This window comes from Adiantum capillus-veneris, chromosome 4 (assembly GCF_014529385.1).
Source record: "Adiantum capillus-veneris isolate H3 chromosome 4, ASM1452938v2, whole genome shotgun sequence".
Taxonomy (NCBI): Eukaryota; Viridiplantae; Streptophyta; class Polypodiopsida; order Polypodiales; family Pteridaceae; genus Adiantum; species Adiantum capillus-veneris.
Genome location: NC_140934.1, coordinates 127,932,363 through 128,076,541, shown reverse-complemented (window position 1 = coordinate 128,076,541; position 144,179 = coordinate 127,932,363). Strand labels below are relative to the sequence as shown.

Below are 144,179 nucleotides of genomic sequence, written 5' to 3'. Positions count from 1 at the left end.
CTGGAGCTCTTTTTATGTATGATAAGAAAACAACCAGGGTCTCTACCTACAATGAGAATGTGTGAATTTACAAGCATGAGAGCGAGGGAATAGTCTCTTATTTTCAATGCAAGGAACCCTACCCAAACAAATTAAGCAAAGACAAGGTTCTTTACTTATTCTCTTATGAAATTGCTATGGGGAAGGATATCATTTTTGTTGATAGATACAGGCGAGAATACAAACATATTCTCCCAGAGGAGGTAGAAAAGTCAACAGTTTCAAAGACATCAACATATGCCCCCAAATAAGTGCCAAGGTTCACCTATACCCCTAGCAAGTCGACAAATCCATTTTCAGAAGAGTACGACGTGACCTCACATTCTAACCGACAACAAACGTTCAACTACCAGAACCAACAAGAAACCCAACCATCATTGCAAGCATGGCTTCGACAAAGTGCAACATTAGAACGAGACCAAAACCAAGATGGTTATCCAACCGCACGAGGGCTAAGGGATTTACAAGAACCACCACTCTATTCACGGTATCAAGGCAAGAGTAAGCCAAAAACTCAAGAGTTGATAGAGCCTGGAAGACAACCCATAGAACGAGTTCGAAGAGATGAACCATCTCTTGCAAAAACCATCAGAAATTATGGCTTAGGGGCTCCTCTGGGTGAGGAACCCTCCCACTACCGAAGGCCAGAGGAGGTATATCGAGTAGGACGAGGAGAACCAATGATGAGATTTGTAGACCATTGTAGAATTAGACCTTCTCAGGTGCAAAAATGGGTAAACAAGAAATCCACGGGAAACAGAGATCCTGGGGATCATGTAGCAACCTTTGTGCATGTAATTAGAGCTGAAGAGGTGTTAGACTTCCCTACCCAATTTGCAGGGTTTGGACTGACCCTAGAGGAGGATGCTGCTACTTGGTTTGACTCTATGGAGCGTAGAGACATTGAGTCTATGGAGGAGGTGTTTGACAAGTTTATTGAGGACTTTTCACAAAGGGGGATAGCTCATAATACAGTCTCACCAATCCATAAATTCAAACAGAAAGAAGGGGAATCTGTGCGAAAGGAAGCCCTACGACTAAAAATATATGTTAAGATATGTCCTGTGGAAGAACTGCCAACTCAATCCAGACTTATGCTTATATTTATTCAAGGACTAAGGAACGCAGATCTCCAAAAGGACTTACATATGAAGACGAGCATGACATTAAATGAGTTAACTAAGGAGGCTCTTTACCTTATAGAAAATTGTGCGGTCTACAAGGAGGGTGAATTCAAGGACCTTGATGACGATTCATCCTCACAACAAAATTGAAGCAAGTCCATTGAGACAGCACCAAAAGGAGAAGTAGATGTAAGCCAGGAGTAGCTTGTAGAGGAAGTGCTAAAAAAGATTAATATGTATGCCAAGTCTCAGGCTAAACAGCCAAAGTGGTGTGCTATTGAAAAAAAATGGACAAACCATGTGACGGAGGAATGTTATTATAACAAGGGATATGTGAGAGAAAAACCTTATTCTCCCCAGGCTCAAGTAGCCTCTCCTCAACTTCCATCGATGCCTAGGTATCAAGTAGGAAACCTATCAGGACCTGTAGGTGTAGAAAGACCACAACCAATGTTGGGACAGCAACCACGCCTACCAGGATTACGACCAGTCGGCATAAGATACACACCAATAGTAAACGAACCAGAAGAGAAGGCTTTGGTACCTATACATGAATATTATGAAGATTCCAATGGATATGCTTCAAATCCTGTCTATTATCCACCAGAAGAACCCCCAACACCAGAACCTTGGAGCATGATGGAAAGTGCAGGACAACCAACAGCTGCACAGGCCGCAGGAGAAGAAAGATATAGCTTGGATGAACAAACACTATTGTTCATAGCCAACGGAGGCATGGGCGGGCAGAGACATGCATACCAACAAAGAGGAGCTCAAGGAGCACCTCAACAGCCTAAGGGACCCTGCTACAAGTGTGGTGGAGACCATTGGCTAAGAGACTGTCCTCATGATGAAATCATTAGAGTCAACACATATTGCACCGAGTGTGGAATTACTCATTTGATTCTTGATTGTCGTAAGAACTCGAGCAAAGGAGCAAAAACTACCTTGAACATGCTGGAAGCAGTGCCTTCCAGTGGAGGGTCTGAAAACAAGACAGTCATACCTATTCATGCAGTGACACAAGCCCAAGCTCAAAGAATGACAAATGAACCCATAATTGAAGAGCCAAAAACCGATGCCCCAAGTTCAGAAATGAAAAATCAGAGAAGCACTTGGAAAGCTAGAAAGGCGTGTATGAAAGCCAGGAGAGAACGAGAGCAAACAGATCTATCCGAGGAGTTAAAACACACAAAGGATAGATTAGAGCTGTTAGAGGATCTAACTAGTCTAAGCTCACACACTGCGGCAACCATAGGGCCCAAGGAAATAGTAGAACCCAAAAGTTCAGGATCAGGAGGATCACTGTTGGGGCAAAAAAGATGAATGAGCAGTTAGACGCACTTTTAAAATTATACGAAGCCAGACTCAAAAACAACCAAACCCAAGAGCAAAGATGGATTACTTACCCATATGCCGAAATAGAAAAATAGAGGTTGAAAATGTGTCGAAAGATGATTGAAATAGCCCAATCCTTGATAGAAAACCTGCTTGGTAAACTTGTAAGTTGGCATGAGGTACCAGCTCGAACCCCTATCAAACCAACTCCAGAGAAACAAGTAGACACGAAGGAGAGACTCATGACTGCCTCTGAGTCTAGGAGAGAACCTATCATACTGCCCAATACAACAGATGAAACAATTGATGGTTTCCAGCCTAAAACTTTGGTAGAAATGGGTAAGGATTGTAACGGTCTAGATGACCTGTGGAAGCAAATCCGTGATGCCAACAAAGCTAATAGGGTGTGCTACCAAATGAATAGCATGAGAAAAGAGAAAAATGAGATCTTATCTCCCATTGAAGAATTTGAGGCAAGATCACAAATGAACTTTGATATGCATTCACAAGGGGGGAAACCAGGGATCAATTAGTTCAGGGCACAGCCAACCAAACTCGCTAAAAACTCTATGCTCTTACCTAGGTGAGTATGAAGCCAAGTCTGAGGTGAGAGCAATCCCATCTCAAAGACTTTCTTCCAACAGAATGATGGATTCACAAGGGTTGATTGAGTTGTTGTCCACCCCTGTGGCATGCACAATCACATTAGCCGAACTCCTGAGGCTACAGCCAAACATGTGGACCATCGTAGGCAAATGCTTAGAAAAATTTGGAGTGAAAGACCCCACCTCAAAGCTTCAAGAAGGGATCAGAGAATTAGACAAGCCTTAACTAAACACTAGGCCAGTACCTTTAAACAAGGTAGGAGAATATTGCGAGGGAGAAGATGGAAATACCACACTACAAGTAGAATTCCAAGGAGTAGTTTCCAAAGCTATTCTTGATAGTGGAGCAGGAGTCGCTATCGCCACCAAGGAAATCTGGAAAAAATGGGGAAAACCGGCTTTGAGAGCTACCAGAATGAAATTGCAACTGGCAGATGGGTTCATGGAAAAGCCTCTAGGACTTTTAGAAAAAGTAATTGTCACCTCGTGCGGAATCGAGTATGAGCATACATTTGCAAGAGTTGAATTCGACAAAAAGAACAATTACGAGATCATCTTGGGAAGACCATTCATGGGACAATTAAAGACGGTCCAGGATTGGGGTTATGACCACATATATCTCTGTTGAAAGGACGCCCTTTCAACAACGTTTCCATAAAGATTCCTCAAAGATTCTGTAAAGATTCCACATGAAGATGGTGATGAAGTAATGAAGATGAAGATGGATGCTGCAACATGAAGATACGAGTTCATGGACGTCATTGAATATCCCGTTATTATTATTTTGAGCCATTACGGCCACTTTTGTAATGTTTACGGGAACCTCATATTTTAAATCGGCACTTGTATTTTGGCCGCAGATACTTGTGTAATGAGTAAAGCCAACTTAGTTTCTTGTAATTAAGCTCTGTAGAAGCCTAGGGACAATTCAGGTCATTTGGCCGGACATTAGGTTTGAAGGCTTGGTATATAAGCTAAAACCTAAGGCTTTGTAAAACACATTACGTTATCTCAATTAATATACAGTCGTGGGTTCTGCAGCACATAGTAGTGAGCTTCACGCACACACACACCATCGCGCACACTAATCACATTGCAGATATGAGAGTAGGAGCGTGTTAGCATCGAGGAGCTCTCCGCGTCGACGCAAGCAATGCAAGCCAAGGACCACATCACGAGCCCGCCTGCTACGAGCTATATTTGGTCGTAAGTACCTCAAATGACATCCGTTCTGAATGATCGAGTAGTCGTTAGAATCAGGGCGAGAAGCTCTTCGTGTTGATGTCTTTGTAGATTAGTTTCGGACACTTTGAAAATTGCTGTTTTGAGTCTATCGCGACAGCGATTAGAGATCTTACAGTTATGGTTTTTAGGGTTTAGGTGTTTGGCCATATAGGATATGTCCTTGTGTGTCTTGCCCTCCGATTTCGAGTCATTCTAATATGATTTGAGACTGTTTCGAGCTTGTAGTGTTTCGTAGGATGCGTTGTCTATTTCTTTGCTTTATGATAGTGTTGTGGTAGGATTAGTGACTGTAGAGTGTTGTTCGTGTCTAGCTCAGGGTTAACAACCCAGAGATTGCCTCCATGCCCTAGTCGGGTCAGCTACGTCCTCGGATTGACAGTTTGTTGGTCTGTGTTCTCGATGTGCTCCATCGTCCGTCGCGGCGTACCCGCTAACATTGGCGCCGTTGCCGGGGACGAAGCGCCTAAACTAGCGTAGACCGCATCACTCGTGTTTGATAGTATAGCGTTTCTCTAGAGTTTTCTAGAGTGTTGTCACCATTTTCCTTCTTAGTGGGAAGTCAGAGAGCGGATCTCTTGACTGAGGGATAGCCAGGGAGCCTGCGTCTCGCCGAGGTGGTCCACCATGAGGTTGATGTATGGTTAGATTATTTTGTTGTGTGTTTAGATTAGATTTTACGGTTAGTGTGTTTGGTTGTGACTTATGGTTGTGAGGAACTCGAAAGAGAAAAAAATGCAAAGAAAAACGCAAAAGGTAAGCAGGAGGCTGTTTGCTTGCCAGAAAGCAAAAACAACCATTCAACCATCCAAAGTAGGACTTTAGGTAGTGTAGGACATGTGATGTTGATCTAAAGCAATTTTGACATGAAAATGTGTTTGAAAACACAAAAGGCGGAATTGTGCTGATTATGGTAAAAGTGCTCTAAAATGGTCGTTTGAAAGCTGATTTGAGTGCTTGTTTTTGCATTGGAGACCTTAAGGTAGGGGGAAAACACAGATTTGGTCCAATCCAAAAAAAAAAAAAAAACTCTAAAAAACCAAAAAAAAAACCAAATCTGCAATTTTTAAAAAAACAAAAAGTTTGACCTTAAGACCTTGTTTTGCATATGATCTAGAGCTTGTATGTGAAATTTCAAAGCATTTGCATCAGTGCTTGTGCATCTAAGTGGGAATTTGCTTTTTCTGAGTGTAAGGAGTATTTGGGTGAAATGCTTGAATCCAAAGGAAAAGAAGTCCAAATTGAATGAAACTTTGGGGATAAGCTTCTAAGGGCATTGGGAACCAAACTGTCCAAAAACAAAAAAAAAAATCACTTCCCAGTGGCTCTCTGCTTAGTCTATCACGATAGACTGATGAATTGGAGATAGACTCACAATCAGGCAAAACCCTTCATGCCACAGGTAAAACACATCAATACAAGGCTGCTCCCAAAAAATGAGTGTACTTGGACACCTGCTTGACCACTAAACCTCAAGTCTGGTGTTTAGAGTCTAAGTTCAGAGACACAGTGGTAAAAAAACCTTGACCAAATTTCCAAACCTTATGAAACTTGGTATACATGATCTACAGAGGGTAGGGAACACGTCTGTGAAGAGAAAATTTGAAAAAAATGTCATTTTAGCATACTTGGTGAGTCTATCGCGATAGACTAAGAACCCAGTGATAGAAACTGAATTTTTCAAAAACCTCTGTGGCATAGCTTGGAAAGGTGCTATCAAGGACACATAAAATTTTTGAAGTCATTTGGACATCAGAAAGTGGGTCTAAGACCATTTGAGAGGATTCAACTTGTAGAAAACACCAGATCTGGTCTAACTGACAAAGTAAAAATCCAAACCACTTGAAAATTGGTAGGAGGACTAAGGAGAGGTGTTGGAACACAGTGGTATAGTCAAAGTTCAAGTTTGACCTATAAAAGGGGTACTTGCTGAGTCTATCGCGATAGACTCAAAGCAGGGCCAAAGAAATTGAAATTTTCAAAACCGTCTGGAGCATAGCTTGTTTAGCCTCTCAGGAGGTTACACACAAAATTTGGTGGATTTTGGACAATTGGGAAGTCATCCTAAGTCTTTTTTCTAGTGATCAGATAGACTCAGAATTCTAGAGTTGGAGTAAGAGACCTAAGAAAAAGTCCAAAACAAGTGAAAATTGGTGAGCAAGGTGTAAAGAGTATAGGGAACACAATGGTGAAGAGAAATCTGGAAAATTTTCAAACCTGAAGAATCTGTTGAGTCTATCGCGATAGACTGGGGTTTTTTCACAAAAATTGGAATTTTTGAAAATTGACCTTAGAGCCTTGTTCTACATGTTGTTGTGAGCCTATGGTTAAATTTTGAGTAAATTTGGAGTATTGTAAGTGCATCTAAGAGGATTACTTCATAAGATCAGAAATGAAATTGTTGTTTGATGCAAGTTACAAAGGAAAAGTATTCCAAATTGGTTGAAACTTGGTGAGTAGTATCTCAAGAGAAGGGGGAACTCAAATCTGTAAAAAGAGTTGAAAAACTGTATCCCAGTAACACTTTGGTGAGTCTATCGCGATAGACTCAAAAATTCACTGTAGAAAAATCAAAATTCAAATCTGACTTCATATTTGGGTTCAGAAGGCCCATTATACCCTGTACACAAAGTTTGAGTGCATTTGGACATCTTCAAGGGGTACTTGGTGAGTCTATCGCGATAGACAAGTGAGGAAAAATTTTTGAGAAAAGTTTTTGAAACCAAGTATACCATTGGGTTTATCATTGCCTAAGGAGTGCACACACCGATTTTGGGCTCAAACTCACCACTTGCAAAAACATCAAATAGAGCAACTTTCCAAATTACATCTCACTGTTTTGGTCGTAACTTTCACATACAGACTCCGATTCCAAAACTTTTTTTATCAAAACGTAGCTTGAGAGCAGCACTACAGATCTTAAGGCCTCAAAATGCATCCGGAAGTCAGGGGTGTCTAAAACCGACAATTTGAGAGAATTATGAAAAACGCTCACGGTTTTGGACATAGTTTTGGATTTTCCCTGACCAAAACACTTGAACACACTGAGAGAGGTATTACTACAGCAAGCTAGAGCTATTAAGCATAGAAGTCATGTCTACATCAGACTCAGACTCAGACTCAGCTTATACAAGCACATGGATTGCAGGGATAGATGAGCACACGCTCAGAATAGATCTTCCAAACCTATAGTACATAAAGACCAATTTTGTGGAGAGAGTTTGGACGTTGTCGTGCTGTGACACGTACATAGTGGGAACGCATGCTACAAGATCTATCTTGTATTTTTTTAGATACATAATTATATTTCCTATAGTGTACATATGCATATTTAAGTATAATAATAAGCCTTCTATCTCATCCTATTATTTTTCTCAAGGGTAACATATCCTTACTTTACCATGAGAAAATACTATGGGAAAAGTATCAATAGCTCCGCCTCTTTAACTTGGGGCAAAAAGCATTGATTCTTTATTTCTACTATTTCATTATCATCTCACACCCTACTTAGATCCTATATCTAGGGTAAACTCCAATATATATATATTCTATGTATTTTTTATACTTTTCTTATATTTCTTTTTAAAAAGCTACTAGGAGAGAATCAAATCCTAGTGGGACACTAGGTGGCATGATTTCAAAGATACACTTATTTTAATGCATTATTGCAAGCATGATTACAAAACTTTGTCAAGGAGCAATGTCATGCTTTCATATGGCATGAGGTGTCCTTTGGAATTAAATGAAAGTCTAGGCTAAGGAGACCACATGAAGACTTTTGCTGCCATAAATGGACCCTATTTTGATGAATTTTTTACACAAGGTTCCAATCCGAATTGGAAAACAATTTTAAAATGAAAATCGTAGCTAATGAGCTGAAGTTTTTGCCCATATTATTACTTTTTTATTTGGAGCCACGTTTGAGGAGATATGATCAAAATACTGGACCCCAATCTGCCCACATCATGCAGGGGCAGCTCATTTCCAACTTTTCCAATTCCTGTTCACACTGGCTCCTCTCTTCTTGTGTAAACCCTTGGGGGTTCCCTTCACCTATAAAATGGGACCTCTTCTTCCTTGGAAGAACTCAAGCATTCAAGCCATTGATGAGAGGAATTCTCGAGGGAGTGAGTAGTAATGCCTAATTGTACTTGGCCATTAACATAAGCCCAAGCCTACACTTTCTCCTAGAGGGAGACTAGTCATTCTTGCAACAAGCTAACCTTGGAAGATCAACTCTAATGAAAGAAGGTCTTGCACTTGGTGTATCAATCAAAGTGGAATTATCCACTCTTCTTCTCTCTCCCATCAATAATGGTGCCGAAGGGTTTCAAGTAAGATGTGTTCTACATTGATGTTTTCTTGATTTCTTGTTGTTTTCATTTTCATCTCTAATCCAACATATATATATATATGTATCTAATCTCATCTCCTTAACCAAACCTATCTCTCTCATTCTTAGTAATTCATCCTCTCTAGGTTCTCTTGCTACAGGTACATCTCTCCCCGCAGTATCCTTATTGCCTACGAGCAAGAATAGGGCTTGGGAGGGAAACTTCTCATCTCTTCACTTCTCTCATATCTACATTTCTCACATACTATCCTAGATGAATAACCCACATAATGATCATTTCTATCGCTTTCACTCTGTACGATCTATTAGAATTAACGTATGGATTAGCCGTAAAATACACTTTCAACAACGTATAGTGTTTCTCTTCGGCCCTGAAAGGCTCAATGAAATACTTCTATCACCGGATCCCATCATACTACCTCTCATAGACTATAATTTTTCTTTTGATGTAAGCGTAGTTATCTTGCTATGAACCAAGAGGATTTGTACACACAATTTATCCCAATCACTAGACAATATATATATATATTATGGTAAGCACAAAACTACAATTCCAAAGAACAATTCGTAGCCTATTTGGTCAGCCAAGATTGAATACCATTAACTCATCCATTAACCCTTTCATATTACCCATGATACGATATGACCATAGCCTTGATGTTTTCATCTTCGTATTGTTTTGACATTCTCTTTTGCGTTCTTTCTTTGTGTGTGTGAGTGCAAGAGAGAAAGAGTGAGTCTTCTTTGATTGCACTTCTTTCCAAACCTTAGTCTTCATGGCATCTATGGTTTAACTCCTTCATATAGTTTTTGTTGAGTTCTCTCAATTTCGGACAATGCTTGATCAAGTAATCATTAGCTTTACAATAATGGCAATGCATCTTCTTTTTGCCCTCATCACCAACTTGCAATAAACAAAAGTCAGAGAAATTTTCTGTGTATCTGTGAGTTGCTGAGCACTAGAGAAATCTTTAGGAAGGATTCTGTGCCAAAAAAACTGGAAATCTGCAACTTTAGACATCATACACGTATGATGTCTAAATGACCAAACAGAGACCAAAACAGAAATTTTGACTTTACCAGAGTGTTCAAAAGGGGGGTTATACCCTAATTTCAACTTAAAACAAGAGCATTAACACTCAAAGAAACCCAAAAAGACAAGTCGGAGTCCAAGAAACGCAAAGAATAGGAAGTTTTGGATTCAGATCTTGTTTTTACATACAAACCTGACAAAAACACTTGAAACTCAATTATAAACATTGGAGAAGGCTTAAAACCAAGAATAGTCAAAATCTGGGACAAAAGACATCATACGCGTATAATGTCTTTTGGCACATCCACTGCTTATTTTTGATATCTGACCTGACAAGATTGTTACAAGCACTGTAGGAAGCATAAATATCAAGTTTTGACCTAAATTGATGAAAAAGACATCATACGCGTATGATGTCTTTGACCTAATTTTGGACATATTTTGATACTTTGCTAACACAGATCCATTGTAATAGCTGTCTAGAGGTTATATTTCAAGTTTCATCCCATTTGGATCACAATTGACCCAAAAAACAAGTCAAAAGCGGAAAATTGCCAAGAAAAGCCTAAATTAGCCATAACTTGCTCAAACAGAGTTCAAACTGAATTTTGTGAGTGGAAAGAGCATAAGGGGGCTACTGAGAGTGAGCATAACCAAAATAGTCTAAATCTGTGAAAAAAGACATCATACGCGTATAATGTCTTTTTCAGCATAACTGCAACAAAATTCTCACTTGATGAAACAGAAGTTGTCCAACTGACAAGATTAAACAATTGACCAAGTATCAATCAGTTTGGATCAATTCTGACCACAAAAACTTGGGGAAAACAAATTGCTGAGACGGAAAAGTTAAAGTCCTTTAGGGGAATTGATGAATTTGAGATCGGGCAGGAACCTCCAGAATAACCAACCAAAACAAGGGGAACCAGCAAGTGTCATATCAACCGAGGGAAGTGTAAACCAAAGTTGGGTGCAACCATTAGAGCCGATCTTTGAAGGAAGTGTTTCTGATACTTCTTCGGAGAGATCTTACGATATTTTCACCGAACACTTGGAACACTTCAACCTGAACAACAGAGAAAATATGGCAGCAGGATCATCAAACCCTTCCGCCACAATGAAGCTATTGTTCATAAAATACCAGTACGACAATGAGCAAGGTGCCAAGATCTACAAAGATGGAATGGACCGCTATTGTGTAAAGATAGAAGAGAGACCTAGTGAGTTCAAGGACTTAGTGCCTGTGAGCTATAGCGGAGATAGATATCTAGATGACGAGGGTACCATGTACTTGGTAGTCCTAAACCCTAACATTGTGGACAAGTGGGGATTGATGGGCACCAAGGCCAAAGTAGATGAAGAACTTGAGGAGAAAGCACCAATAATGAACTTCCCTGATGCGAGGTTAAGAAGAGAGAATGAAACTACAAGGATCAACACTGATAACATCTATGTGGGGCTATACAAATATAATAATGGGGAGCAGGATCTCTATTATAGATGTGAAGGACCCTACACGGGAGAGTTGACAGACCGAAAAAGACTTTATGTCTTTACCTACACAGAGGGATCGGAAGTGAAAATTGCCGCTTACGACAAGTATGGGAGGCAATACTCAACAATGGGCAAGAAAGAATTAGAAGGATATACATACTTTGGGGGACCACTACATCAGTATTATGTTACTTCTAGCTCACAAAGACCAGCACCAACAAATGGAGGGCAAAACCCAATGACGACAGGAGGACAAAGAACTCAGGCTGCTGACTCTTTCAATCAACCTCAGTACTCGAAGCCCGGACCAATGGGATCATTACATTCTAGAGAGTCAATGGATACGAATCAAGGTAGTGCAGTTCCAATCCCCACGTATACCACTCCAGGTCCAAGGTTCGAAGCGGAACCATCACATTTACCTCCTAGTAGTAGATTCAGGGCAGGGGAACCGACAAGGGTAACCCATGAAGTCCATGATGCTAGAGAAAGCTTTAGCCGGGACACAGGAGCAATGAGATTGGTAGCAGACCATAGACGTATGAGACCATCTCAAGTAGCGAAGTGTATGCCAAAGAAGTATGGTGGTTCAGGAGATCCGTATGCACATGTGTCACTCTTTAAGCAAGTCTTAAGAGCTGAGCAGATAACAGATTTCCATACACAATACGAGGGATTTGGTCTTACTCTAGAAGGTACGGTATTGACATGGTTTCAACCACTGAACATAGGGGGATTCCATGACATTGACCATTTGCTAAGAGAGTTTGCTGAGGAATTCTCAAAACGAGGGATTAAGCACAATACGGTCTCACAAATATATGCTTTTAAACAGAGAGAACACGAAAAAGTGAAGGAAGCTTCACTTCGCTTCAAACAATACATTGAGAGATGTCCAGTACGTGAACGACCACAAGATGACAGACTATCTGTTCTCTTTATTGAGGGACTGAGAAACGACACTCTCAAGAAGGACTTGCACTTGAAAGCTTGTACAAGTTTCGAGCAAGTAACGAGAGAGGCATTGTACTTAGTGGATAACTGTACGGTTTATGGAGAGGTGTCAGCGGATACAGATTTTGCATCCAGTAGCTCCTCCTCCGTAGCGAGCGAGACTACCACTAAAAAGAATGTTCAAACAACAACCATGCCAAATGTAGAGCAAATGATAGAAGATGCTCTAAAAAGGATGGCACCATACCAAAAACCATTGCCAAAAACACTGAAATGGTGTGCTATTGAACAAAAATGGACAAACCATCCAACAGAGGAGTGCTATTACAACAAAGGGTATGTAAGGGAGCGTCAGTATGCACCTCCTGCTCAATTAGCACCACCTCAAGTACATCCAGTACCTCGATACCCAACGGGAAATGTGCCAGGACCTATGGGGATAGAAAGACCGCAACCGGTATTGGGACAACAACCACCTTTACCAGGAGCAAGACCAGTAGGCATTAGATATGCACCAACCTTAGAGAATCAGGAAGAACAAGCCCTAGTGCCTGTTCAAGCCTATTATGAAGAATCTGGTGCACACATGTCTCCAACTGTGTATTACCCACCAGAAGAACCCAAACAACCAGAACCATGGGGCATGATTGGGAATGTTGGAATACCAACAATTACAAGTGCTTCTGATGAAGAGAGATACAATTTGGACGCAAGAACATTGATGTTCATAGCTCATGGAGGGTTAAGAGAACAAAGACCATCCTATCCACAAAGGACGAATCAAATGGGACCAAGACCAGCACTAAGACCCTGTTACAAGTGTGGAGGTGACCATCTGATGAATGTTTGCCCACATACGGAAATCATTAGAATTAACGCTTATTGCACTGAGTGTGGGGTTACTCACTTCATTGAGGATTGTTCAAAGAATCCAAACAAAGTGCAAAAGACGACATTGAATATGCTAGAAACTATTCCTACCAGCAGTGGGTCTGAAAATGAAACTCTGATACCAACGCAAGTTGTTACTAGAGCTCAAGCTAAGAAAACCACTAGAGAACCTGAGAATGGAAAGTTAGCGACTGAAATGGTTAGTCCAGGACCGCGGAGTCAGAAAAACACATGGAAAGCTAGAAAAGCACGCATAAAGTTGAGAAAAGAACGTGAAGACGCTATTCTAGCTGAGGAACTAAAGCGAACTAAAGATAGATTAGAAAAACTTGAGAGTCAAAACGGGAAACGAGAGATGAGCCCGGAAAGAACGAAACAAAAGAGTATCAAAGAAACAACGAGCTTAAGCTCAGGGGGATCAGTGCTAGTCGACAAAGTACACGAACCATTGGACGCACTGATGAGAGCTTACGAAGCTAGGTTAAAGAACAACCAAACACAAGAACAGAGGTGGATGACATACCCAAACGCGGAATTGGAAAAGCAGAGACTTGAAATGTGCCAGAGAATGATCGAGACTGCACAAGCCTTATTAGAACCACCAAAAGAAACAATGAATTGTGGAAAGGAAAACCCAATTCAGCATGAGACTATCGTTTCACGGGTAGCTGAAAAGACTCCCAGTGCACAAAAGCCTGAAAATACACACAAGGATGACCGCATAGTGTTGAACACAACCGATCAGGAGATAGAGAATTTTCATCCAGTCATACAGAGGTCTTACGGAAGAGATGAGGATTACAATGAATTTTGGAAACAAGTGAGAGAGGCAAACTTTGCAAACGAGCTAAGTTGCCAAGCTAATCAGACAAATTGGAAAAAGGACATCAGGAACCCTCCCATAGTGGAATTTGAGGCAGGATCTCAAGTGGACTTGGATCTGCAATCTTACTGGGGAGATGGGGGCTCTGTTAGAACAACGGAGAGCAAACCTCACTCACTGAATACCTTACCTTCATACTTAGGAGAGTATGAAGCAAAATCCGAGACCAGAGCACTTCCCTCACGAAGAATCTCATCAGAAAAAGTCATGGACTCGCAAGGATTGATAGAGATCTTATCAACACCAATGACATGCACTATCACTCTAGCTGAGCTTTTGAGGCTAAGACCACATATGTGGACCACTGTAGGAAAATGCTTGGAGAAATTCGGGATAAAAGACCCAACATCGAGACTGAAAGAGGGTATACAAGAGCTGAGTAAACCACAAAAGAACGCTAAGCATGTACCCTTAAACAAGGTCGGAGAGTATTGCGAAGGTGAAGAGGGGAATACAACCTTATCAGTTGAATTCCAAGGAGTAAACATGATGGCAATACTAGACAGCGGAGCTGGGGTAGCCATTGCTACAAAAGAAATCTGGAAAAAATGGGGGAAACCAGCAATAAGGAAGACTAGGTTGAAACTCCAATTAGCAGATGGACACATGGAGAAACCTATGGGGTTATTAGAGAAAGTTGTAGTGACTTCTTGCGGCATTGAATACGAACATACTTTTGCTATTGTCGATTTTGGCAAGGAGAATAACTATGATATCATACTGGGAAGACCATTCATGAGACAGTTGAAAATGGTCCAGGATTGGGGCTACGATCACATATACCTGAGAAATATGGAAACCACTACACGTGTGAACCTGAAAGACCATAGCTACAAAGATGTGAACCGAACACCGGTGGAGGAGTTTGATTCAGCTACTTTGGCGGGATCCGAATTTCCAGCTTGGTTAGGTAAACCCAAGGAGTTATGGATGTGTGGAGCTTCGAAATGTGGAAGCCTGAAACGAGAAGAATGTGTTTTAGAAAGGGCTATCGAAGATGAAACTTATATAGGAGAACCCTTTCCAGAGGACACGCTTGAACCATTAGAATGGACACACATTCTAGCAACCCTAGATGTTTGTGCAATTCCGGATGGTCCCACAACGAAATTTTGCGACAAGGACGGGTACGACGTGGTTCCGTACTTCATGTTGAGAAATGTACTCGAAAAAGAAACTGAAAAGAACGATACACTGGAAAAGGAAGATGAAGAGGAGGTATTTCACGACATTCCCGATCATCCTGAGTGGGAAAATGAAGCAGACAACGAGTCAACGGACAATTCAAGCGGAAACGAAGAAACTATAACGGATGTCCGATTTTATGATTTTCCGAACCAAACTAAACAACGCCAGAAACGCTCTAGAGCAAAGAGAAAAACAAAGGGGGTTAGAACCAATCCGATGCCTAGAATAAGAGGAAAAAATCAATTCCTAATGCTAGTAAAGGCGGAAGATTGTGTTAAAGACAAGGTTTCTGGAAGAATGAGAGGCAATGATCAAAAGAGCTTACGAAAAGACAAAAAAGGCTCAAGAAATCAAGTTCAAAGGAATGGAACGAAAATAGAAACAGAAAAATCAAAAAAGAACAAGCGCAACAGAGAACACACGAAGTCCAAGCTAGAACGTAGAAACAAGTACAGAGAGCTCAAGAAAACTCTGAAAGAAGTTTGGACGACAGAAAGTGAGAGTAGAGAGGACAAAAAAGCCAAAATCAAGGAAAACATGGATGTTCCCTCTCACTATAGGAAATTCACAATAGAGGATAGGAAGGTGATATTTACCCCACCTATTCGAGAGAGGAAGGAGAACGAATCTTATGACGAACCGGAGGATGCAAAAAAAGTTGATTTAGCAGCTCCAGGTGAGCCACCTAGACCGGTGTACATAGCCACAGATTTGTCTCCAGGCGAGGAAGAGAGACTTTTGAGTCTTCTCAGAGAGTATAGGGATGTGTTTGCATGGTCTTATAAGGACTTAAAGGGAGTTGACCCATCGATATGCCAACACACAATCCCACTGAAACAAGACGCAAAGCCTAGCAGACAGAGACCATACACATATAATGATACTTTTGCTAAGCGAATCAAAGAAGAGATAGATAAGCTAATGGAAGCTGAATTCATATACGAGATTGAACACACCGATTGGGTATCTCCAATTGTGGTAGTACCCAAGAAGAACGGAAAACTCCGAGTGTGTGTCAACTTAAAGAAAGTGAATGCTGCAACAATCAGGGACAATTATCCCTTGCCGATAACTGATCATGTTCTAGAGCGTGTATCAGGGAAAACAGCATACTCTTTTCTTGATGGTTTTTCAAGATATAACCAGCTAGCCATAGCACTGGAAGATCAACATAAAACAGCTTTTGCAACGGAGTGGGGAATTTATGCTTATCGGGTTATGCCTTTTGGTCTAACCAATGCTCCCGCAACCTTCCAGAGGCTGATGACGCATGCTTTCAAAGAATACTTAAGGTTGTTTCTAGAAATATACATGGATGACTTGTGTGTACATTCTCTTCTGAGAGATGAGCATCTAGAACACCTAAGAAAAGTATTTGAGAAATGTAGGACATATCGCATTTGTCTCAATCCTGAGAAATGTGTGTTTATGGTCCGACAGGGCAGAATTCTGGGACATATTGTCTCACAAAACGGAATATCCACGGATTTAGAGAAGATAAAGGTTATAGTGGATATGCCTAGACCAACCAATGCGAAACAAGTGCAGAGCTTTATGGGACATTGCGGATATTATAGACGATTCATTTACATGTACGCTATAATAGGCCAACCACTTTACAGGCTAATAGTGAACTTTGAATGGACAGATGAGTGTGAGGAATCGTTCAAGAAATTGAAAGAGGCACTCATTACTGCTCCAGTCTTGAACTCACCAGATTGGAAGAAGATATTCCATGTGCATATAGATGCTTCGGCATATGCAATAGGATGCATTCTAGCTCAGCCAGAAGAAGGAAACATGGATTTTCCTATCTGTTACGCCAGTCGACAGCTCAACAATGCAGAGAAAAATTACACCACAACAGAGCGAGAGGGATTAGGAATGATATATGCTGTGAAGAAATTTCGGCATTATCTTCTAGCCAACAAGTTTGTGTTTTTTACGGATCACCAAGCCTTGCTCTACCTAGTGAATAAACCATGCAATACCGGGAGAATAGTGAGATGGTTCATTATCTTACTGGAATTCGACTTCACGGTAGTAGTAAAGAAAGGAAAAACACATCTTAGAGTTGATCATTTTTCGCGATTGACGAATGGAGAAGACCCTATAGGAGTAGATGACGACATGCCAGACGCGTACTTGTTCAACATAGAAATGATACCGAAGTGGTCTCAAAATGTCGTTAACCTATTAACCTATGGAGGAGAGTTCGATAGAAGAGAATACAACCAGAAACATATTGCTATTCAGCAATCCAAGAATCTTCAATTGGTTGCAGGAAGGTTGTATCAATTGGGAAATGATCATGTTTTACGACTATGCATCAATCCTGAGGAATATAATATATATCTGCGCGAAGCACATGTTCAGGAATGTGCATTTCATTGTTCAAGAAGGAACACATATAGGAATTTGTTACAATTGGGAGTCTATTGGCCAGGAATGAAAGAAAGCGTACATGAATATGTCACTATATGTATTGTATGTTCATCAAAACCGCCAGCATAGTATTCAACATTATATCAGATAATGATCGCTCCAGAATGGAGTCAGTATATTGTTGAATATCTCACAAATAGAACTTTCCCAGAAGGAACGTCAAAAGCTCGTCAGAAATCTGTAGAGACAGAAGCTAGAGATTACGCTTTAATAGGAGATCAACTCTATAAGAGAGGTAAAGACAACCAGCTTAGGATTTGCGCATCAGAGTCTGAGTATGTGATAATCCCGGAGCAAGCTCATGGAGGAGTAGGTGGAGGCCATTTCTCAGGTGATAAGACAGCAAAACTTGTCTTAGCCGCAGGAATATGGTGGCCAACATTACATATGGACGCTGAGGAATACGCTAAACGGTGTGATGACTGTCAGCGGACCAAAGTACCACTTAAAAGAGATGATATGCCGCTTAGACCAATGATGGGGGCAAGATCTTTTGCAAAATGGGGGATTTATTATGTCGGACCCATTTCACCTCCTGCATATAAGACTCATGCACAATACATCATTGTGGCTACAGACTATCTAACAAAGTGGGTCGAAGCAAAGGCAACTCAAAAGGCAGATGCCAGGACCATGGCACAATTTCTGTATGAATACGTCTTTGTACGATATGGATTGCCAATAGAAATTGTGAGTGATCGAGGCACACATTTTATAAATGAAGTGATAAAGATCCTTCTAGATGAATTCATGGTAATCCATAGGAAATCAGCCCAGTATCATCCACAAGCAAACGGACAAGCTGAAGCAACAAACAAAACCATATGCACGGTCCTCGCGAACATTGTATCTGAGTCGAGAACTGACTGGGACCAAAAGTTGCATTCAACATTATGGGCATATAGGGTAGCATATAAAACATCAATAGGAACGACCCCATATAACATGGTTTTTGGGCTAAATGCTATCTTACCAATAGAATTCTTGATTTCAACCTTAAGGGTGGCTAAGGATCTAGAGTGGACAGGGCACGAGCTTTCTGATAGAATAGATGACCTGGAAAAGCTAGATGAGCTTCGCATAAAAGCAGTAGCTTCTATCTATGCCCATTTTGGCATAACGGCTAAAATTGACGACCAAATGACATGAAACTTCACAAGCAGCTTCAAATATACATGGATGACTTATGTTTGCAAGCAAAACCCAAAAGAAATCTGATTCACTTACCGATGGTGAAAAAGACGCTTTCGGGCAACCAAATGGAGAAAGATGGAGAACAGGGAGCCAAAGTCAAGTTCAACCAAATAGGTGGCTTCACAACATATCCAATGAGCTGGAAATGCAACTCTCGAGAAGAAAAGTTGAAGAAATTCAACTCCAACGCAAAAAGACGACTTCGGAGACTGAAATGCCTAAAGGGGGCTTTTTAGCTAAACTAATGACTTTTTAAGTTGAAAACTAGTTAGCAGGGCTTAGGGCACTAGCACAAAGCATTCTTTGCACAAAAAGACCAACATTTCAAGAAAAGACATCATACGCGTATGATGTCTCACAGCATGATTTTCACATCCATTTCAACATTTGAGTGCATAGGCTCATTCCACATGTTAATCACATCCTATGAACCAAGTATCATGAGAATTGGAGTTAGAAAACCCAAGGAAAACCAAAAAGACGCAAAGTAAGCCATAAAATTGATTTTTGGTCCTAATTTTGTCAAAATAACTCCAAACTCATTGAAACTTTGTAGGATTGTTGATTAACACATCTACAAGCTATCTGGAACAAAAAAGCACCATTTTGACACAAAAGACATCATACGAGTATGATGTCTATTTGCACTTACAGAGCCAAAACTGCTCATTTGGCATCATACATCCATTATATATATCTAATACATGCTACATATGAAGTTTGGAACCATTTGGTCAAGTGGATCACCCCATTAGCCCAATTGAGGAAAAATCCTTCATCCAAAGCCTATTTTTGGCCCCAAATCCAACATACTCAAGTCCAAACCAAGATTTGAGTAGAGACAGTCCTTCACTAGTACATGGGGAGTCCACAGAATCAATCCCATGAAAATTTGATGAAAAAGACATCATACGTGTATGATGTCTTTAGAGCCATTTTTAGCCCAAAATATATCCAAAATTCATAAATCCACTGAATAAGCCTATCTAAAGCCATATCCAAGCTTATAGAGAAATTTGGTCCAAAAATACACTAAAAGACATCATACGCGTATGATGTCTCACTATGTGATTTTGGCACCTCAGGGCTTCAACCACCAAACAGAAGTGATCTACATGCCATTTGAAGGTGAACCACCAAGTTTTATCCAATTTGGATCATAAAATCCATTTCCCTTTCAAAATTTTGCCAAGAGCCTGAACTGGACTAAACTGGCCAAAACTTGACCAAATGGGATCCAAACTCAAATCCAAGCATATGATACTCATGTATACACTATCAGCTACAAGCACAACCAATATGAAGTCATTTTGACACAAAAGACATCATACGCGTATGATATCTCCAGCATGATTCTGAGCCCAGTTTGCATATTTTTTCACCTACCCTGCATCCGTAGGCCCTGAATAGCTCATGTTTCAATTTTCAAGTCATTTGAATAGTTAAAAGCTTCATTTCGGCTTTCAGTACTAAAAAGACGCTAACTTCTGAAATTGGAGTTACAGGATCCATGGATTCCGCCAAGTTATCGGCAACGAAGAGAAAAAGACCGACAATCAAAGATGCTCTTGCAGAAGCGGAACCCTTTGACATTCCAGCAGAAACCCTCAAGCCAACCAAAACTTGGGTGGAGGAAGCAGTACTGGAACAAGAGGGAATAAAGATCTACCAGGGGACTTTTAGAGATCCTCAAGGGCAAGCGGTGGATATACCGATGATCCCACAAGAGTTGGTGGATTATAGCAGGTCAGAGAACATCAGCAGGTACCTGGAAAGGGCAGACTTGCACAGATTCTTCACCTCGAGACCATCAGGTGTAGATACAAGAAGAGTGTATGAGTTGGCAACCTCCATTCAGAAGGATGGGAAAGCCACATTGACAGCAATAGATGGAGAGAAAGTAGAGGTACAGATCACTCCACAGCTCATTGCAGATGCATTGAAGCTGAACAACAAAGGGAGCTCTGTCAGGGAAAGAAGGGAGGCTATAGAGGTTTATGGGTCCAAGAAACAGAATGCAACTTATGGAGATATGGCAGACCAAAGAGCGGCAACCCTTTGCCGACTGTACAACCAATTTCTCCATATTTGCAGTAAAAGACCGCAAAAGTATACGACACCGCCCCATGCCATTGCAACTACCATCACATGGGCATTGAAGAGCAATATGCCAAAAGAGGTGAATTACGCTCAACACATCCACGAGCAAGTAATTGCCATGCACAACGAGAAGCCAAAGTATATAGGAGGAGCTGAAGTTCTGACAAGAATAGCTTATGAAGCTATTGGAGCCAGAGATCAATGGCCAAAGGTTCCCTCCCAGAATGAGTGGCTTAGAGAAGCCGATGAGGAGGAAGAACAGCCTGAAGTATCCAAGAGGGCGTCCACAAGAGCACGCAGGAAACTAGAAATAGTTTCAGAACCTGAAGAGAATGTGGATGAGCCGATTATGAAGAAAGCAAAGAAGAAGGTTGCTCCCAAGCAAACCAAAAGTCAGAAAGCGGCACGAATGGAAAGACTAGTGGAACAGTTTAGAGCGGAAAGAGCTCTACAGGGGGACTTTGAAGAAAAGTGGGTGCCAGACCCCACTAAAGTCGGAACTAGCTCAGTCAGGCCACATGTTGATCAATATGATCAATATATTAGAGCTTATGAGGAGTCAGAGGCAATACTGGAGCAGCAACCTGTCGAGCCATACACTGAAGAGGAAGTACAGCTTTTAAAAGCTGAGCTGCAAAAGGACGACAAGGGGAAGAAGAAAGTAGATGAGTCTACTGAACCTCAAGAGAAAGACGGGCAAGCAAACAAAGGGAAAGCCAAGATGACTAAGGACAATCAGCCCTCCTTTACTGATGTACCCAGCCCGAAGAAGACGGAAATCATTGTGGAAGAGACCACAATAGAGATGGACACGGCTGGTATGGAAAAGCCGGAGGCCGGGACCAAGGAAAAGGAGATAGATCCAATTCAGCAAAAGAAAAACGATTATGAGGATCTGGTAGCGATAGGGTACACTGAAGAAGAGGCCCTTGAGGCGGTTTATGGGATCACCCTACAAAAACGAGATGATCGGAGAGGGACAGAGGAAAATACAAAGAGTACAAAAGAAAGTGATGAAAAACTGGACGAGCAGAACGTACTAGAAGAGCCGAAGCCAGTGGAGGTGGTGGCCAAAAAAGCTTTAGAGTTGACAGATGAAGACGAAAAAGACATGCACATGGTGCATGAACTGCTCAACAAGATCAAAGAAAGATCCAAGGCAAAGGAAGTGGAGATTGAGACAGCCAAACAAAGGGAAGCCGAGTTGCAGAGGAAATTAGAGGATGCTATGACTGAATCTGAAAGTCATAAAGCATCACTCTACGATGCGGAAAACGAGAGAGATGGCTTGATACTCCAGCTAGCTGAGGCCTCAAGAGAAGTAACAAGTGCACAGGAAGCAAGGGAGCGGATGGAAGACGACTTGGAGGCGGCTAAAGATGAGCTCATTGAGCTAAGGGAAAGAGTCGAGCTCCAAAAAAGAACAATCACTAGACTCAGGACTACCCCTAGAGCTAGCAGAGCAGGAACCGAACAAGAGGGAGCTCTTGTACCAGCTCTGGAAGACCAGGTCCGAAGCTTACAAAGAGAGCTAAGATTAGAGCAAGTGCAAAGGTTGCACATTGCGGAGGGATCATTGGCAGCAGAGGAGAGGCTCACTTTAGAAAATCAAACACTAAGAACAGAGAATGAGACCCTCCGCAAACAGCTCCAAGATCTACAAGAGCAACAAAGAAGAGAGACAGAGACACCACAAGAAGAATCAGGTGGAGCAGCCATAGAACTACCAGAAACTGGAGAGGCAACCACAATTGAAGATCCAGCCCCAGTTCACGAGGTGACCTCAACTTCAGGAATCTCTGAAGAAGAAGAACAAAGGCTCCATGACCAAATAGAAAAGTCAGCAGAGGAGAGTGCCAAGGCAGAAATGGAATGGGAGAGGAGACTCCTAATCTCCATTAGACTTCAAGGATTAGACACAAAAGTGCTCCATGAAGAGTGGATGCAACCCAGCCTGCCTTTCCCTTTGATGAAGTTTGAAGTGATAAAAACGAAAAAGAGAATAGAGGAGGAGCAGTATGTCGCTCTTTACGAAGGCGACATCACAAAAGAGGAACAATCAAAGAAGATTGTAGATTCGCAGCCTAGATGGAGGAAAGGTTGGTTGAACAAATACCCAGCCTACCTCATCTACTTGGTAGAGGCACCAAAGGAGATTCGGGAGGATGCAACCTTCTGCCCGGTGCCAAGAGTCAGAAGCTGGAAAGAGCATGGCAGGATTGCAGAAAAGAAGCCAAATTGGCTTAATTACCCAAGGATGCCAGGACCAAAGGCAGGAGAGAGAATAGGTAAAGCCTACATGGTGAAAACCCTAACGGGCACCATCAAGCTCTTTACTGGCTCTCCTGACCTTTCGTGTCAGATGCTCAAGAAAATTTGCAGGACTCTCTTAGCTTGCATTGAAGTGTTCACGCCAGATAAAGCCACGACCTCGAGTCTACTATCGACGGCCGACACAGTTACTGATATGATGTATGACCTTTCATTGCAGCCTTCTCCAAAAGTGTTGCACCTCCTATACCAGAGGATTATGTTTTTGCCTAGCTTCCACATGCAAACATTCGAAGAAGCTTTCTACACCGGCTTTTTCACCCACGAAAGCAAAATATTTGGCCCAACCTTGACCATCAGCAACCTGCGATACGAATCACATTTGCAGATGCTCAAGACGACAGGACTTTATTGACCAAGCATAAAGGTCATGTCAGGGACGACATGAACGCGGAGGGGGGGAGTTTTGAGCCAGCAGAGGATCACACCCACATTTTTGCTCACACTCATCATTTTTGTAACCATTGATTGTAATAAATGTCTTTCCGACATTGATTTTGAATTGAGCCATTCATTAAGTAACGGGACTCAATTGAGTTTCCAGCTTGTAATCCCGAAGTAGTTTCACTTGCTGATGTAATTAGTTAGAGATGTTCTCACCTCCAAGGCTGAGGTATATAAGCCAAAGTTTTGTAACCTAAGGGGATTCAGATTATTAATCAAAGTGAGTTTTTGAGCGTCGTGACTGTGTCTGAGAGAGAGTGAGAGAGAGAGAGAGAGAGAGAGAGAGAGAGAGTCTTATCTACTTGCTACGCGAGCTACGGAGCCGCCATTGGAGAAGCGACACCAACATTGTGTTAGCAACGGCGAGAGCTACGCACTGATACCAAGAGTGCGCGCTATCGGCTTCTATGTGTGGTAAGTTCCTACGAGCTTCGGTGTGAGTTTTCTTCCAACTCGTGTGTCGGAATAGAGCGTGCAGCATATCTATAGAACCACAACGAGTAGAGCTACACATTAGTACCATCGGGGTCAAGTTTCGGTCACCTCTATTTTTCGGCCTGTCTTCATACGCGTTTACCGCACGGAGTGGTTATAGGTTGATTTTGCAGTTCAAGTCTTTAGGGTGTTGTTCTTACCTAGTGTATAGACTTCCCCTTGAGTTTGAGATCGATTCATTGATTCTAGATCCTGTTTCGTATAGCATTCGTTCGTAGTACGGATTTCAGTCACTTGCGTATTTTAGAACTTAGATTTGATTTCCTTAGTAGTGATTGTCATTAGAAGGTCGAGTAGGTGATTTGACACCCACCTAGTTGTTTCCATGCGCCTGCGGGTCAAGCTTCGTCCTCGTCTGACAAATTCTATTGTTGGTTGAGTTCTCGCTATTTAGCTTCTGCTAGCGGCGTAACCGCCTTAACATATTCTCTTCTAGAGGATCCAAACATAGAAGAAGAGGAAGATCAATCATACATTATTGGTTTTGTAGAAGAAGGAAACGTGTCGGGCTATATAAATAGTTCTCACAGTACAAATGTCTGTCCCAACGTACGCTATACATTTGATCCAAATTTGCCACCTTGGCATAAATGCACCTCTTCACACATCAAGTCAGAAGAATATGGCCATGTATGCATTGAGACTATTTGTCAAGTTAAAGCAGGAGAAGAGTTGTTTGCTGACTATAACTTTACTTGACATTGTAAAGTATTGTACATGGATGGAAATCTCAAGTACATGCATCATTTTCATTTTTCATGGATGAAATCTCAAGTGAATATAACATTTGATTATTGTTTAGTTTATGCTCAACGAGAATCTAGAGTGCTCTTATGCTTTGTGTGTTGTCTAACTTATTTGATTACCTTGGCCATAGAATCTTGATTCTACTCTAGATTTGTGATAAATCTTACTAAAATTTAATCAATGTCTAGGTTGGACAAGTGGTGGGGCTTCAAAAATTACTGTCTTAAACAAGTGGAGTTATCTTACTTGAATAAGTGGTGGCCTTTGAGTCCAAATCTAAGCCAAATCTCTAATTGTTTGCTTGTAGTCTAGGTTGGACATTTGGTGGACCTTGTATCCATGTTTCCTCAACAAGGGTGGATTTTAGTTTTCACTTTAAGTACTCATCTTTAATAAAGTGTAGGATGGAAAATGTTGAGTTAGTAGATTGTATTTTAGACAAGTGGTGTTTGGTGTACGAATGCTGAAAATGGTTGCAAGGATTCTAACAACGACTTTACCTTAAATAAATTTCTTACTAGGAGTTCTACATATAAATATGGTGAATAAAATTCTAGTGGTTTTGAGATACCATTTGTGCGTGTGTTTTCTTAGATTCACAAACTGGGATGGATAATGCTCCTATGATTTAGTCAACAACTATAGAATCCATAGATTCTATGGTTTCTAAAGTGCCCAAGATGGATGATATTTCTATACTAGAGTCTAGTGTTGTGCAACTTGAGCAAGCTTCCAATAATGAGAACCAAGAAATCGATGCTTCAAAAATGCAACATACATCAAAAGAGACTGAAAAGTCCACTCACGAGCTATTGCCAATTGGTACTACGTCATGTAGCGTAGATGTTGAGAAATCCATGCTTACAATTATATTGGATTTAAATGGTCTATTGTTGAAACGTTCCCCTCAACCATCCTCACACCACAACTCAGTGCAAATGGATTCAAAAAGATATATTATACTCAGGCCAGGTTGCATCCAATTCTTGAAGACTATTTTACAAAGGTTTAATGTTGCAATTTGGTCGACAGCTACTAGGAATAATGTGTATCGAATCCTTGCAGCACTAAACAACTTAGCTGAGGATACATTCTCTTTCTTTGCAATTTGGTCGCAAGATGTTTGCTACACCGCTCAAACTCAAAAATTGTTTAGACCCGACAATCCAAATGTTGAGGCAATGTTCAAGCCTCTAGCCAAAATTGCCATGGGGTTTGAATGTGATCCACAAAGAACAGTGCTTATTGATGACTCTCCTTACAAGGGATGTATTTCACCAGCAAACAATTGCATTTTTCCACCACAATTTGATGCTGAGAAGATGGTTGACAATATGCTCTTGGAGGAGCTACTGCCATACTTGATTCAGCTTGATGAGAGAAGGGATGTGCGTGATTTAATTGCTTCTAATCGTTATGGGCAACGTATAGTGACAAATGATAGTTAATACAAACAAATCATGGAGTATTGGAAGCAGAAAAATGATGTTTGGTCAGCTAAGGTGTTCTTTACAAGAAGAATACCACTTGCAAAAGGTGACAGGGATAAAACTATCATTGAAAATGCAAGTGACACAAGCCACCGCAATGAAATGAGAAGAGCCCAAATACAAGAGATCTTAGCAAAGGAGCGTACACCCATTGAAAGCATGAAGGCGTCACAATTGACCACTTTAGCTAGGCAATCGGGTTGTAACACAAAAGGAGTTTTGAAGGCAACCACAGCAAAGGCTTATATAAATAAGGTGAAAGTTGAGAACGATCTTCTAAGGCTGGATACAAAGCAACCCTAAGGTGCTAGTGACATGTCATATATTCTTGATACACATACTTGAACACTCATGTGCATGGTATCTAACAAATCTTTCTTTTTATTCCTTCCTGCAGGATCTTACAAAAGATACTACTAGATGGACCTCAATCAATAGAGATTTTGATATGTTTGCTCAAAATAATGAAGCAGTCACCTACATTTTTTGTTTATCAATTTCTTGAGAGAATTTCTTTTAGTTTGTAATCATCAAATGAAATGAAAAGTATCCTTCTTATAAGATTGCTGATCTTTTTATCGTTCAAAACTTTCAATTGTGATTTATAGTTTTGTTAGCATGAGATTGTGCTTTTTTAGTTTGAAAAAAACTGTCAAAGATCCAAGTCTTTTTGGCTTTACTTAAGTTATTAATTGTGAAAGATCCAAGTCTTTTTGCTTTACTTAAGTTATTGATTGTCTATGTAATAGTCCTTAAAACAATATCGGATGGCTTTCTTGCTCCCATGTCTCACATTGGTCTTTAGGTAAGACAAGTGGTGACCTTGAAAGTATGGTCTCATATCTCGATCAAGTGAAGAGACATGAAGCTTAAATATCACTACTATGTATCTAGTGTTAAACTCCATCAAGACAAAGATACTAGAGTGCTAAATTGCAGTCTAGTTTAAGTGAAAATCCATTTGAGCTAAGGTAAAACTTATATTGCCTCATTTTTCTAGGATTCTACCCCATCAAGGAAGTTAGAATCTAGCACAAACCAATTAAGACTCTTTTGGAGCCTAGATAGGACAATTCGTGGAACTTAAGAGACTTATTATTGAGTTAGAGTATAGTTTAGATAAGCAAAAGATCTTCAAACCAGCACTTGACTTTCTTACTATTCAATATTCAAAGTCCCTTGAGGCTAACAAATTACATACCTACTTCTAACCTAACTAATGAGCAATTATATAGATCTAAGCAAGTATATATAATGAGTCTTCAAACTAATAAACCAAGGGAAGAGAGTAGCAAGGTCCACTACTTGTCCAAGCTCAGCTCTAGACAACATAGAAAGATGCTAGTTCTACTAATTGTCTAATTATAGGCATGGAGAAATGATAGAAGGTTGACCACTTGTCCAACCTATCATCTCTAGTAAGATGGGAGGTTTGGCCTTAAGATTCACCATGTAACCAGCCTATACATCATTGTATTATGAAGAGTAGAAAAGCAAAGCTCCACCACTTGTCCAAGCTAGTTCTAAAATCCACATGGAGATAAGCAAGCTCCACCATTTGTCAAATCTCTCTTCCATTAAAACATGAAAAAACTCAGCTATGTTGTACAGGGAGGACTTTTTTCCAAGGTCCACCACTTGTCCAAGCTAGGATCCATTAAAACATGGAAATAAACAAAGCTCCACCACTCGTCCAACCTTTAGAGTTGCAAAGTGTATGGGTTGTCTAAACTAGGTATGGGAAAATAATTGAAGGTCCACCACTTGAAACATGGAGCGAAGCAAGCTCCACCATGTCTCCAATATGCTATACTCCATTGAAACACCCTAAACCCATGATATTTTGTACATAGGGGATGTACATTCAAGATCCACCACTTGTCCAACCTAGTATCCCTAGTAGCTTGATAGCTTTGGTCTCAAGATTCACCACTTGTCCACTCTATGTCATTGTAATAAAAAGGATTGGGTGTTAAGGTCCACCACTTGTCCAACCTATAAGGTTATATTTTAAATGGTTTTTTTTCTCACAACTTGAACTACCCATGATATGTTTTACATGGGAGTTTTGTTTCAATGTCCGCCACTTGTCCAAGCTAACTCTATTGAAACATAGAGAGAACCAAAGATCCACCACTTGTCCAAGCTAAGCTATATTGAAACATGGAGAGAAGGATGCTCCACCATTTCTCCAAGATAGGCTTCATTGAAACATGGAGAGAAGAAAGCTCCACCATGTCTCCAAGCTAGGATCCATTTAAATGCCCTAAACCCATTTTATTTTGTACATGGGGGGTTTTATTTCAAGTCCCACCACTTGTTAACCTATTATCCCTAGTAGCACGAGTGGTTTGGTCTCAAGATACACCACTTGTACACTCTATGTCATTATATTAGGAAGAACTATGTATTAAGGTCCACCACTTGTCCAACCTATAAGGTTATATCTTAAATGGTATCCTTTCTCACCACTTGAAATGCCCATGATATGTTTTACATGGGGGTTTCATTCCAAGGTCCACCACTTGTCCAAGCTAACTCTATTCAAACATAAGAGAAGCAAAGGTCCACCACTTGTCCAAGCTAACTCTATTCAAACATAGAGAGAAGCAAAGGTTCACCACTTGTCAAAGCTAAGCTCCATTGAAGCATGGAGAGAAGTAACCTCCATCATTTTTCCAAGATAGGTGCCATTCAAACATGGAAAGAATCAAGATCTACCATGTCTCCAAGATTCTAGGCTCCATTGAAACACCCTAAAACCATGATATTTTGTACATGGGGTGTTTACATTCAAGGTCTACCACTTCTCTAACGTATTATACCTAGTAGCATGAGTGGTTTGGTCTTAAGATTCACCACTTATCCACTCTATGTCATTATATTAAGAATAACTGGGTGTTAAGGTCCACCACTTGTCCAACCTATAAGGGTATATCTTAAATGGTATCCTTCACCACTTGTCAAGGTCCATCACCACTTTTCCAACCTGTAAGGTTATATCTTGAATGATATTTTTCCTCATCACTTGTAATGTCCATGCTATGTTTTACAAAGGGGTTTTGTTCCAAGACCCACCACTTGTCCAAGGTAGGCTCCATTGAAACATGGAGAGAAGGATGATCCACCATTTCTCCAAGATAGGTTCCATTGAAACATTGAGAGAAGCAATCTCCATCATGTCTCCAAGCTAGGCTCCATTGAAATACCCTAAACCCATAATTTTGTACATGAGGGGTTTACATTCAAGGTCCACCACTTGTCCAACCTATTATCCCTAGTAGCACGAGTGGTTTGGTCTCAAGATTCACCACTTGTACACTCTATGTCATTATATTAAGAAGAACTATGTGTTAAGGTCCACGACTTGTCCAACCTATAAGGTTTATTTTAAATGGTATCCTTTCTCACCACTTGAAATGCCCATGATATGTTTTACATGGGGGTTTCATTCCAAGGTCCACCACTTGTCCAAGCTAACTCTATTAAAACATATAGAGAAAGAAAGGTCCACCACTTGTCCAAGCTAGGCTCATTGAAACATGGAGAGAAGGAACCTCCACTGTTTCTCCTAGATAGGCTCCATTGAAACATGGAGAGAAATAAGCTCCACCATGTCTCCAAGTTGCTAGGCTCCATTGAAATACCCAATACCCATAATATTTTGTACATGGGGGGTTTACATTCAAGGTTCACCACTTGTCCAACTTATTATCCCTAGTAGGTTTGGTCTCATGATTCACTACTTGTCCACTCTATGTCATTATATTAAGAGGAATTGGGTGTTAAGGTCCACCACTTGTCCAACCTATAATGTTATAGCTTGAATGGTATTTTTTCTCACCACTTGTAATGCCCATGACATGATTTACATGGGGGTTTTGTTCCAAGGTCCACCACTTGTCCAAGCTAAATCTATTGAAACATAGAGAGAAACAAAGGTCCACCACTTTTCCAAGCTAGGCTGCATTGAAACATGGACCTTAATACCAAATTATTTCTAGTAGCATGAGTGATATTTTGTACATGGGGGGTTTACATTCAAGGTCCACCACTTGTCGAACGTATTTCCCTAGTAGGTTTGGTCCCAAGTTCACCACTTATCCACTCTATGTCATTATATTAAGAATAATTGGGTGTTAAGGTCCACCACTTGTCCAACCTATAAGGTTATATATTAAATGGTATTTTTTCTCACCACTTGTAATGCCCATGATATGTTTTACATGGGGGTTTTGTTCCAAGGTCCACCACTTTTCCAAGATAACTCTATTCAAACATAGAGAGAAACAAAGGTCCACCACTTGTCCAAGCTAGGCTCCATTGAAACATGGAGAGAATGATGCTCCACCATTTATCCAAGATAGGCTACATTGAAACATGGAGAGAAGCAAGCTTTACCATGTTTCCAAGCTAGGCTCTATTGAAACACTCTAGGGGGTTTTATTTCAAGGCCCACCACTTGTTTAACCTATTATCCCTAGTAGCATGAGTGGTTTGGTTTCAAGATTCACCACTTGTACACTCTATGTCATAATATATTGTGTTAAGGTCCACCACTTGTCCAACCTATAAGGTTATATCTTAAATGGTATCCTTTCTAGCCACTTGAAATGCCCATGATATGTTTTACATGGGAGTTTCATTCCAAGATCCACCACTTGTCCAAGCTAACCATATTTAAACATAGAGAGAAACAAAGGTCCACGACTTGTACAAGCTAGGCTCCATTGAAACATGGAGAGAAGGAACCTCCACCATTTCTCCTAGATAGGCTCCATTAAAACATGGACATAAGTAAGTTCCACCATGTATCCTAGATGCTAGGCTCCATTGAAATACGCAAAACCCATGATATTTTGTACATGGGTGATTTACATTCAAGGTCAACCATTTGTCCACCCTATTATCCCTAGTAGGTTTGGTCTCACAATTCACCACTTTTCCACTCTATGTCATTATAATAAGAGGAATTGGGTGCTAAGGTCCACCACTTGTCCAGCCTATAAGGTTATACCTTGAATGGTATTTTTTCTCACCACTTGTAATGCCCATGACATGCTTTACATGGGGGTTTTGTTCCAAGGTTCACCACTTGTCCAAGCTAATTCTATTGAAACATAGAGAGAAACAAAGGTCCACCACTTTTCCAAGCTAGGCTCCATTGAAACATGGACCTTAATACCAAATTATTTCTAGTAGCATGAGTGATATTTTGTGCATGGGGGGTTTGCATTCAAGGTCCACCACTTGTCCAACCTACTTTTCCTAGTAGGTTTGTTCGCAAGATTCACCACTTGTCCAGTCTATGTCATTATATTAATAATAATTGGGTGTTAAGGTCCACCACTTGTCCAACCTATAAGGTTATATATTGAATTGTATTTTTTCTCACCACTTGTAATGTCCATGATATGTTTTACATGGGGATTTTTGTTACCATATACATGTGGTAGTGATGTGTGTGAACACACTAGGACCGCCGGGGCATTTTTTCCCTCTTTAGGAGGTTTTTTCCCCCGTGCATTATATATACGCCCATCACTCTAGGGCTATCTATCTTTCCATTGCACACTAAGTAACACACTCTCTATTGTGTGCCTTGAGCTTCCTTCGTCTTCTCCAAGCTGTGTGTGTTTCTCTGCAACCCTAATTCCAACAATTGGTATCAGAGCAGGTCACGTCCTCCCGGGCTTAGTCGCCAGCTGCTCCAGCACACGCCTGCTCACTTTCTCCGATTTCAGTGAGCTTTGGCAAGCGTTCGCAGGTCGACAAATATTTTGGGAGGGCTCGAAGAGCTTGGTCTGCTCAGAATTTTGATTTGGGCTCATTTCGGCCTCCGTTTCCACTACGGGCAGTACTGCACAGGTTATTTCGTCATTTTGTGCAGATTTTCTGTCAGTGCCGTTTTCTGCATAACAGGTGCCTTATAGTCTTCTACGGTTTGTGCTATATAGCACAAGTTGTTCCCGCTCCATTTCTCCTATTTTCGGGCAGTTTTCACATCAGGTGCAGCATTTACCATGGCTGACAACAACAACACAGATGTGTTCAAGATGTTTGCTGCTGAGGACAGGTTGGATGGGGACAACTACCCTATGTGGGCTTATATGATGCAACACGTTCTTGTGTCAAAAGGTGTCTGGAACATTGTGCAGGGCATTGATGTACGTCCTGGTTCTGAAGATGTAGGCGATATTGAGGATGTTGCAGGTCTTGCTGCAAGGATTGCAGCTGTTAGAGTTGTTTTGCCTACAGCAGAACAAGCTCGTTGGGATGTTAAGGATGCGCAGGCTCATGCATTGATTGCGTTGTCTGTGAAGCGCACCATTATTCCTCACATCCGTTCAGCAAAATCTGCAAAACAGGCTTGGGATATTCTAGCAGGTCTTTATGCAAGCCGCAATGAGGCTAAAATTGCTTTGCTGCGTAAAGAGCTAGAGTCGAAGATTATGCATGAGGAAGATGATATGGACACTTTCCTTGCTAGTGTCAAGGATATCAATGAGCAACTCATTTCTGCAGGTGAAGTCATTTCTGACAATTCCCTTGTGCAGACTGTTCTTGATGCCTTACCAGATTCCTACCAGACTTTTGCTAGTACTTGGAGACTGATGACCCAAGGAAATCCTGAAGTTGTCAAGTTTGATGCATTATGCACATTGCTGTTGCAAGAGTCACTTTCTAGAAAAAACAGGACTAGGCAGCGTGCAGTTGAACAGGCTTTTATTGCTTCTCAAAGAAAGGGTGGTAACAGTAATGCAGCCACTTCTTATGGTTCTGCTGCGAGTGGCAAAAATTCTGTTCCTAATGCTTCTGCTGGCAGCACTTCGTCTGGCAATTCTGGTGATAAGGGCAAAAAGAAGATGCGTTGCCATTATTGTAAAGCCAATGATCACTTGATCAAGTCGTGTCCTAAGTTGAAGGCCAAAGAGGCTAAGAAGAAAGAGGGTGGTTCCACTGCAAATGCTTGTTCCACTACAAATGCAGCCATTGTTGAGTCTTCTGTGAAAGGAGATTGTGATGCTGATGTTGATGCAGAATGGGCTTTTAGCGCAGAGTGCACTTACAATCCTGTTGTCCATGATGCATGCTTGTCAGTTGCTGCAGATTCACATGTGTGGTATTTCGACAGTGGTGCTACAAAGCACATTACCTCACATCGTGAATTGTTTACCTCTCTCGAGTCTGTCCCTCATGGGAATTCAGTCACTTGTGCCAACAACGCCTCTTATCCAGTTCAGGGAGTTGGAAAGATTGTGCTCACTGCTGCTAATGGCAGTTCCTTCACACTTGTTGATGCACTTTATGTACCTGGGATCAAGAAGAATCTATTGTCTGTATCCGCACTTGCTAGACTTGGACTTGTAGTCAAATTTGTGGATGACAGATGTACAGTTCATGATCTCAGTTTTGGTGATGAAATTGTTGCATCTGGGCTTTTGTGCCGTGGGCTGTATAAGCTCACTTTGTATGACAAGTGTGGACAAAATTTTGCAAATGCTGTTGCAGATTCAAGGGCTATTTCAGATGCAAAACTTTGGCATGCACGTTTTGGTCATTTGAATTTTGCCAGTTTGCTGCGTTTGCAGAAATCTGATATGGTTGCTTCTTTGCCGCCTCTTGAAGCACCTATCAAACATGTTTGTGAAGGCTGTATTCTGGGTAAAATGCAGCGTTCTAAGTTTCCAAAGGATGGTTCAGTTAGGGCCACATGCAGGTTGCAGCTTGTGCATAGTGATGTTTGTGGGCCCATGCAAACTCCGTCCTTGGGCAATTACCTGTACTTCGTGACTTTCATTGATGATTACTCCAGGCATGCATGGGTATTTCCGCTTAAAGCAAAGTCCGAAGTTTTTATGTGCTTCAAACAATTTTTGGCTATGGCTGAAAATGTCTCAAAATGTACTATGGGCACCCTCCGTTCCGATCGAGGGGGGGAGTATATGTCTCATGAATTTAATGCATTTCTGGCTAGTCGTGGGATAAAACACCAATGTACAGTGCCTTATACACCTCAGCAAAATGGTGTTGCTGAGAGGAAAAACAGGTCACTAACGGAAATGGCACGATGTATGGTCAAAAGTCAAGCTTTGCCGCATTCTTTTTGGCTTGAGGCCATCATGTGTGCCACTTATGTACTTAACAGGTGTCCTACGAAAGCTTTGCAGTCTATTACTCCATATGAAGCATGGCATGATAGAAAACCTTCTATTGAGCACATGCGTGTTTTTGGCTGTTTGGCATATGCTTTGGTGCCACAAGTGCAGCGCAGAAAATTGGATGATAAGGCTGTCAAATGTATTTTTCTTGGTTATAGTGCTGAAAGCAAAGGTTACAGGTTGTATCATCCGCAAACAAAACGTATTTTGGTTTCACGGGATGTAGTGTTTGTGGAAGATTCTGTTCAACCCTTGCTGTCATGTACTAGAGACAGTAATGTAAGCTCACAGGACATTTATGACACTTTGTTGCCTCTTTTCAGTGGTGGAAATACGAATGTAAGTTCCAATGAGGCAAATGTACAGCCTATGGGGGTTTCTGAAAATGTTTTAGAACAGCCTATTACTGATGCAGATGTACATGATGTACTTGATGAGGAAAGGGCTGAAAATGAGCAGGCTAGAGGTATGCCAAAATGGCTGGTGCACACTTTGCGTGACAGTAAATTGGATGCACCTTTATTTAGTCGTACTCGTTCAGGCTCTCGCCATGCATCTTATGCATCAGATTGTTATGCTTTGGCTGTGTCTAGTTTACATGATGTTGAGGAGCCTCTGTCTTTTGATGAAGCACAGAATTCAGAAAATTGGATTGCTGCCATGAAATCAGAATATGATGCACTTATAGAGAATGACACATGGACTTTATGTGATTTGCCTCCTGGCAAAAAGGCCATTGGTACGAAGTGGGTTTACAAGTTGAAACGCAAGCCGGATGGTGAGATCGATCGCCATAAGGCTCGACTTGTTGCAAAGGGTTATGCACAACAAAAAGGCATAGATTATGAAGAGACTTTTGCTCCCACTTGTCGTATGACTACTGTGCGTTTTCTATGTGCATTGGCAGCTCATTTTGGTTGGGATGTACATCAATCAGACATTGTTACTGCTTTCTTGAATGGTGACATATTTGAGGAAGTTTATGTAACGCAGCCTCGCGGTTTTGTCATAAAAGGACAAGAGGACAAAGTGTGCAAATGTAAGAAGGCTTTGTATGGGTTGAAGCAATCTCCTCGTGCTTGGTATGAGAAAGCTGACACTCATTTGGTTAAACGAGGCTTTCGTAACAGTCCAACAGAAAGCACATTGTATGTAAAGCGTGAGGATGATGTATTTCTCATTGTGGTTCTTTATGTTGATGATTTGCTGATCACTGGACCAAATGAGAGACATATTGCTGAATTTAAGGCTGATTTGAATGCTACTTTCAAGATGAAAGATTTGGGGCTGTTGCATCATTACTTGGGTATACAGTTTAAGCAGTGTGATGGTGGTATTGCCTTGTGTCAGAAAAGTTACATAGAGACATTGCTATGTAAGTTTGGACTTGAGGATTGCAAACCTATTGCCACTCCCATGGAAACAGGTTTGAAGTTGAGTCTACATGATGCTGGCGATCCTGCTGATGTCACTCTTTACCAAACTGCTGTTGGCTGCCTCATTTATGTATGCAACACGAGGCCAGATATTCAGTTTGCAGTCTCGCAGGTCAGCAGATTTATGCATAGCCCAGGGTCTAAGCATTGGCAGGCTGTCAAGAGGATTTTCCGCTACCTTAGTGGCACTTTACATCTTGGCTTGTTTTATCCCAAGGGGGGATCATTGCCGCCAGACTTACATGCTTTTTCGGACTCAGATTGGGCTGGTTGTTTTGACACGCGAGTGTCCACAAGTGGTTTTTGTTTCATGCTTGGCAGTTCATGTATATCATGGTTGAGCAAGAAGCAACCTATTGTGGCCACTTCGAGTTGTGAGGCTGAGTACAGGGCAGTCTTCACAGCTACGGTTGAGTGTGTATGGCTCAGACGCCTTATGGCTGACTTGGGTGTTGGACAGGACACTGCCAACACTATCTACACTGACAGTCAGAGCGCATTGGCAGTTGCGAGGAACCCAGTTTTTCATGCTCGCACAAAGCACATTGAGGTGCATTACCACTATGTCAGGGAGAGGCTCTCAGCAGGAGAGATCAGCTTGGCTTATGTGCCAACACAGGACAACCTTGCAGATCTTTTCACAAAGGCATTGTCTCGTGAGAAGCTTGAAGCTTTCCGCAAAGCTTTGGGCTTACTCCCCTTTGTGGACTGATCCTGTCCTCAGGGCATGGCACTTCCCTTTACTCATGTGCCAGCTCTCGTTCACCGCATCACTCCAAGGGGGATTTGTTACCATATACATGTGGTAGTGATGTGTGTGAACACACTAGGACGGCCGGGGCATTTTTTCCCTCTTTAGGAGGTTTTTTCCCCCGTGCATTATATATACGCCCATCACTCTAGGGCTATCTATCTTTCCATTGCACACTAAGTAACACACTCTCTATTGTGTGCCTTGAGCTTCCTTCGTCTTCTCCAAGCTGTGTGTGTTTCTCTGCAACCCTAATTCCAACAATTTTGTTCCAAGGTCCACCACTTGTCCAAGCTAAATCTGTTCAAACATAGAGAGAAACAAACGTCCACCACTTGTCCAAGCTAGGCTCCATTGAAACATGGAGAGAATGATGCTCCACCATTTATCCAAGATAGACTCCATTGAAACATGGAGAGAAGTAAGCTCCACCATGTCTCGAAGATGCTAGAGTCGATTGAAATACCCAAAACCCCTGATACTTTGTACATGGGGGGTTTACATTCAAGGTCCACCACTTGTCCAGCCTATTATCCCTAGTAGCATGAGTGGTTTGGACTCAGGATTCACCACTTGTCCACTCTATATCATTATATTAAGAAAAATTGGGTTTCCATATCTAAATGGATCTTTGCTTGGATAAGTGGTAGACCTTGAGACCTAAATACCCATTCTACACTAGAGCATTGGTTAAGCCTTATGCACTTCAAGCATACCTTTAACAACAAGTAGTAGTTATTAGTTGACTTAAGTCTAGTTGAACTCCATGGTATTGAGACTAAGAGAGAGTGTAGCATAAAAAAGAGTCAAGATTTTAATTTGACTTTCTTTCTATTAATGAGTAGATCATAGATGGATTTTGGTATCTAATAAAACCTTAGGGTAGACAATGTAAAACTCATGTCTATTTTTGTGTTTGCATTAAGTGTTCTTGTTCTTTAATTTCAGAACCATTACAGAAAAATGGATTGGCTATATGCTGGCATAAATTGAAGAAAACTATTGAATTACCCATCCAACCTCCTCCAAGACCTTGTCCAAGGAATGAATCACCTCCTTATCACCTACCACTTGCTTTCAAGGACATCAAAAGAGTACTTATCTTGGATCTAGAGGGGTTACTTCTCAAGACAATTGAAATGAAACATGGATATTCTATGCCATCTTGGGCTCAACACATGCGACTTGTGGAGGATAAAGATGAATTTTATCATGTGGTGCGACCAGACGCACAAAGTTTTTTGGATTTTTGTGCTGAATACTTTGAGCTATGGATATGGAGTTGCTATAACTTAACAAGGGTGCAACACATCACACAAAAATGTTTTCCTGAGCAGTATACCAAGTTCAAGGTGTTTATGAGTAACAAAAATTGCCAAAATCCAAATATCATGTTAGGATTTACAAGGGTTTATCACAAAAATTTGAGTGATATTTGGAAGATATTTGAGGATTTGGATGCAAACAATACCTTAATTTTTGATGACACTCCATATAGAGTGATGTGGAACATGCCAGGGACATATCTTATATTTTCAAAGATGTGGAGGCAAACTTCCGAGCAACTTCAGAACTTCTTGCACAGAACCATAATTCCATGGTTGGTAGGATGGTTGTATGCAAGAGATAAGAGAGTCTATACATACAACACAATTGTAAATCAGTATAGTGATTCTAAGACAAATTATGTCCTTGGTGTGTACTTGTCAACACGAAAGCATTGAATAAATATGGCCATAAGATGCTTTTTTTATTCTAGTGTGTATCTTTCAACATTTGTATAATTTGATATAGTCTTTTTTATAAAAAAACAAAGGTGTGTCAATTTTATGAACACTTGAATGGAGTGCACCCTACTCTAAGGGGACTTCAATGTACTATTGGAGTGCATCCTATTGTAAGGGGACTCTGATGTATTGCTAGAGTGCACCCAAATTTTTGGGGACTCATTTTTTATTTGATTGGGGCCTATGTTGGGTCATATAGTAAAAGAAATTCATTTTTTGTCAATTCATATCGAGGTTGCATTTATTTGTAACTATGAGAGAATTGATGTTTGATGTCAAAATAAAACTTATAAGTATGGATCAGAGAATTCATGGACTTTAAATATGTGAGAGGGATCTTTTTCTTGGGCACAAATGTTTGCTTCAAGAATTTTGTCATTACATACTTTATGTGAAAGAGTTTTAAAACCTAAAAGACTTTGAAAACAAAACTATGGAATCTAAGTGCATGTATTCTTGAATGGCTTGAAAGTTGATGTATACATGCATGTCACCTTGATGAAGATTTATATCTGACAAGATGCAAAGCTAGAATTCTTGGACGTTACCTTTGTCAATTTGGTAATAACATATTTAACTTTCTTTTATTATGGGTGGAAAATATATTATTATGTGCATTTGGAACCTAATTGCTTGACCTTCAAACCAAGATTCCTTTGTTATTTTTTCATATACTTTTTTGTAATGAATTAAGATTGTGGATACAAGGTCCACCACTTGTTCAAGCTAGATCTAAGAAAGTATATATACTGAGTCTTCAAACTAGTAAACCAAGGGAAGAGAGAAGCAGGGTCCATCACTTGTCCAAGCTTATCTCTAGACAACATAGAGAGATGTTAGGTCTACTAATTGTCCAATATAGTCATGGAGAAATGATAGAAGGTTGATCCACTTGTCCAACCTATCATCTCTAGTAAAATGGGAGGTTTGGCCTTAAGATTCACCATGTAACCAACCTATACTTCATTGTATTATGAAGAGTAGAAAAGCAAAGCTCCACCACTTGTCTAAGGTAGTTCCAAAATCAACATGGAGAGAAGCAAGCTTCACCATTTGTCCAAGATAGGTTCCATTAAAACATGGAAAACCTCATATATGTTGTACATGGAAGCTTTTTTCCAAGTTCCACCACTTGTCCAAACTAGGATCCATTAAAACATGGATAGAAACAAGGCTCCACAACTCGTCCAACCTTTATAGCTGCAAAGTGTACCGGTAGTCTAAACTAGGCATGGGAAAATAATAGAAGGTCCACCACTTATCCAATATATTATCTCTAATAGCATGGGAGGTTTGGTCTCAAGATTTAGGAATTGGCTAACCTGTATTTCATTGTATTATGATGAATTTGGTTTTAAAGTCAACTACTTATCCAAGCTATAAGTTTATATCTTGAATGGTATTCCTTCCCATCACTTAGAAAACCAATGATATGTTGTACATGGGGGGTTTGTTACAAGGTCCACCACTTGTCCAAGCTAGTTTCATTGAAACATGGATGAAGACAAGCTCCACCATTTGTTAAATCTAGACTCCATTGAAATCTAGAAAATCCATTCTATGTTGTACATGGGGTTTTTGTTTTAAGGTCCAACACTTGTCCAAGCTAAGATCCATTGAAACATGGAGTAGAGAAACACTCCACCACTTGTCCAAGCTAGGAAACATTGATAGTAGTTGGCTTAGTTTGAAGATCCACCACGTGTTTAAGCTAACTCTATTGAAACATAGAGAGAAGCAAAGGTTCACCAACTGTTCAAGCTAGGCTCCATTGAAACATGGACAGAAGCAAGCTCCACCATTTCTCCAAGATAGGCTCCATTGAAACATGGAGAGAATCAAAGGTCCACCATTTCTCCAAGCCAAGCTCCATTTGTCCAACCTATAAGGTTATATCTTAAATGGTAATCTTTCTAATCACTTGGAATACCCATGATATGTTTTACATGGGGGTTTTGTTCCAAGATCACCACTTGTCCAAGCTAACTCTATTGAAACATAGAGAGAAGCAAAGGTCCACCACTTGTCCAAGCTAGTCTCCATTGAAACAAGAAGAGAAGCAAGCTCCATCATTTCTCCAAGATAGGCTAGCATGGATAAGTGCACCTTGAAACCAACCTTCCTATGAGGCAATAGAGCATATGCTACATATTTTATGTATGCCCCATGCCTCAAATTAAGAAGTTATAGATTAGAAGTGGACCTTGCTTGAATGTCACATGCAATAAATTAAGGAAAAATAGCCAAGTGGATTGTATTCCTCAATGGATCCTTGCTTTCACAAGTTGTGAACCTTGAGTCACTTTTACATTAACTTGGACAAGTGGTGGACCTAGAAACCAAGCTCTCCATGTTGAGATAAGTTGTAGGTAGGACAGTAGAACATAGACAAGGATAATGGATGCAATATACTCGTCTCATAATAATCCAATTGATTGAAACCATGGTATTTTAGTTGTTTTCATTGTGTATTGTATGTGCATAAAGTGGAATGAGACCTTAAGAAAACTCAAATTTTTGAAAAAATCTCTATATTTTGTACATGATATATTGAAAGTTGTCCAACCTGGGAATTGGGATTTTCCCACTTTACCTAATATGGTCTTGATTCTCGAAAAATGGGAACACACTTGATTTTGTCCAAGCCATGGGCACAAGTCTGTGAAGATGAGCCTGAATCTTCAACAATGGTCATCACGACAAGCTATCAAGTGGCAACAGAGGTCAAGCCTACAACAGTTCAAAGATTCTTGGCTATTGAAAAAGGCAAAGCTAAAGTAAGCCCACAGTCTCTAGCCCAGCCAATGCAAGTGCAAAACAAAGCCTCTACATCAAAAGCCAAACCATCAACAAAACAATGGAAACTCAAGCAAAAAGTCTATCAACCGAAGTTTCCATCACCCGAAAGTCTCCAAAGGAAGTCAAAACAGGTCAACCAAGTGCTAGTATCCAAGGCACAGATTAAAGTTAATGATCCAATTTGGATACAATCACAGGAACAACCTCAACAAGCAAAGGTAACAGGATGGATCACATCAAGCGAGTCAATTATTGCACAAGGCTACAAGAAAGGAAATTCAGATGTTTGGGTCAACAAGCCCAAGATAACAGCCTGGCGATATCCATCCCATGCCAACCACTCAGTCAGGAATCAACAAAGCCGTCAACGTCAATCACATAACTCAACCAAGAGAAAGGACAGGTACAAAAAGCAAAAGAGAAGGTCTTCCATTGGACAAACCATACGACAAGTTTGGGTAATGAAATCAGAATTCTACCAGACTACCCAACAAAGTCAAGTGAAGATCACCTCCAAGCTAGTCCAAAGATTCATTCCAGTCGAGTTACTCGAAGCACAAGGATTCTATGAGGGTAACTTTCAAATCTGGTTACCTAAGGTAGTAGCTTATCAAGGAATCACCCAGGAAAAGGAAGAAATATCAAGAAATCAAGAGCAGCCACCCGCTACACCCAAGAGTACTACAACCTATAGATGGATCCCTCGTCAATTACTACAAGAGCAAGGATTTTACAAAAGTAACAGCCATATTTGGAAATTAAAGACAAGGTACCATCAAGTCAAAGAAGAAACAAGGCAAGTGGCAAAGGACATCACACCAGGCCCAAGAACAATGTGGGTTCCAAAAACCACGATTGAGGCTCAACAACAAGAAAGATACACAACTCCTTTACAGCCTCTTAACAACCAAAAGAAAGCAACGGTAAATGCGGAGGTCATAGTTTTGAACAACACTATTTGGAAGAAGAAGACTTCATCAACCATTGCTTCAACATCAATACCTGTCTCATCAAGAGACCACAATTTGGTACCAAGGAATGAAGAGCAGATATATGCCAATGTATTGGACAACATGGCATCTCAAACAGAAACTAACGAGAAAGGCCTAAACATCAAAAGCATATGGAATTGGATTTTACGCCGCGATCAGGTAAGTCCAAGTCGCCATTAAACTTACATGGCATAAGAGTCTAGAGTCGGGCAGCTAAGCCACTAAATGAGCAAAGTGTCAGACCCAAGCTTCAAGTTAATATTTTTCTGTGGTCTATGAGTCTAGCTAATAGGTATAAGCTCAAGTTGGAGAGTTGAGCATACATAAAGTCATGTCGCTCATGCTGGAAGAGGTGAGCATAAGAGTCAAAGTCCATATAATATATAAGGTGGAGAAGGCGGAGTAGTCCAAAACAAAAACACTCACGCACTTGACACAGTGAGGAAGAGTGGAGAAACCTCGACAGCAAAAACCCTTCTTGTGAGTAGTGAAAGCTTTTGAAGCACTCATACTTTATGTTTTGCTTGCTACACTAACTCCATGAAGAACCCATCAATACTCTTCTCTCGCACCGCATCTTGTTTAACATGCATAACTCTGTGCAAGCATATAGATGTCCCATCATTGGACATATGTATTAGGCACTCTTTTTTATTCCACCCATGCATTTACACAAACAACTGACGATGACCAAGTGGAAACATGTTTTATGAGCCTTTGCTCAACAACAATGACTCTGACTTCAAGCTACTAACACTTATCCATGTATATCAAGCCCATACTAGTAGCCATATGGCCATATGTACTTTAACTTAGCATAACTCTATAACATCAGAACCTAAGTACATATAGCCTCGCATTTAATTATGACTAAAGACATTTTTTCCCACTGGGTTTTTCCCTTTAGTATTATCTTGGTATCTAAGACCTTCATTTTGTATATATGCGACATTTTACTTTTACTCTTTTATTTTTTATAACAACAAAAACAAGAAGAACCACGATATCCCCACACTACTAATTGCAAATCTACTGACAAGTCAAAAGGGAGAGGCCAAAAAACAGTTTGACAAAGCTTCAAGTCAACTTACAGGTACAACTGTCAGATAACAACCACAGGAAAAGCAAATACTAGAGCTACAATGACAACGACCTACTGCACCAACAAGTCGATACAACCTCATGCAATTCAAGATACAACAACCAATCGGAGGGGGAGAGTTCCAGGCTTCAAATACACTACAAGTATAACTTCAAGGCAGCTTTAACATCACGCAAAGCAACCAACTGCAGAAGAGGCTGCCACAACAACTTAAATCAACACCAAGACATCAAGAACTTGTCAAGGCCAGCAAAGACATAGGGTCTTGTCGGGGACAACAAGAATTCGGAGTAGCTGGTACGCCGCAACGGACGATGGAGCACAGCGAGAACACAGACCAACAAACTGTCAATCCGAGGACGTAGCTGACCTGACTAGGGCATGGAGGCAATCTCTGGGTTGTTAACCCTAAGTTAGACACGAACAACACTCTACAGTCACTAATCCTACCACAACACTACCATAAAGCAAAGAAACGGACAACGCATCCTACGAAATACTACAAGCTCGAAACAGTCTCAAATCATATCAGAATGACTCAAAATCAGAGGGCAAGACTCACAAGGACATATCCTATATGGCCAAACACCTAAACCCTGAAAACCATAACTGTAAAATCTCTAATCGCTATCGCGATAGACTCAAAACAGCAATTTCCAAAGTGTCCGAAACTGATCTACAAAGACATCAACACAAAGAGCTTCTTGCCGTGATTCTAACGACTACTCAATCATTAAGAACGGATGTCGTTTGAGGTACTTACGACCAAATATAGCTCGTAGCAGGCGGGCTCGCGATGTGGTCCTTGGCTTGCATTGCTTGCGTCGACGCGGAGAGCTCCTCGATGCTAACACGCTCCTACTCTCATATCTGCAATGTGATTAGTGTGCGTGACGGTGTGTATGCGTGAAGCTCACTACTGTGTGTTGCAGAACCCACAACTGTATATTAATTGAGATAACGTAATGTGTTTTACAAAGCCTTAGGTTTTAGCTTATATACCAAGCCTTCAAACCTAATGTCCGGCCAAATGACCTGAATTGTCCCTAGGCTTCTACAGAGCTTAATTACAAGAAACTGAGTTGGCTTTACTCATTATACAAGTATCTGCGGCCAAAATACAAGTGCCGATTTAAAATATGAGGTTTTCGTAAACATTACAAAAGTGGCTGTAATGGCTCAAACTAATAATAGCGGGATATTCGATGACGTCCATGAACTCGTATCTTCATGTTACAGCATCCATCTTCATCTTCATTACTTCATCACCATCTTCATGTGGAATCTTTACAGAATCTTTGAGGAATATTTAATGGAATCTTTATGGAAACGTTGTTGAAAGGGCGTCCTTTCAACACACTCACCTCAGACATGGAGAGACTACAACCAAAATATACCTAAAAGACCATAGTTACAAAGATGTGAACCAGACACCAGTGGAAGAGTTTGATTCAACTACAATGGCAGGGTCCAAACTCCCAACATGGTTAGGGCAAAAAAAGAGCTATGGATGTGCGGAGCTTCACATTGTGGGAGCTTAAAAAGAGAGGAATGCATCTTAGAAAGAGCTATTGAGGACAAGGATTACATTTCAGAACCTTTTTCCGAAGATGCCTTAGAACCTCCGGAGCGGGAACACATACTAGCAACATTGGATGTCTGCACCATTACAAACGGCTATGATGTGCTACCTTATTACATGGTAAGCCTTATACAAGCAAAAGGTGAGAATGTAGACCCACCAAAATAAGAAGAGTTTTATGACTCCTCTAAGCATCTAGAGGTAAATAACGATGCAGATAACGAGTGTTCGGACAGCTCAAGCTAGTGTGGGGAGACAACAACGACTATCAAGTTTTATGATTTTGCCAATCAACACCCTAGACGCCAGGAACGCTATAAAAAAAAGAGAGCAGAAAACAAAATTAGAGAGAACCTGACGCCTAGGATAAAAGATAAAATTCACTATCTAATGCTTGTCAAGGCAGAGGATTGTGTAAAAGACCAAATATCAGGAAGATTCTCAAGAGTTCAAAGGGAAAGGACGCACGAAGAAATAAAACAAGTATGGAAGACTAAAACAAAAACAAAATCAAAAAAATCTCAACAATCAAAACAGGAAAAAACAAAAGACCCAGAGTGGACCAAAATGGAGCGTAAAAAGAAATACCAAGAACTAAAACGGTCGTTATGAGAGGTATGCACAACTAAGGGAGAAAGTGATGGTAAGGAGGAGTCAGAAAAAGAAAACATGAATGTACCATCCCACTACCGAAAATTCACCATCCAAGACAAAAAAATCATAATGACACCACCAGTCAGGGAAAGGATAAACCAGGAATCTTACGATGCGCCGGAAAATGCAAAACGCATAGACCTCGCTGCGTGAGGCGAAAATCCTCAATCGGTCTATATAGCAACTGATTTAGAGCCTGAAGAAGAAGAACTGCTAACACAACTTCTCAAGAAGTATAAAGATGTGTTTGCATGGTCCTACAAAGACCTCAAAGGAGTTGATCCATCGATATGCCAACATACAATTCCGTTGAAATCAAATGCCAAACCTAACAAACAGCATCCTTACACATATAATGACACATTTGCTAAACAAATCAAAGAGGAGATTGACAAGCTGATGGATGTTGAATTCATCTATGAAATCGAGCATACAGATTGGGTGTCACCAATCGTGGTTGTCCCCAAAAAGAACGGAAAGCTGCGTGTGTGTGTGAACCTCAAAAAAGTAAATGCAGCCACAATAAGAGATAATTATCCATTGCCGATCACAGAACATGTACTTGAGAGGGTGGCTGGGAAACGGGATTATTCCTTTCTAGATGGGTTTTCAAGGTATAACCAACTGGCAATTGCAATAGAGGATCAACACAAAACAGCATTTGCCACAGAATGGGGAATATATGCGTATAGAGTTATGCCTTTTGGCTTAACCAATGCCCCAGCTACCTTCCAGACGTTAATGACTCATGCGTTCAAAGAATACCTGAGAATATTCTTATAAATATATATGGATGATTTCTGTGTCCACTCTCTTCTATGAGAAGAACGTATTGACCATTTACAAAAGGTATTTGAGAAGTGTAGAACATATCGAATCTGTCTCAACCCAGAAAAGTGAATTTTTGTGGTTAGGCAAGGCCGCATCTTAGGACATATTGTCTCAAGAAATGGCATAACCACTGACCTAGACAAAATCAGAGTCATAGTAGACTTTCCTAGGCCTACTAATGCCAACAAGTACAATCCTTCATGGGACACTGCGGATATTATCGAAGATTCATATATATGTATACAGTCATTGCACAACCTCTGTATCATCTATTAGTCAGTTCTGACTGGACTGAGGAGTGTGAAACTTCATTCCAAAAGCTTAAGGAAAATCTTGTATCAGCACCTGTACTTAAAGCACCAGATTGGGAAAAGATATTCCATGTTCACATTGATGCATCTGCATATGCAATTGGGAGTATTCTGGCTCAACCTAGAGATGAAACAATGGATTTCCCAGTTTGTTATGCGAGTCGACAGTTAAATAGTGCAGAAAAGAACTACACTACCACTGAAAGAGAGGGATTAGGAATGATTTATGCTGTAAAGAAATTTCCGCATTATTTGCTCGCAAACAAATTTGTGTTCTTCACAGATCATCAAGCTCTTTTGTATCTAGTAAATAAACCATGCAATACCGGAAGAATTGTACGCTGGTTTATTATACTGCTAGAGTTTGATTTCACAGTGGTGGTCAAAAAGGGTAAAACTCATCTACGAGCGGATCATCTTTCATGGCTGCAAAATGGGAAAGCTCCTGAAGGAGTAGACGATGACATACCTGATGCTTATCTTTTCAATATTGAAATGATACCCAAATGGTCTTAGGAAATTGTTAGCACTCTTTCCTTTGGAGGTAGATTTGATAACAAGGAAGACAAATCCAAACAATAAACAATTCGACAAACAAAAAACTTCCAATTGATTGCAGGACGACTGTATCACTTAGACTCGGACCAAATTCTACGATTATGTATAAATCTAGAGGATTTCGAGTGTTATCTTGAAGAAGCACACGTCCACGATTGTGCATTTCATTATTCAACAATGAAAACACACCAAAGACTGAAACAATTAGGGGTTATTGGCCAACTAGGTATGCTGACACACATGCTTATGGTTGAGATGTCGAGCTCTACATCTTGAGTTGGCATCCACTACGGGTCTTGGCCGTTTACGACATTTACTCACTGGCGCGTTAGGTGACTGACATGGAGGATCTCTGCCAGTGATTCTACAGCTGGACTACACTTATAGTGCCAGCCTAGTACGCTTCTAGCGTGTTCACACTTAGTGACCGCATGTACATATGTGCTACTTTTCAGCTTTGGCACTTAGTCATTTTGTACTCTCTTTTTTTTGCGAAGTAGAAGAAGCTTTCCATCTCTGTGTGCTTTGTGCTTGTCTTGTGTAGCTCTCTTGCAACCTCTTTCTTTACATGGTATCAGAGCCTGGTGTAGGCAAGAGAGGCTAAGAGAGCAAGAGCATCACAATCCCTTCGTTCGCAATTTTTCGTACAAGTTTCTGAACAGGTCTCCAAAGTGCAGTACACAGAGATTTACTTTACAAGTACAGTGGTTGTATGTACGCTTGATTGTGGACACTCGTTGAGTGTAGAAAGCGTTACAGGTACCACGATAGCATGTTCAACAGATTTGCAGGTCTTTGCAAATTGCAGCTATTTTATCTTAGTGCTTCAAGATGTCTGACGGTTTCAGTCAGATTGTCACTGAGAAGCTTGAGAAAAATAACTACCCCGCATGGAAGTTCAGAATAACAAATTTCCTAAAAGGAAGGTTATTGGGACTATGTAGAAGGAGACAATGAAAAGGAACCAGAGATTCCAGAGGCAAATGCTACAGCAGAACAAAGGAAATCTTTGAGGGACTGGCAACAAGGCCAGAGCAAAGTGATGTATTGGCTTTCTATGAGCATCACAGATGGCATGATGGGCTATCTCTACAGGATGCTGAAACCCCCGCCATTGCATGGAAAAACTTAGGCAGAGTGTTCGAGGTGAACACCAAGGCCAGGAAGCTTCAACTAAAGTTGGAGCTAAATCAGGTTAAGAGGAACAACCTATCCATCAATGATTATTCCTTGAAGATCAAGAGTATCATTGAGGCTCTTGGATCTATTAAAGTCTCAGTGGAAGACGATGACATTGTCCGTGCATGCTTGGATGGTCTAGGAGATGAGTATGTACATTTCAGGTCTTCCATGAATACAAGAGACGACATCCCTGTGTTCCAAGATTTGATTTCTATGTTTATTCTTGAGGAGAAGAACCTTGGTCTGGACACACCTTCTTCTCGTGGCAGAAATAGGTCTGAACATGCCTTCTATTCTAACTCCAACTGAGGTAGAGGTAGAGGTCGTGGTCGAGGCCCAAGTGGTTGCAGGGGCCAATTTCAAGAAGGTCAATCAAATCAAAACAATACAGGTGGCAGGGGAAACCAGTCTCAAGGTAGGGGGAGTCAAAGAGGTCGTGGTGCAGGATCAAGCAGGCAGCAACATACTGCAGATAGCAGAGAATGTTGGACTTGTGGTGAAAGAGGTCACATATCGCGTGACTGTCCAAAGGGAAAAGCAAGTGGAAAGAGAGAATAGGGTAGCTATGCATCTACTAGCAGAGAATGTTGGACTTGTGGTGAAAGAGGTCACATGTCACGTGACTGTCCAAAGGGAAAAGCAAGTGGAAAGAGAGAACAGGGCAACTATGCATCTACTAGCAGAGATGCAGATGAAAGCAAAAACGAGCGCATGTTTGTTATGCAGAATGTAATGAATACAATGACTGCAGAGAATTCCACCCAAGATGATGTTTGGTATGTGGATTCAGGTGCCTCTAATCACATGACGTCTCGTAGAGAGTGGTTTAGAGATATGCGCAAACCAGATATGTCAGGCTATGTACAGACAGGAGATGACACAGCTCACCCCATTGCTCATGTAGGGGACATACCTCTAAATACGAAGAGTGGGAAATCAAAGTACTTAGCAGATGTACTTCATGTCCCAAACATTACAAAGAATCTTGTTTCTATTGGACAAATGGTTGAGCAGGGTTTGCAGGTTCGCTTCAATCCGAATGGGTGTTATATAGAAGATTTTCAAAATGGCTGTAAGCTGATCACAAAGGGAAAATGTGTGGGCAGAATGTTTACGCTGAATGTAGACATGCCTGAGGTAAAAGCTGCATTATTTGCACAGGGCACAGGTGTTGTGGCTGATGTTGACATTTGGCACAAACGCATTGGCCATGTCAATGAGCAGAGATTGCGCAGCATGCAATCAAAACAAATTGTGAAAGGTTTGCCCAAATTCAAGGTGGATGGTATGCATAAAGTGTGTGCAGCATGCCAGTTTGAAAAACAGTCAAAGGGCTCATTTCCACATGAGCGCAATGTATGTAAAAATCCACTTGAGGTGGTGCACACAGATGTTTGGGGTCCAACTGATACTGCAAGTATACATGGTTGCATGTATTATGTCTCTTTCATTGATGACCATACAAGGAAAGTATGGGTCTACTTCATGGGTAACAAAAGTGAAGTGTTTGGTCACTTTCAAGACTTCAAAGTCATGATTGAGAAGGAGATAGATATGCAAATCAAGACATTGAGGTCAGATGGAGGGGGAGAGTACTTCTCCAACAATTTTTTAGATTTTCTGCGAATGCATGGTATACGCAGGCAGTTTACATGCAGATATACTCCAGAGCAGAATGGGGTCGTAGAAAGGAAAAACAGGCACATTGCAGAGGTTGCACGTGCATTGATGAATGAGAAGAACATGCCTCATCATTTCTGGGCTGAAGCTATAAATACAGCTGTGTACATTATGAACAGGACACCTACAGCTGTGGTGCATGATGTAACGCCTGAGGAAAAGTTTACAGGTACAAAGCCTGATTTGGCACACTTGAAAGTGTTTGGCTGCATAGCTTACATGCATGTACCAGATGAGTTGTGTAGGAAATTGGATCCTAAAGCAGAGAAATGTATTCTTGTGGGATATTCCCTTGAACAAAAGGGGTACAGGTGCTACAATCCTACTACACGAGAATTACGAGTGAGCAGAGATGTAGTCTTTGATGAGATGAGCACTTGGTACAGTAATGCACATGGCACTATTGGGGCTGATGTAAAAGATGATGTGGTTGTACAAAATGTGAGGCCACAGTCACAGGTTTTGAGTGGACCACAAGAGTCGTCTTCTCGTGGCTCTGTTGAGAATCCATGGAATGGTAGACTACGTACGCAGGTTACTCCACCAGCAGGTACAGGGAATGTATCACGAAAAGGAAAGGAAAAGGTTGATGAACCTCCCTTTATGGCTGATGCATCATCAGGGTTTTCACATGTAGACATGGATTCAGATGGTTTTGAACAAAGTCTTGATGAGGAATTTGGAATTTCGGCTGTCAGGACACCTGGTGTAAGGAAAGTACAAGAAGATGCTAGAGGGCAAAGGAGTGACCCAAGACTGCGCAGATCTAACAGAGTCAGAAATCCAGTTCAGAAATTGACTTATGATGGGTATCTAGCGCATCACCAAGCCTACATGGCTAAGGTGATACAGGATGTGGAGCCCACATGTTTTGAGGATGCAATTGGAAATGTGCATTGGGATGATGCAATGAATGAAGATATGGCTGCATTGGAAGCAAACGACACATGGGAGTTGGTGCCATTGCCAAGTGGAAAGAAATCTATTGGCTGTAAATGGGTGTATAAAACCAAGCATAAGGCTGATGGTAACATTGAGCGTCACAAGGCAAGGCTTGTCGCAAAGGGTTATGCACAGACGTATGGCATAGACTATGAGGAAACCTTTGCTCCAGTGGCAAAGATGACGACTGTGAGAGCTGTCATAGCAGTGGCTGCATCTAGAGGATGGATTATGCATCAAATGGATGTAAAGAATGCCTTCTTGTCAGTATTGGGTTTAGGAGAGCTCATGCTGATCATTCACTCTATGTACGTGAGAGTGATGTGGGGATTGTGGTCATTACCATATATGTAGATGACCTTATTATTGTGGGTGGCAATGCTATGGAGATTGACCTTGTGAAGGGTCTTCTCAAACAGGAGTTTGAAATGAAAGATTTGGGCGAGTTGCACTACTTTCTTGGCATTGAGGTGATCAGGACTCCAGAGGGTGTATGGCTGTCACAGAGACAATATGCTTTGGACATGTTGTCAAAGTATGGTATGGCTGATTGTAAGCCAATTTCTATTCCCTTGGATGTGAATGCAAAGCTGAGTGCAGAGAAGGGTGATGTTGTTGAGGATGTCAAGATGTACAGGAAGATTGTGGGTAGTCTAATCTACTTGACTATCACGAGGCCAGACTTGAGCTACACAGTAGGCTTGGAGAGTCAGTTCATGCAGCTTACGAGGAAGCCACATTTGGATGGAGTACGACGCACACTTTGGTATGTGTAAGGGACTCTTTACTACGCATTGTTCTATGCAGCAGATGCGCCATTAGCATTGTATGGGTATACAGATGCAGATTGGGTAGGTAGCATTGTGATAGGAGATCTACGAGTGGCTTTGTGTTCTCTTTTGGGAGTGCTGCTATTACTTGGAGCAGCAAAAAGCAGCCTACGGTTGCTTTATCGAGCTCAGAGGCCGAGTACAGAGGTGCAGCAGTTACAACGTGCGAGATAGCTTGGCTACGCACATTACTTGAGGACTTGGGAGTGCAGGTGGACCAGCAGATTGTCATCCATTGTGACAACCTCAGCAGCATGCAGTTAGCTAGGAACCCATTGTTCCATGCCAGGACCAAGCACATAGAGGTCCATTACCACTACGTTCGAGAGCAAGTGTTGGTGGGCGACATCGACTTGGTCTACGTCAGCACAGAGGAGCAGATAGCGGATATCTTTACCAAGGCCCTTGGAGCTGAGAAGCTTCGACGTTTCCGGACTATGCTTGGACTTTGCGACATGCAGAGCTCAAGGGGGAGTGTTCAGATGTTGAGCTCTACATCTTGAGCTGGCATCCACTACGGGTCTTGGCCGCTTACGGCATTTACTCACTGGCGCGTTAGGTGACCAACATGGAGGATCTCTTCCAGTGATTCTACAGCTGGACTACACTTATAGTGCCATCCTAGTACGCTTCTAGCGTGTTCACACTTAGTGACCGCATGTACATATGTGCTACTTTTCAGCTTTGGCACTTAGTCATTTTGTACTCTCATTTCTGTGCGAAGAAGAAGAAGCTTTCCATCTCCGTGTGCTTTGTGCTTGTCTTGTGTAGCTCTCTTGCATCCTCTTTCTTTACACTTATGTTAACAACTGTACTATATGTAGTGCCAAACGACCATTGGATCACGCAACATTAGGAGAAATATGAACCTTGCATGGGCCTTGTAAGGAATCCTAATTTTTAGGGATTAAGGCTAATGTTGCGTGGGGTTTAGGGGGCAAGGGCATTGAAGAAGGTAGTTTTGAGTAGGCTTTTCTAGCCTTTTTTTTAGACAAATGTAGGATGTGGACCTAAAGGGTTACTTTCTCTCTTTAGCTTTTTTTTAAAGTGAAGGAAGCATAGGGGTGTGTCCACATCAACAAAAACGTGGGTCACAAGAGACAAAATTTGACTTTTAAAAAAAAAATCATTTTTACTTGTTTCTAACTTAAAACTCCCTCCCAACATATATACATATCCAAAAATAATTTTTTGACCTATTTTTTAACCCACAAGCTTAGAAAGTCCATTTTTTCAAAACTCTTTTCCCCCAAAAAGTAATAAACATTTTGTTCTCTCCTCCTCCTCCTCCTCCTCCCTTCTCCCTCCTCCCTCCTCCCTCCTCTCTCTCTCTCTCTCTGTCTCCTCTCTCTCCCTGCCCCTACCTTCCTCCTCCTCCCCAATCTCTCCCTCCCTCCCCATCCCTCCTTCTCTCCTCCCATCTTCCTCAACCTCTCTACCATTCCCCCTCTATCTTTTCATCATTTTCTTCCTCACGCAACAGCTTCCATGGTGCTCACGGACATCACAAATGGTTTTCTTCCACCACCACGTACTCCGCACACCAAAAGCATACATATTCGCTTACCCACGGCATTTGCACCGAAGACCACTAGTGAAGGTGATCAAAGGTCATCACAGGAACGTCGCACCGCTTGTGAGACCAATGTTGACATTTGGGTGGATGGCCATTTGTACCCTTACGATCCTATAAGCCGCTTCCATCCACCGTTTAATAGCCTTTCCACATTTCTTCAATTTCTTGGGAGGGGAGAAGCAGGTTTGTTCGGCTATTGCAAGCGGTTGTGTATGGGTGCAGGTGCTTCTTTGCATATGTGGATGCACGAATGTCAAGCTCTTCACCTCAAGACGACGGCATTACAAGAGAGTGTTGCCTCTTCGGAGAGGGTAGTTAAAACTCTTGAACAACAAATGCAAGAAAAGGAGTCCCACATCCAGAAGCTTACCAACACCATCACATACTTGAAAGAAACACCCCTTGGTGCAAGGGAACGCAAACGCACGTATTCATCCATTGAAACTCTTGCACATTCGGGAGGAGCACGCAAAGGACGAGTTACAGCCACAAGGTGATTTGGTCTTTACTTGCATGATGCATTCTTACTTCACACTATTTTCTAACATTTATGCTTATTGTTGCTAGAAACTTCATCTAGGAGGCATGCGGTGGAACAAGCCAAGATGATCGAGTCAACCTTCTCACTAGTTGTCTCAATACCCAGGACGTGATTTCTATCTTACAATCACCTGGAGGTAAGCACACTAAGGATGCAGTCACCAAGGACCTTATGCGTAAATTAAGAAATGTGGTTAGTGATGATGACGTTCAACAAGATTGTGATGAGGCTGGAATCAGCACCAAAGCCTATCATGCTATTTTCCAACTCCTAAAGGATGCCCTCAATGAACATGGCATTGTGGAAAACCTATATCCTGTTCCTCACAAGGTCAAGCTCGCAAAAAAGGCCACAAACGAAGATGTGTTTTCCCGCATTGGGACATACCTACACATTGAGGACACAATGCCAACTTCCCTTTATGCTTCGTGTGCAACAAAGACAAGGGGAAAAGGTAAGAAACAATCCATAAGACCTTCGGAGAAGGGCTTTCGTTACACAATGTGGAACAATATTTTTGTGGATCTTAGAAGGCTTCAAGAAGCCATGCTTAGATTTTACAAGTTACCTGAAGAAGGTGACACACTTCACTTTTTTCTTTGGTATTATTCTTATCATAGACTCTGAAGTTTAAGGTCTTAGCACTATTTATTTTGTAGTGCTTGGCACAAAAGTCGCTTTTGTGCTGAAACTCGATGAGTGTCAAATAGTGAAAGGCCGAAGGTTAGAGAGGCTAAGTGTCACTCTAATGAACGAGGCCCTTCTGCAAACCAAGCGAAGGGATTCATTCGAGCCATCTCCCACCCCATCTTTTAGCGTGCAATCAGAGAAAGACATTTGGTGGTTGGGTGCTATTGAGGTGCCCAAAGAGACCAATGGAGTACTTTCATGGATTTTTGAGAGAACTCCATGGATCACAGAAGTAATACACTCCCAAATTGCAGGTCAAAAGTTGGAGATTGAGGGTTTTGGTAGTTATGATGTGGAGTGGCACTTCGGTGGGGATTTGAAGACCATAAAGTGTTTGCTTGGCTGCAAACAAGGGGCTTCTTCTCTCATGCCTTGTCCATTTTGCACTCGAGGGTACAAACCTAATGGAAAAAAATCACATAAGAGCACTGCAAAGGCCGGTTCCATGCTTCCATGGCAAGGGCATGGAGAACAAGGGTTAGATTGTCGTGATGTCGGAGATGAAGGTAGAGAATGGGAAGCGTCTATTTTGAGATGTCCCATGCTCAATGCCCCAGACCGTGATCAAAAGGACCATGCTTGGAATCCAATCTTTAGATTTCCTCTATCGAATGTACATTTTTGTACATTACACGCATTCATGCGCATTTTTGATAGGCTATTGAAGCTCCACATTGACTATGCTATCACAATGAAACCGTTGGAAAAGTCCCAGGAAGCGATCGAAAGAGTGGAGGTACTCTTGAATTCCATTGGCTGTCACGGTGGAAATGTGTCTATCGTTGCTGCAAAGAACACAGGGGAGGCCCATGAAATTGCTCAACAAGTGTCAATGAGTGGACAAAAAGCTAGACACTTTTTGAAGAAAGTTTCCCAAGGAAAGCCAAGTCGATATGATGCTCAAAACAGCTCCAACCAGCAGGCAGGTAACCTTTGGGAGCTTTGAAAGGAGTTATGCAAAGCAACTACCGACAATAATTCAAATGGCGAGCTTGCAAACAAGCGCAAGCAAGTTTGGGCACATTTTGATAAAATGGTCAAGCTTATGGGCCTTAACAGCACAACAGAAGAACAACGCCAATCATTTCAAGAAGCCTTGGCGGATTTTACCAAGGTCTTCACGCTTTCTTGGGGTAAAAATAACATCACACATTACATGGTAAGTCATTTTACATGGTGTATTCATTACAAGGGATTGTTTTTATTTAATAATGTGGATCGTTTACTCATGTGAACAGCATATCTTGTTTGTGCATGGTGCATTTTTTATGCACAAGTATGGATCGCTTGAAATTTTTAGCACTCAAGGCATGGAGAAGTCCCATTATCGAGCAAGGGGAGTGTACTTCAAAAATACTCGACATGGTGGTGATATGGTGCAATCCAATTATTTGGAGGAGATGTTCAATTGGTTTTTTCGCACAACATTTGCTCGTAAGCTCACAATGGAGCGTGCGTGACAATCCAAGATTGCTATTGAAGTGCGGAAATGGAGTCGTCAAGAGCATAGCAACAAGTGGCAAATGTCGCAAGGTCCCACCAAGCATGCTGCATGGCGGCGATGCAGAGTGCGACAAGGATCAAAGTGGATACTGTGCGAGTCACTAAACGTGAACGCAGGGTCCAACTCTTAGCGACATGTTTATTTAAAAAATAATACTTTTAAAAAAAAAATTAGTGTGAATAGGGCCCTTTTTAAATGGGCCCTTATAAATATTGCATGCTCTCATAAACCACTCATTTCTTAAGAATAGGTGAGCTCTTACCAACGAAATGGCGCGCACCAAACAAACCGCGAAAGAGCATCCGTCTGCCAACAAAAACACCCTCCAAGGATATGAGAAGTCGTCATGGCTTAAAGGCACAAGAAAACGGCCACGAACGCCTGGCCGTTCCAGGAACTCATCTGGTAGTGGGCATGGTGGTAGGGCACGAAAGTCATCGAGGACTGTTGAATCTCCACCTCCTCAAGATATAACACCTAGAAGGATAATGAAGCAACGTGCCCAGCGTTGGAGAGAAGAAGAGGGCCAGCAAACAACAGAGTCCGATAGGGAACAGCCGTCGCGCCACCAATCACAAGCAGGACCATCTAGGACTCGGGTGGTCCATACAGACATTGAATCAGAGAGTGAGCCACCATGGCTGCGAGAAAAAATACTGCGCACACACTGGGTGGTCGTTGGGGGGAAGACATTGCCTGGAGGCCAGGGAGCTCTCCCCACACAACAAGATCGGCAGCCAAGGGAAGAGGAAGAATCAGAAGAGGCTGCAGAACCAACCCCTAAGCATGTAAACAGGCGCAAGTCTAAGTTTTTCAAGAATCCTAAACGTCGCCCGCCAGTAAATGTGCAAGTGCCCCCAAGACAACCGCAGCGGCGCCGAAAAATAGCAAGGGCATTTGCAAAAATCCGCCACTACCAGAAGACGACAGAGCTTTTGATTCGACACGCCCCCTTTACTCGCACTGTGAAGGAGGTGCTTCAAAGCTATGGAAATCAGTATAGAATGCAAGCAATAGCGCTAGAGGCTATTCAAGAAGCTGCAGAGGCCCACATCATTTCGGTGTTGGAAGATACCAACCTATGCGCCATACATGCAAAGCGAGTGACAATACAGCCAAAAGATATGCAGCTTGCACGTCGATTGCGACGAGACTTTGAGCATTAGCCGAAGTTACCCCTCTTTTTGTATTGCACACCCTTATCTTTGTAATGATTTGACTTTCCAATGACAATATGATCAACAGTTGTGTCTACTGTGTCTATTATCTTTGTAATGAAATGACTTTGTAATTTCAAATTCTGTATGTAATTTTAGTCAATTTCAGTAAATTTGTGCTTTTTAAGTACCCTTGGGGGTAGATAAGCCTACAAGGGACAAAAAAAATCCTGGCCACAAGGGCACGTAAATGGCCCATCCATCATTTTTGGATGGGCCATTTGCGCGCCCTTGTGGCCAGGCTTTTTTTTGCCCCTTGTAGGCTTATCTACCCCCAAGGGTACTTAAAAAGCACAAATTTACTAAAACCTATTGGTTTTGCAACATTATTTTACATATATCCTTGTGGACACCCTTTTTTGGCCATTTCAAGCTTTGAATTCCCTATAGGATATCAAAAAAAATAACATATTGTGAAACCAAGTGTCTATGCAACATTAATTTGGATTTTTCAAATGTCCAATGTAATTGGACTTTTTGGTGCAGGGGTGTACTAGGTAGAGCTAAAGCAGGTGATAGTGTGCTGGAAACTTCATTTCATAATTGATTTCACCTTTTCTAGTGTCCTTGAGTGTGAACATATGCTGGAATTGCCATAGAAAGGGTGGATCTAAATTAATGATGCAAAACCAATTCATTTCAATAAATTTGTGCTTTGTAAGTATCCTAGGGGGTAGATAAGCCTACCAGGGGCAAAATAAAGCCTGGCCACAAGGGCGTGCAAATGGCCCATCCAAAACTGATGGATGGGCCATTTGCGCGCCCTTGTGGCCAGGCTTTTTTTGGCCCTTGGTATGCTTATCTACCCCCTAAGGAACATAAAATACCTAAATTTACTGAAATTGACTGAAATTATATACAGAACTTGAAATTACAAAGTCACTAATCAAAACAATTTTCATATCACCAATTGAAACAATTTTCAAGATTGACAAATCCATTCAAAAGAATTTGCAAGATAGAGAGACAATTTCAAATATTTTTTATTACTTCCAAAATGGTGATTTTACATCATGTATCTGAGGAGTTCATAATTTTTTTGACCATTTCTTAGCGCCTATTTTGCATGTAAGGCAACTCCCCAGTCAAGTGGGAGTGTGCTATGGCCTTTGGGTCAGTTGAGCCAATGGAAGCATGTATCCCTATCTGGGCAAGCACTTTACCACGAAAGCCAGTGCCAAACGTTGTGCATACAAGGGATCTACGCACTAGGAACACTTGATGCGCAGTTTGAGCAATGGTACTCAAACACAAAAACTTGCTCAAAGCTTTTAACGACCAAGTCATAAAATGGGCTTGGGGAGTAAATTCATTATGGATAATGGCCACATCGCCAGGGGGGAGTTGTCCTAGGTAATGCGCAAGGGAAGCTTGAGGTCCAAAGCTCGTCCGCTTGCCACCCGTCCTTGTAGCAAAATCATCAACCTCCACGACATCCTGTCATAAACCGATGAAGGTTGAGAAAAAAGACAATGAAGGTTGAGAAAAAAGACAATGAAGGATAAAATAGTAACATGAAATTTAGGATACAGTTTACCTCCTGCTCCTTGTCGTCCTCCTCCCTGTTGCCCTTTGCATCCAAGTCAATGCTCCCATGCACCATAGATACGACCTTTGGATCATCAGATGGGAGGTTGCATAATAGCATAGGCATCCTAGCAGCTCAACCTTGGCTTGCGTGGCTTGGAATTCTTCATTAGCCATGTGCAACTACTTTGCTTCCAGGACCTCCGCACATACAACTGCAATAGTGTCAGCAAACAGAGTCCCCATCTGGCAAGAGCTTGCTTTCTAGGGCATCTGGCGTATTGTCTAAGGGACATTTGGTGCTGTTGCATAGCACGCTCAAGCATTCATCCATGCGCAGGCCAAATGCTTTCTCCAAATCATGCAGGAACACATACTCCTCCCCATCCACTAACACTGAGGAGAAGCGGCTGATTTCTACCTCTGGGATAGCCACATCCGTCAGTGGTAGTGGCACTAGAGTGTCACTAGGGCCAGCCGCAACTATGGATTTCTCAACCACTTCCTCAAGACCCCTAGGGTACTCGAGCCGGTGTGCCTTTCCTTCCACTGCAAGGTTCATGGGGATAAACTGCTGCTCCTTGGTGTCCTTGATAAAGGACCCAACCTGAAGGTGTGGTAAGTGAAGCTCCTCCAAATTAGGTTCCTCGCTCACCAAGAAGATAAATGTTCCGAGCCGAGAAAGGTACTTCACCCCCAACTTGCGCTTCTTAAGCGCTAACACCCCTGGGGCTTGCTCGTCCAAGTAATGACCTGCATCGGTTGCAATTTCTTGGAATCGTTGCAACCTCTTGGAGAATGGGCGATCACCTTTGTGTATATAGCGCAAAAGATCGCAAGGCACCCAGATCCCTACATGTGGGGGGATAGATACAGAATATTTTATGATGTGCTCCTCCATGAACGCAAAAATCTCGGCAAATGCATCCATGTGAAGGGCAACTGTGGCATCAAGGTCAGGGAGACGAGTAAAAAAGGTGTGGAGGTCCAACTTCCCTTTGTATTTGGTGTCCTCGAGGAAGAGGATGAAGCATGACAAAGGGGTGGATGTGGCTGCAGATGCACAAGCTGTGGAAGCATCCATGTCTAGCCTGTGGTGTAGATAGAGAGTGGAGGAGCTCAAGAGTTGCAAAAGTGAAAATAGTGAATGAGTTAGGTGGCCCCCCTTTTATAATGGACCCTTTTTTTAAGACATTAAAAAAAAGGCGCTTTCACCAAAAAATGATTTCTCATCCCAATGCAAAAAATTATATTCAAAGGCATGATTTGCCGAAGCAAATCATGTTGATTACAGCGGGGATCAGTTTGAAAATTGCAAGAGTTACAAAGTTATAAGATCGATAGCATAGTTCCATCCATCCCCCAGTCCTCCTCGACCTTCAATTTGTCTTCCATTCTCTTCCCAATCTGCGGACATTCATTACAATAAGCATCCAATGATCGACAAACCATGATGTATTGAAAATGTGGTGGAAGGATTCTCACCTTGTGACCTTGTAAACGAAATTGTGCTTGTTGAAGGGCCTCAAAACCCATAATAACCAAATGTTCTCGAACATTACTGAGAATCCAATGCTTGTTCACTTGGACTGCCTCTAAAGCATCTTTGGGCATCTTCACTGCAATGTCAAAGCTTGCAATAGCGCCGTCTACACTCTGTAAGGGATTCCACACTCCAATCTTGCACATCCAACGATCATAGTGAAATCGTATGTACAAGGAGGTGCGGGATTTCAAATAGTGCATTCCAATACATGAAGCTCCAACCTTACAACGGTACCGGTCCCCGTTGTACATGCCCTCCACAAAACCCCAGTCCTCTTCTAAAAGCCTTCCTAATTCCTCATAATGCGCATCTTTACATACAAGCATTGTGGTAGTCTCCACAAATCCAAACTCTTTAAAATGTGCACAAAACAAAGAATAGGCAAACACCAACTCAAGCCCACAGACCTAGAAGCTTTAGAGTATTTCAAAGAGTTTTGGACATCCATTATCATCTTTTGCTTGAAAGATGCTACAGACCACAAATCTGGCCCCGGCCACTCCATACTTAATAAGGAAGTTACTTTGATGGGTTCAAGCGTTCCAAACGCTTGTGTAGAAGTAGGGACAATATAGGAGTGAGAATAGAAGAAAATCCTTCTTTGAACCAGTTTGGTTGGGCAAAGATGTGGGAACATTATTGCTCCAATATCCGCATGTATAGCATTGAATGTGACAGAGAGACTACGTAGTGGCTGCTCCTCCACCAACGTGGATGGAAATATGACTATAAATGCATGACAAATCTTAAGTATGAATCCATAATAACATTACATTGTGATTTCACACCTAGCTTTGTATTCTCAAAACATGTACTTACAATGTGTTGGAAATTGAGGTGGTTGTTGCAAATGCATGGTTGACATTGAGAAAACATGTTGTACAATGGCTACGGTCCCCTTGTCTTTGCGGTTCTTGAAGCCAAGGAGCTTTCCTTTCCAATGAAGATCCAAGTTTGCACGATTTCGCACACGATGAGGGCCAATAGCAGATGGTTGCATGTATACCCAAGCACCTTTGGTGAACTCTTGTGGCACCCACTCATCATCTACACCTCTAGTGTTGTGGCATGCAAGTGTTGTGACGTCATCCTTTGGCCGCCTTTGCGAAGTAGAGCTGGCCATGGTTGAGCAAAGAAAACTAGGAGGAGGAGAAGGACCTTGCTTGTTGCTACAATGTACAGAGGATAAAGTGATATGAGAAGGTGGATTGTTTCAGGTAAACATTGCACCTGCATGGAGTCAATATATCATTGATTTCTTAACGTCATGAAATGGTGACCTCGTAGATCGGGTTAGGCTTAGGATGCTAGCATATGGTAGGTTCCCATATACCTAGTAGACTCGTTTATACATTGCATTTGCAATAGAAGTCGTAAATAGATTTATGAAAAATCATGGCAAGAAGGATTGGGAGGCACTAAAGGGTGTGGTGAGATATGCGAATAGTACAAAAATTTATGCATTTCCTTTGAAGGGAAAGACATATGTGTAGATGGCTACACCGATGGAGATTAGGCATGGATTGTGAATAAAAGAAGGTCTACAATAGGTTATGTCTTTACATTCAATGGTGGTGTAGTTTCATGACAATCTTATCTACAAGTTCGCATGTCTCAATCTACCCGGAAGCATAGGACGTTGTGGCATTAGATGCCAGCACGTCTAGTGGGAGATTTGGACATCAATGCAATGTTCTAGTTTTGCATTGCGATAGTCAGAATGCATTCCAACTAGCACGAAATCTAGTGTTACGTGCAAAGACAAAGCTAGCATGCTCGGTCTTATCCTAGGCATGGCATCAATCTAAGACCAGAGGGGACTATACCATGCAATTCTCCACCCAACCTCGCTATATATAGACTCATAACCTGCTAAAATATAGCACTCCTTGACCGCATGCCTGTCCTAGCCCTTGGCCTGCCCGGTCTTACCCTAGGCATGGCAAAATCACAATGATATGAGGTATCATTTCATTTGTGAGGTCCTTGAGGACAAGTCATAGAACTTGTGGCATTGGGTAGAAATCTAGACTCTACATACCTTGTACATATGTCCATAGCTTCCTTAAATGCACATTGGACTTCTAGAGGGAGATTGTTGGGATTAAAGGGCCATTGTGTCTGGCGGTTGGACTCAACCCACTGGTAGCCTTTATTTGTCATCTTACATTTACACCAAGCGATAAGGAGTTGTAGAATGTTGCTACCAACATTATTGCAAAGGAATTATTACAAGTGGTCCAACAAAGGTCTTTTAATCGAGTGTATTCACAAAGTAAAGTTTCGTACGATCTATAAAAAGCAAAGTGTATACTCAACAGGATAATTATTTGTACAAGTATTAGTTGTTGGTTGTAAAGGCACTACATTGATTATTCCACAAATCAATTAGAGGATGCCAAATTGTCTTGAGTGTCCATGTGTGGGGTTTAGGTTTGCACCCTAGCATGTTACACACTCGGTAGCTTGCCCTTCATCGTCTATCTCATGTGGTGGACCTAGGTTTGTGTTTAATTCAAAGCCTATCATGAGATAATTACCAAGGTCAACCTTAAGAAAAAAAATGTTAATTTGCTATTCATTAGAGATGAAATCTTGGCTGATGCTTTTGACGAGAGCATCAATGAAGAGGTGGTAGGGAGAATGCCTGGGGGTTGCAAGCGACGAAAGAGAGATTTGTGTGTGAGCTAGTGTCTCTAAGGCTGCTCGGCTAATGCATGGTTTCTTTGGTCCATAGAAAGAACCTCCTATGTCGTTGTCTGTGATGGTGATTCGATAGATAGGAAGATCAATGCCGATTCTTGAGGGCTCAATATCAAAAGGAGGTAAAAGATATGCAGTAGGCTACGTGCATGTCGTAGCTTTTTGGGTTGTAGACAAACTTACGGAAGGCAACCACACAACCTCAAAAACAGGTATGCTCTATTGCTTGCTTTTTGAAAGTCTATATTATATTAAAGTGAGCACCCATCTATCCAAATTTCACTGCAGGTCATTCCGATCTATATCTTTTTCCCTTGAATGTTCTCTCTCTCTCTCTCTCTCTAAAAGCTCTTCTCTCTCTCTCTCTCTCTCTCTCTCTCTCTCTCTCTCTCTCTCTCTCTCTCTCTCTCTCTCTCTCACACACACACACACACACACACACACATACTATATTGGACCTGAGCCACAGTTAGAGAAATCACACAATTTCACACACATGAACACACACACACACACATTTGAGATGTACTTATTGTTGAAAGATGCTTATCGAAAAAATTGACAGAGGCAACTACTTCACTTGCAGAAGAATGATGGACGACAATGATGACAGAATATGGCTCCAGACGGTGTACACTTTTGGTTATTTGCAAGTTAAATTGATCCTTTGTATAATAACTCCAACTGGAAACAGTGGTGCAGGTTGCAAAAAATAACATATGTACAATTTTTTTACTCCTTCTCAGTATCAATCATTGTGGATACGGTTTTTTTTTTGCATTAAATTCGTGAGCAAACTTGCCCAAGAAAAATAGATGTATAATTGAAACTTATAAGCAGTATATGGTTTTTTATGCACATTTTTTATTCAGTATTTTTTGGTTAAGGAATTCAAAAAAACCAAACTAACCTTAGATAAATATAGCGTAGGCAATGGAATACCCACTAAGGAGGTCCGATAATACAATTATAGTATCGGTTTTTTTAGAAGGTAACTTGTACATCTCCGGCATGAATTTTTTTTCTCTAATTGGCAATGGAAGACGAAGGTATAAAACCCAAAAAAAATCCTCATTCCTGGTAAAAACTAATATATATATTTAAACCCCGAGTATGGTTGTTCGATGGGTACAATAAACACAGAATGAATGCTTATTCAGTATACCGTTTGGTTTAAAAACGGCGAGTATAGTTGCGATGATAAATACCAAAAAGTAAACACTTAAACATGAGGCTCTCTAACTTTTCAAATAGAACTAAATCTTCCTAAAGTTTAGAAAAACTCTTCAAAGCGTATCTGATAAAATCAGAAGCCATACAACTGGCCCATAAACTCCATGTATGGCCCAAAAATACTCATGCTGTCAACTTTAATGCGCCGAATGCTCACCTAGGCTATTTATACAGCCTGCGCAAAGCTTAGAACTGCAAGGCGTTCTCTTAGGTTCTCTGTAGCGCTCATATGGGTATTGCATAACACTTATACACACACAGTGTGAGTTGCCACAACAACTTGTGCTCACAGGCAATAGGGAAATCACAGCTTCCTACTCTCAACGCACACACAAACAATAAGCCTCAGGTGGAGCAGGGCGTGTATTCACAAACCCTCAACAAACGGATGCAACACACTATCCGGGATTGCCAAGCTAACAACCTACTGCCTGGCTGTGAACATACAGAAGGTAAAATTGTTCTTTTTGAGTTACATAATGCATGAATACACACTTACGCATAAGTACATGCTTTAAGATTATGTGACGTGAGTGGTCGAGATAGATTGCCTTCTCGTAGAACTCTCTGTATTCAATATCCCTTCCATAGAGGTATAAACCAACACATACACAATCATATGAAGGCTCACAAAAAGCTTTTTTTTTTGTAGACTAAAACGTAGTCATATTATAGCTTATGTACAAATACACATGGACATACGAGCCATACAAGAAAAACATTACAGTAGCATATAGCCGAGTAGATACAACCATATGCATAATAGGCATGGAGCAATACTAAACACAACATTACTAATCCGCGTAATATCATTGCTACCAGTTTTGGTCCAGAAACAAAGTTGGAGTCAATCTTGTGATAAAACAGGCATACAAGTATACAAATGACGACGGTTAATTCGGTTCAGGTAACAAGACACTTACTGCTTTGAGTATATGCACAAGTTCTCTATTAGGTTGATTTCTCAATAAACGGTAGCACTTTGATATATATTAGCAGACATAAGAGACTAAGATATATCAATTGGGCCATGAAAACCTCCTGTGAGGGTAAAAGATACAATGACTAGTTATGGTTTTTTTTTGAAAAAAGAGTAATAGTACAAAGGAAATGCTGGCGAATTTTTCACAACTTAGAATGGCAATACGTAGCAACATAAGAGAGTAAACACTTTTACATTTTAGAAATAGAATTAGCAACGGGAAACAGTAAACAGGTAAAATGATACATAAATGGCTTATGAGCTAACTTTTTTAAGACAGTTTACAAACAAGTTGTTATATGAAGGTCTAGTAAAGTAACTTTTGAAGTAAAGAGATCTCCCTCTCAGTATACCAAAGGGATTTTATTATAAGGCAAGTTTATGACTACCTCCTGTGAGGGCATAAGTCAGAGGTAAACAAAAGTTTTTTTTTTTTTAAATGGGTAGTATTACAAACAAAATGTTGCCGAAATTTTAAAAGAAACCCTGCTCATAAAAACAAAGCTATAAGTATATACCATAGAAGGTGGGAGTCATAAACCTATAATTGGGGCAACAATTAGGTATAGTACACAAAAATAATAACCACATGTGTGTAATTATTGCTGGAAAACAGGGATATAGGCAGACGGCTAGGATGAGCATCACTCGAGACATATTTAAGCTACAGCAGATTCGGAACAAGCTCATGGCGGCACATAATGAAAAAAAGAAAACCAAGCCAATAGTAATTAGGGACCCTATCTCTAAGCTGTGTAAACCCATAAAAACATTCAAAGACCGCAATCAACCCTACTTACATAGACGAGCAAAAGAAAACATAAGATATGTATAGGAGTAAGGTTGGGGGTCCGGGGTGTGACAACAATAACAAGCAGTGGGGATTGCTTGATATACCTATCACCCATTTAGTGCAAATTTATTCTAATTAATTGTACCTTTGGTTGGTTGGCAGGTAAAGATCCCTGCTCTCATCTGATAGGAGTTCCGGCTTTAACTCCTACTTTGTCATGTATCAAAGTATCTTGTAATGTACTTTTTATCAAGAAATTGTTCTATATTTTGTTCTATACACAATGTGCTTTTATAAGTAGTATTTAAGTTTATCAGTATATGGTTCTGAAAGATGGGATTTTTAAATTCAAACACACACAACATTTCCCAGGATACCTTTGGTCGGGTATCCATCATATACTGGAAAAACTTAATACTGGAATGAGTATGCTTAATACTGGTATAATTCGAATTGTTTGTATAATATTTATATGGTGATTGATTCAGGCTTTTTGGATTCCATCTCTCACCCGTTTGGGATATGGTATAGAAGAGGACATTCCTATCCCACCAATTGGTACCCAATGTATTATTTCTTGTTTCAAAGGGATGGAATTCCACAAAAAATTGCTTGATTTTGAGAAACAAGCTATAATCACCCACCCTTTATCTGTCTTGAACACAGCCTCTGTCAATGACTGGCTCTCTCTACTAATTCTTTCTAGAAAAGAGAAGGATAAAGAAGGATAAACTTATGGAGGCATTTAGTGCCTTCCTAGCCAAATTACCCATTATTGATGTACAAGATAGCTCAGATCTTGATTTTTATTTCACCTCTCTACCCTCTATTGTGAACAAGTTGTATTTAATCAATAACCTCCCTGCGGTCCCCATAGAAATCAAGCACTCAGAAAAAGTTATCAATCCCCTTCTAGATCTTGACCTTCTTGAAGAAGAAGAGAAAGAAGCACCCAACATTTTAGTGGATGCAAACAATATATCCCCAGAAAGAGCAGTTTCTAAACTCTTTTCAGAAGTTATCCCTCTATTACCACCCAGGCAAGTGGAATTGGATGCTATCCAGCTTGAACACAAGCTCTGGGACTATGAAATTTTGAACCATCGGGCACCTTTTACAATTTTCTCTCTAGGTTTGCTTTGTAGCATACCTACGGACATTGTAGAGCAATGCAAAACCCTTTCATTACATGCTAAACATCTCTTATCACAAGATGTTCTCTTCAAGCTCAAGCAGGTCAAATTATCCGATGTGGATGGTAAGAAATGTCCAAACTCCGCAATCATTGCTCGCACCAAGGGACTGTCTCTTATGGACAGAGCAAAGGATCAAAAAAGGTTTCTGAGAAACTGTTGGAATTCTTATCGACCCTTCCTCAAATGTCAATGCAAAAGAACTGATCCAAATTCCAATCGTTCCTCTTCAATCATTTGGTTTGACCAATTTTTATGGTACGTATTTCATAATCTACCAAGATTCTTTCATTTTCATCAGGACCGGCACAGGTGTATTTTTAGCTTGGGTAGCCTCATTCCCAACATAATTAAGGCATGTTGTAATCATTTATTATTAGTTTTATGAGTATATGCTAGAAGCAGCTAAAGAGCTGGTACTATGCACACCATGGACGCCACCTTTTCAAAAGCTACACAACACACCAGTGTCCAACACAATTCAAACCTTACTCAAACCTCCAAACGGTAAGGAACAATTAAAGAAGATCACACACACACACACCAAGCAGTATGGCGTCAACAAGCAAGAAACCAAGGCAATTCAGAGGATCGGAAGACTATGGAGATACTCCCAAGGCACTTGAATACTCAAATTCTGAAGAGTAGGTACGCTCACTTAGTATCAGAAATAATGGTTTAATACATCTTGAACGCAATAGTCGGATGCAAGGAAGATTTATTCACATATTGTTTTGCAACAAATATATGGACTTTATCAACCCTAAACGAATTTTTCAAACAATGATTAATGATTTTCACATCAATAATGATTTAGAAAAAATGAGGATATGTTTCGGTTGGAAGTATACCAAAAACCTAACCCATACTCTTAACAAAACCAAATTCGGTGTTTGCCCAAGAGTTTGATAACACAACCATGTGGGTGCTTAACTCATAAACGATTCTCTAAATTTTTAGATGACTTAAAACCCTTCGGAAAACATGTAATCACCACAGGCCAAAGGTTTAAACCACATTCCATTTGTACCTGTAAACCCTATGTCAATAGTAAGCAAACTTGGCAAGGTATGTAAGACTTTATGCACCTTTTTAGGATGTGAAAATAGTAAAGCTCATTACAATTATATCCGAAGTGTGGTTAATGAGACCTTTTCCCGTAAATTTCCTTATCATAGGCAAAATCAAACTCCATGGTACAAAAACATAGACCTAATGGATGAAATTCAATACATCTTACAATACTTATTTATTTGTGGACTAGATAAATCAGCACAAACCCCGGTATTCAAAAACTCATACAAATGGCAGTAAGAAGAAGATTAGAAACCCCTGAATTCTGTCTTCTCTCCTCTAGTGAAGATGAAATATGTCAAGCCGTAGGCTCTTATACCCAGGAAATCGGGTTAGAGACACCATTAGAATATTCACTCCCATATCTTATGGGAAATTTGAAAATCCACAAAATGAATATTACATGGATCACTAATGCACATAACTGTGTATTTACTCTTGCTGTAACCATAATCACTAAATTACTCAAAGGAGTAATAAAGGGATTTATAGAGTACATTGAAATCATACTTGGCTTTAAGAAAAACCGCAAGTAGATTGTGCTCACCAAAAAGAAATATGAAGTTGTCTGGACATTTAAATATTTTCACAATGTTAATGAATTTGTCCTTGATAATTGCTTTACCAAATTAGGCAAACATATTTATCGACAAGAGAAAGGTATACCAATGGGATACAATTGCTCTCCACTATGCTGTAATTTGTATTTGGCATGGTTTGAGATAGAATACATAAAAAAAAATAATCGTCTTGCACGTTATGATATAATGAAAGCTTTCTTATATTCATGGAGATATATGGATGATTTGTTATTTGCTAATAATCCATTTATTTTGCAATGTTTAAACCACAAAAAACCATTGTCCCATGAGGACCCCTTTACTATTTACCCTTTAGACATTATCGGGATAAAAGCTACACACAAGGAAAACCAAGCTACATATTTGAATACACATATCCAATTATGTGAACCAATGGAAGGGCAATATGTTACATACATTTCATGGAAAAAAGACAAATTACCGTGTCCCAACGTATCATTTATACATGCAGCCAATAACAGACCATAAAAAATGGCATATAATGTTTGCATATCACAGGTGTTTCCCATACTATACAATGCATCCCAAGAGTCATATGCGGTGCTTATCTATCCGAATTTCACTGCAGGTCACTCCGATCTATATCTTTTTCCCTTGTACGTTCTCTCTCTCTCTCTAAGCTCTTCTCTCTCTCTCTCTCTCTCTCTCTCTCTCTCTCACACACACACACACACACACACACACACACACACACACACACACACACACACACACACACACACATATTGTGTGCGCGAGCAAGCCCCTTTTGAACCTTTGCACCATAGGGCAGGGAGTGTGCGTCTTGGGATCTATGGCCAAGGATGAATGCGAGGATCTCAAGGTGGAGGATAGGAAATAATTGGCTCATAGTTGGATCTCACATGCATTGATTCCTAGCGGCCCCTCCAAGGCTCACATTCTAACCAACATGTGCGCTTATGTACTTTGACCCCCATGTCAAAGCACTAACTTATAGAATAAACTAGCCTAGGCAATAGTAAACTCGGACAAAAAAAGTAAACTTAGATAGGGATCCATGCCGTCTAATGGATTGCATGCATGCATCAGAATATTTGTGCACGAGTCATTGCCATTAGGGCTTGGGAAAAGACAAGTTTACTTTATCCAAAACCTGTTAGAATCAAAATATGCCCGCTCAAATTTTCACAAGAACGATTTGAGGTCCGCTCAAATTTTAAGATTTTTAGCTGAAAAGTTCAAATTTATATGGTTTTTACCTTCTTATAAAGGGGTAGCAGGCTCGATAAAATCATTTTCCCGAGCCTTGCTTGCCTATGATCCCAATGTTCCCACATCCTTTACGATCTTACAGGTGATAGTCCTTGGGAATCGTGAATTCAAGGATTGTGGGATTGTTCTTACACATTTCTCTTTCCTCAGATAAAATAAGGGTGTGTTGAGATTGCGTGAGCCCCCTGAACAGGCTCCACCCACATTTTCCACACACAAAAAACCCATTCGAATAGCCATCAACGGTTACAATTCACACTGTGCATGGTTTGCTTACAGGGCCTTGCACTTTTTGTTGCGTATTGTCAAACGCCTTTCATCGCTGATTGGTTGGACCTTGACTATTCGACTCATGGGCGGCCTTACTAGTTTGGAATAGTTGAGTGTAAAGTACGGCGTGCGTCAGCGTGCCAACTCGGATGTTGGGCACCCAAAAAAGATGCAGTGTGAATGGTACAATGCAAGCATTGCCCACATCACAACTCTAGGGGTAGTCTGAACCCTGCCTAGAAGGGTTAGAAAACTTGAAAGCCCTACCGCAGCGCAAGTTCTGGGTGTACGCGAGGAGCAACGATCGTACGCGAGGTCGAGACGTTCACAGGTTCGCCCACGTAGGGTGTTTTTGGTATTATCGTCGCAGACTAGGTTATGAAGATATTTTTCTGTAAGAGGTGGAGCTTGTTGGTGACAATGGTGAAGGTTTTGTAGTGCCCAGCTGCATATATATACATCTCATTCTACCTGGTTCTCTTTGGGTTGATGTTGCAGAAAGTGATGTTGGGTGCTTGGATTTCCTGCTCTAAGAAGCGTTTCTTGTTACGTTACAGCTTGCCGGTGGCAGATCTTTTGTGAAAAGGTCACTTCAATTGAGCTGCAGCCATGCCAATGGGAAGCACAGTTCTACAGTTGGTTTCGGGTCCCACAGGGACTGTTGCTAAGGTCCACCCTACCGTGCTTTTCAACATGTGTGATTCGTACATTAGGCGCAACGATCAAACGGACAGGGTCATTGGCACTTTGTTGGGCTCTGTGTCCTCTGATGGCACTGTGGATATTCGCAATTCGTATGCAGTGCCTCACAATGAGTCGCTTGAACAGGTACTATTCAACTTCTATCCTCGTAATTTGTGTGTAACCACTTTGGAAAAATGATCGGATAAATTAATAGTGAATGGTTTGATAATGTTAATAATAAGTATTGCAAACTTAATGTAAGCTGAATTGAACAAAAGAGAGAAGAAGATGGTGGAGAGGGATGCTCCCCACAAGAAAGATTGGTGTAGCTTAAGAGTGTCTGGGTCAAAATTGTACTTTGGCTTTGATCAAATCATGTGCACAATTCGAATCTATTGAAAATGACATTGGATCTCATCGTAAGGCATTGTCCCCATTGATGTCTCTGTGGATGTGGTTGCCCATCCAAAGTTCGTGTGGAGTCATCATAGTAAGCATTCACCACATAGTGTGAAGGAGTCATCCCATCAACTACACCATGTTACAAATTGTACATTTAGAGGTTATCGAAGTCCAAAAGCATCTTGACATTGGATCAGGCAATCGTGATCTTTTAAGTCTTCGCAAATGTCTAGTGCAAATTTTTGCAAAAGACTTGAACTGTGTGATGTATTATAAAAAGCCTTTCTTTAGGCATTCTACAGCATTATCTAGTCTAGGGCCAAGAGCTCTTCTAATTCATCAATCTTCTAGTGGATGACCAATATGGAAGTATTGTGAGTTGCTAAATAATTTGGGCTTCCTTAAGTTTTGCATAAGCATTTCTAGTAAAATGTTCAGTTTCAAATTCTTCTCCTTAGTACGAAGAATGGGTGAATTAGTGTATTTTAAACTGGTCTACTCTTAGCAAAGAATGCTCCTCAAGATAGGGGCTAGTCATCCAAAATACAAAAGTGAAAAATCGATCAATCTTGTTCTGCTTCTCAAATTTTAAAGCATTAGAAAATGACTTCTTCAAAAGCCTTGCAATATGTTTGTAAACTTGGCTTTGTTTTTGTCAGGTGTAGTAGAATTGAAATGGTGAAGATCTAGGTTTTACACTTACATAAATCCTTTTCTTTCTTTCCTAAGTCCTTGTATTAGTGATTCCTTTTAGCTTGAATGACTAGGTTTTACACTTACATAAATCCTTTTCTTTCTTTCCTAAGTCCTTGTGTTAGTGATTCCTTTTAGCTTGAATGATGGTTCTTTTACTTTTCCCTGAAGAGTGGGAATGAGAGTGTGGTAGAGATGTGTAGAGTGAGATTAAAAGAGAAGAAAACGACACCCAATGGGGTCCCAACCAACCCTCTTAAGGCCCCCCCACACCGTTGCCATGTAGTATTTTCTTTAGATTGCATAAATGGAATGATCTTAAGTGCAGACTCTATCGACTCGAATAATGAATTTCGCCGCGGTAACTTCTTAAGATGAGGCACCTTTGGGATTGATTTGATGCACCTTTGGGTCCTTAATATGGGCTTGCGGGTGCCTCCAAGGGGTAGATCTGGGGCTGATTTACACTCCCGATGTGAGAGGAATGAAGGGCGGAAAACGCAGATCTCGACGTTGTCGATGATGGACAACAATGGAGCACCCGATGGGCTGCCAAAGTACCGTACTGACAGATCGCGAAGGCAGATCTAAATTGATTCTTGGGATGGCAAGGGGTTGAAATCTAAAAACACTGGCTACTGATTTGAAAGCGTTGGTGCTGATCTGAATCGTTGGTGTTGATCTGGCGATTTCTAGCAAAATGTTGAGACTGATCTAAAAAGTGAAAATGCTAGGTTGCTCTTTTGCTAGCGCTAACTGATCTGCAACTTGTTCAAATGCTTGGTTGCCCAATTCTCTTTATAGGGCTGAATTTTGAGCTATAAACTCCCTTAGGCTTAGGCGAGGGAAACTGTCCAGAAGACCCAACAAAATAAATCATAAACATGATTTATTAATAAGTTTGGTCAGGGCCACCCGGGAATCCGACGGATTCTTCTAACCTAAATCTACATGCACGTCATGCCAGATGTCCATCGTAATATAATATAACATGTGTCCAAATGCGTGTACAAACCATTTATGCAAGAGGGTTCCAAAACTAGAAAGCCTAATCTAATGGACTCGTCCAGACATGCATGTCCTGCGAGCAGGCTCACAAAATTCTCGATACTAGTCCTCCTAGGATTCTAGACACTCCTATCTAGGGAAATGAAAATTGGCTCTGGAAGTCGATGAAGCATGTCCACACGGCACATAAAGCCATGTGCACGTGACATTCTTGCCTGCTTAAGGTGAGGTACTGGTACCGAACGAACTCCATGCACGCCATAGGATGTTTTCGGATGAAGTTTCTTCTAAATGATATCCTCCATGACAACTTTTGAGAGAGAGGCTCCTGCTCCCTTGGGTGATGTGGAAATGTCAAAAACACAAGGATGGCGATGATGTATCTACTTGAAAATAATGGACTGTTTCTTGGATCAACGATGCCCTCATTGTTTACCGACAAACAATGCCCCAACTCGGATGGTGTGAACCAAACCGCAAAGTGGATGGATACTCAGAGCGCGAATGGCGGGATATGCAGACGCTGATGTCCTCAAAGATTACCGGCCAGTCTATGTTGCCCCTACGTGGGAAGATCGACGAGAGCAACCCCGAATGGGAGATGAAAATGGATATGTTCTTTGGAATGTCCACGAACCATGGCAAGTCCTCTGTATGATGTCTCATGAAACTGCCAAGTAACTCCTCAAAGATAGAGGCTCCTCTTGGGGCTTCAACTAGATTGCCGTATGATGGAAGCTCTAGATGAATCCTCGTCTTTGCAACGGATGTGGCTGCGAATGTAGGCTCACAATACTTGCAGACCCCCGCAGTGGTTGCCTCGGATTGGAACTCTTTGGCTCCAGATTGATGGCTAGCAATTGCTAAGAGGATGTAGATGGTGTGGATCCGATGCTGTAGTCATTTCGTCTTTCAAACATGCAATCAAACAATACACACGAGAGCACATATAATAGATTCATTTCAAGAATTCCCATTTCAAAGTACTTCTTTCATAAAGTCATACAACAAAATACTGTCAGCGCGTCAGAATCCGTGAAATCACAAAGGAAGTGAGTGACTTTATTCCATCCGGGTAATTTGTGACAAAAAGGAGCGGAGTAACTCCTCTCTTGTGCAGTCCCGACTGCACCAGATTCAACCTGTTGATCATCAGGAACTCTTGGAATAGTCGAAGCTAGATGAAAAGCCTCAAGATAAAGTTCCAAAGCCTGAGGAGTATCTGCTAGGTCCTCCTACATCCACTTCGCATCCAATGCCGGATAGTTCTTGAACTTATGAAACCCGCCCGTGGGGCGGTAGGCTTTGGCTTTCACCCGAAATTCTTTACTTTAGACACACACAGAGAGCACTTTGCAAAAAGAACTTGCGACGGGAATTAACACTTGAACACACACACGGCTTGGAAGCTAGAATGCCTGAGTAGACGCCGACAACATGTAGGCCCCAAAATTGGCGCCCCTTTCGGTATTTCTTTATACTTTGAGAGGGTAAATTTACAAAGTAGAGTCCTGGGAATCCTTTGTCTATATCCAACTAGATACCACTTCATTTGGCCAAATTTCGGCAGCATAACAGCCCCAAAACTTGTGCGAAACCAATTCCCGTGTTGGAACTCACTTCCACTGGCATAAACCCTCTAATTCCTGCCCAAAAACAGTAAATTCAGCATGCTGTATTTACTGGTTTTGGCCCTGTTTTCAGCCCCAAACAGTCCCCTAACTGTCCTTTGCCAGTGGAGCACTATTCCCAATGGTTTTGGCGTTCGTATGGCTGAAAAACAGTCAATTTACAGCGCATACACTACGCTGAAAACGCACTTGTACGGTGAGGTTATGACCCTCACCGGTGCCTGCTTTGGAATAGCAGTTAGCTACCCCTGTTCCTGCTCAAGGAGGCTCTTGCTCAGCACAAAATCATGAAACCACACAGCTGTACATCGGTCAAATGAAGAGCTCTCTTGTGGGGCATCACATAATTGCACGTAGGGGAGAGAGAGAGAGCAGTGTGTAGCGTGCAGGGCATAACTCCTAGCACCACACTGTACATGGGAGGGAAAGAAAGCACTCCATAGCTCTTAACCTGTTGACAGGTTCTCAATGAAGCATCCCCCTAGCATAAATCGAGCGCCCCCTCTGCTGCCCTTGACCTGTAATGCATCTGTGAACAAATAGATGCAAAAAGGGGAAGATTTCCATGGTTGCCAAAACCTGCGTATCGCTGAAAACGCAGCAAAACAGCCCTGTAAACACGCATCTGATGCCTTCCAATGCTGAAAATGAGCTCCTTGGTCCAAGGTAAAGTCATGGGAAGCTCAAAATGGAGAGTTAACAGCCTCTAAGAGTGCTCCAAAGAGTCAGTTGCGAGTTCTCTTCTCCCAAACTTGGTAAATTGGCCAAAAAGTACCACTTGGTACTCATGCATGCAATTGCTCTGCATTGGGCTTCTTGCTAAAAATCTCTCGATTGGTGCATCAGTTGACTTTGCAGCAGAGTAATAAAATGTTCTCCTTGTCATACCGAAGGTAACGACGTGAACACATTTCACGGCCCAAAATAGCAGTTCCCTAATTTTTAGGAGATGTTGGGCTCCCACTGGTCATCTGACCATCTATTCTCATTGGGACTGCATCCAAAAGTGCAATGTGGTCCAACTGTCGGATACTTTTTGTGGTGATCCCACCTTGACTTTATGCCTTTATTGAGTTCACTTCCTAGTATCCACCAACTTGCTAAGTGTGACGGGGGGACCTACATGATCTTGAACTGAGCCTAGACATCCTTTTACTTTACGAGTTCCAGTGCCGACCAACTTCTCGTCTGCGGGTGAAACTACCGTCCACATTGGCCATACAATGTCCGACCATTTGCAACTTCAAAAAGAGGGTCTCAAAAATTAAACAAAAATCATTGGAAAGAAACCAACAACTAAGGTTAGCAGTTGCCACGTCCTTGTGACAACTTAACTAAGAACCGTCGTATCACTTTAGCTTTCACTTTTCTCTCCTTGTGAGCCAGCATCTGCTCTGGAATGAGAATCTCCTCGGTCTCTTCCACTTCGGATTGCTCCTCGGCTCCCTGTCCACTGGCACCTCACCCTCGAAAGGTTTCAATAGACTCACATGAAATGCATTGTGAATCTTCCAAGTATTTGGTAGCTTCAATCTGAAGGATGCATCATTGATCTTTTCTTCAATCTGGAAAGGGCCATAGTATTGCATACTTAGCTTTGGAAAAAGCCGCTCCTTACCCTTTTGTTTTTGTAGGCGTGCCTTGTGAAACCGTAAAAGCACCAAATGATTCTCCTTCAGCTGCAAGTCACATCAATGCTTGTTCGCTGCCTTCTTATGCCGTGTATGAGACTTCTCAAGAGCTTCGCACACTTTAACATCCCGAGTGTAGTGGTCTGCTTCAAAAATCTCATCTTTGGTGCTTAGGATAGGTGGAACCTTCTTAGCACCCTCAATTACCCTCAAATGGTGCCTTCCCCGTCGACGTATAAACTGTGTTGTTGCAGGCAGACTCCACCAAGGGCAAATACTTTTCCCATTGAGCCTTTTGATCCGAAATATATGACTTCAACAAGTTCAAAACCACTGAATTGGCTATCTCAGATTGCCTTGGGTGGAACAAGGATGAGAACTTCAACCACGTGACAATGTTCTCCTAGATTGCCCGTCAAAACAAACTTGTGAATTGGGGATCTCTGTTCGAAACAATAGACTCAGACATACCATGTACTCGGAAAATCTGTGAGGCAAACAGTTTTGCCAAATGATCAGGCTTAACTGTCTTCTTTATCGGAATGAAGTGAGCCCGCTTACTGAATCTATCAATGACTGTCCAAATGTCATCATGCCTAATCTGAGTCTTGGGTAGATGCAAAATAAAGTCCATTGCTATGCTTTCCCATGGTCGAGAAGGTATAGATAGAGGGTGTAAACTTGACCTTTTGGCATACTAAACAATTGCGAACAAACTTGTCCACATCCTTTTTGAGCCTCAACCAATAGAAGTAACGCTCGACATCTTTCAAGGTGGTATCAATGCCGCGGTGGCCCAAAAAAGGTGGATAGTGGCACTCTGTCATAACCTTTTCCCTCAATGGCTGTGTAACACACAACATCGTTTTCCGCATCAAATAGCCTTCTCATATAGAGTATCCTGCAACTGTCTCCCCACTCTATAACCGGATAAAGATGTCTGCAAAATCAGGATCAATGCGTATTGATCTACCATATCCTCAAAGCTTTTATAACGAACTATCGAAATAGCCAAACCAATGGCTTGCGAGACGATGTGTCTGCCACTAAATTCTTCTGTCCTTGAACATGGAGAATCTGGAAGTGAAACTCAAAAGAATAGTAGCCCATTGCATTTGCTTTTCAAAAAGCTGCTTCTGAGATAGTAGCGTAAATTCCGGTGATTTGTGAATGCAATAAAATCGGTTTCGAGTAAAAAATGTCGCCATTGTATAAGAGCATGAATAACTGCCTTTCTCATAATTCTATGCAACTTGTTTAGGACGTGAGAACATCCTGTTGTCGTAAGCTATAACATGGTCCTCTTGCATCAAGACTGCTCCTAAGCTGCGATCATAATCATCACAGTAAACCTCAAAGGGCTTTTGCAAGTCTGGCAAAGCCAACACTGGACCCGTTGTCAACTTTTCCTTGAGAGTTCGAAAGGTTGCAATTTGACGTTACCCAAGTAAAGGGAATCCCTTTTTAAGTTAACACATGCAATGGAGAAGCTATCTCCGCAAACTTTCGAATGAACCACCTGCAATAAGAGCACAAACCCAAAAAGCTTCGAACTTCATGTACATTTTTCAAATCTAGCCAGTCACGAATGGTCTCAACCTTGGCCATTTCCATCTTTATACCTTCCGCTGAGACAATGTGTTTCAAGAAGTGTATCTCTGGCAAGGAAAACTCTCTCTTTTTCCCATTTACTACCTATCGATGATGCCGCTATAATGGTGTCTGTTACAAACTTGGACACCCCAAGTGGAAAATTTGGCATGACACATGAGAGAATCACTTAAAACACTTTGCAAACTTTATCACAATTTAAAATAGAGTCAACACGGCTCGATGTAGTTCCGTGCCCAAAGGCATTGGCCCCAAAAACTGGCACCCCTTTCTGTATTTCTTTATCATTAATCATTGCAGGGTACAACTCCCGAGGGAGCTCTGCTCTCAGACTCTGCGTCAAGGTGCTCTGCAGAGTGAAACCCCGGGCTCTTATAAATAGTACAAGGGATGCCCAAGAGCAGAGCCCCAAAAGTAGTCAGCTCAAAAGCTTCAAGTCCCAAAAGTATCTGGCCCAAAAACATTCAGCGCGTTTTGCGGAAATCCGTACAACTGCTACGTCATCCTGTTAGCGCTATTTGCGGGCCTGCCATGGCAGCAACTCCATGCAATTTTACTCTTTCTTTTATCTATGCGTCCCTTGGGTCCCATCGGATGGGATCCCTTTGCGGGCCTGCCATGGCAGCAACTCCATGCAATTTTACTCTTTTTCTTTTATCTATGCGTCCCTTGGGTCCCATCGGATGGGATCCCATAAGTTGGGAACAAGTTATTCCGTGTAGTTTCTCTTTCCGGGATGCCACGTCATCATTTTGTGACATACTGTAACAAACTTGGACACCCCAAGTCTAGATTGTGTTGCAACACAATAGACATTCATTTAAAATACTTCACAATTAAAGAGTCGACACGGCCCAACATAGTTCTGTGCCAAGAGAGATTGGCTCCAAAGACTGGCACCCCTTTACTCTTTGAGCAAAGTACAACTCCCGTGGGTCCTTGCTCTTAGACTGTGCGTCCAGATGCTGAAACAGGCCTGTTCAATCCAAAAAGGGCGGTAGACTTTACTTCAAACCTTGATTTAGCTTTGACCCATTATTAGTCGTCTATTCTACCTGTACTTTCAAGACACAACACGGGGGAAAGGGATACAGGCTGCTAGAATGCACCTGTATGATAAGACCGACATCAGATTGGCCCCTAACTTAGGCGCCCCTTTTGGTATTTCTTTATTGTTTAACAGAGGGAATAAACGCTGTGGTTCCCTAGAAGCTGCCCCGTACAAGCTTGGCTGAATTTCAACTGTTCCGGCCCGATTTCGGCAGCATAACTGTACTAGGACCCTTCACAGTCAGTATTCCCACGCATTGAATGACTTTCCCGACGCATACGGGCACTTTGCAAAACCTGGCGAGAATCTGCAGCACGCTGAATTCTCTGTTTTCAGCCCCGAAAATGCGCCAGATCACCTGTACAGCAGTCCCCTCGCGTCCCCGAACCTCTTGGGGGTATTAGGGACCGTTTAGGGCCAAAACCCTAAACCTGCAAAAATACACAGCAGGATGTAATTCACTGTTTCAGGCTCCGTTTTACGTGCCGGTCGCATCCGTAGCAAGTCCTCGAGCTCCCGCTCCTGTAGGGCTACTTGCCCTTTGAATCGGACGAGATTTCTGGCGTGAAACCTCTCCGAATTCACCTGTACCTACGGGGGGATTAGCCGTTAGCTAATCCAGTACCTGTGCAAGAGGCTCTTGCCTCGGCAATCACGCATGAACCCACACAACTGTACATTGGTCAATTGAAAAGCCCACTAGAGAGGCATAACATACTGCCATAGGGGAGAGAGAGGGCAGTGCGTAGTGTGCAAGGCATCACTCCTGGCACCGCATTGTACATAGGAGGGAAAGCAAGCACTCCATAGCTCTTAACCTGTGATAGGAAACTTGAAAATGAGCTCACAGCTGAAAATCACGTTTTTGCCTTCTCTATAAGTAGTAAACTGGCCTCAAAGTGCCAAGTGTCACTCATTTGTGCATTTTCCCGCTTTAGACCCTCGGGTCTAAAAATATCTCACCTGCAGCCTCAGTTGACTTGGCCACAGAGTAACAAAATGATCCCATGTCAAACTCCACGTAATGACGCGAAGACATTTTTAGGTCCCAAAATAGCAGTTTCCTAAATTTTAGGAGATGCTGCCATTGTATCTTTCTAGGTCATCTGACCCCCTTTGTACACTGCAGCCACACCCATAACTGAAATGTAGCCTCTGTAGCAAAGGATTCCACTTTGGCTAGTCAATGACCCCAGTTTGGCTAACCATAGTCCTTGTCCAACCTTAGTGCTCTCTTGCCCTCAGGCCTGGACTCCCTCTGGACAATTCCACACTAGCTATGCAATACAGGGCAGATAGATTTCCTGAGGGGTGTTTCCAAAAAGTGAAAGTAAATAAATAATAAGAAAGAAATCAACAAAAAGGATAGATAGTAGTCACACGTTGGTGACATACCCCCCTCTTTAAATCTCAAACGTCCTTGTTTGCATCTATGTCGTACATACTCACAGTCAACACTGATGTATTCAACACCTGTCGACACATGTACGACACACATACATGCTCATTGTCAACCCTGGTGTATTCAACACCTCGTCAACACTGTATTGCTTGCGTGTGAACCCTGTCCCAATGACATAGTGGTAGCTTCTCACTCTGCCATTGCTTGGAGTCACTAAATTTCCAATGACAAAATGGCAGCTACACATTTTGCCACTGTCTTATAGTACACGTTGGATCCCGTAACACTTTCGAGCATACCCAAACCGACAGTTTAAGAATGCAGTTACACATGTACCCTTTAATAGAAGCAATTACTGTATTCTTGACAAACTGACAAGAAATACTCACTTCTATAGCACTAACCATACTTTTGGACATTCCATAAGAGCAATTGCCAAACTGACAATCTGTACATCTCTAACATTCATGTAACAGGTATTTTATTTGAGCTCACTTTAATTACCATGTACATCATTTGATTCAGAAGCCATTGTCACACTGACAATCCATGTAGCTTTGAAACTCAAGGGGTCAAGGTAGGTTGCAAATCGAAGGCTTCCAGGTAAAGTGATAACACAGTTGGTGACTCTGCAAGTTCACCTTCTTCCATCCACTTAGCATCCATTGGTGGATAGTTTCTGAACTTTACCAAGTAACGCCTAGCAACCTTGCCTTTCACTTTCCTTTCTTTATGTGCCAAAATCTGTTCCGGGACCAAGATCTCGTCAAGTTCCTTGACTTCCGGCTGATCTTCAGTTGGCATATCTTCTGGCACATCACCCACATAGGGTCTGAGAAGACTCACATGAAACGCATTGTGAATCTTCCAACTGTCAGGCAATTTCAGCCTATATGCAACATCACTGATTATGTCGCACACTTGAAAAGGCCCATAGTAACGCATGCTGAGCTTTGGAACCAGTCTTTCCTTGCTCTTCATCTTCTTTAACCTTGCCTTTTCAAAGCGTAAAAGCACCCAATCACCAAGTGAATATACTACTTCAGGACGGTGACGATTAGCTGCTTTCTTTTGCTTTGCTGGAGTCTTTTCTAAGGCCACTTTGACCTTCTTGTACATTTCATCCATGTCTTGAACATACTTATCTGCTTCAAATATCTTGTCCTTTGTATGCAGTATGGGAGGAACTTTCTTGCCACCTTCAACTATCTCAAAAGGTGCCTTGCCAGTTGATGAATGCACTGTATTATTGTATGCATACTCCACCAATGGCAAATACTGCTCCCACTTTCCTTTATGCTCTGACACGTAGCACTTTAGCAGATCTAGGACATTAGAATTTGCCTCTTCTGATTGCCCATCTGTTTGAGGATGAAATGATGAAGAGAATTTGAGCGTTGTGCCCATATTCTCAAACAAGCCTCTCCAGAAGAAACTTGTCATGCGTGGATCACGATCGTTAACAATCGACTGTGGCATGCCATGATACTTGAAAATATTGCTCATAAACAAGCGTGCCATCTGATCTGGTTTTATCTTCTTCCTGACGGGAATAAAATGAGCCCGTTTGCTGAATCTACAAATAATGGTCCAAATACCATCGTTTCCTGTCTGCGTTCTCGGAAGATCAAAGATAAAACCCATAGCAATACTTTCCCATGGTTTATCTGGAATAGGTAGTGGTTGCAATAACCTTGGTGCCTTTTGCCTGTCAAACTTGACCTTCTGGCAAATTAGGCATTCTCGCACACATGCATCCACATCTCTTCTCAATGTAGGCCAGTAGAAGAATGTCTCAACTGCTTTAACTGTAGCATCTATACCATGATGCCCTGCATACGGTGGGACATGACTCTCTTCCATAACTTTGTGTCGCAATGGCTTTGTGACACACAGTCTGCCATGCATCATCATGAACCCATGAGAAGATAGTGTTCATGACGTCGTCCATCCATTAGCTGCTCGAAGACCCTTGCAAAATCTTCATCATTTGCATACTGTTCTCTCATATCATCAAGTTCATGATGATAAGGAATTGACTCAGCTGAAATTTGTGGCTTCCTTGACAAGGCATCAGCCACAACGTTCTTCTTGCCTTCCACATGTACAATCTGAAAATGGACATGGACAAGATATTTGCCCATCGCATATGCTGCTCAGATAACTTTGTCTGTGTCAAGAAGTATCGCAAGGTCTGATGGTCCGTTTGGACAACGAAGTCTGCACCTAGCAGGTAGTGTTTCCAACTTTAGAGCGCATGAATCACAACCAGTAACTCTCTCATAGACCTGCATGGTCATCTCTGGCCCTTGCAAGACTCTACTCTCATAGGCTACTACCCTGCCATCTTGCATTAGCACTGCACCAATGCTACTACCACAGGCGTCACACTGGACCACAAATGACTTCCTAAGATCTGGCAACACAATGACTGAAGCTGAAGTCATCTTTTCCTTTAAGAGATTAAAAGCCGAAATCTCTTTCTGTGTCTATCTAAAGGTGACTGCCTTCTTTTGAAGTGCATGTAAAGATGAAGCAATCTCAACGAAATTTCGGATAAACATTTTGTAATAGGAGCATAGTCCCAAGAAACTTCGGACATCGTGCAACGTCTTCAAATCTGGCCATGACTTGATCGCTTCAACTTTTGCAGGATCCATTCTGACACCATCCTTTGAGACAATGCGTCCCTGAAAGTGAATGTTTTCCAGAAAAAACTCACTTTTCTTTGCATTGATGAGCAACCTATGACTGCGTAGCTCTTGGAACACAATGGCCAAGTGATGCCTATGCTCCTCTTCATTCTTTGAGTAGACTATCATGTCATCAAAGAATGTACCAACAAACTGCTTGTGTGGACGGAAAATTCTGTCCATCATCCTATTGAACGTAGCAGGAGCATTTGTGAGACCAAAGGGCATCACTAAAAATTCGTAAAGGCCAAACGTTGTTCTAAAAGCAGTCTTGTGCACATCCTCTGATCGAATGCGGATCTGATGGTACCCACTCTTTAGATCTATCGTGCTAAACATAGCTGTTGCTTCTAATTTGTCCTGAATGTCATCAATTCTAGGTATAGGGAACCTATTCTTGATGGTATTCTTGTTCAGTGCACGGTAGTCGATGCACATACGCCATGAGCCATCCTTTTTCTGCACCAACAACACTGGAGAACAGAATGGGGATGAACTGGGTTGAATCAGCCCCTTTTCTAACAGCTCTTGTACTTGGCCCATTATCTCTTTCTGTTGAGCTGCATTAACCCTGTACGGAGGCTTATTTGGTGGGCTACTGCCTGGCACCAAATCTATCGCATGGTCCTCGGGTCTCTCTGGCGGTAATTGAGACGGTAATGAATCGGAGAAATAGTCACTATACTGTTGTAAAAACATTGACCTTTCTTTATCTAACACAGATAAATTTGATTCATCACAATCTAATACTTCACGTGCAAAAACCAAGTACGCAGAAAGATGCTTTTTCATTACAGAAGTAATAGCAGAAGCTGATACAGTGGGAATAGACTCTCCTCTAAGCTTTACATCCAGAATGTGAGTCTTTCCCTTGCTCTGTACAGTGATTTTTTTGTTGTAGGCATCCATGATTCCCTGTACACGAAACAACCAAGGAATACCTAGCAACACATCACATCCGTCCAGTGGCATGATGTAAAATTCTTCAATATCTACATAGGACTGGATATGTAGGCGCAACTTTTCGATGATGGGTGTCACAGCCTCTGTATGGCCAGGACATGCCAAACCTGCCTCTATTGTATACCCCATCTCTTCAGGTCTGATTCCCAACTTTGAAGCCAATTCTGGGGAAATGAAATTGGCTTTGGCACTTGGATCAAAGAAGATAAGCACTGTTTGATCCCTGACCTTTCCCCATGCTCTGCAAAGCTCACTTGCATTTGAATTTGGCTTGTCGCCCACCATATCTGGCACTAGACCAACCATGGGCTTCTTTCCTTTCTTGTCTTCCTTGTCTTCAGAATCAGCTGGCCTTTTCTTTGTAGGACAATTGTAAGCAATGTGGCCAGGTTGCTCACAGATAAAGCATTTGTTCTCTGACCTTAGGACCTTCTTTTGCTCTTCCAACTTGCGAGGAAAACGTCTTTTCCATTTCTTCGCTGGTCCCTTTTCTAATTCAGTCGTAGCTTTGTCTTTCCCTGTGTTGGCTGGCTCCCGAGTCACTTTCGGAGCCTCCTTGGGAACATACTTCTTCGCTGAATTTTTCTTGGTGGATCCTTCCTTGACGCCAGTATTGAATTCACAATCTTCTCCCTTGAGCAAACCATTGCCAGTGTTTGCTACCTCGATGAGCTGCGTCAAAGTAGTGACTTTAGTCCTCGTGCAATACTTTCTCAATCCTTTGGGTAGGCCACAACAGTATTTTTCAATACGTTATGTCAATGGCACAAACCTATAGGAAGTTACTAGAAGTAGAGATTTCCAAAACTTCCGATTGTAATTATCCAGATTCTTGCAAGTAGCAGCATTAAGCTGGTGCCATTCTGTCATGACATCTGCTTCAAAGTCATCAAATAACCATGCTGTTGCAAAAATCTGCTTGAAGTAAATCCATGTGGACGGAGCTTGCCCTTGAAGCAATAAAGTTGTCCACCATTGTCCCGCATTCCCTGTTAAGAAAGTGGCTGCCTTGCGGACCTTTGAAGCCTCTGTAAAGTTTCCCCTGCATAGGCCTTGTCAAACTGTTGGAGGAATGAGAGAGCCTTCTTCCTATCATCAAACCCTGTAAAGGTCGTGAATGTCACACCTTTGCCACCTTCTTTGTACGGAGTTGGCCTCTCCAGCGGCGTTAAATTGTCGTATGGAAGTGACTGAAACATGGGAACACTGTTAGGGTTCATTTGTGTTCCCTGGCCGCAATTAAGTTGACCTGGAAATGCCATATTTGGCTGCTGATTTATAATTCCAGCCATATCAAAATTTGCCTGTGGCATCCCAAATTGGCCCTCAGTGCTTTGAAACCCTGGTTGCATACCCATGACACTGTACATGGGGTTAGGCGTCATCCTTTGAGCACCCCCGAACACTATTCCTGGCGTGTAAAACTGATTTCCAAGTGCATGACCATGCTCTGGAATACCGATCCACCTCCAAAATAGCCAGGGTGTACTGAAGGTGGTGGGAAGACTTGTTGCATAGCCTGTAGGTTGCTTCCCTACCCATTAGAACCAGCTATAGGCTGTTGAAAGGTGGCTGGCTGAACTGGTACAGCTTGAAAGACTGGCATCTCAGCACCTGTTCTTGCACCTTAGGCACAGATTGTGGAGACTGCATGTTCTCTGTCAAGTGTACAAGTGTTTCCATTGACTCTGCAGTATGAATCACCTGTGCTCGAGCCTTAACAGGCTTTTGAATGTGATCCAGTGACCCAAGTTGCTGAGATAGAAGAGGAGGTTGCAGAAAGGCTAAAAACCTCGGGTTCTGCATTACTTGTGTGAACATAGCCACAGCAGTAGCCAACTGGGTCCTGAATATATCATCATCCGTCTGTGGTGGTCTTGAAGACTCACCCACTTCATGTGTCTGTTGACCCTGTGAAGAGGAAACCTCTTCAGTCACATCATCTGGTCTGTCAGCCATAATTGCAATTTCCTGTGTCTGGTCTATGATCCCCTGTGTATTCAAGCCCAAACTGACCAAGGCTCACTTCTATGGGAAAAAGTGATTTAATCCCGGGGATGGAAGCATGAAACCGGCCTGTTCAATCCAAAAAGGGTGGTAGACTTTACTTCAAACCTTGATTTAGCTTTCACCCATTATTAGTCGTCTATTCTACCTGTACTTTCAAGACACAACACGGGGGAAAGGGATATAGGCTGCTAGAATGCACCTGTATGAGAAGACCGACACCGGATTGGCCCCTAACTTAGGCGCCCCTTTCGGTATTTCTTTATTGTTTAACAGAGGGAATAAACGCTGTGGTTCCCTAGAAGCTGCCTCGTACAAGCTTGGCTGAATTTCAACTGTTCCGGCCCGATTTCGGCAGCATAAATGTACTAGGACCCTTCACAGTCAGTATTCCCACGCATTGAATGACTTTCCCGACGCATACGGGCACTTTGCAAAACCTGGCGAGAATCTGCAGCACGCTGAATTCTCTGTTTTCAGCCCCGAAAATGCGTCAGATCACCTGTACATCGGTTCCCTCGCGTCCCCGAACCTCCTGGGGGTATTAGGGACCGTTTAGGGCCAAAACCCTAAACCTGCAAAAATACACAGCAGGCTGTAATTCACTGTTTCAGGCTCCGTTTTACGTGCCGGTCGCATCCGTAGCAAGTCCTCGAGCTCCCGCACCTGTAGGGCTACTTGCCCTTTGAATCGGACGAGATTTCTGGTGTGAAACCTCTCCGAATTCACCTGTTCCTGCGGGGGGATTAGCCGTTAGCTAATCCAGTACCTGTGCAAGAGGCTCTTGCCTCGACAATCGCGCATGAACCCACACAATTGTACATTGGTCAATTGAAAAGCCCACTAGAGAGGCATAACATACTGCCATAGGGGAGAGAGAGGGCAGTGCGTAGTGTGCAGGGCATCACTCCTGGCACCGCACTGTACATAGGAGGGAAAGCAAGCACTCCATAGCTCTTAACTTGTGACAGGAAACTTGAAAATGAGCTCACAGCTGAAAATCACGTTTTTGCCTTCTCTATAAGTAGTAAACTGGCCTCAAAGTGCCAAGTGTCACTCATTTGTGCATTTTCCCACTTTAGACCCTCGGGTCTAAAAATATCTCACCTGCAGCCTCAGTTGACTTGGCCACAGAGTAACAAAATGATCCCCATGTCAAACTGCACGTAATGACGCGAAGACATTTTCAGGTCCCAAAATAGTAGTTCCCTAAATTTTAGGAGATGCTGCCATTGTATCTTTCTAGGTCATCTGACCCCCTTTGTACACTGCAGCCACACCCATAACTGAAATGTAGCCTCTGTAGCAAAGGATTCCACTTTGGCTAGTCAATGATCCCAGTTTGGCTAACCATAGTCCTTGTCCAACCTTAGTGCTCTCTTGCCCTCATGCCTGGACTCCCTCTGGACAGTTCCACACTAGCTATGCAATGCAGGGCAGTTAGATTTCCTGAGGGGTGTTTCCAAAAAGTGAAAGTAAATAAATAATAAGAAAGAAATCAACAAAAAAGATAGATAGTAGTCACACGCTGGTGACAGATGCTCTGAACAGAGTTACCTCTGGAGACTGTGGGCTTGGAAGAGCTGTCCATTGACACGAGTGCAATGGGATCCTGGAGAGTGGCTTTGGAGGGACCCTTTCTGCTCTGCAGACCACCCAGGTGTCCTTTCTTTCAGTACACTGTTCGACAGGGACGTCACATACTGGCAGCACAGAGAGAGGCTCGCCCTGTTGCAGCATCTCATTGGCAGGAGGAGGGTCTCGTAGCTGAGTTCTTGGCAGCTTTTTGGGAGAGGTTGTGGGACTTCAGACAGCCGAGACGAGTCACTTTGTTCCAGTGGCTGGTCGCACACAGAGCTACAACAGTTGGGAGCTGGCTTGACATAGTGGTCTCTCGGCCGCATGTGCAGCTTGTGCAATGTGACCATCTTGTGGAGAGTCAGCGTCACTGTCTTTGGAACTGTTCTTTGGCACAATAGGTGTGGCCACTGGCTTCGTGTTCTTCGGCTGATGCCAGCTCTTTCCACAGCTCGACAATACACTTGGGGGGCAGCTGCTTGGTCCACTCTCACGGGCCCGACCCTCCAGTTTGAGCTTTCACCAGCAGGATGATAGTGATGCAAAGGGGTCGACCTACACTTCAGCCTGCCACAGAGCTTACTCCACAGGAGTGGTGCAGTGAGAGAGAGGAGTGCTGGGAGCTCATCAGTGGCTTGACACTCTGGTTCATCTGGCGGGCCCGTTGCTTCCGCATCTTCGAGGCTCGACCTATACCACTAGCAGAGACTGTTCGGGATCTTTGGTTAGAGCTGATCCATACTCTCAGAGGATAGCTCGAGAGACTCCATCGCAACTCCGACCGCATGCGGGAGCGCAAAGAGGCTTTCTTTCGATTCTTGCGTCCTGGGCCTTTCTTCACCATGGTCCAGGGTGTACTCAGATGGCATTACCGTCCACCTGTGTGGCTTTTCCCTCCTCCCATGTCTTGATTTAGCCTCATTGTACATATGCTGTTTTTTCATTGGGAGAGTGTAACCGGCCCGTAGGGCGGTAGGCGTTGGCTTTCACCCGAAATTCTTTACTTTATACACACACACAGAGCACTTTGCAAAGAGAACCTGTAATGGGAATTAACACTTCAACTCACACACGGCTCAGAAGCTAGAATGCTCCGAGCAGACGCCGACAACCTGTAGGCCCCAAAATTGGCGCCCCTTTCGGTATTTCTTTATTCTTTAGGAGGGTAAATTACAAGGTAAGGTCCTGGGAATCCTTCACGTGTATCCACCTAGATACCATTTGATTTGGCCAAATTTCGGCAGCATAACAGCCCCAAAACTTGCGCGAAACCAATTCCCCTGCTGGAACTCGCTTGCACTGGCGTATACCCTCTGATTCCTGTCCAAAAACAGTAAATTCAGCATGCTGTATTTACTGGTTTTTGCCCTGTTTTCAGCCCCAAACAGTCCCCTAACTGTCCTTTGCCAGTGGGGCACGATTCCCAATGATCCTGGCGTCCGTATGGTTGAAAAACAGTGAATTTACAGCGCATACACAGCGCTGATTTTGCACCTGTACGGTGAGGTTATGACCCTCACCAGTGCCTGCTTTGGAGCAGCAGTTAGCTACCCCTGTTCCTGCTCAAGGAGGCTCTTGCCTCAGCACAAAAGCATGAACCCACACAACTGTACATCAGTCAAATGAGTAGCCCTCTTGTGGGGCATCACATAACTGCACGTAGGGGAGAGAGAGAGCAGTGTGTAGTGTGCAGGGCATCACTCCTAGCACCACACTGTACATGAGAGGGAAAGAAAGCACTCCATAGCTCTTAACCTGTGACAGGTTGCAAATGAGGCTTCTCCCAGCTTAAAAATCAGCGCCCATTTTTCTGGAAGAGGCAAGTCCCTGAAAATGTGACACTTGGCGCATTTACAAGCATTTTCCCGTTTCGGGTTCGCCGCTTAAAAATATCCCAACCGACGCGTCAGTTGACTTCACGGCAGAGTTATAAAGTGTTCCCCTAGTCATACCGAAGGTAATGACGCGAACACATTTCACGGCCCAAAATAACAGTTCCCTAAATTTTAGGAGATGCTTCCGTTGGGCTCCCACTGGTCTTCTGACCAGCTATCCTCATTGGGACCGCATCCAAAAATGCAATGTGGCCCAACTTTGGCATACTTTTTGTTGGAAGTCCCACCTTGACTTTACGCCTTAATTGAGTTCACTTCCTAGCATCCACCAACTTGCTAAGTGCGACGGGGGGACCTATATGATCTTGCTCTGAGCCTAGACATCCTCTTACCATACGAATTCCAGTGCCGACCACTTCCCGTCTGCGGGTGAATCTACCGTTCACATTGGCCATACAATGTCCGACCGTTTGCTACTTCAAAAAGAGGGTCTTAAACAAATAAAATAAACCCCATTGGAAAGAAACCAACAACCAAGGTTAGCAGTTGCCACATCTCTGTGACATGGTTAATAACTGCCACGTCCTCGTGACATACCCCCCTCTTGAAATCGCAAACGTCCTCGATTGCATACCATAAATACACGCCACTGATGATCTTGTGCTATTAACACTCTTTTATCATCGCATGTATCCGCAAGAAAGGTCGTAACATACATAGATACAAATGACTTAATGAGGCCTTCATACTTTTGCCATTTCCATCTATGGCATTGAATTCATATGTACATTTGATGTACTAGCTCTATCATTACCCCTCCTTTGCACACGTTGGGTTGGGGCATAAGTAGGCTGTAACCCAAAGGCTTCAAGGTAAAGCTGCAATACATTTGGTGACTCTGACAGTTCATGCTCTTCCATCCACTTTGCATCCATAGGCGGATAGTTCTTGAACTTCACCAAATAGCGTCTTGCAACTTGTCCTTTAACTTTTCTGTCCTTATGTGCCAAAACTTGCTCAGGTACCAAGATCTCATCAAGTTCTTCAACTTCTGGCTGATCCTCAACTGGCATATCTTCTGGCACATCACCCACGAAGGGTCTTAGAAGACTCACATGAAACGCATTATGAATCTTCCATGCATCAGGCAATTTCAGCCTGTAAGCCACATCGCTGATCTTGTCAAGCACTTGAAAAGGCCCATAGTAACGCATGCGAAGCTTAGGAAACAGCCGTTCCTTGCCCTTCATCTTCTTTAACCTTGCCTTTTCGAACCTTAAGAGAACCCAATCACCAGGTGATAGTAGCAATTCACGACGGTGACGATCAGCAGCCTTTTTCTGTTTTGCCTGAGTCTTCTCCAAGGCAACTTTAATCTTCTTATACATCTCATCCATGTTCTCAACATATCGATCTGCCTCAAAGATCTTGTCCTTTGTGTGCAAAATGGGAGGAACCTTTTTGCCGCCTTCAACAATTTCAAAAGGTGCTTTGCCAGTAGACGAATGCACCGTATTATTGTACGCATACTCAAGCATAGGCAAATACTGTTCCCACTTGCCCTTATTATCTGACACATAGCATTTCAGCAGATCTAAGACAGTAGAATTAGCCTCTTCTGACTGTCCATCAGTTTGTGGATGAAACGAAGACGAGAACTTGAGCGTAGTACCCATGTTCTCAAACAATCCTCTCCAGAACAAACTGGTCATGCGAGGATCACGATCACTGATAATCGATTGTGGCATACCATGGTACTTAAACACATTGTACATGAACAAGCGTGCCATCTGATCAGATTTTATCTTCTTCCTGACAGGGTTAAAATGGGCCTGCTTGCTGAACCTGCAGATAATGGTCCATATACCATCATTCCCTGTTGGCGTTGCCTTTCTGGTCTTCTTTATCCTCTGAGTCAGCTGGCCTTTTCCTTTGTGGACAATTGATAGAAAAGTGACCAGGCTGCTCACATATAAAGCATTTGTTCTCAGCCATTAGGACCTTCTTTTCCTCGAGCGACTTGCGCACAAAAGGCTTCCTTTTCTGTTTCTTTGCCTGCGCTCCAGAAGTCCCAGCTGAATCCTTGTCTTTGGTGGCCTGTTCAGACCCCTGTGACGCATCAGGAGCCGTCTTCACAAAGGGCTTCTTCGCTGAATTTTTCTTTTGCTGCCCTCCTTTATCACTGCTCGGAAATCCACTGTCCTCTCCTTTCAACAGGGCAAGACCAGTGTTCGCAACTTCCATAAGATGAGTAAGGGTAGCCACTCTATTCTTTGTACAGTAATCGCGAAGCCCTTTAGGCAACCCACAACAATACTTCTCTATCTGCTCTGTCAGTGGCACAAATCTGTAGGAGGTCACTGAGAGTAATGCTTTACAAAACCTCCTATTGTACTCCAGCAAGCTCTTGCACGAAGCTGCCGTAAGCTGGTGCCAATCTGTCAAGACATCGGCTTCAAATTCATTTGATAGCCAAGCAGATGCAAACATTTGCTTGAAGTAAACCCAAGTGGCGGGTGCCTGTCCTTGCATTAACAATGTTGTCCACCATGTCAGCGCATTGTCCTTTAAGAAAGTGGCAGCTTTCCTAACCTTCGAGGCCTCTGTAAAATTCCCTCCCGCATAAGCTGTATCAAACTGCTGGAGGAAAGTGAGTGCCTTTGTCTTGTCCTCGAAACCACTGAAGGTCCTTTACTGCTGCACCACCTTCTTTGTAAGCCTTCGGCTTCTCTAGTGCCCCCAAGTTGTCATACGGAATGGTCTGCAACATGGGCACTGTACTAGGCATGATCGGGACGTGTTGGCCATTCACATTTTGCGTCAGAGGTGCAATATCTGGCTGCTGTCTAGAAAAACCAGCCATGCCAAAATGACCCTGTGGCACCCCAAACTGGCCCTGGTTGCCGTGGAAACCTTGCTGCATGCCGATAGTACCATACATGGGGTTTGGCATGATGCCTTGCATACCCCCGAACACTGTTCCTGGCATGTACGGCTGACTTCCAGACGCATAACCAGCCATACTTTGAAACACTGATCCACCCCCGAAATACCCAGGATGTACCGTGGGTGGTGGAAAAACTGAGTGCATAGCCTGGTATCCAGCTGTCACCAGCGTGTGACTACTATCTATCCTTTTTGTTGATTTCTTTCTTATTATCTATTTACTTTCACTTTTTGGAAACACCCCTCGGGAAATCTAACTGCCCTGCATTGCATAGCTAGTGTGGAACTGTCCAGAGGGAGTCCAGGCCTGAGGGCAAGAGAGCACTAAGGTTGGACAAGGACTATGGTTAGCCAAGTGGGGTCATTGACTAGCCAAAGTGGAATCCTTTGCTACAGAGGCTACATTTCAGTTCTGGATGTGGCCGCAGTGTACAAAGAGGGTCGGATGACCTAGAAAGATACAATGGCAGCATCTCCTAAAATTTAGGGAACTGCTATTTTGGGACCTGAAAATGTCTTCGCGTCATTACGTGCAGTTTGACATGGGGATCATTTTGTTACTCTGTGGCCAAGTCAACAGAGGCTGCAGGTGAGATATTTTTAGACCCGAGGGTCTAAAGCGGGAAAATGCACAAATGAGTGACACTTGGCACTCTGAGGCCAGTTTACTACTTATAGAGAAGGCAAAAACGTGATTTATAGCTGGGAGGCTCATTTTGCAAGTCTCTGTCACAGGTTAAGAGCTATGGAGTGCTTGCTTTCCCTCTTATGCACAGTGCGGTGCCAGGAGTGATGCCCTGCACGCTACGCACTGCCCTCTCTCTCCCCTTTGGCAGTATGTTATGCCCCTCTAGTGGGCTCTTCATTTGACCAATGTACAGTTGTGTGGGTTCATGCGCGATTGCCGAGGCAAGAGCCTCTTGCACAGGTACTGGATTAGCTAGCGGCTAATCCCCCCGCAGGTACAGGTGAATTCGGAGAGGTTTCACGCCAGAAATCTCGTCCGATTCAAAGGGCAAGTAGCCCTACAGGTGCGGGAGCTCGAGGACTTGCTAGGGATGCGACCGGCACGCGGAACGGAGCCCGAAACAGTGAATTACAGCCTGCTGTGTATTTTTGCAGGTTTAGGGTTTTGGCCCTAAACGGACCCTAATACCCCCAGGAGGTTCGGGGACGCAAGGGGACCGCTGTACAGGCGATCTGGCGCATTTTCAGGGCTGAAAACAGAGAATTCAGCGTGCTGCAGATTCTCGCCAGGTTTTGCAAAGTGCCCGTATGCGTCGGGAAAGTCATTCAATGCGTGGGAATACTGACCGTGAAGGGTTCTAGTACAGTTATGCTGCCGAAATCAGGCTGGAACAGTGGAAATTCAGCCGAGTTTGTGCGGGGCAGCTTGTAGGGAACCACAACGTTTATTCCCTCTTTTGAACAATAAAGAAATACCGAAAGGGGCGCCTAAGTTAGGGGCCAATCTGGTGTCCGTCTACTCATACAGGTGCAATCTAGCAGCCTGTATCCCTCTCCCCTTTGTTGTGTCTTGAAAGTACAGGTAAAATAGACGACTAATAATGGGTGAAAGCTAAATCAAGGTTTGAAGTAAAGTCTACCGCCCTTTTTGGATTGAACAGGCCGGTTTCATGGTTCCATCGACGGGATTAAATCACTTTTTCCCATAGAAGTGAGCCTTGGTCAGTTTTCGGCTTGAAGACACAGGGGATCATAGACGAGACACAGGGAATTGTAATTATGGCTGACAGACCAGATGATGTGACTGAAGAGGTTTCCTCTTCACAGGGTCAACAGACACATGAAGTGGGTGAGTCCTCAAGACCACCACAGACTGATGATGATATATTCAGGACCCAGTTGGCTACTGCTGTGGCTATGTTCACACAAGTAATGCAGAACCCAAGGTTTTTAGCCTTTCTGCAACCTCCTGTTCCGTCTCAGCAAGTTGGGTCACTGGATCATATTCAAAAGCCTGTTAAGGCTCGAACACAGGTGATTCATACCGCACAGTCAATGGAAACACCTGTACACTTGACGGAGAACATGCAGTCTCCACAACGTATGCCTAAGGTGCAAGAACAGGTGGCTGAGATGCCAGTTTTTCAAGCTGTACCAATTCAGCCCGCCACCTTTCAGCAGCCTATAGCTGGTTCTAATGGGCAGGGAAGCAACTTACAGGCTATGCAACAGGTCTTCCCACCACCTTCAGTACACCCTGGCTATTTTGGAGGTGGATCCGTATTCCAAAGCATGGCTGGTCATGCACCTGGAAATCAGTTTTATACGCCAGGAACAGTGTTTGCGGGTGCTCAAACGATGATGCCTAACCCCATGTACAGTGTCATGGGTATGCAACCAGGGTTTCAAAGCACTCAGGGACAATTTGGGATGCCACAAGCAAATTTTGGCATGGCTGGAATTACAAATCAGCAGCCAAATATGGCATTTCCAGGTCAAGTTAATAGCGGCCAAGGAACACAGATGAACCTTAATAGTGTTCCCATGTTTCAGTCACTTCCATATGACAATTTAACGCCGCTGGAGAGGCCAACTCCGTACAAAGAAGGTGGCAAAGGAGTGTCATTCACGACCTTTACAGGGTTTGATGACAGGAAGAAGGCTCTTTCATTCCTCCAGCAGTTTGACAAGGCCTATGCAGGGGGAAACTTTACAGAGGCTTCAAAGGTCCGCAAGGCAGCCACTTTCTTGACAGGGAATGCGGGACAATGGTGGACAACTTTATTGCTTCAAGGGCAAGCTCCGTCCACATGGATTTACTTCAAGCAGATTTTTGCAGCAGCTTGGTTATCTGATGATTTCGAAGCAGATGTCATGACAGAATGGCACCAGCTTAATGCTGCCACTTGCAGAAATCTGGATGATTACAATCGGAAGTTTTGGAAAGCTCTACTTCCAGTAACTTCCTATAGGTTTGTGCCATTGACAGAACAGATAGAAAAATACTGTTGTGGCCTACCCAAAGGATTGAGAAAATACTGCACAAAGACCAAAGTCACTACTTTGACGCAGCTCATCGAGGTAGCAAACACTGGCAATGGTTTGCTCAAGGGAGAAGATTGTGAATTTAACACTGGCGTCAAGGCAGGATCAGGCAAGAAAAATTCAGCCAAGAAGCACGTTCCCAATGGGGCTCCTAAAGGGACTCAGGAGTCAGCCAACGCAGGGAAAGACAAAGCTACGGCTGAATCAGAAAAAGGACCAGCAAAGAAATGGAAAAGACGTTTTCCTCGCAAGTCAGAAGAGCAAAAGAAGGTCCTGAGGACAGAGAACAAATGCTTTATATGTGAGCAGCCTGGCCACATTGCTTACAACTGTCCTACAAAGAAAACGCCAGCTGATTCTGAAGACAAGGAAGACAAGAAAGGAAAGAAGCCCATGGCTGGTCTAGTGCCAGATATGGTGGGCGACAAGCCAAATTCAGATGCAAGTGAGCTTTGCAGAGCATGGGGAAAGGTCAGGGATCAAACAGTGCTTATCTTCTTTGATCCAGGTGCCAAAGCCAACTTCATTTCCCCAGAATTGGCTTCAAAGTTGGGAATCAGACCTGAAGAGATGGGGTATACAGCAGAGGCAGGTTTGGCATGTCCTGGCCATACAGAGGCTGTGACACCCATCATTGGAAAGTTGCGTCTACATATCCAGTCCTATGTAGATGCTGAAGAATTTTACATCATGCCACTGGACGGATGTGATGTGTTGTTAGGTATTCCTTGGTTGTTTCGTGTACAGGGAATCCTGGATGCCTACAACAAAAAGATCACTGTACAGAGCAGGGGAAAGACTCATATTCTGGATGTAAAGCTTAAAGGGGAGTCTATTCCTACTGTATCAGCTTCTGCTATTACTTCTGTAATGAAAAAGCATCTTTCTGCGTACTTGGTTTTTGCACGTGAAGTGTCAGATTGTGATGAATCAAATTTATCTGTGCTAGATAAAGAAAGGTCAATGTTTTTACAACAGTATAGTGACTGTTTTTCCGATTCATTACCGTCTCAATTACCGCCAGAGAGACCCGAGGACCATGCGATAGATTTGGTGCCAGGCTGTAGCCCACCAAATAAGCCTCCGTACAGGGTTAGTGCGGCTCAGCAGAAAGAGATAATGGGCCAAGTACAGGAGCTGTTAGAAAAAGGGCTGATTCAGCCCAGTTCATCTCCATTCTGTTCTCCAGTATTGTTGGTGCAGAAAAAAGATGGCTCATGGCGTATGTGCATCGACTACCGTGCACTGAACAAGAATACCATCAAGAATAGGTTCCCTATACCTAGAATTGATGATATTATGGACAAATTAGAAGGAGCAGCTATGTTTAGCAGGATAGATCTAAAGAGTGGGTATCATCAGATCCGCATTAGATCAGAGGATGTGCACAAGACTGCTTTTAGAACAACGTTTGGCCTTTACGAATTTTTAGTGATGCCCTTTGGTCTCACAAATGCTCCTGCTACGTTTAATAGGATGATGGACAGAATTTTCCGTCCACACCAGCAGTTTGTTGGTACGTTCTTTGATGACATGATAGTCTACTCAAAGAATGAAGAGGAGCATAGGCATCACTTGGCCATTGTGTTCAAAGAGCTACGCAGTCATAGGTTGCTCATCAATGCAAAGAAAAGTGAGTTTTTTCTGGAAGAGATTCACTTTCTGGGACACATTGTCTCAAAGGATGGTGTCAGAATGGATCCTGCAAAAGTTGAAGCGATCAAGTCATGGCCAAATTTGAAGACGGTGCATGATGTCCGAAGCTTTTTGGGACTATGCTCCTATTACAGAAGGTTTATTCGAAATTTCGCTGAGATTGCTTCACCTTTACATGCTCTTCAAAAGAAGGCAGTCACCTTTAGATGGACACAGAAAGAGATTTCAGCTTTTAATCTCTTAAAGGAAAAGATGACTTCAGATCCAGTCATTGTGTTGCCAGATCTTAGGAAGTCATTTGTGGTCCAGTGTGATGCCTGCGGTAGTAGCATTGGTGCAGTGCTAATGCAAGATGGCAGGGTAGTAGCCTATGAGAGCAGAATTTTGCAAGGGCCAGAGATGACCATGCAGGTCTATGAGAAAGAGTTACTGGCTGTGATTCATGCGCTCTTAAGTTGGAAACACTACCTGCTAGGTGCAGATTTCGTTGTCCAAACGGACCATCAGACCTTGCGATACTTCTTGACACAGACAAAGTTATCTGAGAAGCATATGCGATGGGCAAATATCTTGTCCATGTTCCATTTTCAGATTGTGCATGTGGAAGGCAAGAAGAACGTTGTGGCTGATGCCTTGTCAAGAAAGCCACAAATTTCAGCTGTGTCGATTCCTTATCATCATGAACTTGATGATATGAGAGAACAGTATGCAAATGATGAAGATTTTGCAAGGGTCTTCGAGCAACTAATGGATGGACAACATCATGAACACTATCTTCTTAAAGATGGGTTCATGATGATGCATGGCAGATTGTGTGTCACAAAGCCATTGCGACGCAAAGTTATGGAAGAGAGTCATGTCCCACCGTATGCAGGGCATCGTGGTATCGATGCTACAGTTAAAGCGGTAGAGACATTCTTCTATTGGCCTACATTGAGAAGGGATGTGGATGCCTTTGTGCGAGAATGCCTAATATGCCAAAAGGTCAAGTTTGACAGGCAAAAGGCACCAGGGTTATTGCAACCACTACCTATTCCAGATAAACCATGGGAAAGTATTGCTATGGATTTTATCTTTGATCTTCCAAGAACGCAGACAGGAAATGATGGTATTTGGACCATTATTTGCAGATTCAGCAAACAGGCTCATTTTATTCCTGTCAGGAAGAAGATAAAGCCAGATCAGATGGCACGCTTGTTTATGAGCAATATTTTCAAGTATCATGGCATGCCACAGTCGATTATTAGCGACCGTGATCCACGCATGACTAGTTTGTTCTGGAAAGGCTTGTTTGAGAATATGGGTACCACGCTCAAATTCTCTTCGTCATTTCATCCTCAAACAGATGGACAGTCAGAAGAGGCAAATTCTACTGTCCTAGATCTGCTGAAGTGCTATGTGTCAGAGCATAAAGGAAAGTGGGAGCAGTATTTGCCATTGGTGGAGTATGCATACAATAATACAGTGCATTCATCAACTGGCAAGGCACCTTTTGAGATAGTTGAAGGTGGCAAGAAAGTTCCTCCCATACTGCATACAAAGGACAAGATATTTGAAGCAGATAAGTATGTTCAAGACATGGATGAAATGTACAAGAAGGTCAAAGTGGCCTTAGAAAGGACTCAGGCAAAGCAAAAGAAAGCAGCTGATCGTCACCGTCGTGAAGTGGTATATTCACTTGGTGATTGGGTGCTTTTACGCTTTGAAAAGGCAAGGTTAAAGAAGATGAAGGGCAAGGAAAGAGTGTTTCCAAAGCTCAGCATGCGTTACTATGGGCCTTTTCAAGTGTGCGACATAATCAGTGATGTTGCATATAGGCTGAAATTGCCTGACAGTTGGAAGATTCACAATGCGTTTCATGTGAGTCTTCTCAGACCCTATGTGGGTGATGTGCCAGAAGATATGCCAGCTGAAGATCAGCCGGAAGTCGAGGAACTTGACGAGATCTTGCTCCCTGAACAGATTTTGGCACACAAAGAAAGGAAAGTGAAAAGCAAGGTTGCTAGGCGTTACTTGGTAAAGTTTAAAAACTATCCACCAATGGATGCTAAGTGGATGGAAGAAGGTGAACTTGCAGAGTCACCAACTGTGTTATCACTCTACCTGGAAGCCTTCGATTTGCAACCTACCTTGACCCCTTGAGTTTCAAAGCTAAATGGATTGTCAGTGTGACAATGGCTTTTGAAACAAATGATGTACATGGTATTTAAAGTGAACTCAAATCAAATACCTGTTACATGAATGTTAGAGCTGTACAGATTGTCAGTTTGGCAATTGCTCTTATGGAATGTCCAAAAGTTTGGTTAGTGCTATAGAAGTGAGTATTTCTTGTCAGTCTGTCAAGGATACAGTGATTGCTTCTATTAAAGAGTACATGTGTAACTGCATTCTTAAACTGTCGGTTTGGGTATGCTCGAAAGTGTTACGGGATCCAACGTGTACTATAAGACAGTGGCAAAATGTGCAGCTACCATTTTGTCATTGGAAAGTTAGTGACTCAAAGCAATGGCAGAGTGCGAAGCTACCACTATGTCATTGGGACAGGGTTCACACGCAGGCAATACATGAGTCGACGAGGTGTTGAATACACCAGGGTTGACAATGAGCATGTATGTGTCGTATATGTGTCGACATGTGTTGAATACATCAGTGTTGACAGTAAGCATGGACGACATAGATGCAAACGAGGACGTTTGAGATTTCAAGAGGGGGGTATGTCACCAGCGTGTGACTACTATCTATCCTTTTTGTTGATTTCTTTCTTATTATCTATTTACTTTCACTTTTTGGAAACACCCCTCGGGAAATCTAACTGCCCTGCATTGCATAGCTAGTGTGGAACTGTCCAGAGGGAGTCCAGGCATGAGGGCAAGAGAGCACTAAGGTTGGACAAGGACTATGGTTAGCCAAGTGGGGTCATTGACTAGCCAAAGTGGAATCCTTTGCTACAGAGGCTACATTTCAGTTCTGGATGTGGCCGCAGTGTACAAAGAGGGTCGGATGACCTAGAAAGATACAATGGCAGCATCTCCTAAAATTTAGGGAACTGCTATTTTGGGACCTGAAAATGTCTTCGCGTCATTACGTGCAGTTTGACATGGGGATCATTTTGTTACTCTGTGGCCAAGTCAACAGAGGCTGCAGGTGAGATATTTTTAGACCCGAGGGTCTAAAGCGGGAAAATGCACAAATGAGTGACACTTGGCACTCTGAGGCCAGTTTACTACTTATAGAGAAGGCAAAAACGTGATTTATAGCTGGGAGGCTCATTTTGCAAGTCTCTGTCACAGGTTAAGAGCTATGGAGTGCTTGCTTTCCCTCTTATGCACAGTGCGGTGCCAGGAGTGATGCCCTGCACGCTACGCACTGCCCTCTCTCTCCCCTTTGGCAGTATGTTATGCCCCTCTAGTGGGCTCTTCATTTGACCAATGTACAGTTGTGTGGGTTCATGCGCGATTGCCGAGGCAAGAGCCTCTTGCACAGGTACTGGATTAGCTAGCGGCTAATCCCCCCGCAGGTACAGGTGAATTCGGAGAGGTTTCACGCCAGAAATCTCGTCCGATTCAAAGGGCAAGTAGCCCTACAGGTGCGGGAGCTCGAGGACTTGCTAGGGATGCGACCGGCACGCGGAACGGAGCCCGAAACAGTGAATTACAGCCTGCTGTGTATTTTTGCAGGTTTAGGGTTTTGGCCCTAAACGGACCCTAATACCCCCAGGAGGTTCGGGGACGCAAGGGGACCGCTGTACAGGCGATCTGGCGCATTTTCAGGGCTGAAAACAGAGAATTCAGCGTGCTGCAGATTCTCGCCAGGTTTTGCAAAGTGCCCGTATGCGTCGGGAAAGTCATTCAATGCGTGGGAATACTGACCGTGAAGGGTTCTAGTACAGTTATGCTGCCGAAATCAGGTTGGAACAGTGGAAATTCAGCCGAGTTTGTGCGGGGCAGCTTGTAGGGAACCACAACGTTTATTCCCTCTTTTGAACAATAAAGAAATACCGAAAGGGGCGCCTAAGTTAGGGGCCAATCTGGTGTCCGTCTACTCATACAGGTGCAATCTAGCAGCCTGTATCCCTCTCCCCTTTGTTGTGTCTTGAAAGTACAGGTAAAATAGACGACTAATAATGGGTGAAAGCTAAATCAAGGTTTGAAGTAAAGTCTACCGCCCTTTTTGGATTGAACAGGCCGGTTTCACCAGCTCCATGCCCATTCAAGACAGCATGCTGGCTCTGAAAGGTGGCGGGCTGAACTGGCATAACCTGTGGAATAGGCGTTCTAGCCACCTGTTCAAACACGGGAGGAACCTGCTTTGGAGCCCCCGACTCCGCAACATGCGAGTGTTCCCTTTCCTCCTGCGCCTCATGAAGTACCTGGGCTTGAGCTTCAACAAGCTCCGTACGTGGCGTAGGTTGCCTATTTTGCTGTTGCACTGGTGCGCTTGCAAGAATTCCATAAACCTCGGATTCTGCACCAGCTGCGAAAAGACATTCACCGCGGCAACTAACTGAGTCTTAAACGCATCATCCTCAAGTTGCCCTGTCATAAAGCCGTGTACTACTGGAGGGACATTGACGTTGACAGGAGGTATAGACTGACGTGGCCGTGAGCTCTCGCCAATCTCAAAAACCATAGGAATCTCCTGCCTGTCCTTTGGAGAGGAACCCTCTTCCATAATTCCCTTCCCCTTGTCGGCCATAGTGTAATCCCCGCGTTCTTGCACTGTGTGTCTTTACCCTGAACAATCCAGGCTCACTCTTTGAGGAAAAAGTGATTGATGTCCCGGCAATGGAACCATGTAACCGGCCCGTAGGGCGGTAGGCGTTGGCTTTCACCCGAAATTCTTTACTTTATACACACACACAGAGCACTTTGCAAAGAGAACTTGTAATGGGAATTAACACTTCAACTCACACACGGCTCGGAAGCTAGAATGCTCCGAGTAGACGCCGACAACCTGTAGGCCCCAAAATTGGCGCCCCTTTCGGTATTTCTTTATTCTTTAGGAGGGTAAATTACAAGGTAAGGTCCTGGGAATCCTTCACGTGTATCCACCTAGATACCATTTGATTTGGCCAAATTTCGGCAGCATAACAGCCCCAAAACTTGCGCGAAACCAATTCCCCTGCTGGAACTCGCTTGCACTGGCGTATACCCTCTGATTCCTGTCCAAAAACAGTAAATTCAGCACGCTGTATTTACTGGTTTTTGCCCTGTTTTCAGCCCCAAACAGTCCCCTAACTGTCCTTTGCCAGTGGGGCACGATTCCCAATGATCCTGGCGTCCGTATGGTTGAAAAACAGTGAATTTACAGCGCATACACAGCGCTGATTTTGCACCTGTACGGTGAGGTTATGACCCTCACCAGTGCCTGCTTTGGAGCAGCAGCTAGCTACCCCTGTTCCTGCTCAAGGAGGCTCTTGCCTCAGCACAAAAGCATGAACCCACACAACTGTACATCAGTCAAATGAGTAGCCCTCTTGTGGGGCATCACATAACTGCACGTAGGGGAGAGAGAGAGCAGTGTGTAGTGTGCAGGGCATCACTCCTAGCACCACACTGTACATGAGAGGGAAAGAAAGCACTCCATAGCTCTTAACCTGTGACAGGTTGCAAATGAGGCTTCTCCCAGCTTAAAAATCAGCGCCCATTTTTCTGGAAGAGGCAAGTCCCGAAAAATGTGACACTTGGCGCATTTACAAGCATTTTCCCGTTTCGGGTTCGCCGCTTAAAAATATCCCAACCGACGCGTCAGTTGACTTCGCGGCAGAGTTATAAAGTGTTCCCCTAGTCATACCGCAGGTAATGACGCGAACACATTTCACGGCCCAAAATAGCAGTTCCCTAAATTTTAGGAGATGCTTCCGTTGGGCTCCCACTGGTCTTCTGACCATCTATCCTCATTGGGACCGCATCCAAAAATGCAATGTGGCCCAACTGTGGCATACTTTTTGTTGGAAGTCCCACCTTGACTTTACGCCTTAATTGAGTTCACTTCCTAGCATCCACCAACTTGCTAAGTGCGACGGGGGGACCTATATGATCTTGCTCTGAGCCTAGACATCCTCTTACCATACGAATTCCAGTGCCGACCACTTCCCGTCTGCGGGTGAATCTACCGTTCACATTGGCCATACAATGTCCGACAGTTTGCTACTTCAAAAAGAGGGTCTTAAACAAATAAAATAAACCCCATTGGAAAGAAACCAACAACCAAGGTTAGCAGTTGCCACATCTCTGTGACATGGTTAATAACTGCCACGTCCTCGTGACAGAGAGTCTCCCCATCATGATTGTTGTAGCCCTCTCTAGTAGAGGGGTTTGTAGCCCCATGGGTAGTTTCATTAACTAATAGAAGGATCTTTTTCTCGGAATTTTTTTATTATCACAAACAAAGTGGTAAACATTGTGAATGAAGGTGCTGAGACTGAGAGATAGAGAGAGAAGAGAATACGACTCCAGAATGTTGTCAAACCTTCCTCCGAAGGCCCCACTCTCTATGGCGAGAGCGGTCTACTATTGATTGCACAAATCTCTACAATGCTTTGGACTTGCCGACGATGTCGACGACGATGAGGATGACGACGAGACGGGCTGAAAACTGAAACGCTATTGGCTGATATCTGCAAATCTTTATCTGCTGAATTCTGACTCTATGTTGATGATGGCGATGCGACGACGACATTCGCGTTTTTTGCAAACTTCGGTGGATCTGACAGTGCGGCGAGGATCTGTTGCGGGAAGGTGAGATCTACGAGGTTTGGGACTTATACTGCGGGATCTGAGTGCTGCAAATTGAAAATGCTGATGCTTCTGGGGGTTCTGTCGCAAAGGATCTGCAAACGCTGGGCTGATGTGCTGCTCCAAAAACGCTAGGTTTGATTTGGGGGTCTGCTGTAGAAATGCTAGCTATCTGCTGAGTCTGTTGTTGCCGGGTTGACGTGCAAGTTGCAAAACGCTGGTTGGTCTGCAATTGCTGAAAACGTTGGCTGTTCTTGTGGCTGAAAACGCTATGTCTCCTGCCCGGGGGGGGGGGGGGGGGGGGGGTCTTGCTGAGAAGGTGCACTTGTTGGACACAGGTCCTTGTTGCCTCTTTTGCCAGAGAATGCTAGCGCTAGGGTTTCTTAATACTTGCTTGGCTAAATTGCCCCACCCAGTTTCCCAACAAAAGTCACTTAATAATAATAAGTGAAAAATGGCTAAAATAGGGAAAATTGGTCTGTGCATTGTAAAAATGCTCCTGATGGGTTCTGATTGTAACCAGAAGATCATGCTGTGTGCAACTAGAGGATATGCATCTACTTTAGTGTCCGGACATGCAGGTCTGCGAACAGACTCACAAAAGTGCCAGAACACTTCCTAAGCTAGGCTGACTGAACTGAACTGAACCCTAGTCATGAAGTAGCTTGTCCACGTACACATAGGGTTAAATGTGCACGCGACAAGATTCTACCGCGACACCACAAGAATTCACTTCAAGACAGTTCACAGTTCACAATTGATTCAACACTGGCCCGGCGGAGTCCGTGCGTAGAGATGTGGGCCCCAAAGATTGGCGTCCCTTTCTGAATTTCCTTTTGTATTAATCTGCAACTCAGAGTACAAAGGAGTGGGAGGCTCTCACTCTCAGACTCTGCGTCTAGATGCTCTGAGAAGTGGGAGGCGTGCCCACTTATTTATTCATTACAAGGGATGCCAAAAGCAGAGCCCCTAAAAGCTGAAAATTCAAAAGCTTGCAAAAAATAAAGCAATGTCAATTTTCCTGTCACAAGCCCTCTTAGGGAATCAAAGCAATTCCCAAAAGCTCTAGCGTAGCCAGCCTTGCGAAAAGAAAAGCAGCAGGTTTTCGTACGTTGCCTGCCACGTTATCAACCCGCGATTTGTGCCGCTTTTATTGGGCTATTCCGTACAGCAATGCCACATCATCAGTTCAGCGCCAAACCCGGCGGCTGCTGCCAGGTCATTGCCACGTCAGCCTTTCACGGGACTATATGCCAAAAGGAGTGTGTGTGTGTACTGGGCAACCAGCAGCCACGTCACTAGTTTATGACACGGCATGCCCACCGAAGTGTAATATTAAACATTTGACAAAACTCTTGTTCAAACTATTTATGCAAGAGTGTTCCAAAATTAAAAAACCTAATTTAATGGACTCGTTCGAACATGTAGGTCTTGCGAACATGCTTACAAAATTGGTGATACTAATCCTTTTAGGATTCTAGACACTCTTATCTAGGGATGGGTGCAAAATTGGCTGTGAAAGTCGATGAAGCATGTCCACGTGGCACACAAAGCCATGTGCACGTGACATCCCCTCTTGCTTAAGGTGAGGTACCGGTATCGAGCTACACGGCCTCTTTGTATGAGGCTAGCAAATCTAGATAGTTGTTGAAAGCAGCTTCATGTGCCCCTCGATCCTTGAACGTCACGAGCTTGGGTTTATAGTAGCCATTTGGCTGTGTTCTTTAGCACATGTTTCTCGGCATGTTCAGTAGCTTCAGTTAGTTTGAAAGTAAATGTCAGAAAATGTTATTAGTTGCTGTTTTTCATCTCGTCTGCAGGACAGCCTTTCTCGGCATGCTCAGTAGCTTCAGTTAGTTTCAAAGTAAATGCCAGAAAATGTTATTAGTTGCTGTTTTTCACCTCGTCTGCAGGACAGCCTTTTGTCCATGTGTATTTCCAGTCGCATGTTACTTTTGAATAACTGTAAGTAACCTTTTATGCTTTACCACAACCACCATGTACTATCTCCTTGAAAGTATAATCGGGGCTTTTACTGGATGTATCATGGTATGTAGATAGATAATTAAACTATTGTTGATAAGGAAGGTGGATCTTTTGCAAACTTTTTACTATGTATAGTGACACTTGGTCTTTTCCTGGACAGGTTGCAGTGGATATTGAGTATCATCGATCAATGTTTGAGCTACATCAGCGAGTGAATCCCAAAGAAGTGATAGTTGGCTGGTTAGTGCTTTGGTTTGGTAGCATTTCATATGGCTCAATATGAGATCTGACGTCATTATGTCGACCAGGTATTCAACAAGTGCCGGTGTGAGTGTTAGTGATGCTTTAATTCAAGATTTTTACGCAAGGGAAGCAACAAATCCAGTGTACCTGACTGTGGACACTACATTCCAAGATGAAACTGCCAGTATCAGGGCATTTGTGTCCACGGCACTGAATCTTGGAGACCGACAGCTCGCTGCTCAATTTCATGAAATTCAACTAGATCTTCGGATGATTGAGGCGGAGAGGGTTGGATGTAAATATCATCTTGCCTAAACAGTAGCAGTTTATTCGCTTTGTAGAATCTTTATTACATGTACTCAAGACTTTTTTTTGGCAGTTGATGTCTTGAAGAAAACTATAGTGGAGAAACTTCCTGACGATCTTGAAGCTTTGGAAACCTCTATGCTACGGCTGCAGAGCATGATTGACACGGTGTTTAAATATGTTGAAGATGTGATTGTATGTATTCAATTTCAAGTTTAGATCTTGCCTTGATTTTATCAAAGAATACAAAACTCATCCGTTGGCCTTTTCTCTGTATGTTAGGAGGGCAAATTACCTCCGGACAATGCGGTCGGTAGATATCTGGCAGATACAATAGCATCTATTCCAAAGATTTCTCCAGATGCCTTTGATAGGTTGTTCAATGACAGCATACAGGTAATCTTGGCCTCTTGTTGGTGTCTACTAAAGTATTAATTTTCAACTTTGTTGTCTGACTTTTGTCGGCTGTTGTTCAGGATCTCCTCCTTGTCTTGTATCTGGCCAATTTGACAAGAACACAACTATCTTTGGCGAAGAAATTAAATTCTGCAGCCCAGATTTTCTGAAAGTGGTACTTATGTCCAAGCGTCTACTCTGCCTTTGAGAGCCGGTTTTGGCCGCATTGATTTGTGTGGTCTAATATCCCTTATGATCACATGGTTAAGGTCTAGTGATGCTGTTATGATAAATGTTCTGGGTATTCTGACGTGTTTCGTCTTGTCATGCAGACCATTGCTTGCCAATAGGTCACCAGAGCTGAGTTAGCGTGATACCTTCAGCATGAATCATGCTTTCAGTAGGATCTGCCAAAGAGGTTAAAGTAACATGTGGGTGGACCTTTTTTGCTTGAGATTTGTTACTTGGTCCGGGAACCAATTAGTGTACTAAAGACTCTGAATTTGATGACATTCCCTGAGCATTTTGCCCCAAAGGTTTACAGTTTTCATCAATCAGGTTCGTCAAGTAAGAGTTGACAGAATCCCAGCTAGCTATTATAAATGTAACCCTTTTAAAGTTTCTTCTGAGTGAGCATGTGAGTTCATGAGGCTCCTCTTTGTTTTGATTTTTAAGTGTGTATATTTGCGCTGCTGCTATTTCTGGCATTTGTTGTATGTGTCACACTGAATTGTTGGTGTGACAATGACTCCCGGCTTTTCTACAAGATCATGTGTTCTTTTTTTTCTTTTGGCAAGATTCAACACAGAGTAAGCTCTTATTGTTTAAGTGTACAATGAGTATTTTCAATACATTGCCATCTTCGTGAGTTGCATGAGCATGACATAGTTTAGTCTTGATAAAACTTCAAAATGCGTTTAGTGCATGTAAAGGCCTAGCAGGTCAGAACTTGAGGCTACCTGGTTTTACAGTAATAGTTTCAATGCAATGGAAGGCCCAAAATTTCCTTTTTTGTTCTTTGCTGGCTGTACTGTGGTTTAGCCAGGATTTTGCTATTGCTGTCTGCGGTTGCAATTTTGACTGCCATGCGGGATACAATTTGGCTTCTACTGCACTAATGGCCTGGAATGTCTTCTTCCCTCCACGTCTAGAAGTGTTCTTATCATCTTTTTTAAAGGCTTTTTAAGCTCTGGTGCCCTATTGGTTCTGTGGCTGAGAACTAACTAGCATGAAACGTGCAAAAACACGATTAATTAGAAAATGGTATATTTTAATGAAAATTTTTCAGACCTCTGTTAGGGGGTCTTGACTCCATGGATAATGCATGAAGCATTTTGGTTGCTTTATTCTTCGCCATGAATGAAGTTGCAATTGTGTCTGCATCTGAAAGGTTGAAGGGGACCAAATAGTTGGAAGGATGTTGGTTGGGAGCTTTTTTGTCATCATGAATTTCTTTCGGAGAAGTGCTTTCAAGTATTCGAAAGTCACCCCAGGAAGTTGTTATGTAAGAAGCATGTCGTATGTGCTCCTTACAAAGCTTCCACCATTGCTGTCTGTTTAAAGCAAGAACTCTTAAAATTGTATGGTTCACTTGCTTTTCAACCATGATCTACAAGTGTCAAGGTCAACTAGTTGGGTTGTAAGCTTGATCTTACAAAATGTCTATGCAACATATCTTGTCATGGACGAAACTGATTTCTGAATTTTAAAGTGAATTACTTGTGTTAGTTTGCAAGATTCATATAACAATTGATAGACCAATGACATGTTCAATATGAAAAGAGAAAGCTTGGCACAAATGAGGGTTGGATTCATGGAGCTCTTCTCCCTTCAAAATGAATTGTCAATATTCCTCTTTATGAGAGAGACCAAGTATCAATACACATCTTGCCTATCTGCCATGCAATTCTGTCAATATTCCTCTTCATGAGACACTAAACATCGATACACATCTTTCCTGTTTGCCATGCAATCCTTGGATCAAGGAGATTGGTAACCCCAGGATTCAATAGTATAAAATGTGTTGAGAATCAAGCTTAGCGAGAAGGAGCTCTTGAGTTCAATGCCGTACTCATTGAGCCTAGAGACCATTTGGAGAGGAAGAAGGGTGTAGCGGATAGTATATGGTAACTTGCTTCTTACATAGTAAAGAGTTATATCTATGGAGTCTCGTGTGTGGAGAGGGGAGCTCTGAGAGGAGCATGTGTACATGCCAAAGTGTCCACAGATCAACATTGCACGATGCAAATTGGCCCCCCAACTTTTGTGCATGCTTTTCCTACTTTGGTGGTTATAAAGTGAGGTTACTTATCCTACACGCAACTTTTGTCACTCATTAGAGCCTTTTGCCTGCCAAGTTAAGCACTTGATGCCTACTCCCCTCTCGGTTAACCTTTTAGCGCTTGAGGAGGCATATGGGACCCATTTTAATACCGTATTGATCCCATAAAGCACTGTTGGAATTCTAATGAATTCTTGAGACACTTTTGAAGGTAGTATCATTCTTCTAAAACTACTAAGCCATGAATGCACCTTCCAGTAAAATATGCAACTATTATGATTTTTGCATTCTTTCACTAGAAAGGCTTATTCTAGTGAGATAAGATCATTTAAGCAGACCAAAAAAGAAAATTTCTTGACATTACCTTGCTCTTGAAATCATAGTTGTCCTTGACTACAAGCATATATACGAGAAGGTGAACCATGTTTAGTTACATGCAATTAAGGATTCGTTTTAACAATTGACACCATTTGCAGTAGATGACCAATATACGTGGTTACTATTAGGTTGAAGTATTTTTCGAGTACCTTCAAATTCAAGGGGATCATTTACTTTGTACACCTTAAGCATTACAGATTGGCCAAGGAGATGGAAATTTGAGAATTGGTTTTTGAATTTGAAGTCGACCTTAGTATTGGTATACTAGCTTAGCAAAATACTTTTGATGACCGATTAGCCCACCTTGCCAATTTTTGCCTGTAATGTCAGCTTTGGGAAACTTGATGAGTAACCATTGGAATGAGTTCTTTTATGCTTATCAACAATATTGTTAAGTTTTCGACGGGCAATATTTGATCTTAGTGAAAGCAGTGTGTATGCAACGAGAATAGTCATCAATTTGCAAAGATCTTGTAAGATCCCCAATTTTTGGGTCTTTTTTAAAAATAAGAAAAATAACTTTCAATATCTATTTCGTCGCATTTTGGTTGATAGTATTGGAAAGTCATAATTATGTCGGGATGTTACGGTGTGGCGTAGTTTAGCTACGGTTTTCATTAGTTGGTTAGATATTGTTTGGGTGGTCAAATTTAATGTTAAAAATTAAATGGTAAGTGGGAAAGTTTACAACCAAAAAGCAAAGGCTTGTTTTTAGGAAAGAAAGAGTCTTTTTAGAAAAGAGAGGAAGAGCTTAGTTTAAAACTCTTTTCTTAGAAGCCAAGCTTTTTCTTAGAGTCTCTAAATCGCGCATCGAAATCCGTGTCCTCAAGGATTTTTTAAAAATTTTTTTTCTTTAAAAAAATAAATAAATAGTAAGCCGCAAACGTACGCGAACTTGTCTCTCCTTGCCTCACTCTATTCTTAGCTAGTGCTTTTGGTCTTGAGAGCCTATATAAAGACCTCTCTTCTTTCACTTTGAGGAGGATAGATATACTCTCAGACGCGGAAGCTCTCTTGCCTTTACGTCAGAATTACTTATCTATTATACGGAGTGGTGAAAGCTCTTCATCACCATCTCCATAAACTCTTCTCTCTCGTGAAGAAGAAGAAGAAGAAGAAGAAGAAGGATATTCTCTCTCTATTTGCTTATTATCTTCTCTCTCGTTTCACGGTGTATACATTCTTCGAAAGTTTTCGTGGCGGATACCTCTACGTAGCTCTCATCACCGCTCTCTTGCGAGACAAAGCAAGAAGTCTTTCGATAATTCCAAATCAATCCGAAAGCACGGTGAGAAACCATAAACTTCGTAGTCATCATCTCTCTCTCTCTATGTCCTTTTTTCTGCGTAATCACCCTCTCCGTGATTGTTTTTCATATACGAGTGTCTGTATGGATTTACCAAGTACATACGAGGTTGTCTCATGATTGTTTCATCATGTTTTACATGTTGATTTATGCACATGATGCGCTATAGTTACGCACATGCATAAAGAAGCGCTTTTCGTTTCACATCATAGAAGAGGTAGGAATACTGTTTTGGTCATAAATCACAAGTGTTATGAATCAGTCCGAACCCTTTATACCATAAATAAAACACATCATTTAGAACATTTTTCCTTTTATGTGTCATGTGAAAAACACGCAGGAGTTAAGAGATATGGTCAAAAAACAGATTGCTGTCCAGTACACTTAACCAAAATTTTTGACTCCAGTCTCCTTGGAGAACTACTATATAGATTCACCGGATGGACAAACCCACTTAACTAATTGAAAATCTTGATAAAACTTGATGATAAATGAATTTAGGTTTCCGTTATCACTTCATGAATGCGAGTTATTAATCACTCTAGTATCAATTTTACCTACACGCGTAGGAGTGCTATCAAAGAGGGATACCATATGACATCGTGAGTTAACGGAGCCGTTTCTATGGTTTGTTTTGGTGAGTTGATTTCAATTATTAGATGGCCCTAAACTTACATGAGAGTATATGGTTAAACATTCCGAACCGCATAGGCAGATATGAATAAAGTGACTTTCTTTGGGGGTTATCGTTTGTTGTGTGAGTATCATATGGTCAAAGTGACGTGATGGAGTGATATTCTACATTATAGAGCTGAACTTGATGCATTGGTTTGAGGTCAAATACTTTCATTTGCATGTTTTGCATGCTCTCGAAAATGTCAAAAAGTTATTTTTGTATATGTGTGAAGTTATAGTTTATGGTTGACCTAAAGGTCGGAGTTGTTTTGCATCATGTTTATGGTGTTGGAATGCTTTCATATGATGTGTGGGAACTCATGGATTGATGTGGATGCCTCATATACATGGTTATGATTGCTTTCCACCTTTCTAGGTTAAAACTAGCTCTATGTGTTAGAGTGGTGAAGTGCGGATGTGATGCATCAACTTTATATGGTTGGATGTTGTCAAAAATTGGATTTTTATATCATGATTAGTCGCTATTCGGACTCTTTTTATGCATGAAAGAATCACATCTTAAGGGTCACATGTGTGTAGACTCCAATTGATTACAAGGGATATATCAAACTCCAAGTGTGGGAGTTGGTTGAGTGTGATTATGATTTATGGTTAAGGGATGAGATTCCCTCATGGATTATGGTTGATATTTTATGGTGGAAGCCGGTGTGGCTTATGGTTTTTTTTTCTGGATTGAGTTATGCTGCCGAAATTTTTGCAGCCATGTTATGTTGTAAAGTGGTTATGCAGGATTGGTCGTGCCTCACCCAAGTAGGGTGGATGCGATTGGATTATGGTTTATGGTTTATGGTTTTTGGATTGGATCATGAAGTGATCAAGATGGTTTATGATAGACGTGTAAGGGTAGAGACCTTGTACAGTCTAACTGTTTGGAAAAGGGTTGTTTGTGCATCTGAGAAGTGCTATTGTGATTGGACTCATGCGTTATGATTCTCATGGCAGCGTCGCTACAAGACTAGGATCACCTACATCGCTTAGCCTTAGACTAAAGGGTCACTGACCTGGGGCTTTGGTGGATCGGGGGTGTTGCCTAGGTCTTCTTCTTTTTGTTAGGCTCATCTACACGATTAGTGCATCGGGGGTTGAATAACCTACACGGCTAACGCATCGGGGATCTTGTCTTGGCTTGGCCTAAACACCCGATGCTGGGCATCGAAGAGGCATGGCGCCTAAACTGGTATGGTTGGTGTTGATACCCTACCACCTGCTGGTATTTGGGATCCTTTCAGAGCTCGGGTTCATGGAGGGAGGCGAAGCGGCCTCACCTATGTCTGGCTCAGGTAGGATGGAGGTGTTTTGGCTTGCTCTCAGCGAAGTGAAATTATCTCTGTCCGTAGTAGAGCAGAAGTGGATGGGTGGACCGGTCGATCCCTACACAGGGTCCAGTGCTCTGCTAGTTATTTTGTCATAAACTTTTTGATGTTATGGTATACTCAGATTTTGTTATTGCATTAATACATGGTTGCCTGTTCCATTTAGATGGGCATTTAAAGATTCTCAGTTGTCAATTTCTCATGTCTCTGTGCACTCTATTTCACCCTCCACTATATTCTCTCTCTCTCTCTCTCTCTCTCTCTCTCTCTCTCTCTCTCTCTCTCTCTCTCTCTCTCTCTCTCTTCCCGCAACGCGGTGTACACATATATTCACCCTCCACAATGTTATATTTTTTCTTGAGTACGCTTTCATTCATAATACCCATTCACGGGTAGCACTAGTCGCTAGGTACCTCTGGATGCAGTCCGGCTCATGGCCTAAACTCCATGATTGGTCGGGCGCTGAGAACTCCTCCCCTATGCAAATGCTTCCGCAACTTTGATGTATATTGAAATTGTATAAAAGTGTAAATTGTATATTCTGTGCATAGATCCCTGGGGAGGGGTATTTCTCACCTGGTATCAGAGCCAATGCTTAAGGTTATAGGGATAGCCTAAAGCCTGATACTACTTGGGGTAGTTATGCATCATGCACACATTCATGCATGCTGTTTGAGAAAGGATATTGTATTCATGATGCATCTATAAGTGACATTGGTTGGTGGCACTTGTTTGGCTTGTCTTCTTTAGTGGAAGTGTTTTGCTTGAGTTATGATAAAATGATTGAAGTGTTCAACAAAGACGATGTAATTTTATTTGAATGTTTGTTTTGTATTAACCAATGGCTCGCAGAGTGACGTCTGAATGCTTTAGCCAAGGGGATGAGGTTATGGCCATAGTGTTGAACAACATGGCGACACGATTGTTCAAGGATGAACGAGAACTCTTTTACTTAGAAATTGGGACCAAAGTCTTTGGCATACCAGGAAGCACAACTTGTTGGAAGAGTATTGACCGTAGTTACCTTACTCGACACCAGGAACCTTTCCGTCAATTCTTCATCTATATTGACGATAGTCCAAGAGATTGGTTTGCGAATCTCAGACTACTTCAACTTAGAATATGGCTAGGCCTAGAAGACACGTTCTACTACTTGGCGATGCGCTTCCAAATGTTGAGGATTGCCGAAGTTGCCAAGAAGTTTGAAGCTCTTGCAACTGTCATAGGAAAAGAAAATTTAGAGGATAACTACAGACCACGTTGTCCCGTGAGAGGTCTGAGAGAATACCGTTATGAGAGTTAAAAGAATATTTAGAGAATTAGCTCCAAGACACCCATAATATTGTAATGAAATCATAAAGATCAAATTTTGATGAATAGAAGAAGCATAAACTTAGTTTTGATTCACATGTGTACTAAGTTTTCTCTCATTCTCTTATTATAGATGGATCTTCTTAATTGCCTTGATGAACTCCAGAGTGATTTTGCACAAAGAATCTGTTTCAATTACGCGGGAATTGAAGTGACTTGAGTTTCAAAAGGGACTAGGGATTTCCTTATACCCAACACTCACGTAGCATGGGAGTTATATGTTGAAGCTCATCCCGAACATCGAACAGAAGTACCTGATAGATTCGTGACCAACCCACAGCTTTGGGTGAAAGAAAAGATCCAAGAAGGCGATGTTAAAGTGCAAGGATATGTTCCTTACATTAACTTATGCTCTCTTTTGGACATACCGAGTCGGGAACTCATACTTAGTAAAAAGGTCCTTATGCTAAACCAAAGATACAACTTTTGTGAGAAGGTCATAATCAAAGTATGGAAGAAGTCAAATGGCGGCAACCAATTCTATTATGTACCCAAGGATTGGTTCAATAGAATCTATGGACCCATTCTCAAGTACAACCCTCACAATGTTACCATTATCTTTGATGACTACGAGAAACCAAGGTGCATTAGTGACTTTGCGCGAGCACAACCAATATCAATGAGCTCGAGTAGATATTTCTATAGAAATGATGTAAATGAACGACATGCCCATGTAAACTATTTTAATGGATTACCACCCAAGGATGTGTCACGGGGGGAGGATGGTATAAAGAGAAAGACATGACTTTTAGTGCACAAGTTGAAGTGCTAAAATTTGACACCCGAGATGTGAACAAATATAGGGGTAGACCCTCAGTTGTAGGAACCAAGAATTGGTTCATTGGACCCTTTCGTATCTATGTATCTCCCAAGAAAGCCTATGTATCTTCTTGATCTTCTACGATTAATTTTTTTTTTGGCTTTTATATAACACATTATTTTGAGGATATAATACTTGAGTTTGAATCTTGGTTTTTATCCTTCTAACTGACATGAGTGATGGGGTGTGTGTGTAGATGATTGACATCTTACCTTCAGGGATATGGGCGGATATACTCTCTTGTCTTATGGTGGAAGAGAATTTCCAAACTGGAGTGGAAGTACAAAGACTTGTCACTACCACATATAACGGGGAAGAAAGGAAAAGGTTGATGTCTACGGATTTCATTGTACCAAATACTTTCAGAGCTTGGTATCACTATGCTGTAGGGAATCCCGAGTTTAGACCACCTCAACATAAACCTTCGCCTGTTGGGTGTATCGAGTGGATACCCTCTAAATTGGGAAAGTAAATTGTTGTCACAAACCAAATATTGTATATAAATGCGTATGAGCTTACATTAAGACCAACAAAGGAAACGTGGACAACTAGAAACATATTACCCTTAGTAATGGCTATGGGATGTTCCAGCATTGTTATGTTCAATGTATGGGGGCGACAACGCGAGAACAATGACCGACATTCCTATAGTCCAATACCTTGGAAGTTATTCTTCGACTTATTTGGAAAGTCACTAATCTACAACCCTCGCAATGTAAAGATTTTATACAATGCCTATAGCAGACCTCAGTGCCTTGCGGATTGTGCAAATATTCACAGCTCGGTTGGATGGGACACACCGGATTTTTTCCAAAGGAATCTGCTTTCTTCGATGACTACTTCGGATACAGGAAGGCGATTATCCACACTAAAATGGGGGTATCTGTAACAAACAAATCTCTTACTCAAGAATGATATGACTCACACGCCAACGAAGAGATGTTCCAGCCGAAGATCGTAAAGGACTATTTGAGTCAACCATCAGACATACTGAAGGAATGGGACAACTATGCTCCATTGGTGGAAGGATGTCACAATGGATATGACCGAGTACATTATGTTAGAGCCATTAGGATTTATTAGAGACTTCCAAAATACCTTGTAGACTTTTGGAAACCCAAAGTTTTGTGATATCGAAATTTGATTGATTTATTATTCCTTCTCCTAATTGCTTCTCATCTTATCTTAAACGTCTATTCTAATTGATTTAAGGACTTCGAGTGAAATACAATATTTTGCTAAGTGTGACCTTGGTTGATATGGTGCAGTAAATTACCATGCCTCATAGAAGAAATGTGGCTGCTACTAATGCAAATGCACCTATTGTTCCTCAACACACCATCATCGATAGAGACATTGATGCTATGCTTTGCAAGTCTCAACCTGGAAATTTTAGCGGGGAAGGCAAAGATATAGGCAAGATTCTTGAAGATTGGATTGAGTGCATGGATGACTACTTTGATTTGGCTCACTCATCCGCCGCAGAGAACAAGGCTATCATTGCTAAATTCAAACTGGAAAAAACAACCAAGCGTTGGTGGAGAGACCATTGCACAGAGAACAATGTTGATCGTAATGCTGCAACTTGGGATTATCTTAAGACCCAAATTAAGAAGAACTATCAAAACAAAGTTTATCATTCAGACCGTATGAATGAGTTTCTTGATTGTACTCAAGGGACCAGAGATATGGAATCATACTACCAACATTTCTTAACCCTTGTCAAGTATGCTCTAGCAGGGATGACTCAAGAGGTTAAGGTATGTAATGGAATTGGCCTATTTAAATTGAGAGTAGTGGAAATTAATGAGAGTACTTTTGAGAAATGACTTTGTGAGCATAGTGGGTGAACATAATTGAAGATAGCAACATAATCATAGCAATTAGCTAACTTGGCATGAACAATACTTTTGCAAGAGGGAGAATTTAGAGAACATGACAACAGTTGAGGACCGGATTTATGTGGAGCCGGTCCCCCCTCCAATAGGCATTTGTATTATGATTTCTCCCATTAAGAGAGACTTGTTACAATACAATCTTTGTGTTTCTTGTGACCTTGGTGATGCGATGAAGATGGAAAGCTTCATGCATCACAAACATAACATAAACTTGAAGAAAGATTTAACTATCCCAAGCCTCAGTCCCAAGACCTCAAACACCTTCGAAGGTGGAGAGAGCTAGCAGAGAATGAGGGTAGGGAAGAGGAAGAAGAAACATTTCGTAGGAGAAAGAATTAGTTCCTCACTTATCATAACTCACTTATCATAACTCTTGTTGCTAGCATACATAATAGCATAGTAATGAAGAAGAAGGAGATGGCAAGCTTAAGCATTGAAACATGGCTCTTGGTTGGATTTGCACTCAATATCCGAGAGTGTTGGTGTAGGCTCTCAACCTCTACTTGCTTGGAGAAGGAGAGGGAGCTCTTGCACTTTGCATAGCACACAATGAGAGTGTTTGTGAGTGTGTGTGGGTGAGTATACCCCCTAAGCAACCCCCTAGCTTGCTTGGCCGACCCCCCCTTGTAGCTCATGCTTGAAGCTCATTGGACCCCTCCAGGCCTAGCCAATCACAAGTAGGAGGCATTACAAGCAGCAAGGGTAGCCTTGAGACAAGTGTCCCCCTTTCCCCTTTGAGAGAGAGGGTTAGATAAATGCTAAATCATTTAATTAAATCTCCTAAATTATTATTGGACCCCTTGGGTGGCCAACCAATAGGCTTCAGGCACACTATGAGGGCAACATAAGGAGGAACTTGACAAGTGTCCCTTTTGCTTTCTTTGTACCATGCATGCCTTGTGTGAGTGTGTGGATGTTCTCTCTCATCCCCCCTCATGTAGGGCCCCCTCCTTGTAGGGATTGAATCTTTGACTTTTTGACACCTCAAGCCCCTCATGCATAGGCCCAATTCCCACCACAAGCTTGGCTCATAAGCACTTTAAGCTTGGGCTAGGTTCTCACCTCAAGTGCAACCCTAGCATCTCAAGCATGTCAAGCACGTCAATCATCAAGCACCTCAAGCACCTTAGTCATCAAGCATGACAAGCAGGACAAGCACCTTGAGCTGGGTTGGGTTCCTGCGCCTCAAGCTTAGCCCTAGCTTACCTAAGGTCAAAGGCCTTTTACACACATTATTGGAGGTCTTCAATGAAGCTAACCCTAAGGTCTTATGCTCCATTTGTTAGCCTTGCTCTTTGATAGACCATCTCTCATTTGGGCCCCTTTACTATTGGCCCCGTATTGAGATAGATCTATAAGCACATGCCTATATCTTAACACTTGTTCCCGTTTATTCTTCCACATTAAGTGATCAATTTAATATGAGAAAATCATTTGGGTTGGTTAGATATTAGATATTATATTTTATGACATTACCTCTCTCTTGAAATCATAGTCGTCCTCGACTATGAGGTAGAAGAGATAAAGCCTTAGTCATTAGTCAATTTTACTTAGCGGATAGAGGATCCCTTTTTACCCTACGACATCTTTCCAAGATGGATGACTAATCCATTTGGTGCTTGGGAGACATAGTTGCCGCAAGCATGTCTGCTCTTTAGTCCATTTCATTCTCCCAAAGTAGAGTGACAAATTCTACTTGGTGTTTGAGAGACGTCGTCATCACAAACATGATTCTAAGCATGTATACTAGTTAAATTTGTGCACAATTAAAAAGAGGACTAGCCTTATAAGACAAAAACATGAGTCATTTAAAAGAAATTTGTACATTTGCTTACTCTAATGTAGCATTGTAAGCATTGACAAGGTTCGTACTCTCCTTAAGCTGTATTCCTTGCATCCATCTAGCATCTTCAAAAGGATAATGTTTGAACTTAATAAGATACCGTCGGATAATCTTACCATGTCGTAGTACCTTGTCTTCATGCCAAAGGACAGCTTCGGGTTGTAGCACCTCTTCTTGGTCTTCAACTTTGGGAGGGTCTTCAATAATTGGTTCAGTTGGTGGCTCTCCTTTGTAGGGCTTAAGTAGGCTTACATGAAAGGCATCGTGTATGAGCCAATGGTTGGGCAACTTGAGTTGATAAGCTGTCTCATTGATGGGCTTCAAGATTTGGAAAGGACCATACTATCTTTTTGCTAGTTTAGCATAATACTTTTGATGGCCTGTAGGATTTTTGCTCTTCGTTTGCCTTAATCGAGCCTTAGGAAACTTGAGTAAGACCCAATCATTTTCTTTGAACATTAAGGCTCTTCTGTGCTTATCAGCAGAGCAGCTTTTTGCCTTTGTTGAGAGATGGATATAGCCTCCTTAATCTTTTGAAAAGATTCTTGTAGGTCACGGCTATACTCATCGGCGGCGAAGATCTTCCCATGTACTTTGAGTAGCAAGGGACTTTTAGGTCTTCCCTCAATGATCTCAAAAGGTGCTTTTCCCGTCGAAGTATGTACAGTATTATTGTAGGCATACTCTAGAAGAGGTAAGTACTTTTCCCATTGTGAGCGTTGATCTACTTCGGTGACATAAGTCTTGAGTAGATCGAGTATCGTAAGATTGGCTATCTCACTTTGGCCATCCGTTTGTGGGTGATAGGCCGAAGAGAAATTCAATCTTGTTCCTAGATTTTCAAAGAGACCTTTCCAGAAATTACTGGTCATTGTAGGATCTCTATCTGACATGATGGATGTGGGTAATCCATGGTGCTTGAAAATCTGAGATATGAAGAGAGTTGCCATTTGATGTGCCTTAATAGTCTTTTTGACAGGAATACAATGTGCTTGCTTGCTAAACCTGTCAACTATTGTCCATATTCCTGTATTCCCATGGATAGACTTGGGTAATCCAAAGATGAAATCCATGGATATACTCTCCCATGGTGAATTTGGGATAGGCAATGGCTGGAGTAATCCAGGTTGCTTCCCTCTATCATACTTGGTCTTTTGGCATACTACACATTTTGAAACATACTCTTGTATGTCCACTTTCATGGTAGGCCAATAGAAGTACGTCTCTACTCCTCGGAGAGTAGGTTGAATACCTCTATGCCCCGCATATGGAGGAGCATGGGATTCATACATAACTTTCTCACGAAGGGAATGGGTAACACATAGCCTATTGCCATGGAAGGATAACCATCTTGCAAGGTGAATGGTTCCTCTTTCTTCTCCAAAGCAAGGGTTGACATTATGTCTCTGAAGTAAGGGTCAGTAGCATACTCATCTATCATAGAGGATAGATCATTGTGAGTAGCTATAGACACCGCATTAACTTTGGATCTTCGTGAAAGTGCATCGGCCACTTGATTGTGCTTACCAGCTATGTGAGCAATATGGAAATTAAATTGTGAAACAAAATTTTCCCACCTCATTTGTTTGTCGGAAAGCTTGGTTTGCGTCATGAAATACTTGAGACTTTGGTGGTCGGTTCGTAGGATAAATGGAGTCCCCAATAGGTAGTGCTTCCATGTGTCTAGGACATGTAGAACAGCTAAAAGCTCTTTCTCATAAATGCCCAAGACTCGTTCATCAATATTGAGCCTTCGGCTCTCATATGCTATGGCATGCCCTTCTTGAAGCAAAACTGCTCCAAGGCAATCACCACAAGCATCACATTGGACCTCAAATGGCTTTGAGAGATCCGGAAGCACGAGGACTGGTTGGGAAGTAAGCTTCTCTTTTAGCTTTTCAAAAGCATTTTGCTCCTTAGCAATCCATACAAACTTAACGTTCTTCTTAGTTAAGTCGTGTAGTGGTCCTGCTACTTGAGAGAATTTTTCTATAAAGCGTCTATAGTATGCGCACATACCAACAAAGCTTCTTAGCTCATGTAGATTTCTTGGGTTAGGCCATGGTTTTATTACCTCTAACCTTGATGGATCCATACGGATACCATCGTGAGAGATGATATGACCTAGGTATTGAATCTCTTGAAGGAAGAATTCGCTTTTCTTTTGGTTGAGAAAAAGCTTGTTCTCCCTCAATGCTTGAAAAATCACTTGGAGATGTTGCTTATGTTCCTCCAAAGACTTGGAGTAGATGATGATATCATCAAAGAACACTCCAGTGAATTTGTGATAAGGTCTAAATTTTTTTTCCATCAGGCGATTGAACGTAGCTGGTGCATTAGTCAAGCCAAAAGGCATGACTAGATATTCATAAAGACCAAACGTTGTGCGAAACGCGGTCTTTAAGATATCTTCATCCACTATCCTTATTTGATGATGGCCACTCTTAAGGTCAATCCTACTGAAGTAGGTAGAGCCTTGTAGCGTATCAAACAGATCTTCCACTCGAGGTACGAGAAATTTGTTTTTGATAGTGATATGGTTTAGTGCTCGATAGTCCACACACATACGATATGTACCATATTTCTTTGCACTAAAGGACTGGAGAACAAAAGGGAGAGTAACTAGGCCTCACCATCCCTTTGTCTACCAGCTCTTGTACTTGCCTCATGATCTCCTCTTGTTGAGCTTGTGAGACTCGATAAGGAGGCTTGTTAGGTGGTGAGCTTCCAGGAAGGATCTCAATGCGATGGTCATCATCCCCTCGTTTTGGAGGTAAGTCCATAGGGATATCATCGATGAACACATCTTGGAATCCTTTTAGAAAATTAGACTAACTCTTCTTGATTCCTACCATTTACATTTGATGAAACATTAGTATCTTTTAGAGGCTCTTTGACAAAAATCATGTACGCAGAAACTGAGCTCTTCATTGACTTATCAAAAGCAAGACGATTTACAAGTGGAATAGTGTGACCACGCTCACTAGCATCTATATACATATTCTTTCCCCTGTAGATGAAGTAGATTCTCCTTTCAGGGAACTTCATGTTGGCAGCCATGCGATCAAAACCATGGTGCCCCTAGGATAACATCCTCATGTTGGAGAGGAGAGATGAAGAAGTCTTCTTTGTCGACATAGTTTTGGACATGAAGCCTCAACTTCCCAATCAAGGGAGTAACGGAGGCTTGTTGTCCCTTGAAAGCTGCATCAGCCACTACTATATCTCCCATCTCAAAAGCTTGAATGCCCAACTTGGTGGCCAACTCCATTGATATGAAGTTAAGAGTAGAGCCAGGGTCAAACAAGATGAAGGCATCATGCTCTCTTATCTTTCCCCAAGCATAGGAAAGTGATGATCCTTTGCAATGAGCATCCTCTTTTGGAGCTTCGATGGTGGAAGCCTTAGGAGTCTCATTGCGAGTATTCTTCTTGGGCAAGAACGATAGCCATGTCCTTGCTCCCCACACTTGAAACACTTATGGTCCTTGCGAAAAGCTTCAAGCTCTTCAGGAGAGAGTTTTTTTTTACCTTTGTAAACTCCCTTCTCCTTGGACCGATTGTTGTTGTTGTTGGAATTGACTTGGGAAGTATTTTGAACATTGGTTTTCCCCTTTGCATCATTTTCGTCTTTGTTTTCCATGGGCTTGACATTGCGTCTAGCCCCTTGATGGAAATTGATGCGTGAAGCAACCATGGTGTGACGGATTACTTCGCTAATAGTACCAGGCCGTTGAGTTGATGTATTCCGCCATCTCTTCAGGTAATCCCGCACAGAATTGCTGCCTTTGCTCGGCAAAGTCTATGTTTTGAAAGACAGTAGCCTTGAGATGTAAATCCCAAAACTTGTCTACATATTTGTGGATAGACTCATGAGAGAGGAGCTTCAAGCTACGCCGTTCGATAAGCACTTTGTCCTTTGCATCGCTTGCAAGGAATTGCTTCATGATGGAAACTCGTAGAGTTTTCCATGTCTTTGGGGCTTCACCATTTTCACGAAGGCTAGCCCACCATTGACGAGCTGATTTTTGGAAGTGCATAGCTACATGGTGTAGCTTAGAGGACTCTGTGAAGCCCTCATCTCCAAAGGCCGCATCAAATTGCTGGATGAAGGCCAACACTTTGTCGGTAGCACCGAAGGTGCCATCATAGGTGAGAAAAGAGATACTCTTTCCTCCCTCCTTGAACTTCTTTAGCTTTTGTAACCTTCACTATGCAGGAAATGATTTTCGATGTCCTCCCCTCTTGTATTCTCTAGGAGAATAACCATAACTTTCGTCAGAAGAGGAGGAAGGTGAAGAAGAAGGAGAAGAGGGTGACCTCTTCCTAGCCCTTTTCTTCCTTTTTTTCCTCTTTTGCCTTTCAGAGTGATGAGGAGAAGGACTATGTGTTGATATTTTCCTCTTGGGAGGAGTGGGCGATCGTCTAGACTACCGTCTTCATGGAGCCACATCTTCAGAGGAACTTAAACTTTCATTGATTTCTTGCTCTTTGGATTCCTCCTCTCGAATGGGAGAGAGTCTTCTTTTGGGGGTCTCTTCAAGAGGCCTTCTAAGCTCTCTCTCCTCTTGGAGAGGAAGGCAAATTCCATAAGCACGAAGTTGTTGAGTAACTTCGGCTTGCAAAGCAGGGTTGCCCATAGCTTGCTGCAACCTAGTGACACGAGATAATTCACAAACATGGGAGCATCATCATTAGCACCTTCATGTGCAAAATCAAAGCTATCAATGTTCATTCTACTCTCTTGATTATTGTCAGCCATGTTAACAAAATTTATGTATGTACTTAGTGTATGCTTTGGCAATTCAAAACCTTAGTTGCCACTCCTCTTAGCCTTTGAAAATCGGCTCTTAAGTATCTACACCCACGGCTCGAAGTGGTTAATTATAGAGAGTAGAGGAGTAGGTCTAACATAGCAGAGTTACCGAGGGCTAGCTCCTTTCGGACTTCTTATGGCTCAATAATGGTAAAGCCGTAGGCAATTCTAAAAAGACTCCATTATTAAGTCCAAAGCTCCCGAGGTGTGCACCATCCCCCACATAGTGGGCTCAACAAAACCGATAATAGATCCCAGTTCCACTTACCCTAATATAATTAACAACATCAACCATTTATAGGCTACTTAAGGACCTCTCTTCTTAAGCAAGAAAAGAGAAACCAAATGCTCTGATACCAATGTAATGGAATTGGCCTATTTAATTTGAGAGTAGTGGAAATTAATGAGAGTACTTTTGAGAAATGACTTTGTGAGCATAGCGGGTGAACATAATTGAAGATAGCAACATAATCATAGCAATTAGCTAACTTGGCATGAACAATACTTTTGCAAGAGGGAGAATTTAGAGAACATGACAACAATTGAGGACCGGATTTATGTGGAGCCGGTCCCCCCTCCAATAGGCATTTGTATTATGATTTCTCCCATTAAGAGAGACTTGTTACAATACAATCTTTGTGTTTCTTGTGACCTTGGTGATGCGATGAAGATGGAAAGCTTCATGCATCACAAACATAACATAAACTTGGAAAGCTTTAACTATCCCAAGCCTCAGTCCCAAGACCTCAAACACCTTCGAAGGTGGAGAGAGCTAGCAGGGAATGAGGGTAGGGAAGAGGAAGAAGAAACATTTCGTAGGAGAAAGAATTAGTTCCTCACTTATCATAACTCACTTATCATAACTCTTGTTGCTAGCATACATAATAGCATAGTAATGAAGAAGAAGGAGATGGCAAGCTTAAGCATTGAAGCATGGCTCTTGGTTGGATTTGCACGCCATATCCAAGAGTGTTGGTGTAGGCTCTCAACCTCTACTCGCTTGGAGAAGGAGAGGGAGCTCTTGCACTTTGCATAGCACACAATGAGAGTGTTTGTGAGTGTGTGTGGGTGAGTATACCCCCTAAGCAACCCCCTAGCTTGCTTGGGCCGACCCTCCCTTGTAGCTCATGCTTGAAGCTCATCGGACCCCTCCAGGCCTAGCCAATCACAAGTAGGAGGCATTACAAGCAGCAAGGGTAGCCTTGAGACAAGTGTCCCCCTTTCCCCTTTGAGAGAGAGGGATAGATAAATGCTAAATCATTTAATTAAATCTCCTAACTTATTATTGGACCCCTTGGGTGGCCAACCAATAGGCTTCAGGCACACCATGAGGGCAACATAAAGAGGAACTTGACAAGTGTCCCTTTTGCTTTCTTTGTACCATGCATGCCTTGTGTGAGTGTGTGGATGTTCTCTCTCATCCCCCCTCATGTAGGGCTCGCCCCCTCCTTGTAGGGATTGAATCTTTGACTTTTTGACACCTCAAGCCCCTCATGCATAGGCCCAGTTCCCACCACAAGCTTGGCTCATAAGCACTTTAAGCTTGGGCTGGGTTCTCACCTCAAGTGCAACCCTAGCATCTCAAGCATGTCAATCACCTCAATCATCAAGCACCTCAAGCACCTTAGTCATCAAGCATGACAAGCACCTTGAGCTACGTTGGGTTCCTGCGCCTCAAGCTTAGCCCTAGCTTTACCTAAGGTCAAAGGCCTTTTACACACATTATTGGAGGTCTTCAATGAAGCTAACCCTAAGGTCTTATGCTCCATTTGTTAGCCTTGTTCTTTAATAGACTATCTCTCATTTGGGCCCCTTTATTATTGGCCTCGTGTTGAGATAGATCTATAAGCACATGTCTATATCTTAAGTACACGTCTATATCTTAACACTTGTTCCCGTTTATTCTCCCACATTAAGTGATCAATTTAATATGAGAAAATCATTTGGGTTGGTTAGATATTAGATATTAGATTTTATGACAAGGTAGCTCGATTCGTGTGAGGACTACATAATCCTATGAAGACTAGGCTCCAAAGTCTTCGCCTTACCAATTTTGTAGATGTCCTTGATGCAAGAAAACCCATTGAAATAGAGTTATCTACTACAGGAAAGAGGAAACCAGAACTTGTTTCTGTTTGCGACCAAAAGAAGTCGTCCAGAGGAGGAACAAAGATCTGGAACCCCACAACAAAGAAGAGAGAGTTTATTACGTATGAAAGCTAGACAGGATCATTTATGCTACACTTGTTTTGATCCTGGTCATCAATCCAAGGATTGTCCCTTTAGCAACTCAAGCTTCATAGGATTGGTGGACAATTATGAACATAGAAATTTAAATCCGAATCGGAATTATGAAAACTTTAGACCCAGGCCATCGGCAGTTCAGAGGAACTTCAATTAACAGAACTTTAACCAAAACCAAAGACCGCCTCAAAACTAGGGGAATTTTAGACCAAGCAATCCGCCTTTTGTTCGAAACGGACCACCTGTCAACAATAACAACAATGCAAATGTTAATCGTCAACTTCGTCCAAGAGGAGCGGGAAATCAAAGACCTCAGGGAAGACCTCAAGCTAACATAGCTCAAGGGGCTAGAGGTGAAGAAAATCAGGAAAATGCGTATGTTCATGCTGCAATTGAACATGAGGAGTGAATGAACAATTTTCAGTTATTCAAACCCCAACGGAGTATCAAGGTAGCCATTTTACTCTATTGGTTTATTCAAGAAGTACCCATTCTTTCATATCTCCTAAGTGCATCAGAAACCTCATTCTGACTGAACACCCTGATACAGACCTTACAATAGAACTAGCTAGATTGGCTTAAAGCCAATGATGCTCACATACATTATAAAGACGCTTCATCGACTTTTCAAAATGATCAAAATGCTAGAGTTACAGTTGCTGGGAAAAGGGGAAAGCCTAACTAGTGAGCTTTACCAAACTTATGAAGAGTCATAGGAAGAATGAGAGGATTTACCCAGTAAAACTTAACCCTAAAGAGAAGAAGGTAGATTTACCTGAACCCGAATGGATAACAGAGTTTAATGATGTATTCCCCGAAGAACTTTCTCATCTACCACCCAGGCGTGATGTTGATCATGCAATAGATCTTACTCCAGGAGCTCAACCAGTTACTCGCAAACCTTATAAAATGTCAGTACCTGAATCTGTGGAACTCAAGGAGCAATTAATACAACTTCTTGAACAAGGCTTCATTCAACCTAGTGTTTCTTCATGGAGTACTCCTATTCTCTTAAATAGGAAGAAGAATGGTACTTTACGTCTCTGTATTGATTATCGTGGATTGAACCAGGTAACAATCAAGAATAAGTATGCAATACCAAGGATTGACGAATTTCTTGATCGATTACATAGATCTTCTATCTTAACAAAGATTGATCTTAGGTCTGGGTATTACCAAATCCGAATCAAGGAGGAGACATACCAAAGACCGGATTTAATACTCGTTTTGGACATTATGAATTTACAGTGCACATTTATTGAAGGTTACGCTAAGATTGCATCTCCATTGACTAATACGCTTAAGAAAGCAAAAATGTTTACTTGGAATGAACGTGCTCAAGCTAGTTTTGAGAAACTCAAAGAAGCTTTGGTGAATGCTCCAATACTACAGCTTCAAGACTTCTCAAAGACATTCACTGTGCTCACTGATGCAAGTGGACAAGCAATTGGTGGCGTTCTGTCTCAAGAAGGAAAACCAGTAGCTTATGAATCTTGTAAGTAACGTATATATGAGTTGAATTATCCCACACATGACTTGGAATTATTGGCCGTTGTGCATGCTCTTAAAGTATGACGACATTATCTTCTTGGAAGGAGATTTGAACTACATACCGACCATAGAAACCTAAAGTGGATCTACATCCAACGCGACCTTAGTATGCGGCAGAGAAGATAGATGGAGTTATTATGCGAATATGATTTTGGAATCGAGTATAAACCTGGGAAGGAAAATCTGGTGGCTGATGCCTTGAGCAGGAAGAGTACGGTAACAGCTGTCACAACCTCTACTACTTCTCTAATTGACCTTATTCGAGAAGGTATGACTAATGACCCGTATTACTTAAGAATCCAATACTTGATAAACCTAAATAATCACACAGAGAAGCAGGAAAGACAAATCAAAGGCTTCCATGTTGAAGGTGATGACCTTTACTTTGATAATCATCTTTGTATTCCAGATCAAGCTGAAATCAAACTTCAAATATTACAAGAAGCTCATGATATACCTATAGCAGGACATCCATGATACATTAAGACTTACTCTACTGTAAGAAAGAGTTTCTTTTGGCCAGGACTAAAGCGCGATGTGTTGAACTATGTTACAAGATGTTTAACATGTCAACATATTAAAGCCGAACGAATTCGATATCCTGATAAGATTCATCCTATTGATGCTCCATAAATGAAGTGGGAATGCATATCTATAGATTTTATTACAAGACTTCCTACACCTCTGGGATATGATTTTATTTTTGTGGTTGTTGATATGTTTACAAAAATGACCCATTTATTTCCAATCAAGACAACATTTACGACTAAGGAAATAGCTCAAGTCTTCATGAAAGGCATTTTTATGTATCATGGTCTACCTCGAAGGATAATATCTGATCGTGATGCGAAGTTCACCTCTAATTTTTGGAAAGCGTTATTCTCAGCTACAGGAACCCATTTAGCCTTTAGTACTGCTTATCATCCTCAAACTGATGGGCAGACAGAGAGAACAAATCAAATCATTGAAGACATGTTGAGAGCTTATTGTATGCATGAACATAGTAAATGGACCAGGTATTTGTATTTGGTTGAATTTGCGTATAACTCATCATTCCAACGATCAATTGGAATGTCTCCTTTTCAAGCATTGTATGGACAAGAGTGTCTTACTCCACTCAAATGGAGAGACCCTCTCATACGAGTTCAAGCATCCAAAGAAGTGTTGGATGAAATGCAACTACAAACCGATCTTATACGGCAAGATATTAAGACTGCTCAAGATAGACAAAAGAGTTACGCTGATCCAAAACGATCTACCAGAATTTTTGAAGAAGGCGATATGGTATTCTTGAGGGTGTGAAACCCAAACGTAGTTCTTTATCGAACGTACGTAAGCCGAGAACGTACGCGAACTTGTCTCTCCTTGCCTCACTCTATTCTTAGCTAGTGCTTTTGGTCTTGAGAGCCTATATAAAGACCTCTCTTCTTTCACTTTGAGGAGGATAGATACACTCTCAGACACGTAAGCTCTCTTGCCTTGACGTCAGAATTACTTATCTATTATACGGAGTGGTGAAATCTCTTCATCACCATCTCCATAAACTCTTGTCTCTCGTGAAGAAGAAGAAGAATGATATTCTCTCTCTATTTGCTTATTATCTTCTCTCTCGTTTCACGGTGTACGCGCTCTCCGGAAGTGTTCGTGGCAGATACCTCTATGTAGCTCTCATCACCGCTCTCTTGTGGCAAAGCAAGAAGCCTTTCGACAACCCCAAATTAATCCGAAAGCACGGTGAGAAACCATAAACTTCATAGTCATCATCTCTCTCTCTCTCTATGTTGTTTTTTCTGCGTAGTCAGCCTCTCGGTGATTGTTTTTCGTATACGAGTGCATGTATGGATTAACCAAGTACATACGAGGTTGCCTCATGATTGTTTCATCATGTTTTACATGTTGATTTATGCACATAATGCGTTATAGTCACTCACGTGCATAAAGAAGCGCTTTTCGTTTCACGTCATAGAAGCGGTAGGAATACTGTTTTGGTCATAAATCACAACTATTATAAATCAGCCCGAACCCTTTATACCATAGATAAAAAACATCATTTAGAACATTTTCTCTTTTATGTGTCATGTGAAAAACATGCAGGAGTTCAGAGATATGGTCAAAAAACAGATTGCTGCCCACTACACAACCAAATTTTTTGACTCCAGGCTCCTTGGAGAACTACTATATAGATTCACCGGATGGACAAACCCACTTAACCAATTGAAAAGCTTGATAAAACTTGATGATAAATGAATTTAGGTCTCCGTTATCACTTCAGGAATGCGAGTTATTAATCACTCTAGTATCAATTTTACCTACACGCGTAGGAGTGCTATCAAAGGGGGATACCATATGACGTCGTGAGTTAACCGAGCCGTTTTGATATGTTCTATAGTTTGTTTTGGTGATTTGATTTCAATTATTAGATGGCCCTAAACTTACATGAGAGTATATGGTTAAACATTCCGAACCGCATAGGCAGATATGAATAAAGTGACTTTCTTTGGGGGCTACCGTTTGTTGTGTGAGTATAGTATGGTCAAAGTGACGTGATGGAGTGATAGTTTACATTATAGAGCTGAAATTGATGCATTGTTTTGAGGTCAAATAATTTCATTTTCATGTTTTGCATGCTCTCAAAAATGTCAAAAAGTCGTTTCATATGTGTGTAGTTATAGTTCATGGTTGACCTAAAGGTCGGAGTTGTTTTGCATCATTTTTATGGTGTTGGAATGTTATTTTATGATGTATGGGAACTCATGGATTGATGTGGATGCCGCACATGCATGGTTTTGATTGCTTTCCACCTTCCTAGGTTAAAACTAGCTCTATGTGTTAGAGAGGTGAAGTGCGGATGTGATGCATCAACTTTGCATGGTTGGATGTTGTCAAAAATTGGATTTTTAGATCATGATTAGTCGTTGGTCACGGACTCTTTTTATGCATGAAAGAATCACATCTTAAGAGTCACATGTGTGTAGACTCCATTTGATTACAAGGGATATGTCAAACCTCAAGTGTGGGAGTTGGTTCAGTGTGATTATGATTTATGGTTAAGGGCTGAGATTCCCTCATGGATTATGGTTGATGTTTTATGGTGGAAGCCGGTGTGGCTTATGGTTTTTTTTTTGGATTGAGTTATGTTGCTGAAATTTTTGCAGCCATATGATGTTCTAAAGTGGTCATGCAGGATTGGTCGTGCCTCACCCAAGTAGGGTAGAGAGCTCAACCGTATGATGCGATTGGATTATGGTTTATGGTTTTTGGATTGGATCATGAAGTGATCAAGATGGTTTATGATAGACGTGTAAGGGTAGAGACCCTGTACAGTCTAACTGTTTGGAAAAGGGTTGTTTGTGCATATGGGAAGTGCTATTGTGATTGGACTCATGTGTTATGTTTCTCATGGCAGCGTCGCTACAAGACTAGGATCACCTACATTGCTTAGCCTTAAACTAAAGGGTCACTGACCTGGGGCTTTGCTGGATCGGGGGTGTTGCTTAGGTCTTCTTATTTTTGTTAGGCTCATCTGCACGGTTAGTGCATCGGGGGTTGAATGACCTACACGGCTAACGCGTCAGGGATCTTGCCTTGGCTTGGCCTAAACACCCGATGCTGGGCATCGAAGAGGCGTGGCGCCTAAACTGGTATGGTTGGTGTTCATACCCTACCACCTGCTGGTATTTGGGATCCTTTCAGAGCTCGGGTTCATGGAGGGAAGCGAAGCGGCCTCACCTATGTCTGGCTCAAGTAGGATGGAGGTGTTCTGGCTCGCTCCCGACGAAGTGAAATTCTCTCTGTCCGTAGTAGAGCGGAAGTGGATGGGTGGACCGGTCGATCCCTACACAGGGTCTGGTGCTCTGCTAGTTATTTTGTCATAAACTTTTTGATGTTATGGTATACCTAGATTTTGTTATTGCATTAATACATGGTTGCCTGTTCCATTTAGATGTGCATTTAAAGATTCTATGTTGTCAATTTCTCATGTCTCTGTGCACTCTATTTCACCCTCCACTATATTCTCTCTCTCTCTCTCTCTATTTCTCTCTCTCTCTCTCTCTCTCTTCCCGCAACACAGTGTACACATATATTCACCCTCCACAATGTTATATTTTTTCTTGAGTACGCTTTCATTCATAACACCCATTTAGGGGTAGCACTAGTCGCTAGGTACCTCTGGATGCAGTCCGACTCACGGCCTAAACTCCATGCTTGGTTGGGTGCTGAGAACTCCTCTCCTATGCAAATGCTTTCGCAACTCTGATGTATATTGAAATTGTATAAAAGTGTAAATTGAATATTCTGTGCATAGACCCCTGGGGAGGGGTATCTCTCAGATCTTCTCGTGCATTTTCAAAATCGAAGATATTTCAATCATGTCAAAACGCGTAGAAGTGTAGACAATAGGCAAATACTTTTGCCATTGGTTGTTTTGATCTACTTCCATTACATAGGTTTTTAGTAGATCTAGTATAGGGGAATTCAAAATCACCTTGGCCATTTATTTGAGGATGATAGGTTGATCAGAGATTGAGCTTTGTTCCTAATCCTTGCCAAAACTTAATGGTCATTTTCGGATCTCTATCTGAAATAATAAATGTGGGCAAAACATGATACTTCAAGATTTGTGAGATGAAGAGGATAGCCATACGGTGTGCTTTGATGGGATTTTTTACATGTATGAAGTTAGCTAGCTTACTAAACTTGTCAATTGTTACCATATACATGTGGTAGTGATGTGTGTGAACACACTAGGACCGCCGGGGCATTTTTTCCCTCTTTAGGAGGTTTTTTCCCCCGTGCATTGTATATACGCCCATCACTATAGGGCTATCTATCTTTCCATTGCACACTAAGTAACACACTCTCTATTGTGTGCCTTGAGCTTCCTTCGTCTTCTCCAAGCTGTGTGTGTTTCTCTGCAACCCTAATTCCAACAATTGGTATCAGAGCAGGTCACGTCCTCCCGGGCTTAGTCGCCAGCTGCTCCAGCACACGCCTGCTCACTTTCTCCGATTTCAGTGAGCTTTGGCGAGCGTTCGCAGGTCGACAAATATTTCGGGAAAGCTCGAAGAGCCTGGTCTGCTCAGAATTTTGATTTGGGCTCATTTCGGCCTCCGTTTCCACTACAGGCAGTACTGCACAGGCTATTTCGTCAGTTTGTGCAGATTTTCTGTCAGTGCCGTTTTCTGCATAACAGGTGCCTTATAGTCTTCTACGGTCTGTGCTATATAGCACAAGTTGTTCCCGCTCCATTTCTCCTATTTTCGGGCAGTTTTCACATCAGGTGCAACATTTACCATGGCTGACAACAACAACACAGATGTGTTCAAGATGTTTGCTGCTGAGGACAGGTTGGATGGGGACAACTACCCTATGTGGGCTTATATGATGCAACATGTTCTTGTGTCAAAAGGTGTCTGGAACATTGTGCAGGGCATTGATGTACGTCCTGGTTCTGAAGATGTAGGCGATATTGAGGATGTTGCAGGTCTTGCTGCAAGGATTGCAGCTGTTAGAGTTGTTTTGCCTACGGCAGAACAAGCTCGTTGGGATGTTAAGGATGCGCAGGCTCATGCATTGATTGCGTTGTCTGTGAAGCGCACCATTATTCCTCACATCCGTTCAACAAAATCTGCAAAACAGGCTTGGGATATTCTAGCAGGTCTTTATGCAAGCCGCAATGAGGCTAAAATTGCTTTGCTGCGTAAAGAGCTAGAGTCGAAGATTATGCATGAGGAAGATGATATGGACACTTTCCTTGCTAGTGTCAAGGATATCAATGAGCAACTCATTTCTGCAGGTGAAGTCATTTCGGACAGTTCCCTTGTGCAGACTGTTCTTGATGCCTTACCAGATTCCTACCAGACTTTTGCTAGTACTTGGAGACTGATGACCCAAGGAAATCCTGAAGTTGTCAAGTTTGATGCATTATGCACATTGCTGTTGCAAGAGTCACTTTCTAGAAAAAACAGGACTAGGCAGCGTGCAGTTGAACAGGCTTTTATTGCTTCTCAAAGAAAGGGTGGTAACAGTAATGCAGCCACTTCTTATGGTTCTGCTGCGAGTGGCAAAAATTCTGTTCCTAATGCTTCTGCTGGCAGCACTTCGTCTAGCAATTCTGGTGATAAGGGCAAAAAGAAGATGCGTTGCCATTATTGTAAAGCCAATGATCACTTGATCAAGTCGTGTCCTAAGTTGAAGGCCAAAGAGGCTAAGAAGAAAGAGGGTGGTTCCACTGCAAATGCTGGTTCCACTACAAATGCAGCCATTGTTGAGTCTTCTGTGAAAGGAGATTGTGATGCTGATGTTGATGCAGAATGGGCTTTTAGCGCAGAGTGCACTTACAATCCTGCTGTCCATGATGCATGCTTGTCAGTTGCTGCAGATTCACATGTGTGGTATTTCGACAGTGGTGCTACAAAGCACATTACCTCACATCGTGAATTGTTTACCTCTCTCGAGTCTGTCCCTCATGGGAATTCAGTCACTTGTGCCAACAACGCCTCTTATCCAGTTCAGGGAGTTGGAAAGATTGTGCTCACTGGTGCTAATGGCAGTTCCTTCACACTTGTTGATGCACTTTATGTACCTGGGATCAAGAAGAATCTCTTGTCTGTATCCGCACTTGCTAGACTTGGACTTGTAGTCAAATTTGTGGATGACAGATGTACAGTTCATGATCTCAGTTTTGGTGATGAAATTGTTGCATCTGGGCTTTTGTGTCGTGGGCTGTATAAGCTCACTTTGTATGACAAGTGTGGACAAAATTTTGCAAATGCTGTTGCAGATTCAAGGGCTATTTCAGATGCAAAACTTTGGCATGCACGTTTTGGTCATCTGAATTTTTCCAGTTTGCTGCGTTTGCAGAAAGCTGATATGGTTGCTTCTTTGCCGCCTCTTGAAGCACCTGTCAAACATGTTTGTGAAGGCTGTATTCTGGGTAAAATGCAGCGTTCTAAGTTTCCAAAGGATGGTTCAGTTAGGGCCACATGCAGGTTGCAGCTTGTGCATAGTGATGTTTGTGGGCCCATGCAAACTTTGTCCTTGGGCAATTACCTGTACTTCGTGACTTTCATTGATGATTACTCCAGGCATGCATGGGTATTTCCGCTTAAAGCGAAGTCCGAAGTTTTTATGTGCTTCAAACAATTTTTGGCTATGGCTGAAAATGTCTCAAAATGTATTATGGGCACCCTCCGTTCCGATCGAGGGGGGGAGTATATGTCTCATGAATTTAATGCATTTCTGGCTAGTCGTGGGATAAAACACCAATGTACAGTGCCTTATACACCTCAGCAAAATGGTGTTGCTGAGAGGAAAAACAGGTCACTAACGGAAATGGCACGATGTATGGTCAAAAGTCAAGCTTTGCCGCATTCTTTTTGGCTTGAGGCCATCATGTGTGCCACTTATGTACTTAACAGGTGTCCTACGAAAGCTTTGCAGTCTATTACTCCATATGAAGCATGGCATGATAGAAAGCCTTCTATTGAGCACATGCGTGTTTTTGGCTGTTTGGCATATGCTTTGGTGCCACAAGTGCAGCGCAGAAAATTGGATGATAAGGCTATCAAATGTATTTTTGTTGGTTATAGTGCTGAAAGCAAAGGTTACAGGTTGTATCATCCGCAAACAAAATGTATTCTGGTTTCACGGGATGTAGTGTTTGTGGAAGATTCTGTTCAGCCCTTGCTGTCATGTACTAGAGACAGTAATGTAAGCTCACAGGACATTTATGACACTTTGTTGCCTCTTTTCAGTGGTGGAAATACGAATGTAAGTTCCAATGAGGCAAATGTACAGCCTATGGGGGTTTCTGAAAATGTTTTAGAACAGCCTATTACTGATGCAGATGTACATGATGTACTTGATGAGGAAAGGGTTGAAAATGAGCAGGCTAGAGGTATGCCAAAATGGCTGGTGCACACTTTGCGTGACAGTAAATTGGATGCACCTTTATCTAGTCGTACTCGTTTAGGCTCTCGCCATGCATCTTATGCATCAGATTGTTATGCTTTGGCTGTGTCTAGTTTACATGATGTTGAGGAGCCTCTGTCTTTTGATGAAGCACAGGATTCAGAAAATTGGATTGCTGCCATGAAATCAGAATATGATGCACTTATAGAGAATGACACATGGACTTTATGTGATTTGCCTCCTGGCAAAAAGGCCATTGGTACGAAGTGGGTTTACAAGTTGAAACGCAAGCCGGATGGTGAGATCGATCGCCATAAGGCTCGACTTGTTGCAAAGGGTTATGCACAACAAAAAGGCATAGATTATGAAGAGACTTTTGCTCCCACTTGTCGTATGACTACTGTGCGTTTTCTATGTGCATTGGCAGCTCATTTTGGTTGGGATGTACATCAATCAGACATTGTTACTGCTTTCTTGAATGGTGACATATTTGAGGAAGTTTATGTAACGCAGCCTCGCGGTTTTGTCATAAAAGGACAAGAGGACAAAGTGTGCAAATGTAAGAAGGCTTTGTATGGGTTGAAGCAATCTCCTCGTGCTTGGTATGAGAAAGCTGACACTCATTTGGTTAAACGAGGCTTTCGTAACAGTCCAACAGAAAGCACATTGTATGTAAAGCGTGAGGATGATGTATTTCTCATTGTGGTTCTTTATGTTGATGATTTGCTGATCACTGGACCAAATGAGAGACATATTGCTGAATTTAAGGCTGATTTGAATGCTACTTTCAAGATGAAAGATTTGGGACTGTTGCATCGTTACTTGGGTATACAGTTTAAGCAGTGTGATGGTGGTATTGCCTTGTGTCAGAAAAGTTACATAGAGACATTGCTATGTAAGTTTGGACTTGAGGACTGCAAACCTATTGCCACACCCATGGAAACAGGTTTGAAGTTGAGTCTACATGATGCTGGCGATCCTGCTGATGTCACTCTTTACCAAACTGCTGTTGGCTGCCTCATTTATGTATACAACACGAGGCCAGATATTCAGTTTGCAGTCTCGCAGGTCAGCAGATTTATGCATAGCCTAGGGTCTAAGCATTGGCAGGCTGTCAAGAGGATTTTCCACTACCTTAGTGGCACTTTACATCTTGGCTTGTTTTATCCCAAGGGGGGATCATTGCCGCCAGACTTACATGTTTTTTCGGACTCAGATTGGGCTGGTTGTTTTGACACGCGAGTGTCCACAAGTGGTTTTTGTTTCATGCTTGGCAGTTCATGTATATCATGGTTGAGCAAGAAGCAACCTACTGTGGCCACTTCGAGTTGTGAGGCTGAGTACAGGGCAGTCTTCACAGCTACGGTTGAGTGTGTATGGCTCAGACGCCTTATGGCTGACTTGGGTGTTGGACAGGACACTGCCAACACTATCTACACTGACAGTCAGAGCGCATTGGCAGTTGCGAGGAACCCAGTTTTTCATGCTCGCACAAAGCACATTGAGGTGCATTACCACTATGTCAGGGAGAGGCTCTCAGCAGGAGAGATCAGCTTGGCTTATGTGCCAACACAGGACAACCTTGCAGATCTTTTCACAAAGGCATTGTCTCGTGAGAAGCTTGAAGCTTTCCGCAAAGCTTTGGGCTTACTCCCCTTTGTGGACTGATCCTGTCCTCAGGGCATGGCACTTCCCTTTACTCATGTGCCAGCTCTCGTTCACCGCATCACTCCAGGGGGGATTTGTTACCATATACATGTGGTAGTGATGTGTGTGAACACACTAGGACCGCCGGGGCATTTTTTCCCTCTTTAGGAGGTTTTTTCCCCCGTGCATTGTATATACGCCCATCACTCTAGGGCTATCTATCTTTCCATTGCACACTAAGTAACACACTCTCTATTGTGTGCCTTGAGCTTCCTTCGTCTTCTCCAAGCTGTGTGTGTTTCTCTGCAACCCTAATTCCAACATCAATTACCGACCAATTTTTGACATTCCCATGGATTGTTGACTTTAAATACATTAGGGGAATTTTGAATTCCTTTTTTTTGCCTTTTAGCATAGAGAGAGAGAGAGAGAGAGAGAGAGAGAGAGAGAGAGAGAGAGAGAGAGAGAAGAAATACCCTCCGCCTGCTAGCTCTCTGTATTTCTCCCCTCATCTTCTCCCCCTCTCTCTCTCTCTCTCTCTCTCTCTCTCTCTCTCTCTCTCTCATTGAGCACTCCGCCTTTGCTTTTCCATTCCATCTCGCTTGTCCTGCTACCTCTCTCGTTCCACCTCTCCATCTTTTCTCTCGCTCTCTCGCCCTCACACAACCACGATTGTAGTTGCCACTTGCTCTTCCGTCATTTGCCTTGGCAATGGTTTGACAACCTACACGTGGCTTTCCCACCTCATCTCTTTGTCCATAGAACACTGTCCTCGTGGTGAAACCTCTCTCCATACTTCCACACTACCCTACACCCACCCCTCACTAGCTTCATTGCTTGCCCTACCCATAGCTCTCAACTCGCCTCCCCTCACTCTTGCTCACCAAATCAACCCTTCTCTCTCTCTCTCTCTCTCTCTCTCTCTCTCTCTCTCTCTCTCTCTCTCTCTCTCTCTCTCTCTCTCTCTCTCTCTCTCTCTCTCTCTCTCTCTCTCTCTCTCAGCATGAGCACAACGAGTGTAGCCAGCCAGCCAAAACGAATCCTACAGAGGGGAGAGCCTACATGTGCCTCCCCCTTTTTGGCCGGCAACTAGCTGGCTGGCCGGTGTAGCCCACACCCACCTGTTTCAGCCATAGCCATCGTCTGCCTCCCACCCAATCAGAGCGACGCTCTTCACAAAAAAGCACTTTTGGAGGGCTGGCCGGAGCGGTTGTGCTCAATGGTAGCCATCAGTGGAAGATTCTTGAAATTCCTATTGTGACTGGAGACTAGCCGCCCGGCACGTTGTGCTAGGGCTATCTCTCTACTCTTGCAAGCCGCCTCTCTGTCTCACCTAGCTTGATCGCCCAACCACCCCCCCTCTCCCCTCGCCCTCTCTAGCAACTCTCCTTTGCTCGACAACTCTCTCTCACCTCCCACCCACCTACCATCTCTCAACCTGACCTACTCCCTCGCCCTCTAACCGGCCCTTTCGCCACATTCCCACTCGCAGTCGCCCACCCTCCCACCTACCCCGCTCGCCCACCCTCAGCTACTCGCCCCCTCTACCCTACTACTCGCCCATCCTTGCCCCTGCACTTGCCTTTGCCCTTGCGTACTCCCGCTCGCCTACGTTGCCACTCGCCTGTGCGTCCACTGCCCTTGCTCACCAGCTGCACCCGTCTTGCCTCGCTTGCCGTTCGCTCGACTCGCATGTCAGTGCCGCCTCCTCCCTCTCCCTCACTATCGGCACTGGCCCTTGCCCTTGCATGCTTGCCCAACCCTGCCAACCTGCCTTGCCCTTGCTCACCCCACCATAGCCCCTTCCCCCCCTTCTCTTGACTCTCTCAATCGTCTGCATCCGCACCCCACCTTCTACCTGCCCCGCTCGCTCTCCCTCGCTGCCATATCTCCCTTGCCTCACCCACCCTATCCACCTTATCGCCCACCCCCTCTCTCACCTCTCCCTGGCTATCGCCCACGTGCTCGCCTCGCCACTCCCTTGCTTCCGAACTTGCCCTCCCTGCTCGCCACTGTCGGCATCTGCATCGCCCAGTTCCTCCACTCGCCACACATCCGCCCACCCCTCTCCTCTTCCCCGCCCTCACGTTCGCTGTTGACTGCTTGCTCAACTCGCCCTTGCCTCCCCACTCGGCCTCCTACCCTACCCGCTCGACTCGCCCTTCTCCGTCCCCCTTTCTCATCCTCACCCTCACCCTACCCTCTATTTGACCTACCCCTCTTGTCCCCCCGCCACTGTCCCTCACACCCCATATTTTTTGTGGACCCGGCTTTGGAGCCTTTTCACACACAAATGAGCAGGTTCACTCTGAATTTGAAAGAGAGAATCACACAAAAAATCTCATATTATAACTGAAAATTCAATATTTAAACCGGCTTGAGAACCTTCTTGCCCAAATTTGAGGCGGCCATTTTTCATTTTGAACAGGCTTTGGATAAAGTGAACCTATCTTTTCCCGAGCCTTGCTTGGTCTCTCGCCCTCTCGCCTTGCTATTCGCCTCGCTAATAATTCTCTTACGTTGGTTTGTTAAGAAAAATTGCAAACAGCAGCATTGATTTTCTTTTAAAAAGAAAGGGTCAACCCAAACATAGCCCTCTGGCCCTCTGCCTCGCCGTGGATCTCTCAGCTACTGTGCCTCTCTTTCTCTCTCTCACCTCTCTCATCTTTTGCAAAGCACCATTGAAAATTGTCTGCTCTCTCTCTCTCTCTCTCGGGCTCAACCTCGCCTCTTGCCATCTCTCTTGTGTTGCCTCTCAAGTATTCGCCTTTCGCCTTTGACATTTAATCACCTTACGTCGCCTTCTTATTTAATAATTTGCGTGAGCTAACAATAGTCAAAAAACTTAGCCAAGACAATAGTTCAATGTTCTTTTGTTTCAAAGCTATCAGATATAACCTTAACTGTAAATGCCTCTTTGTCATCACCATTGTTTATGTACATGCACGCTACACAGAGAGGAGACCATTGTGCAAGGACTAGATGGCGTGGGATTCTTGATGAGGCTGTAAATAGTCAATAAGGGCCGGTCTACTTTGCAACAGTTCTTGGCATACCACCCCACTAGAACGGTGAATGGAGTAGTGGCGGGCATCTGTAGCAGCGCTATAGGTCTACACATGGCCACCTTGGTGAACATTGGAAATAGCGAAATGGAACACACCCACCACACAATCTGAACGTTTCTTTATAGCTCAGGGTTTCCACAACACACCCGAATGCTACTACATATACTCACACTCGGGCAACCGAAACTGCCCACACCCAGCCACCCAACATGCAATCAATTATCCCGACCTTTGTCCCCTCGGAGCACCATATATATAAGCAATTCCAACTCCTTCAAACACCTCAAGATCATTGGCAAACTCAAACTTGTCCACTAGCTTTTATCCTCAAGGCATACACCACAACCATATAGGGGGCACCCTCACTTGACATACACCAGAAACACACCTATGTATGAACATAGAATCTGACCCAAAAGCGAGAGGAATTTAACATCGATTTGAGACAAGATTGGACTAGTATCAAAGCAACATGTTTCCGAAAAGGTTGTACAATGATCATACTTCAAACATGTTCATAACCTTCCTCTTTCAATGCTCGTCTGATTCGTCGCCTCTTTTTTATGTAGTTGTATGTATCTTCTTCTTAGGGTGGGGTCGGACTAGGCAGCGAAAGAAAAATGCAAAGGGGCGTTGATCCTCCATGGCAAAATTTGATTGGTTGCAGTTGAGGCACTCTTCCGCAGGGCCCTCCATTTTTCTTCCGACATACCCCCCGGAAGAGTTGATGGCCTCTCCCAACCCCCTTCACTTTTTCATGAAGGGGTAAATGTGACACCGTAACAAGCAAAATCGCCCGGGGGTGCTATAGAAAGCAAAGAAACGAATGACAATGATGAATTCATCGTGATTACTCATGCTAAACCGAGGCCCACTACAGCTGATGAAACACGATGATGACAACCCTCTCCTTAGTTTTGTAAACAAAGTGAAGTTGAAGAGGAAAGGTGGCCTGGAACAGAATCCAGAAGACCCTAAAGAGGATGCTTTTGTTGCCCCAAAGAGCACCCCGGATGACATAATCAACCTTACCAAAGGTGAAAAAAGAAAGCCACTCGCTCACGTGCTTGCAAGAAACGATGCTGAACCTGTTCTCTATTGTGCCTAAATTTTGTAGTGCTAGCAAGATGCACATCTTATGGCATGTATCTCTTTGAATTTTCATAACAGAGAAAATCTTGTTGGCATAACTATACTTCTGTGCAACAATTGAGAAGTTTTTTCTTGTCCTTTATGATGATACTTCTGTGCAACAATTGAGAAGTTTTTTCTTGTCCTTTATGATGTCTGCATTCGATACCTTTGATGTGTCACAGGGAAAGAAAAACTAAAATTAATTGCCTTGCATGATATGAATGTTGCCATTGCATTGGGAAAAAACAAAAAAGGTGTATCACCAAGGTCAAACAGCCAAGAAGAGAAAAATATGAAATTAAGAAGTGCGTGAATGGCTACCTTAAACACCATTATCTTTGAATTTTCTTCACACGTATTGCAAGATACAAATCTACAGGTTTGCAGATTTTTGCATCTACGTTGATAGGGATTTTGCAACAGTTTATGTACTTCGTGGGACTTTATGCATTTGAAGTAGTTTTGACTACTGTGTCCTCTTCTGAGAGCAATATCCCCAAAAGGATTGCATTATCTGGCATCTTTCTGTGCACATTTCTTGCTATCTTTGATATACGTTTCTTGTAGTTACTATCTTATTATACTTTTGTGGAGTCATTATTTGACATTTACAATAGTCCCAACCATTTTTGAGACTTGGTTTAGAAAATGATCATTATTGAGCTTGACCATAGTCCAATCTATTGAGCCTTTGGAGGATCATGGAAACATTTTATTGAGCTTGAGATTTTTGTACGTTGAGATCTCTTTAGTGATACAACTTTTCTAGAGCGCCCCTTTTTTGAGGCTTTGCCATATGCTATGTATAGAGAGGAGAAGGTGCTTTTGATGCCCTATTGGCGCTTTAGTTTGGGTCAATCCAGTGATTAGTTTATACACAAAAATATTCAATTAGACTCTTTATGCGGCAGTCTTTGGTTTTGAGATCATTTTCCTTCAATTTCATTTGAGATTTTGCTCCAATTACAAGGGAGAATCTACCAAAATGTCCCAGGATTCTTGCCATACTTTTGGTCTTCTTGCCATAGTGTTTATCTCTTACATTTATAGCATTTTCTTCAAAGAAAGACATCTATAACATTAGGAAGTTCGATGGCATGAAATTTCCATATGGAAAGAGAAGATTGGGAATACCTTGATCTAGAAAGGTCAATTGAAGCCACTGTTTGAGTGCCAAGAGGGTGATGGCTACACAAATGGATGGTGGAAAGTGCTTGATGCCAAGGCCATATCCGCCATTCGTCTACATCTTGTAGAGTCAGTCTATTTCACTATTATTAGTGAAGCTACTTCTAAAGACTTATGAGATAAATTGTGCAGTATGTATGAGATCAAGAGTGAAAGTAATAATTTTTACTTGATAAAGAATGTATTTGAGCATTGCATGAAAGAAAGCGGCACATTTTTGGGACATTTACATAAATTCAACATAGTCTTCAGTCACTTGATGTCATGGGGACTCAATTTTGACAAAGAGGTGCAGTCTATTCTAATTTTATTCTCTATCCCTTTTTATTAGATACTTAAACCATAAGTAACTCTACATCTAAGGGAAATTTGTTCTAAAATGATGTAGTCAATAGTCTATTCAACGAAAAGACTTGCATGAAATCCATCGAGCCTACCAAGGGTGGTGATGCATACATTGCTAGCTCATAAAAGCAACGAGGTCGCACTTATGATTGTGCCAAGTCTAAGGATTGTAAGAATTCTTGCAGCACATCTCATGGTTTTGTACAAAATGTAGAATGCTATTATTACCATTAAAAAGGGCACGTGAAGAAGGATTGTAGATCATGGGAGAGACACAAAAAGAAATCTCAAGATGAGAAGAAGTTTGACAGTGACACAAAGGGCAAACCTAAGCTTGAAGAGATCAATGTGGTTGGGTCGCCCAATTTTTGTTTTGGTATTATGATATTCACAGCAGCAGAATGTAGCATGGAGGCTCTTGTCTCATACGATTCCACTTTTGCATAGAATTGGGTCATTGATTCTGGTGCAACATCGCATAGAGATTGGTTCTCTATTTATGCAAAGATTCAAAGAATAGTGAATCTTGGAAACTCTTATGTGCTTGATATAGTCGGTGTTGGAGACATCAAGTTGGTGTGGAAACATGACACAGAATTTATGCTACGCAATGTCAAACATGTACCCAAGCTTGCAAAGAGCTTGATATCCAATGGACAATTAAATGATTTGGGGTACACTTCAATTTTTCGGAACAGATCTTGAATGATCAAAAAGGGTAATCTTGTGGTTCTCAAAGGTCATAAGCATGGTACTCTTTACTCCATGCATGCGTCTTATGTAAAATATGATTTTATCTCTCTAGTTGAGGTGTCATCTACTAAGCTGTGGCATAGCCGGCTAGGCAATAGGAGCTAGAAAAGTATGAAGACTCGCACGTTTTGGTTACTTACCATCAGGTAGAAAGTATCTTGAGCCATGAGAGCTTATTCACATCGATGTTTGCGGTCCTATGCCAACCAAGGCTTGAGGAGGGTGGGGGGTAGCTATTTTGGCACAATCATAGATGACTATACCAAGAAGGTGTGGGCACATCCTTTGAAACATAAGGATGAGAGGTCTTCTTTGCATTTCAAAAGTTTCTCATATTAGTCAAAGATCAATGATGCAAGAATCTCAAAAGCGTAAGGATTGACAACGGGGGAGAATATGTCTCCAAAGAATTTGCAGACTTCTATGCTAGAAGAATAATTCAATGGCAGTTTACTATGCCTTACACACC

General features: G+C 42.4%; 1 protein-coding gene across 2 annotated transcripts; it reads left to right on the top strand.

Annotated features, from left to right (window-relative positions):
• The first annotated feature begins 70,847 nt into the window (after window positions 1-70,847).
• On the top strand, window positions 70,848-107,812 carry EIF2 (eukaryotic translation initiation factor 2). Of its 2 annotated transcripts, none has more exons than XM_086511130.1 (8): window positions 70,848-71,005; window positions 71,232-71,502; window positions 106,361-106,440; window positions 106,509-106,738; window positions 106,823-106,944; window positions 107,032-107,145; window positions 107,226-107,320; window positions 107,478-107,812. In XM_086511130.1, exons 2-7 carry the CDS (start codon window positions 71,284-71,286, stop codon window positions 107,313-107,315), a joined length of 855 nt encoding a protein of 284 aa, XP_086367256.1. In that variant the 5' UTR covers window positions 70,848-71,005; window positions 71,232-71,283; the 3' UTR covers window positions 107,316-107,320; window positions 107,478-107,812. The 2 variants fall into 2 exon arrangements, with proteins under 2 accessions (XP_086367256.1, XP_086367257.1); XM_086511131.1 differs by having other exon boundaries at window positions 70,901-71,005; window positions 71,173-71,502.
• Window positions 107,813-144,179: the final 36,367 nt, after the last annotated feature.

What these genes read in the sequence shown, in the direction of transcription:
- EIF2 (XM_086511130.1), top strand. Translation starts at nt 71,284, where the DNA reads ATGCCAATGGGAAGCACAGTTCTACAGTTGGTTTCGGGTCCCACAGGG. An exon ending in ACAATGAGTCGCTTGAACAG is followed by an intron (nt 71,503 to 106,360) that starts GTACTATTCAAC and finishes TTTCCTGGACAG; the next exon opens with GTTGCAGTGGATATTGAGTA. An exon ending in TGAGGCGGAGAGGGTTGGAT is followed by an intron (nt 106,739 to 106,822) that starts GTAAATATCATC and finishes TTTTTTTGGCAG; the next exon opens with TTGATGTCTTGAAGAAAACT.